Genomic DNA, 144,179 nt, shown 5'->3' with positions numbered 1-144,179 from the left:
TTTTCATTACTGCTTTAAGCATAACGCCAGCAAGTGCAGTCAACCTTGTGCGTGGCAGAAGCAGCAGGAGAGCCAATTAAAAAACTAGATACGGTACAGACAGAGGCGGATGTTTGTACCACCGTAAATAACGCCTGTGTATAAAAGACAGGAAGAGTAATATTAAGTTTTTAGTGGACACCGGCGCAATATTTTAATTTTACCAGTGTCGAAAAATAACCAATCCGCGAGTGAGTGTACTGTGTAGTGATTATAAAGTGTAGTTTAGTGTAATTAAGACATTTGGTACTAAATTAATGACTTTAGATCTTAGTTTACGGCGACCGTATAAATGGTCATTATTTTTTATCGCCGAGGTATTTCAAACTATGTTTTTGTTTATAAGGTGCAGATTTTTTTAGCACCCTAAGGCCGATGCATCGCTCGCACTTATGACGGACGCATCGGATACTCATGTAGGTTATTTTTCTAAGAATCTATCTAAGATTGAACGCTAGTATAGTACGTATGATAGGGAGTTATTAGCAATTTACTTGGCTATTCGTCATTTTCGGAATATGGTCGAAGGACGACAGTTAGCGGTGTATACGGATCACAAACCGTTAATTTATGCATTTTCTAAAGTAAATAGCGAGAAAGAGTTACCCAGACGTACACGACACTTGATATTCATTAGTGAGTTCACAACGGATTTGAGGCACGTAAGTGGGAAAGATAATGTCGTTGCGGATTCGTTATCACGAGTCGCAACAATAAGTTGTCCCACTGTAATAGATTACGCAGAACTTTCTAAAGATCAACAACAAGATTCTTATACGTTATAATTATCTAATTCGAAAGACGCTAATAATAGGTTAAAGAAAATAATGTTACTTGAAAGCGGTACATTTATTTATTGTAATTTAGATAATAATAAAATTAGACCCTACTTGACTGATAAATTTCGACGTATTGCCTTTGATAGTGTACATAATTTATGTCATCCCGGAATAAGGACTACACGCAAATTGATTCAAAATCGTTTTTATTGGCCAAATATGATTCATCACGTTGGCCAATGGGTTAAAAGTTAAAACATGCATTGAATGTCAACGATCGAAGGTTAATCGACATACAATGTCAGGTTTAGGATCGTTTCTGCAGTGCGATAGGTTTGAACATATTCATATTGATTTAATTGGACCTTTACCCACTTCACCCGAAGGTTTTAGGACGTATTGCCTAACCATAGTGATAGGGGGACGCGATGGCCAGAATGTTTTCCTACGAGAGATATAACTGCTGAAACGATTTCGCGTGTAATATATGAAGGATGGATCTCTCGTTTCGGTTGTCCGAAAAAGCTAACAAGCGATCAAGGACGCCAATTCGAAAGTCAATTATTTGCTACACTAATGAAGTTATTAGGTATTAATAAGTTGCGTACGACACCTTACCACCCACAGAGTAACGGGGCGGTAGAGCGTTGGCATAGGTCGCTTAAAGCGGCATTAACGGCTCGTTTATGCAATATATCATCATCTTGGGTTACGGAATTACCAACTGTGTTGCTAGGACTTAGAACAGCAGTAAGAAGTGATACCGGCATAAGCGCAGCAGAAATTACGTACGGAACAACTTTACGATTACCAGGTGATTATAACGATAAAAAATCGAGTTTAGAAATAGATAGCAGTCTTGAGTATGTAAGTAAATTACGAGACTCTATTAGGAAATATCAGTCAGTAGCTATTAGGCAGAATGAAAGACGGAACATATTTATACACCCCGATTTAGAAAAGTGCGATTATGTTTTTGTAAGAAACGACGCAGTTCGTAAGCCTTTACAACCAACATACGACGGTCCTTATCGTGTGTTGAGTCGAGAGGAAAAGGTATTTTACATTCAAATGACTGGCAGGAAAGTTAGAATATCTGTAGACCGTCTAAAACCTGCATATTATTTGAATGATGATAGTGATACGACATCTGGGGCAGATACTAAGGTTCCGTTACTAATTCCAAGTAGCGAATTGCCTAATACACATACCACGCGTAGTGGAAGAGCTATACGATTACCAGTACGATTTAGGTAATAGTATTGTATTTGTAATTGTTTCAACTATTTTAAATTTATTAGAATTACGATGATTATAAGTATTCATAAGACTTCATAGAAATGTATAATAAATACTTAGTAATCACTAATCAACACATCGTATTTAATAAATAATAGCACTTATGAAATTTGAAACGAGTTTTTTGTTCATTGTTTAACGTTTTAAGTAAGTATGGTATTTCAAATTTATGTTTGTGTTGAGTTTTGATTGAAATGTTTACTACTTAGAAATTTAAGTACTTTTGATTTATGGCTTTTGAGTGTATAGTAATAGCCTTTGTAATATTAAACGATACAAGTGTAAAGAACGTATTGAGATTTGAAATGTTGACGTTACTAAGTGTTAATTGACGTGTAACAATAATCGCACGCCACTTAGAAGACCCAACCGAGTTTTTGTAATAACATAAATAGTTTAACGAAATTAGGTGTTAACTGTAACCACTTGTATACGTTATGATTGATTTATATTGTGAACATTTTTTTATACTTTATATTGTAAACATTTTGTAACCTTATATAGCGACACTTTATATATACCCCTTTGTTTATTGTTTAATTTTATTGTAAGATTTTTTTACTTGTATACCTTTTTTATTTTAAGGGGGGAATGATGTAGCGACGACAAGCCAATTTACGAGTTACCGAAATATTTCAAGTGTAGTACCTAATAAGAAAGTTCACACCATAGGTTCACACGGTAACTGGTATATAAACAGTTCGTGCGCTATGCATGGACAGTTAAGGGCTTGTCGGGACGCGGGTTGGTCGCATTAGGTCGAATATTAATTACATACGAATATATATATCGCTCATTTGCGACAAGAACGTGTTAACGAGCATATGTATCGTTATGGAATAATGATACAGTAGAATCCGTCGCATCGCGCTCTACCTGCTGCTAAAACGCGATATTTCTAGCTCCAAAAATGACCGAGTTATGAGGGAAAAGGTCGGCGACTATCGGTTTAGTGAAATCTCTTTTTGCTCTTGAATTTAATGCAAGAACGGTTTAAGTCAGTTGTCGCTGCTCCCTTGAGAAGGAAACTGCTGCCCGATTGCGGTAAAAACGTAACAGCTTATTGTATCACGGTTTTGCTGAAAGGTAAGTACAGCTTTTTGTTTTTTTACTGATTTATATTTGCAGCTATAACGGGACATTTGGATGTGGGTCATTATTGTAGTAAAAATAGTATTCGCATGCTACGGTTTACATAGGATTGTCCCGTTGTTGCTGAAATAAACAATGTTTTTTGTTGGTTAATTTAAGATGTTCCGTTACAGTTGATAATAAAAGTACAAAATGTTTGGTATTTATGTTGGTTATCTCAAGTTAACACATTCTTGATAAAAAATAATACATTTTTACAACGAATACGCTACAATGTTGCATTATAAATGATAAAAATGTTGTCTGATTACTTAATTTATTTTTCAGATGGAATCACGGTCTAGGAAGCTTGTAAATCTTGTACGAGAAAATATTCATTATTTTATTTTACATTCACTTAAGTTAGAAAAACGAAAAGATCATACCGATTCTCAGTTCTTTGGCATATTATGATAATATAATATTATGATATTATTACATATGTAATTTGTAAAATTGTAAATCTGACATGATTAAAAAGAGCAACTATGGAGTTTCTTGCCGATTCTTCTCCGTAGATACTGCTTTCCGAATCGGTGGTAAATGTTAAAATATGTACTTAATGACGTTTCAAAAGTGCTTCTAGAAGAAGTCTAATTGAATAAATAAATGTTTGAGTTTGAGTTTGAGTTTGAAATACAAATGAATTAAACAATCAATTTATTTTATAGCATAAACGAGTAAAAAATACCACTGAATAAAGAAATATGAAAAAAAAAATATTACAAATCAGTTAAAAAATGCAAGACAGTCCTACGAATCGAAAGCATCACAAAAAAAACTGTGCCGCCCCGTCAACTAAAAGAGAATCCTGCAAGGAAACCTGCATTTTCAAGTGTCAATTTTTTTTTCCGAAGAACAACACCGTGAAATACTGAAAGATTACTGGAATTTAGGAGAGATCAAGAAGCTGTCTCGAGACAAGAACCTGTGATTTGTTTTGCTAATATGTTTATTTGATTTATGTATGACCGGGACCCGCAATAAAGATTAGTTTCCTAATATTACTGAGATAAGCAAAATATAAAACAAAGTCGTTTTCCCCGGCCGAATGCGTTTTGCAATTTTGATGCAGTTTTTGTTAACAGATAAAGTGATTCAAGAGGAAGGTTTATATGAATATTGTATAATAGCATCCATAAATAGGTGAATGAACTGTTATTTTTGACGTTTCTAATGTGATGTTGTAAATAATTACATTATTTTCCGCCTGCATTGCAAACGCATTCTGAACCCTACGAGATTTATCAAAATAATTTACCTACTAAGTATTTAACACATGAAAAAGTCTTCAGAAAAATCGATGGTATCAGGATTGCACCCGTGCGAATTCGGGGCGGGTCGTAATATTATAATTGCCAACGTTTGTGAGTAAAAGTAAAACAAAAAAATATTAATGTCTGGTTATAATTGTATATTTTTTTTAAATGTGTATATAACTTGTATTTCAAAGAAAGTTACACAATAATTTCGCAAAAATATCTTTCATTTTGTAAAACAAAGTACAAAAATAAAAAGATTTCTACTAGAGTAACACGTTTTAATTAAAATTTCCAATACTCCACACATCCAGATTACTGATTATCAATAAAACGTAACAATACGACATAACTTGTAAAGTTTTAGATTTTTATTCAATTTTTTTTTCAAGAAAAATGATACATATCTGTTTGTAACGCAATACTGCACACTTTTTACAAGAAAAACGCAACAAGAAGGGCCCTTTCTGAAATAAATAATCATAATAAATTTAATAACCGACTTATTGTTCTGAATACAATTTGATTCAAAAAAACGAGAACGTTTTAATATGTTGTATTGAGCTGAATAGTCTAAGCATAATAATTAAAAAGTTACAGGAATTTTAAACTTTCAAATGCGTTTTCCCAACAATTGAGATTTTGACTTTGTCACGTTATAGAAGCAAATGAGCGATATGTAGTTAACGAAATATAACCTTTGCGTAGTTATTACATCTTTTATTACACCCGCACATAACAAGCCCCTACAGATTGTATTATTACGTATATGTACAGAGATTTTTCTGTTTAATCGATGTATGTGTGCAAAAACATGCTAGTCTGCCAATTTTGTATTAGTTTGAGTTTGTAAAGACACAAATTATTTTTGTGAATGTGTGATTGTGTTTCAAAGTGTGAGTTACCCTCCCCGCACCAAAATCGGCAGAAAGTTTAGTTAGAACATTTGCCAGCGTGCTCCATCCATTACTTAATGATCTAAGAATTTAACGTATGCATTTATGGTAGATTAGGGACATCTATAATACAATTAAATAGCTAAAATTTTACAATATACTCTGTGGTCCATAGATACACTATAATTTTTACTCTGTACCCTGTGGTCTGTCAACTGTCAAGTGTCAATCTCAAAAAACGAAACCGCAAAGTGCAAACTGCAAAGTTGCAAAATGCAAACGCCAAATTCCAGACTTCGAGTCCCGAGAATTGCTGTAACAACTGAGGAATTTGATCAATAATAGTTGAATCAGGCATCGGTCCTCCCACGTATAATCGTTTCTGTTATAATTTGCCGAGTTTATATATTATTTTTATACCCAAAAGAAAACGATTATATCAGAAACGATTAGTGTGTAAGCCGTAAGGTGAAACGGCCGCAGGTTAGTTCTTTAGTTACTTTACGAATATGATTGTTGTAAAATTATTTTGCGAATATGTGTTTTTCGAAGTAGTGTGGACAGAGCAGTTTTTTTCCAGCTGTATTGTCGTGCCTGGAGGCTTTTTACGTGAGGCGAGATCGTTCTTTATGTGTACCTAGCAGTTTTACAAAAGGCTTAGCTCTGTTTTATGTTGGAGCGAGTCTCTTGCAAACCTGCAACATTCCTCGACTTATATCTGTGACCGAAAATGATGTATATATGATTCACACGCATTTACATCTAGCGATGGTAAAAATCCAATTGTGTGCTGTCAATGGATTTTTAGAATTATCGCCATGTGTAAATGCTCGCCTACTTTCTATGAATATTCTTCATAATTTTTGTTGTGATAGTACCTACCTATAACAGTTGGTTTAAGAATTTTGAAACAAATTCCTAGAATTATTGTAACTCTAAACTCACTAATAAACTTAAGTTTTGCCTGATGGGATTTTTTTTATTAACAAAATTAACTACCAATGTTTCAATATTCTTATGTCTTTATCTCTGGTGTAGTAATTCCTGAATGTTTTTTTTAATTTATAAGTAACTTTCTTTCTTAGTACTTGTGTGGCATATTAAATATATAATATTTTGTATTATTATTCACTGATCACATTCATTTACTTTCAAGACAATTTGAACAAAAACTATACCATACATTTCCATAAATTCAGCTGAAAGATTTCAGTATTATCTCATTCACTTTTATTCTTTTTTATCCTATTAAAAGATTCATGTTGGCTAAAATTGCAATAAACCTGTTAACAAATAAATGCCTTATTTTGCATAAACTGCAATTTTAATATAAGTAGTCTTCCTATATTTTAATTGTAATAAATTGATGCTGATGTGGCAAGAATTTACTGTCAAGATTTACATTGCTATAAAATTGATATTCTAATTTTTGAGAAAGATGATTAATATTTTAAAAGTTAGACATAATCCTCTCCAAAAATAAGCATAGTTTAAATATAAAATTTATGAAAAATATATAATTTTTTGTAGTTTCTACATAATTAATAAAGTATTGTAATAAATACAAAAGTTCTTAAATTATTGAACATTCACTTTGATGAAAAAAATAATCTTATTATTTATATGTAGTATATATTTGTAAAGAAACAACATTATTATATTATGTACTAATAACTTTTTTATAGATTTATAAATTGTTTTCTTGGAAATTAATAACATTACTTGTCTACAAACAATTGACTGGAAGACTCAAGGACCCTAAAATATTATAATATATTCTTCAAATAAACATTAAATACATATCAAACAAATTCTATTCGTCCTAAGATTTATTTTATCTAATATATATTATATATTATTAGCTATCATATTATATCAATATTTATACATAATAAGTATGCATGTTCTGATATGCACGGCAATTGTTTTAATATAATATGTTCAATATTATTAAATTTTGAATGTTACAAGGAAGTAGCTAAAAACCAGGTAGAGTATATTCATTATTTAAAATGGAAGCACTAAAGGGTGTTGAAACTTAGTAATTTTTTTAGGTAGAAAAAACATGAGTGAGGTAAATGAATGTCCGCCCAGTAAAAAGGCGAAAATAGAAAAATCTGTTGTAAACGATGAAAATCCAGATTTCACTGAAGATACACAGGCAGATGACGATCATTTTGTGATGGATGATAAGTACAATAACTTTGTGACGCCAGAGGAATTGCAGAAGTTAAAGGAGTTCAAAATTCTGGACGAAGTCAAGTCTGACGATGAGTCAAGTGATGGCAGCTCGGTCACGTCTGAGGGTATTGTATTGTAGCATAATATAAGAAAAGCAATAATTTATAGTTATTATTTTAAAATTGATAATGAGTGAATTAAAAAAGAAACAAAAAAGGGGGAAGTTGAGGTGCATTGATACATGGGGAACATATTATATACAGTCAATATATATTGAAAACAAAACATGTTAGGAGAGTTGTTTGTCACATAAAGAAAGGTTCATACATCCTACAGACTCACATGAAGCAACATTCAATTGTTAGTGCTTCGACATGTGTTATCTTTCTGTTGTTTCCACCAATTTATCAAAGCATTCTTTAAGATGTGATTCTTGTTATATATTTATTATTTAGTGTTAGCGGTGATATATTAAGATATTTGTAAGTACATATGTCATTAGTCATTACATTATGTAGAATTAAATTTTTTCTGTTTATAAATTGCTTAAATTTTATAAAATATTTATTTCTATTGAAGTAGACACTACCAGTGCTGTCGGGGTACATTTATATGTATCAGTATACGTTTAATGTCATAATTAGGTCTAAATATTTAGAATTGTTTCAATGTGCCCTAACTCCCTCTACAAAGTTAGAGTTATAAATGCTTGATTGGATTATTATTTGTTTTGTATTACAAAAATTATATTCTCCAGAAATACCAGAGGAAGAAATAGAGAAAATGTTAGAAGAGGATTTGCCAGAAGATTTCAAAGGAGTTCCTAAGCCAAAAGAAAAACCATATATTTTAAGGTCCAAAATCATTATGGAAGGTAAGGTTTATTATAGATATTATTGAATTTGCAACACAATTTTGAAAATATCTAAAAGTTTTAAAACATGCCATATTACGAGGTAATACATAAGTATTAAAAATAAACATTTATTTTCGATTTAAAAGATAAAGACATTCAGCCTTTCAATATATCCATACTAAATATTATAAATGCGAAAGTCACTCTGTCTGTCTGTTACTCAATCACGCCTAAACTACTGACCAATTTGCATGAAATTTGGTATGGAGATATTTTGATACCCGAGAAAGGACATAAGCTACCTTTTATTGCGAAATATGTACCACGGGCGAAGCCGGGGCGGACCACTAGTATATAATAAAGTAATTGTAAAATAAACATTGATATTATTTACAGAAAAGGGTATAAATCCCTTCGAAGTTCTACCCCTAGAGTGGATCTGTGCTCGGCATATGAGCGGCATCCCCGTTTATATGCACCGGCCGAGTCGGGTAGTCACGCTTGCTAAACCGTATTGTCTTGGGAAGAGTAATATTCAGGTAAATTAGCTACTCTAGATACTAATTTTACATATTGGTAACTATCTATACTGTTCTCTTTTCTTATTAATTATTTAATATGTACTGTATTTTGGCAATTAAGTTTATTTTTTAACTAGCTGCGCCACGCGGTTTCTCCCGCGAGGCTCCGCACCTATTGGTCTTAGCATGATGATATCAATGAATGGGCTAATTAACACAGAAATAATTTTTCAAATCGGACGAGTAATTTCTGAGATTAGTGCGTTCAAACAAACAAACTTTTCAGCTTTATAACATTAGTATAGATGTTTTTTTCTAGCAATGAGGATTATTTTTAATAATATATTCCCTAAGGATATTATGAATTTGGTTTGTATTTTTTTTGTTTACTTACTTCCCTTTTTTGGATACAATATAAAATGTAGTAATAATATGTTTCAATATTGTAGAAATGTCTCTAATATAAAACAAATTAATTTCAGCGGCACGACATTCCAATAAGCGCAATTCCTTGTCTAGCGTACAGAAGAGCTCTGGAAGAAGAAGAAAAACAGAAAGAAATAGATAGAAAAATACAAGAGCAAATCGAAATTGCTAACGCACAAGCGAAAAAAACGGAAAAGCCCAAAGGATTGAACAAGTTAAACGAAAGATTGGCCTTTAAACCCTATGACATATCAAAGAAAACTATAGATTTAGTGAAAAAAGAAAACAATACTGTATGCCCGTTTAGAAATAGTATGGAAGACATTAGTTTAGAAGAAAATATCACAGATACAGATAAAATAAATAATGATGTTAATGATATTACTGGGGAGGACATTACAGAAATAGGTTGTAAGAAAATTGATAACATTCAAATTAAAATTCAACCTATGACAGAAGACTCTAACAGTAATAATGAAGAAGCATTTCAACTGAATGAACCACAAGATATTAAATGCAATACCAATATTAATACAGAGAATAATTCAAATCAGAAAACTGGAGAAACTGAAAAAATTGATGAAAATGCGGAGGCAAATAAAATACCTTTGAATATACAGCCAGTTATTCTGCCGGGGGGAGTAGCCATGCCACCACCCAGAGTCGAAAATGTTAATACTAGTTGGAAAACTCAACATCTAACGTATGAACAAATTAACGATTATTGCAAGAAGTTGTTCCAATTTAAAACAGTAGAAGTTATGCAGTTTAAGTAAGTTGCTTTAAAATATTATAAATACGATTTTTAAATTTACATTTTTAATATTTATATTGTTAGACTATGTTTGCAAGTATTACAGACTTCCTGAGGTTATAAGGGTAAGTTCTAATTAAATAAGTTGTAAAAATAAGATGCTTATCTTCTAGTATATGAAATTCTCGTGTTGCGGTGTTTGAAGTAAAACTCCTAAACGGCTTGACCGATTATCATGATATTTTGCATGCATATTGTGTAGGTCTGAGAATTGAACAACATTTTATCTTTCACGCCCCTAAGTGATAACAGTAAAGCAGAACAATGTTTACTGTTATGGCTAGTAATTTACAAATTTAAGTTACTTTTGAAAAATTTGATGTTAGAGTGTGTTTATTGAACTAAATGAGTATTCATGTATTAAGTTTTTATATATTTACTTTGCAAGGCGTTGGGCGGACCGTCGGAAATACACAAAAGCTAGAAAGGCTTTGCAACACCCCACTTTACCAGAAGGAACAAAGCTTATTACAATACCAAATAATGGACAGGAAAATGGTAAAAATTAAATATTTTTTATGTCAAATTATCTCACAAATGTAATTATGTCACATATGCAAATACTTCATTGAAACTATTTATTGAAAGCAATGGTAGTCATTACCATTGTGACTGTAAAATACAATATTTCATTAAAGTTTGTATGTTCTTTTTCTCCCTATAATTTATTTAGATGCATAGTAGCATTTCTAAATACATTATAACATTTTTTATTCAGTAAGTAGAATATAATCTTGCCATTATTCAGTAATTTGAAATGGAGGTACTTACCTCCATTTCAAATACGCTTTAATATATTATTATTGTTAAATTTCTTCTGTACGCCTATAAAAAAAGAAATTAACTTCTTGGTTACTTACTAAAGAACAAAGAGACACAATACAATAAAAATAAAATGATAATCTTAATTTTTCAGGAGGAAAAGGCAAGAGAGACTGGGTGATGAATATGAATGGCCGGTGTTATCTATCTGTCTTCCACGAATATGTGTATCGAGCACTACATAAACAACCTGTATATGAGTTTACACAACTAGGTATGTATTATGCTTCCTCTTTTAGTTTTAAATATATTTTAAGATATATATATTTACCTACCTTGTGGTAAATGTTAAAAATATGACGATTCAAAAGTGCTTCTAGAAGAGTCTAATTGAATAAATAAATGTTTGAGTTTGTGTAAACCCAAAAAAGATTTTTCCATACAATGAAGCCAATAATCCTAGGCAAAACTCTGCGTACGCACGATACGAGCAGAGTTTTCAAATAAGCGATTAGATGGACTTTTGTAGTAGACTTGTGTTAATTTCAATGAAGGTTTTATACAACGCTTCTCGGATATTTTGACGATCTTACACGATTTAAGCTTTGATGATATTTTAGGCGTCTAGATGTTTGTAGCTCTGAAAATTGAAGACATTTTCATAGCGATTGTGTGTTTATTTTTTTATTACACGGTATATGAATGATACCTATATTTATACATACCTACCTTTGTATTTTTGACGTGACAACGTCTTATAATTCGATAGAGCTGGCTGCACGCACGAAAAAACATGACTCATGCGGCGTTACCTCGCTCTGAGGCGTTCCGTAAGGCTTGAAGTGCAAGCGAGAGCGCGGAACGAGCGACAAAGAAGCACAATCAGACGTTGTCGCGTTCAACTATCGTCAGTAAGCCGACTTTACAGACAACCAATTTTTTATTACACGGTATATGAATGATACCTATATTTATACGTAATACCTACATTTGTATTTTTTTTTTTAGAAAACGCGTCAAACCCATACCAAGCTACAGTATTCATTGGTGACATGCGCTACGGAGTGGGCTATGGGAGCAGCAAGCGGCAGGCCAAAGCGGCAGCAGCGAGGGCTTCCATACAAATACTCATACCGGAGATGAACGAAGAGATTGCCGCTCCTAATTCTAATGAACCGGACTTTTCAGTACGTAAAGTGAATCTAAATTTGCTTGTAGAAAAGAGTATTTCTATTACCTACATTATATTATATAAGCTTATAAGCTTGACCTTGGTATAGTGGTTGACGCGTGAGCGTAGCACCGAGGGGTCCTGGGTTCGATTCCCGGTGGAGACGAAGAAAAAAAAAAGTGTGTGCGTGTAACCTTTACGCGCGATTGAAGTAAAACTTCTTTGGCGTTGACGACATATATCACTGAAATGATTAAATATTAACTTAAATAAATAAATATTATATTATAATTTAATTATATTTATTATTCATGTGCTTTACAAAGATTATTTAAATGTTATATTAATATTATTCATTCGAAACAGGTAATTGAATGTCATCATAATTTCTTACGTACGAAATTATAGGTTTGTGGTAACTATAATGTGAAACATAAATTTTACTCTCTAAATTTGCTACTTTTCTTGAAAATACAGCATCTATCGTTGTACCGAAACGCGTTGTTGAATGAAGTCGAGAAGTATTCATAGATAAATCAAATTTTTCTTCTAAAAAATCAATTAACGGCTGAGATTCCTGAGAGCGAAAATTAACATTAAAATCTCCAGTTAGAATCATCGGTAATTCATGATAATTACTATTTAAAAGTCGAGAACCTTCAATTGTGAAGTGAAGTAATTGCTGATGAATAAATTTTATGATATTTGTCAGGCTAGTATTTGTAGAAATATAAATAACAACGATAATCACAGGTTGGTCATTCGTATTAACACATCGAACCAAGGCGATGTCACCAATTTGTGAAACCTCATCGGAAATTTGTGATAATATAGTTGGTGAAATATTTTGAATTGGTGTTACATTGTTCAGTGTATCTGTAGATGAATGATATACAGCTACTCCACCAGCAGTTGAGTTGGGTCGTTTGTATTGGGTAACGCAATAAAAATTTTCAATAAGAATTTGTTCGTCATTTTTCATCCAAGTTTCGGAAAATAACAGCAATGTGGACCTTTTTAATACTTTATCATTCAGATCAGAAACATGAGCACGTAAACTTTGGCAGTTGAAGGAAAATAGTGTAATGTTACTCTCATTTACAAGGTTATATAATTCTTCCTGTTGTGTTATTAGGCGAGAATTTGAAAGTCTTTCAAATTCACACTGTAAATCAACTATTCCCCCTGGACGCTTTCTTCCATGATAAAATTTGTTGTCATCGGTGTTTGAGACAATGAACAAGCCATTTATATCAGTTACTCGTGATAATGCTACATATAACAGCTGCTGACTGTGACTTTTATTGTATTCATAAACGATTTGATCAAAAGTACCACCTTGAGACTTATGTATTGTAAGCGCACAAGCAGATACTAATGGAAAGTGATTTCTATTTGCAAATATTGTCTTATTTCTATTCATTGGTACAGATGACGATCTTCGTAAAATTGGGACTGCTGTTCTACTAATGTTTAGAGTTTGAATATGATGGGCAGCTTTTTTCCTAATTTTCTCTCCTATCTTACCAGGAAACTCAAGCCATAAGCGTATGAAGTTATCACTGTCATCACGTTCAATATACACTAACTTTCCAACACAACCGTTGGCTAAGCCATCAGATACATCAATATTGGTTGTAATAATGTAAAATTTGTTAAGAACTAGGTAATATGATTTCATAAGGCGATCCTCCTGTATCAATAACTGACATTTTATGAAATTGTTGGCGTACATATGCTTCTTGTTCAACTGAATGACAACATATATACATATCTGTTGCTATGGATACTACTTTGTCTTCAGCAATATTTAAAATAGATTGATTATAATCCGCAACATGTTTATTTTGATTTTTAATTTACTTATTTTAAAAGTAATAAATAAACAAGTATATTTAGAGATTTTCAAAAAATTTTGCAATTTAAAATAATGTTTTTAAAACTGTTGAATTTTTCATTCACTTTGCTATTCACAATTGATCCGTTTGAAAATTTGAAAATAAATAATCCTAATTGATTATGATATTTGCCACTAGCTGGCGTATAAGTCAAGAAGCGTGTAGTATATGACATATACTTACAACCAATCAGAATTATTATTTTTAAATGGCGGAAACTACGCAGACTATAGTAAGCGTTACTTCCGTCAGAAAAAAAATCTGAGTTACTCCCTAGTCGCGCCTAAAGAAGTTTTACTTCAAAAAATGTCTCGGTCTAGCAGGACACAGAAGGCTGATCACCTACTTGTCCCTAAAGAAAGTCGATCAGTGAAACAGGTGTATAATGCATCTGCCCCTTACCCCACTAGGGGACATGGAACTTCACAAAAAAAAAAAACATAATATAAGCTTAACCACCACTGCCAGAAATCATCTTTGCTAGAAAGACTATAACACATTCGTACAAACTTTCGCGTTTATAATATTAGTAGGAAGGATGGTATGAGTCATAACAATGCAATGGTCGAATTTTCAGCACTAACAATAGTAGCTATAATGAAATCCTCTCATAGTTTGATATTAGAAGCAGGTTACAAATCGAGATTTCACAATATATTAAGTAGTTGCTTTTGTAAGGGTTTCTGCAAGCATAAGTAAATGGAGTTTCTTGCCGATTCTTCTCCATAGATACTGCTTTCCGAATCGGTGGTAAATGTTAAAAATACTTATGTAATGACGATTCGAAAGTGCTACTAAATAGTAGTCTAATGAATAAATGAATGTTTGAGTTTGAGTTTAAATACATAAATAAAATGTAATGAAATGAAATGTCATTTTTTCAGTTTTTAGTTCATTTTGGTAATGGTAATGAAATGTCATTACCAATACCATTTTTAATAATTTTTTTTAACCTCAATTATTGTGCTGTGTACATACAATTTGGCTGGCATTTTACCGCAACATGACGTGATTAAATTTGTGTATAATTAGTCAAAATTGTCAGCTGTGATGTGTACCTATTTAAATAAATAAATAAATAAAATAAATAAATTCCAGTTCTTCGACTACGTGGGTGTAGAGGATCCCCGTATTGCGGAGTTCTGCGCGGCCACGTGCGAACCGTCACCGCACGCTATACTGCGTACCTGCTTGTTGCGGAATTTCGGCGCTAATGATAGACATATTAATGTTAATGTGAGTATTTTGAAGTTATTTCTTACTAGAGGTCCGCCCCGGCTTCGCCCGTGGTACATATTTCGCAATAAAAGGTAGCCTATGTCCCTTCTCGGGTATCAAAATATCTCCATACCAAATTTCATGCAAATTGGTTCAATAGTTTAGGCGTGATTGAGTAACAGACAGACAGACAGAGTTACTTTCGCATTTATAATATTAGTATGGATGAGAATGTAAATTATTTCGTTTCATGTAAGTACAGTATTTATATTAACAGCACATATAATGCGCACTCACACGCACAAATGTACGCATACGAACACGTGCATCTATATATGCATCCAAGTCACGTACAAATTTGCTGTAGTAAATGCATTAAGACTGATGATTAGACTTTTTTACTTAGACATTAGACGAAATAGAATGGGTACTGTACCCCTAGTGTGAGTTTGATCGAGTACGAAACGTTACGAACGTTAAAACGTTACGTTAGTATAGGAAATCGAACAGCGCCCCTAGCGTACGTATGGGGAAGCTTTGATTCCCCATACTAATTTCGCTGTGACGCAGACGCGATAGTAAGTTTCGTACTCGATCAAACTCACACTAGCCCCTCTGATCTCAATTATTCAATTCTACATTTAATTGCATTAAAACAAAATAATACTTATTCAAACTTTTCTTTTTTTTATGTTTAAAGCTCCAAAGACAGAGCAGGCGACTCACTTAAACTATATTTATTTAGTACTATTTCTGTAGAACGTTATAATATAAGAAGTGATTTATTTTTTATATCAAATTACAGGTGAAAAAGTTAGAATTCCAGAAAATTCAACTCACCATGCAGGTTGGGAAACACAGCGCTTCCGTTATTTGTAAAAATAAGAAGGCGGCAAAACAACGGGCTTCCCAAGCTATCCTACAGGTAAAATACTTTTTACTTCCAAATTAAATAAATTAATCTTGTTTTTTGATCATATTTCTGTAAGTTCTAGATTTAGTTTTCAAGTCTTCTAATAAAATATAAAATAATAAATAAATAAATCTTTATTTGCTCAAATGTGGTTCACAAGTTATTACTTTATGGAAAGTACAGCACATTCGCCAGTTATACTGGCATGCAAACATAATTTCACAGCTCCGCATATAGATATTAGAATTTATTTAGAAGATATAAGAAGTTATTTATATGAAGAGAGTTGAATTTTAATATCTTTGTACGTATTTTATTATTCAAAAATTCATACATATGTATTCCATTAATTGTAGTACAAGTATAATCTATGTTAAAAATTAAAATATTTATAATATTCCATGCAAACCTCACTTTGTACAAGAGACTGTAATGGTCAGTAACATAAAATTTTAATACAAGAGTCCATTAGTTAACATTCAATCACTAGAAATATTTTATTTAATAGATTTCGTAAGGTTAAATACAGATTTTGTGTCAACACTGAATTTAAATGTATGATTTTAAAATTTCAGTCTCTCCACCCGCACATTCGATCATGGGGTTCCCTCCTTCGTCTTTACGGTTCCCGATCGATAAAAAGCTGCAAAGAAAAGAAATTAGAAGAACAACAAATAACATTATTACAAGATAAAGCAAGAAGGAACGAACCAAATTACGCAGTGCTCGAGAAATTGAGAAATGAAATGCTCAAATTACGAGCAAGGGACGAAGCAGTGGTTCCAATTGGAACATTAATGTTAACAGAGGATCTGCCAACACATTCAGGATCTAATTTAAATAATGTAGACTTGTAGGACACATTCAAATTATAGTTTTTGAAGTGAAAACTTCTTTAGCGGCGTTGAGTACTTTTTCTGTAATGGGTATAAAATCTTAAACTCGCGTCAGGACACGTGACCTGATCGAAAAAGTGTAAGACGGATGGATATCAAACATGCTCAACGTTAATAATCAAGTTCTGCCGGCACTCCCGGAGTGCAACCCGTCTTTTTTTATTTTTAAGTGTGAAACGTGAAAAAAGTTCGTGATAAAAATATAATTTATAAATTTTTAAAGAATAAAATCGCGCCGTGGTCTATTTTTTATATTCCTTAAAAATTTATATTTGAAAACTGAATATCAAATGTATTTCATTGTGGAAAAATGTGATTATTGTAAGAAATTTTAATTGTGAGTGAGTCTAACTGTCTATTGAATAATATTAATTGTAAGTTTTTAAATAATGTCGTGCGTACCCTATGCAATAAATTCCCACAGAATATTATTAATTATAAGCATTTTAAGAGCATAAATAGAATTAAAAACTCGATTCATGTAATGTAAACTAGTGTTCCTCTAAAATGAACCTATCATCAAATATTTGTATATTTTCTGTAAAATTAGTGTTTATTTTAGTTTAATAGCTATATGTATATAATTTTTAGTTATTAGGAAGTATATGCTGTGTTTAATTCACTGCCAATATACGTTTAACCCTTATTAAAACGCTGGGAGCTATACTTCCCACGTCTCAGATTGAAGTAAATCGTGTTTTATTTTTATATGCTTAAACCTAATGCAGTGTAATATTTATCTACGCAATCTTAACATTTTAGAGAACTTTTTTTCATGGAAACACTTTTCAGAGAATTATTACATGTCATGGTAAACACACGTCAAAGTCAGGTGACGTGATTTTGCAGCCGAAAACGACCGTTATTTTTTAGTTTTTGGTGTAGTGCTAAAAAAAAATTAGATAAGTAGATTTGAGTTGTAGCTATGTAAACTAGACTATATTACGGTTGCGTGAAACGTAAAAATATGCCCAGAATATTTCGTTTATACCTTGGTAGAGTCGATTGAAATTAAGTCTTTAAGTGGGAAGATATCATCCCAGTGTTCGTCACTGCACACGACATTCGGAAATTCTATATATAAAATCTGTGTGTCTAAAAAGTCTTTTTTAGTTGGTATAAGCAACTTATTTATTGTTATTCGTTATTTCCTGATCAGATAATTAGAAATCTTAACTCAATACATTAGTATTTACCTATTGTTTTTATTTTGTTTTAGAAAAATGCCATTTTTATGTTGAAGTCATTCATTTTTCAATTCCCGAATTCTTCCCTCAGTAAAAAAAACTTGCATTGATGAGTACTTTCACCTCCTTTATTAAAAAACTTGATCTTTATAATTTTTTACGATAACATTAAATTCACAAGTGGAGTCAGGGCAACTAACTAGTGTTTTAAAATATTGATGTCTGGAGTGGACACTGGGAGCTATAGTTCCCACCTTTCCAAACTTTTTACAAGAGAGAACAGATGACGGGATATATACTTCCCACCGAAAAAAGGGTACTTCCCCCCCACTAACCCCTTTTTTGTGTGTATTTTTGAAATCTACGACACAAAATTACCCAGGAACGTATCTTACTTTTTTGTTAGCTCCTCCACAGGCTCGCGTTTGAATAAGGGTTAATATATTAAGTTTAAGGGCCGATTTTTCAATGTTTGGATAAAACTTATTCGTTGAATAATGTATAAAACTACCATTTTAAAAACGTATTCTAATTGTCCGTATTTGACAGTTTACGTGACATTTTAATATGGTCTAAGAGCGGGGGCACACGATGCGTTGCGGCGGCGGTGCGGCGCCGGAGCGGTGTCGCTGCGTCGTCTTACATAGAAATATCTGTGGCATGTCACACGATGCGTTCCGGCGCCGCACCGGACTTGTAACCACCAAGACGAGGCGGGGAGGGGTGAATGCGGTGCGACGTCGGAGCGGCACCGCTCAGTTGTTTTGCATCACAAGGAAGGACACGCTGTGCAACGCTGCTACGACGCCGCTGCGACAGAACAACGTTACGGCGCCGCACCACTCGTGTGCCCACTGACACGGTGAAATCTTTGCGGTGCGGCGCCGCAACGCATCGTGTGCCCGCGCCCTAAGATCCGAACATAAGGCGAAATTCAACGGCGTGATAATAGAATGAGACCAATTTTATAATTAATTTAGTCTATTAAAATATGTTTTAAAAATGGGTTGACTGGGAAAATCCTGGACAGGACATTTTTAATGAATTAAAAAAAAAAACATTTTTTTAATTAATTGCAGTATCAAGATAATAAAAAAAAAATATAATAGACTTAAAGTATGAAACCTACAGAATGTGTAATAGTCGTTTTCTAATATTTACCGGAACAAACGGCTAGGTTGGCAGGTATAAGTTACTTTCACTTGATAGGATGATGAAAAAAAAAATTATGTCAGCACTGTTTTATTACAAAATTGTTTTATTATCTCGAAACTGCAATTAATAAAAAATAAAAATAAATAAAAAAAATTTAATTCATTAAAAATGTCCTGTCCAGGATTTTCCCAGTCAACCCATTTTTAATACATTTTTTAATAGACTAAATTAATTATAAAATTGGTCTCATTCTATTATCACGCCGTTGAATTTCGCCTTATGTTCGGATCTTAGACCAATATTATCGTGTAATACTTTATTGGACGGATAAGTTTTATCCAAGCATTGAAAAATCGGCCCTAAAAATATCAGTCAGGTATTCATTATTCCCGTTAAAAACAAAAACTTTATTAATAAATTGTGAAGATAGGAATATATTTCGCGCCAGAACTCAATACTAGAATGTAAAAAAGCACATACTTATATTAGCATTTATTATAATAAGTAATGAGTACATTATAATATAGTTAATATAAGCATAACAATGCAGAATATTGTGAACGAATCTGAGATATATTATGCCCAATAAATTAAGGATAGTTAACAGTAAATCTTAAGCAGACCTTCGTCTAGATATTTTGAATAAGCGGTTCCCCGTCGGTTGTATTTTATAAGATTTTCAAACTAACACAGATAAATGCGATAAACCAGGAATCTTGGGATTCCGTTTTTATGTTAAAAATTACTCCAATTGTGTTGTGAATCACTACATAGTATAAAACATTGTCGCTTTCTCTGTCCCTATGTCCCTTTGTATGCTTAAATCTTTAAAACTACGCAACGGATTTTGATGCGGTTTTTTTTTAATAGATAGAGTGATTCAAGAGGAAGGTTTTAGTATATAATTTATTAGGTTTTAGACAAAGCGGGCGAAGCGGCGGGCGGTAAGCTAGTCCCTTATAAAAAGTAATTAAATTTATAAAATACATCATTGCAGCAACCTAATTAGTTTATAGTTTATTAAGTATTGTCATACAATTGCATCAAAAGATTTTTAGTAGATAATGAATTAATGATATATCGCAGGTTATGATGATGATGTGATGTAACATCTACACTATTTTTAACGCTACTACGTATTGTGGTATTAGTGAAGAATATGCCAATTTTCCATAAACTCTTAGTAATTAACTATAACTTCGAATTAAGTGACAAGATAAATGTAGAGAAACTAAGAATTGCTCGTAAGTTATTAGCAAAATAAACTTTTTTACAAACGATTTGCCATCTTTCTGGGCTTCAATATTTCAGTATTTTTGGAGTTACAAATTTATAGTCAAAGATTTTACTTAATATAGGGTATGTTGTAGGTACTATTTCTATATGCAAAAAAATGATGAAGTAAATAGTAAATGAGTGGAATATTATCAACTGAATTAATAGACTTAAAATGTATAAAAGTTAATAAATATTTTTTTCGATTCAGACGTTTTAAAGAAACCATTTAATTAAGTTTAGTAGTTAAGTGGGCTTTTATGTAGTGTATAAACTTGAAATAAGAATAAAAAAATTGTTAACCAAAGTTGAAGTATTATTTTTTTCGTAAGACTTTGAATATTTCCTCTTTTTTTCAGAGATATGATTTTGATTATAACCACAAAACAGATATTTAAATGTATAATCGCTAAGTCGGATTTTCCCTTTGAATTTTACCTTTCTGTGCTTTCTCATGGTTCAATACTGTCTCTGTACCAAATTTCATCCAAATCGGATCAGTGGTTTAGGCGCGAAGAAGAGACATACATAGATACTTTCGCATTTTTAATATACGTAGGGATGTAGTTATCCCTCAATCTTTCTATATTATAAAAGTATTATGCTGTTTGCTAAATGTATGTAAAGTAACAATATATGTGTTAGGTTTGGTGTTAGGTCAAAAGCAATACGGTGGATAGAAGATACATCACACAGAGTGAAGATTTTAAACTTTACGCTTTAGTATTTTTATTAATAATAATAATAATAAGGGCGTAGGGATGTGACGACCCCATCGCCCACGGTTGGAATATCTATTGTTTATGTGACAATAGATATTCCACCCGTGCAATCAGTCAACCCGCAGGACACCTTGTGGCGGGGTGTCGGGGAGTAGCGACCCCGCGGGAACCGAGTGCTCCCGGGGGAGGCCCCTGTCTTCATCTCCGGCTTGCCTTCACCGGCCGGTCGGAGTGAAGCCTGATGAGGACAGGACCCCCACCTCTGGCTTGCCTTAACCGGCCGGCCAGAGTGGAGTCGCGAGAGCTTTTAGCTCGAAGGGTGGATGCGAATCGTAAGTGGCGAGTGGGCACGTGATGCTGGACCCTCAGGGAGCGCGTGATCGTAGTTTAAAGTCCAGGGACGCCTCTCCACCCTTAGCTGCTCACAATATGTTGCCCCCTTGTCGCACTTTTGCAGTGACTTATTTCGGGGGCCCATACAGTGAGAGGGCGAGTCACCACCTGCCAACATATTTTTACTTTATTTTAGTAGAAAGGCAGGTGCCATAGTTTCCAATAGTTCCCAAATACCGGCCCATTTAACATCCCACTCCATAGCCCAGTTTATTTTGTTTTCCATATCTCGAAATAGTCCTACATCGGCCGCGGACTGCCTAGGACTGTATCTCTATAGTGCAGTCATGGGCAGGCTGCGGCTGGTGTCCCACAACACAGTAAAGTTCTCTATAGGGCCTCTGCGTGTTGGATCCGTGTCCCCACGTAAGCCTTCCAAAGGACCGGGTACCTTCCTTATGATGGTACCCGAGTATTATGGATGAGATACACATAATAATAATAATAAAGCCTTTATTTCCGAAAAAGTTGACATAAATAAGTATATATAAACATAAAAATTACTTAAAACTAAAAACAAAATTTCACTATAAAATATCTCTTATTTCGGTATGCCTTACGGCAAAGGCCTCCTCCAACTCTTTCCATTGTACCCTGTCTGCTGCCACTCTTGTCCAAAAGGGCCCTGCGGTCATTTTTAATTCGTCCTCCCATCTCCTAGCTTTGCGACCCCGGCTCCTTACTCCATCTCTAGGGTACCAGACAGTGACCTGTTTGCTCCATTTTTCTTTTTTGCAGCGGAGCATATGTCCAGTCCATCTCCATTTTAGTTGGTCTATGCTTTTGAGGATGTCTGTTAATTTAGTTTTATGTCTGATGTCTGTACTCTTAACTTTGTCTTTTAGTTTCAGACCCAGCATGCTCCTTTCCATACCTCTTTGACAACTTGCTAGTTTATCCCTATGGCGTTTAGTTAGAGCCCAGGTTTCGCAGCCGTATGTTATACAGGGTAGGATGCAGGTATCAAATGTTTTCTTCTTGATCTTAATTCCCAGAGATTTGCTTTTCATGATTTCTTTCATGGCCCAGTATTTCTTCCATCCTGCTGCAATTCTTTTGTCTATTTCTTTGGACATTTGATCATAAGGTGATATAATCTGGCCGAGATACACATATTCCTCTACGTATTCAAGTTTTTGTCCATTGATGGTTATGTCTATGGGTGTTGAATTCGTCATTACTTTAGTTTTACTAGAGTTCATTTCTAGACCCACTTTCCTGCCTCTGTCTGATAAAGTTTGTATCATAGATTCCAGTAGTAGCGGGTCTTCTTCTAATAACACCAAGTCATCAGCAAATCTGAGATTATTCAGTCTTGATCCATTTATGTTTAGTCCCACATGCTCCCATTCTAGTTTCCTGAACATTTGTTCTAGCACTGCTGTAAACAGCTTTGGTGAGAGTGGATCACCCTGTCTGACACCCCTTTCAATTGGAAAAACATCTCCCATTGATTCCAGTCGGACACTAGCTTTACTTTCCTTATATATGTTTTTGATGATGTCTATGTATAAATTTGGAATTCCCTGCTCTTTTAAGCTTTGCCATACGGATTCGTGTTTGAGACTATCGAAAGCTTTAGAGTAATCTATGAATGCCATATAAATAGTTTTATTGTATTCATTGTATTTTTGAATAAGCTGTTTAATTGTATGTATTTGATCAATTGTACTGAATCCTTTTCTAAAACCAGCCTGTTCTATCGGTTGGTTTTCGTCTAGTTGGTTTGACACTCTGTCCAGGATCACTTTAGCGAAAACTTTATATACGTTCGAAATGAGAGATATTGGCCTGTAATTCCCTATATCGTCCTTTGCACCTTTCTTGTACAAAAGTATTATGTGCGATTCTGCCCAATTGCTTGGAATGCTGCTTGTATATAAAATCTCATTAAAGATCCTGGTGAGTATTGGAACTAGTTCTGTGATTGTCCCTTTCATCAGTTCATTTGTAATTTTGTCAGGACCAGGCGATTTTTCCATCTTTTGACTTTTAATAGCTTTCTCTACTTCCGATTGTAATATTTCTGGTATATCTTCATTAGCTTCTGTCGTGTATTGTTGTATTTGAACATGTCTCATTTCAGTCGTCTGTGTGTTAGCCTGATTTGAATATAATGAACGATAATAGTTTGTCGCTATACTCTTGATTTTATTACGAGATGTAACTTGCAGTTCTTTGTCTCTTAGCTTTGGTATCCATTCTTTTCCTTTTTCTCTAAGTTCTTTAAGTGCTTTTTTTGTGCCTCCCGTTTTGATAATATAATTTTCCAGGGTTTTGTGTCGTCTATTTATTCTATCTTTCCTCATATTTTCGCGGATCTGTTTGCTAAGATTGGAGATTTCTTTTTGGTTTTCTTTCTTATTAAGTATCAGTTTCTTTCTGTCTTGAATAAGTTTTAAAGTTGTTTCACTTAAATAGGGTTCTTTCTTCTTGTTTGTTATTGTACTTGCCTGTTCTTTGAGCTTGTTTTCTACTTTTTTGTATTTCTCATCTAGTGACATATTTGAGTTAACAACTTCCATTAAGTCTTCTGTAGTTTCTAATTTATCCCCCTTTTTGCACGTTAAGTAAATATTTTGAACGGCTCTTGGTCTAGGCTTCTTTAAACCACTTGCTTTGAGACAGCTACGTACCATACGGTGGTTGGTATTAAAGTTTAGGTTTTTCACTATTCCCGTATCACTAAATAACTTCGCTTTGTTGGTTATTATGTAATCAATTTCATTTCTGACCTTTCCGTCTGGAGATATCCATGTCCATTTGTTGTTGAGCCTTTTGCGAAAAATGGAATTAAGAAGTGTTAAATTTTGCTCAAGCAAGAATTCTACTAACTTTTCTCCATTTCTACTTCTTTTACCTTTCCCATATTTCCCTATTATATGTTCTTCTCCAGTTATTTGGGTACCTACTTGTGCATTGAAATCCCCCATGAGTACTAAATTGTTTTGAGAGTATTTTTCTGAAAATTCCCTTAGTTTATCATAGAATGTATCTATTTCTGCTTTTGATGCTTGCTCTGTTGGCGAGTAGACTTGAATTACTGTCCAGTTTTTCTTATGTTTGGGTAAGTTAATGTGTATTGCCGCTATTCTATCTGATATTCCTTCAAACGCGGTGATGTGGTTCTTGAGTTTTGACTTAACCAAAAAACCTACTCCTCTATGTCCAGAGACTTCGCCTTTATAGTACATAACAAGACTAGCTGGTGCGTTGTGCGCGGGCTGCAAGCAGCCCGCGAGCCCCTTTTGCCCCTGAGTTGAAGCAATAGGGCAGTCATTTGAAAAGGCATCAAAATCCCCCGTCAATTTGTTATTATTTGCCAACAGCGATTCCACAGTCAATCGGAAGTGCTTATAAATTCCCAATTCAAATATTTTCTATTTTGAAATGCTGTCGACCTTCGAGGGTGCGTGGTGCGCGGACTGCAAGCAGCCCGCGAGCCTCTTTTGCTTCTGGGTTACAGCAATAGGGCAGTCATTTGAAAATGCATTCGAATTACCTGTCCATTTGTTACATCTGCTAACAGCGATTCTACAGTCAATCGGAAATGCTTATAAATTTCCCATTCAAATATTTTCTATTCTGGGGGGCTGTCCACCTTCGAGGGTGCGTGGTGCGCGAGCTGCAAGCAGCCCGCGAAGCATCCCAGGGCAGAAATCTTCAGTCAGTTGAAAATGCATTCGAATTTCCTGTCCATTTGTTACATCTGCTAACAGCGATTCTACAGTCAGTCGGTAATGCTTATAAATTCTCCATTCAAGTATTTTCCACTTCGGGAGGCTGCCCACCTTCGAGGGTGCGTGGTGCGCGGGCTGCAAGCAGCCCGCGAAGCATCCCAGGGCAGAAATCTTCAGTCAGTTGAAAATGCATAAAAATTCCCCGTCAATTTTTTAATATCTGCTAACAGCGATTCCACAGTCAATCGGAAGTGCTTATAAATTTCCCGTTCAAGTATTTTCTATTCCGGGGGGCTGTATACCTTCGAGGGTGCGTGGTGCGCGAGCTGCAAGCAGCTCGCGGCTCATCCCAGGGCAGAAATCTTCAGTCATTTGAAAATGCATTTGAATTTCCTGTCCATTTGTTACATCTGCTAACAGCGATTCTACAGTCAGTCGAAACAGTTTATAAATTACTTATTCAAATATTGGTTAAATTCTTGAAATGTGATCCCCGAATTTCATCATTTTGAGGTGTCTAATCGATAGCGGGCAGTGACTTTTCATAATAAACTGTTAAAGAGTTTACTTAACACGCTCGTCGCTTCGCTCCTCGCTACCTATTTGAATATTTACGCCGGCCGCTGACGTGACTGGCTCGCTTCGCTCGCTTGGCTAGTGCGGTAGTTCAAAAGTTAACCTAACTCGCTCGTCGCTTCGCTCCTCGCTACTTGTTTGAATATTTACGCCGGCCGCAGACGTGACTTGCTCGCTTCGCTCGCTTGGCTAGTGCAGTAGTTTAAAAGTTAACCTAACTCGCTCGTCGCTTCGCTCCTCGCTACTTCTTTGAATATTTACGCCGGCCGCTAACGTGACTTGCTCGCTTCGCTCGCTTGGCTAGTGCGGTAGTTCAAAAGTTAATCTAACTCGCTCGTCGCTTCGCTCCTCGCTACTTCTTTGAATATTTACGCCGGCCGCTGACGTGACTTGCTCGCTTCGCTCGCTTGGCTAGTGCGGTAGTTCAAAAGTTAACCTAACTCGTTCGTCGCGTCGCTCCTCGCTACCTATTTGAATATTTAAGCCAGCCGCTGCCGTGATTCGCTCGCTTCGCTCGCTTGGCTCGTGCGGTAGTTCAAAAGTTAATAAATATTTTCTACTCCGGGAGGCTGTCGACCTTCGAGGTTGCGCGGTGCGCGGGCAGCAAGCAGCCCGCGGCGCCGTCTTTTGCCGTTGCTATTCAATCACCCTTCTTACTATGGAAATTTCCATACAAAATTTTCGAAAAAAAAAATTTCGTATTTTACCAAAAAATTTTATATGCCTGGAAGCGGACCAGGTTTTGAAGCATTTTTTGCTTCGGCGACCCCGACCTACCTGCCACCGGTTCAGAGAGCCGTTGAATTTCGTGATGTATGGAAAATGGAAACCGGGGGTCGGAGAGAAATTCTGAGTATGCAGTTTTGTAAATCTGGCCGATCAGAGCACAAAAGTCAATTTTCAGACCGATCGTAAAGTAACCGGCGCCACCATCTTGCCTCGAAAAATCGGCCATTTTTGAAAAAAAAATTACGTCCAATTTGAAATTTCTCAATTGCCCTGGTAGCACCCCATCTTCCTGATCATTTTTTAGTTCTACACCCCCCACCTATCTGGCGCCGTTTCGGAGAGCCGTCGAATTTCGCGTTGTATGAAACTCGGAAACCAGCGATGGAAACTCGATGATGAGTATGCCAACTTAATGTGCGGCTCGATTAAAGCCCCTGTGCCAAGTTTCAGCGCGATCGGACCAGCGATGGCCGTTTTAGCATTTGTATGGCGGCGGCCATTTTTTCCGCCATTTTGAATTTTTTTCACTATCTGTGGTAATTGCTCGAGGTCTACTCCAAGTTTAGTTCGAGCACCCCAGATGTAGCTGCTACCGTTTGCGCGGGCCGTTGACCGTCTCCGCGGGCTGTGAGAAAGTTCAAAATTTCGGATTTTTCTGGATATCCTGGGAGCTGGGCGAGTATGAATGCATCATTGGTGTGTTTCTCCGTTGCGCCACCTCGTCTAAATTTACGTTTTTATCTTTGCGCCAAAAATGGAAAAATTCCAAAATCGAGCGTCCCACTACGGCTCCCTGGTAGCGTCCCAGGGTGGTGATCATTTTTAGTTCCGACACCCCCCACCCAACTCGCACCGTTTCCGCGGGCCGTTGGATTTTACGTTGTATGGAAGTCGGAAACTGGGGCCCGGAGCCACTCGAACGGGGCACCGATCGATTCGCCGGCTCGCACAGAGCACGTGTGCCAAATTTGAGACGTAAGGATTCATAAACGGCGATTTTGCCAAAGTACGGCGGCCATCTTGTTTTCGCGAAAATCCCCATTTTTCCACCACCCCTGGTAATCGCCACCAGTTCTGAGCATTTTTTGTTCAGACACACCCCCTCCAAGTACCACCGTTTTTGCGCACCTCCAGGGGTCCACTCGGTTTTCGAAGGTGATCGAGATCGCTATATTTTTCCTCTGGTCACTCGGCGCACCTCTACACGATCACGTCGTTATCCCCCCCACTTTCCACGTAGTTTCCGAGAAACCCGATGTCAGTGAGTGAGTGAGTGAGTGGTAGTGTAGCTTTATATATTATAATATAATTACTTCTCTCTTCTATTCCTTCTCCTAGTCTCCGCATTTCACTTATGCCCAAGATGTCCCACTTGATGGTTTCTATAGCTAACTCTAGTTCTTTCAAACTTTCTTCTGTTCTCAAGGTTCGCGTATTAAGTGTACATATATATAAATTACTTTGTTTTTGTATATCTTTTTTTGTGTTGAATTTAGTTGGCAGATTTGTTGGAGGGTGGTGGTCGTCTTCCCCCACGGTGACCAGCCGGCTTGGGGGGTATTTTCTTGATGTTTGTCTTATATCTATATTTGTTTTATTATTTCTTTGTTTGTTCCGGTCGGAGGGGGCCTTTACTTGTTTTTTGAAATCTCTGAAACAGAGGCGGATCGTTCGCGCGATACATATGTAAGGATGCTTGGCTTGATTACTCCTCTTTGGGTCTTAGCATTTTCATCATATTTTGTGTTCAGTTTTTTCTGAGATGAATCGGTTGGAGAACCTGATTGTTCTCTTTTCCTTTTTTCACGATGGCTGTTGTTGGGTTTCTTTACAATTAGCTTATCGTATTTTATAAATGCTACATTCCCATTTTTTCTTTCTATTTCCACTTGTTGCTGTAATTTTTTACGTGTCTCTAGTACTTCTTTAGAGTAATCTTCTTTTACATATACGCCTGGAGGAAGGTTTCGCTTGTTTTTCAAAATTATATGTTTTTTCCATATGGTTGTTAGTGATATTATAACTGGACGGTTCTTATCTGATTGTTTTCCGATTCTTTTAATATTACTTATTTCTTGACTATCGAGATGTATTCCTGATTCCACAACAGTTTCTTTCACTAAATCCACTAGTTCTATTTCTGTTTTTCCCTTTTCTTCAATGCCGAAAAGAATTAAATTTTTTCCTCGTTTTTCCTTTTCTAAAGATGATATTTTCTGTTCCAAATTACTGACTTTAGTTTTAAGGTTGTTATTTTCTTCTATCAATAATTTCATCTTTTCGTCTAAGGCCTCCATTACATTTTTCGTTATTGCTGTTGTTAATGTATTTGTTTGTTCGTTAAATTTTTCGTTAATTTTTGAAAACAAAATTTCCATTTGTTTTTCCATATTATTTTTGGGTAATTCGGCTTTGAATGGTGGTAACACTATCACTACTATTTATGGTTGAAATGTCAATTTCAATGTCTGTTGTCACTTGTCACTGACAGTTTGTTTGATATTTGACAGTTATTGTTCAGTGGAATGTTTAACGTTTTTTAGGTTATACTGATCAAATAAAAACAGTGATTTGTTTTGGAAAGCACTGTATCAAACACTTTAACACTATTTTGGGATGTTTTTAAGCTCTAGGTAAGATTTAAGCCTAATATGAGTTTAAATTGTCACTTTTGCACTATTATTTAAATAATATTCACAGAGATCACTTTCGTACGTCTTTTCACTTTCGTCACCGGAACCGGAAAAAAAAAAAAAAAAAAAAAAAAAAAAAAAAATAGTAGTATTTTTATTAAGTGGTCACTAAATACCACGAAATACATTTGAATAAAATTGGGAACCCAAGAAGTGGGAACCACATGCCAACATTTTATAGGGCGCCAAAAGCGCCTCTTTTATGAGAGTTGAGACTTCTTTCGCGGCGCGCAAACTAGTGGTCTATGGTTGATTTGTAAGACGTCAGACGTGACAATTGAACAAGTCTAGGTCTAGACTGGAAAAAGTTGGGAAAAAGTCAAAATTAGATTTCACTCGACACTTGTGAACTTGTCAGTACCTGTGGTCAGTACCTACTTCACGATTAAATACAGGAGGTGTTTGTCTATACTTTCCAAATATTGTCAGTGAAAACTTTTATTTCGTAGGTACTATTGCTTACGATTACTTACTTACTAAGTTCATACAAAGTACAATTATTAATATAAATCGTAAATCTACTTAGTGGGACCGAGTACGTAGGTACCTACGTAGATTTCAATCGAGAGAATAATAATTAATTAAAATGATAATTCTATTTTTGTTTATGCAACGAGTTTCGTAGGTACCTATGTAAAGCGAACTACTAGCCGGTTGTTGGATTTGTTTTGATCAACATATTAATCCATAAGTTATCAATACATGGGTTAATCTAGTAGTTATAACAATAATAAAATTGGAATGTGTTTTTTATATTGAACGGCTGGACCGATTTTGACGGGACTCACTGACAGATAGCTGTTGTTACGAATAGTAAATTAGGCTATTTTTATACAGATATTCCCACAGGAACATTCCACGAAAACAGCTCATTCATGCACGCGGGGGAAATCGCGGGGCGCAGCTAGTGATAAATAAGATGAATACTAGGTGTAAATAAATCATAATTAACATTTTTTGACTTATATTAGTTAGTAGCTATTCACTGAAAAAAATTATTGCTATATCACATATTTGATATGAGGTAAATTTAAGTACAAAATCCTTAAATTAAAAAAAAAATTGTGAAACTACACTAGACTTTCAAAATAGGTAAGTATTTTGAATTTACTGTTGTGCAATACGTTCGTAACTATTGCACAATAGTACAATTTCATTTAAATTATGTTGATAAGATAATGATATCAATCGACAATAGTCGATAAATATCGTTCTTCTACATTAAGATCGTTAAATTATTATAATTAAATAGGTATGTATATTTATTATTTACGTAGCTATAGACTTTAAGAGAAAATGCGTTCGGTAGGTATTTTCTCCATACAAGCGCTCCCGTCTATTTTCCCCTTGATACTTTTTTATAGAAAAATAATAATCTACTTCTTCCATGTTCCTAGTTATGTTCTCTCATTTTTTAGATAATTTAGTTCGCAGTCGGGCAAAATTGGGTAAATAGAGAGTAGAAGAGCAAATAGACGAGAGCCTAATCTCAAAATCGGATAGGTAGGTATTTTCCTTTTAAGCCACAATTCTCACTTGGCTCATACAATACAAGAACAACAATCTTAGCTAACTACTCGACTAACATATATATATATATTCTGGTCTTCATAATATACAAGACACTATAATTTTTCTATTACCTAGATGCCGATTCGCTGGGGAATAGTAACTGCGGGCAAGATAGCCCATGACTTCACTAGCGCGTTTAATTCCTACCCGGGGCAAAAAGATGGCGTGATTGCAGCCGTCGCCGCACGGGACAGGCAGAAGGCAGAAGAGTTTGCGAAACTCCACAAGATTCCGAAGGTCTTCAACAGCTATGAGGATATGGCGAAGAGCGATGATATTGGTTCATATTTATATTTTTTTTTAAACAAGCATTATTTGTTGAACTCCGCAAATTTCTTTGGAACTGGTTGTTTCGATTCCATCAGTTTTTTTTACTAAGCTCGTTTATTTATTTATTTTTATTGGTTCATCGTAGGTTTAACACTATTTTGAATTCAATATTATGATATTGATAAAGCTTAAATCTTAATACGATGTTAGCGATAATAGGTACATTTTTACATTACTAAACGTTTTTCTCTTGGAAATTCCGTAGTTATTCCCTAGCTAATTAAAAGTTAAAATTAATAAAAAAATCATAGATCGAAAATATAATACACGATGTTTATTTCCAGATATCGCCTACATTGCTTCTCTAAACCCTCAGCACTATGAGCACGCAAAACTCTTTCTAATGTCTGGCAAACATGTCTTATGTGAAAAGCCCCTGTGTATGAACTTGAAGCAAGTCCGAAGTCTGATAAACATTGCTAAAGAAAATAAGCTCTTCTTAATGGAGGCTATATGGTCAAGATTCTCTGCCCCTTACCTGGCTTTGGAAAAAGAGATCAATGATGGAAAACTGGGCGACGTGCAATTCGTTGAAGTTAATTTTGGATTGCCCATCGCTGATGTAGATAGACTTAAGTATGTACTGTTTTGGATATTATTGTTAAAATATTTTATTAACCTTTCACCTGACGCAGTGATAATATGTTGTGGAAACAATTAAGTATAATATCTATAATCGTGTGTGGGATTTTTTTAAATTGATAAGGCTTGATAAAAATATCTAAAAAAACACCTTCCTAATTGACCTTCCTACCTATTATGAAGTTTCCTACTGAACACATATTATAATAATAGCAATCGGTCCAGAAACCGAGTTATATAGGTAAGTCCCTTTTTTGTGTCATCTTCCTTTTGTTGTCACAAAATTCCTCAGAAGTTTGTTTTTGAATTGTGTCTAATAAAATCCTCACAGGAAAAAGGAACTAGGCGGCAGTGCGCTTCTGGACCTCGGAATCTACAACCTACAATTCGCGCAATACATATTCAAGGACGAACCAATCCACATACATGCGTTGGGGGAACTGAACGCGCATGGAACAGATGCCGCGAGTACTGCAGTACTACAGTACCCGGGGGGGGAAAAGCGCTGTGCTTAATATTACCTCTAAACTACGCTTGTGGAATAAAGCTACTGTGTACGGGACTAAGGGCAGAATTACGGTATGTGTTGGGTAATTTTTTAATATAATTTTGTTAGTTTCTTTAAATGTACAATTAAAACAATGTATTTTGTAATATACATTGTATTGACCTGTCTCTATAGAAAATTTTGATTTTGAATACATTACTCATTGAAGCATATTAACTTTTAAAAAGAGAAATGAGCCAATGAAATCTTAATTTTTCTTAGTAGAGTCGTCAAGTGTCTTGTAACTTTGCATTCAATAGAAATTATGAGACGTACATAAAAGCCTACTACAAAAAAGCGATGAAAGAAAGAATAGTTTTAATGCAAATTATATAATTGTTTATTTTGCAGGTCCAAGATCCCTTCCATTTCCCAACTGAACTTATTCATGTGGACGGTAAAGTTGAGAAGTTCAGCTTGCATGAGTCGCCAATACCATATAACTTCGAGAACGGATCTGGCTTAGTTTTTGAAGCGCTTGAAGCGATGAGGTGTATTCAGCAAGGTTAGTTTCTCATTTATACACATTTTTTTCTACTAATTATAATAAGATGATGATTATGTGCTGTATTTTTATAAAACTTTTGTAACTTTCGTATGCCCTGGCTAGCTTCTTAATATTTTAATGAATTAAAGCGTTCCATTAAGCTATTCGTGTTACTAAAGAATGTTATTAAGGTTCAGAGAAGTATAAAATTTACAATTCTACTACTTAATTACATTCTACTAATCTAAAACTCGGTTTTGGATAAGTCTCTTTTACTTAAACGCTTATAATTCACATTCAATAAACTTTTCAGGATTGTTCGAGTCACCGCGAGTTCCACATAAGGACAGTCTCCTCTTGGCCAAACTGGAGGACACAATCCGCAAGCAATTGGGCGTGCATTTCGATGTCGATGATCAAGAATTTGATAGCTGTTTATAATAGTTGATTAATGGCGTAACTTAGAATTTATATCTATTATAAAAAGTATGCGTGAAAAATAAATTTTATTATTTATTACTCTTCGTTTTATTTCTCTCGAGTCTCGTCATTGCGCATGTTTGCGTGAATGAGCCGTTTCAAACATTTGAACTTAGTTTCCGTACTGCTCGTATTCTGTTTACTGTGACGTTGTCGTGCAACATTTTGATCGTGCTGCAAGCCGAATGTTGGCAAGTGGTTACGGCTTAAAATCATCAATTTTGTGCAATAAAAATAACTTACATCATTATTAATTATTATCACCGCAGAAATCGGTCTATTTGTGTATAGAGCTATTGCGCATTTGCTATTGGAAACGAATATTCCGATTCCTTACTAATATTATTATGCTTATGTATAATGTACCCAAAATTATAAATGCGAAGTATGTTTCTCTATATTTTATTTGCTTTTGTCACGTGTCGTAGCTGAGCGAACATTGTATGCATTTGTGTCTTGAGATAGCAGGCTAGAGAATCATTCGGATCCACCTTCATGTGTATTTGAATCAAACTGAAATTTTTCATCCCAACTTTAATGTTACCGATGTCTCTAGACTCTATTCTTACCTACTTATTTTTTGTACAAACTGTTAGAAAATCGGGAGCATGTAAAAATCAGTAAAACATCTGTAACGGTTAAGGGAATACAGGTACTTAAATAAAAGTCAGTTCTTATATATCATCATTTTATTTATATTTCGTTCTTTACAATTCTAGTACAATTGAAATATTCATTCTTAGTATAAATAGAGTTCTATCTATTCTTACAATCTAACAATGTAGGTCAAACAATGAGGTTGTTTTTTGCATTGTGCTAATAATATAATAAATCTAGAATATCTAGGATCTAAAGTACTAGAATTAAATAATTTTCTTACTATAGCCACGTTATATAAGTGGTTACTGTATTATAAATTAAAAAGATATATTACATTAGATTTTATTGGAAATTAATATCACTAATTTCATAAATATCTATTTACAATGTATTCCTAAAATGATTAACACATTCATATCTATATTTCTTCTAAAACATGTTTTACGAATTTAACTTATGTTTTATAATGATTAATTTACAATAATATTAATACTAAAATTATCTATATTTCGTACCATTTACAATAGTTTTATTCCTAATTATTGGCACAGGTTTTTGGATCATGACTACTTAAAGCAATTGTAATGTTCTCCTACCTAATTAATTTTATTTTTAATATATTTGTGTATATACTAAATATTATATATTTAAATTGTGCTTTTAGGAGATATATAGATATATATTTTTAAGTAATAATGGGATGAACTTATGAAACTATAAACATTAAATGGGATTGTTTTTTGTTTATTATGTATTTGTTTCATAGAGTTTTTGTGCTTTTATAATGCATATTATATAATAAAAAAATGTGTAATTAATATTTTCAACATTATTATGTTGAAAATAATCGCATTTCAACATTAATATGTTGAAAATAATCGCAATATTACATATTACAAATGATTAACATGATAGTTACTTAATTTCATTTTAAATGATAAAAATGATTATTTATTAATGCTATAGCGCTAACACTTTTTGAAAGATAATATTTATTAAAGAGTTAAATTTAAAGATAAACATATATATATTTTTTGGATTTTATGTAAATTAAACTACTAGTAAATTAATAATTGACCCATTGTGGTCATACATAAGATAGATTTAACACGATTCTCTCGTCCGTTACTATTAAAAATATTAATAAAAACATCATGAAGAAAACAAATTTTATTTATATCGAGCAAATATACAGTTCCAAAATAAAAACAATATGTTATAATATTATACTATTAGATATTATATTGATAGGGAGAAATTAAAATTATATTTACATTTTTCAATAATTAATGTTTATACAATGCGATTCAACTGAATAGGAAAGTCAATAAACCTTTTGATCAAATTATGAATGTAATTTGATAAATGACATTCATAATTTGATCAAAATCAATTGCGAATGTTATATTTTAAAATTAAAAAGATACCGCAGACGTTACAAAATGATCCTATTCTTTATTGAATCGCATAGTTATATAACATTAGTAACTTAATTATTGGTAGGTACTAAATAATTAGTTTATTATGTTGGCAAGAGCCTGTACGAGGGATCAGAGTCTCTTCCGCTGTGAATCTGTACTCCCACTCTTGAGGGGAAAGCGGGAGTGGGGTAACGAGTGGGATTCTGAGTGGGATAGCGAGTGGGATTCCGAGTGGGATTGTGAGTCAGATAGGGAATCTGAGTGATGGGATAATTGATGTGGATGGGATTGGTGATGGGATAGTTGGTGTGGGTGGGATTGGTTGGATAGTTGGTATGGGTGGGATTGTGAGTGAGGGTGAGATTGGTGGGATAGAGAGTCAGAGTGGTGGGATAACGCATGTGGGTGGGATAGTGAGTGGTGGGATTGGTGGGGATGCGAATGGGAGTGTGGGAGGGATCGCGAGTGGGGGGAGTCGCGGTCGAGGCTGGCGGCGCGGAGGATGATCCCGCGGGAGGGACGGAGCGAGGATTCTGAACGCGTCTGTGAATAATAAACGTTTTATTACATAAAATAATTATGTTAATAAAATAGAAGAAGTTTGCAAGTGGGCGAAAATGATCCGAAACACTGACACAAAATTTCGGGTCATTTGTAACAGGATAGCGGTTCTACAGGGGTCTTAGTACGCAATGACAAAAAGAAAAATGATGGTCAGAACGCTGATACCGGATACCTTAAGATACTGTAATATTTAATATTAGAGAATCTTAACATAATATTATAGTATCTTCACCGTGTGTGACGCGCTTAAATCGTAAATTAAAAATACTTGAAATATGATTATAGCAGTGATAGATGAAAGGCAATATTGCATTTTTTTAAATAATCAACAAGAATCGAACTTGGTTAAAAATATCCTATCTGATAATAAAAGAATTGTAACTTTGAAATAGATTAATTTTTACATTACATTCATACCTGATAATCCTGTGTAACTCGTTCGCTGAAACAAGTCTCTGTGTGTAATGCGTGGTGAGAACTAGATGCCTGTGACACTTCGTCACCGCTGTCTTCGCGTTGGGGTGTGTCTGACTCCTGTAAATAAATTAATAATTAATATATTTATTAATTTATTTACAAACTAATTATAATTTGATGAGTGAGATGCATTAACCCGGCTGTACACTAATACATACAATTTATATTATTATATAGAAAAAAAATTGGACTTTGTATGGAAATCGGTCAGCTGATTAGCGAATTTTCCTTACAAAGTCCAATTTTTTTTACGAATTCAGCAAAGTTGTATAACAAAAGTTGTTCAGTTTCATGAGTAGAAGCTCCTGTTTAAAGTCTTACCTTTCACCTGGTATTTTATCAATTCAATTATTTTTATTAAAATAAGGGCCGATTTTTCAATGCTTGGATACTTAAAACTTATCCGTCTAATAAAGTATTACACGATAATATTAAAATGTCACATAAACTGTCAAATACGGGCAATTAGAATACGTTTTTAAAATGGTAGTTTTATACATTATTCGACGAATAAGTTTTATCTAAGCATTGAAAAATCGGCCCTAACAGTAATAAAGTAAAGGTAACCTCCTCCAAGTCCCTGAGCTGATGTCTCTCGCGCCGCTCGAGCTCGTCCGCCAACATCAGCACCTCCCAGTCGCCGCCGCCGGTGAACCCTGACCACATACAGGGGATTTATTACAATCAAGAAGCTTATATCTAATACACTGGAGATTTCAGTATGAACATTAACTTGTAACAAGAAAATATGACCATGAATGACGCCTGTATGTTTTTTTACCCCTTTCACACCTAACTTGGCAAGTTGGTTTTGTTGGTTTGGATTTCTCAATATTTCTTGTCTCAGAAGAGCAGCAACGATTCACTTACTGCACTCATGTTGGCAAATGCAGAGAAAACTAATTGAATGCAAGAATCGCCTAAGAAATTTTTGTATGTGCTGTTTACACCAAGATAATTTTGGCAAACAAAACTTGCGCAAAAGATCAAAATGTCACGTACTGACTACTGTTTGTTTAGACCATGCAGGTAATTTATTGCTTCAATTTTATTGTATGCAACAGGCAAGAAACTTGCATCATGTAAAATATGGCGCTTAAATCACGCTTAACATAAAATGAGCTTTTTGCTATACTGCGCTCCGTCCCTGTCTTTAGATATTTTATTACATTCTATGTATTATAAGAATTATAAGGTTCTATGTATTATAAGTATATTATAAGGTTCTATGTATTATAAGACTTCTTATAATATTATATTGTACCTTTGGCAGTAGGAGCGATATCTCGAGAGCGGTTCGAGAGGAATTCCTCAAACACTGGCGTGTGCGGGATTGACTCCGAGTCGCTCGATGTTGATGTGCTGAAACCATTATATTAGCAATATAACTAATTCTACTATAGAAAAGGTACTTAAAAATGGCTTGCTTATAAAATATGTAAGATGCACATTAAAGTTGTGCAACTACAATTTAAATTAAAATCTAATTTTAAATTAAAATTTAAAATTAGATTTAAAAAAATATTTTGTCATTGCAATACCTTTTATTAAAGCGTTTATAATATTATTATGTTTGTGCGTGTTTTTGTGTTCTAATGCATCGCGTATAAGTGTGCTAGTATGCGCATTGTGTATATGCGTGTGTGTTATGCGTTGCATGAAAAAAAGAAAGAAGAATGAACGTCTGAGTATAAGTGTGCGTGCGTGTGTGCATTCATGTAGGTTGTATATGTGTGCACACATGTTGCATGACTGTATGTGGGTGCGTTCTAACGCATCGCATGTATGTGTGTGTGTGTGTGTGTGCACTATACCGTATGTGTGTGCGCGTGTGTGCATTCATGTAGCTTGTATGTGTATGCTCGTGTGTCATAATATGTTTGTGTGTATACTCACGTATCGCTCCAGCTACAGTCAGTATTGATATCCAGTACGACATCACTGGGCGCTCTGTGTGGAGGGTGTGTGTGTGTGTGTGGGGGCGCGGGGTGCGGCGCGCGACCGAACCAAGCGCCCAGACTGAACTTGCGAGCGCCTTCTGATACACCACACCGTGCTAAGGGGAAACTTGGTTAGTTTTTACTTTTTTATGTTATTTCTAGGCATATCTGCTAAATTTAGCTTGTAAGCAAGCATACGAATAGTATCGACGACGACTTTACAAAACGTTCGGAATATCTCACTTACACAAATATACGTATGGACGAAATTTCAAACCGAACTCCAATGCGAACACCGCTTAACTGTTCGTCTTATGTTTACCGTGCTTTTATACTAGATCCAGATTATATCTGCTAAATATGGCATTTAGGATGACGTATGCTATAATCTATTCACCACTGGATATTGGCATACAACAAACCAATACTTTTATAAAAACCCCCACTCACCCTTATCCTTCCGCCCCGTATGATGCATGCCAGTATCCACAGAGAGCGTCTTCTTGATCTTGGAGCTGGTGTCGAGATGTGAGCCGAAGAAGTGGAACGGCATCCGTCTGCAGCGGGGCTGTTCTGGGGACAGCAGGGAACGGTCCTCCGACGTGGTTTGTGGGGAGATTGATCTGTGGGGGGGTATTATAAGATGTCATGTTGGTAGAGCATTTAAATATAATCAATCAATATTTCATTGATTCCATAGAAAAAGGTTTGAAATAGAAAATACTTGAACATATATATAATACGAAAATAGCTAAAACAAGAATAGGGTTCATAAAACATTATACCGTCTTCGTGTTCAGTTCATATTATTACTAATAATAATTATTACATAATATTACTTATCTTAATTTAGTACTAAGAATTTGTACCATTTACAATGGCGGCTACAGAAGATAAAAAAGTAATTACAATATCCCTCAAATTATGAAAAATACTGTTATCAAATGACACTATTTCACGCTAAAATAAACACATTGTTAAGAAACGTACAATCATAAATAATAATAAAACAAAAAAGATACCTGGTCAGATCCTGCATTTCCAATGCGTCTTGATCACTATGTTCCTGGTCCCACGACTTCCTCTGTCTAATCTTAACGGCCCGTTTCCTCGAATACGTCCCAGCTTTTCCATCTAAATTCAAATCCAGCCTTTTAGATTTACTAACACTCCATTTCTCTTTCCCAGATGTAGTTTTATCAGATCTGGATATAGATTCTGCTAAACTCTGTAATTCTGTATAGGAAAGTTTGGAAAGTTCTATTCCGCCTGTTAGTTCTTGGAGTTTTTCTTCAGTTAGGTCGTCATTGGACACGGTTTTGCTGGAGCAAGGCTCGGTTTTGGTTTGTTTGTTTTTGTCTTCCTCGCCGGGAGAAGTGGCGAATATTGTGTCAAGGGAATCGCCTCGCTGAAATTTTAAGTTTAAGTTTTATATTATTGTTCAGATTAATTTGTTGTTTGAAATATTAACTCTAAAAAGACTCGAAAGACATTAGACTCCACCAGTTCATTGCTTTCGTTGATACCCGCTTTTTTAATTACACATCGCTTTATATTCATTTGCTCGGTACACCTGATGAAGTTTGCAATGAGTTTAGAAAAGCTGATTGCATGATTTATCTACAATTTATTGTCCATTTGCATTTCACATTAACAACATAAAATTATTTAAATCTCACCATAAAACCACCAATAATTTCCGAGCCATCGCTTGGTGATGTGTCATTATGTGTTTTAGTATCCGGGTTCGTATCCCGGAGAGGATCAGTTACTATTGGACCCGGATTTGTACAGAGACCCAATCTCTCTAACTCTTGTATCCTATTCTGAAGTTGGCTAATTATTTCATCCCGCTTTCGAACTTCGTTTTCTAAACTATTGAATCTGGAAATAATAAAAAACCTTAATAAATTATTTCTTTATTTTGCTTTTTGTTTTTATAGAATTTATTAGTATTAAATTACCTTTCCTGAAATTTTCCTTGCACTTCGTGTAAATGACCTTCTATTACTTGTTTTATACCTAATAGCACCTCCCCAAAATATTCTTGCTCTTCCAATGATGCTGAAATTTAAATTTTATATGATTAATCCATTTTCATTTCATATTTATTTCAATTTGTTTTAACTGTTTACTATAAACATTTAACATCAACAATTAGCGATTTTGATGAAGAATTTTAATTACATCAACAATTAAAAATTTTGATGAAGAATTTTAGTCAATAATGGTTCAATTTTAATATTTACCTCTAAATAATTTCCGTTGGTTAGCAACAGCAGATATTAATGTTATTTTCGGTTTCTCAGAAGGCACTTTAATTTCTTCCGGTCTCAGCGACTTGAAGTCTATATTTTGTTGCAACTCATACTCCGCCTTGATATTAAGCCCATAATCTTTATGTTCTATAGTTTCATTGGATTTGACTATTTGGTTCTGCGGACAAATTGCATCTGGAGGAATGTCTGAGGGTGGTGGAGATATTTGGGGTTCTTTTTTTGGTTCTGGTAACTCGAATACGTCATCAACTATATCTGATAAAGCACTTCCGGGTGGTGATGGTAAAGTATGACGATGGAAAGTCACACTTTTAGCAAATTTAGAATGCCTCGCTGCATATCCTTCTAAAGTGGGCGCTCGTATTAATTTCCTTAATTCACTACTTCTATGAGGACTCTCCGATGGTGTTACATCTTCAGATAATTTCTTTAATATTGACTTTAACGTTCGCCTTTCCAAAGTCTCGTTTGATTCGTGGCTTCCAATGGAATCGATGGATTTTCTTTTGAACTTTCGCTTATCCATTGTACTTCCTTCGGAATGACTTCGTGTAAGTGTATCACAAAGCAAATCTTCAGAAGAACTCGCGCAATCTAAACTAGAACTTCGTATTTTTACAACTTTTTCTAATTCAGCTAGCTTTTGCCTCTCATTTAAAATTTTTAATTTCTTCACAAAAGGCAATCCTCCATATTCTGGAGATAAATCATCTATTGACTTATATTTTTTCGCTTTAGGTAAAAGCATTGTTCCACTTGTTATTATTCTTTTAACGTCATTTGATTTTGAACCATTCTTCTTGGGAGACGAAGTTAACAAATCTATTTTCTCCTGGACGGGGTCTAAAGGGCTCGTTAAGCATATTTTTGGCTTATCGTTCTTATCACTATCAATCTCAATATTATTATTGTCTATCTTAACAAGCTCAGCCGTATTAACTACAATAGGAGCACTAATATTTACACCTATTTCTGCTTTACTCCCAGCTACATCTTTAGCATTATCACTTTCACTTTTGAGTTCTATACTACTTTTACTATAATTTTTTGGATCTCCCAATATAGATGCCTTTTTTAATTTGTTCCAAGGCTTTTTACTTTTGCTATCTTCTTGACTATCTTTTGCCTGAATTGGAATGATTTCAAGGGAAGTTTTTTCTACTGAAGATTTATTTTTATCCTGATCAGGTTCTTTTGGACTTCCATTTTGTAACATTTTTAACTTATCCCGAAAAGTTGAACCGACAACTTTAGCGGGAGATTTAATTTTACTAACAACAGAATGTGGTATTGAGATTAAATTACTTTCTGTTTTGGGTGTTGGTTCTACAACCGCAGCAGGTTTTTCACTAATATCTTTACTAAGCGGTTGACAAACTGCGGTACCATCACTTTGCACTTGTAATATTTTATCTCTAAAACTGACTTTAGGTTTGGAAGCACCGTCACTGGATCCAGATGAATTTTTCCTTGATGTTCTAGTTGTTGGACTGTGCAACTTTCCGGGTGAACTTGATTCTGAGCCTTTTTTTAGAGGACTTGAAGTTTTGATGGTGGGGCTCAAGGGGCTTTTTATGGAATTTGGGCTAATAGTTTCTGAACTAGAGGGATGGTTGCTAGCTGTGGGAGTTAATTGGTTCTTTTCTCTTTCTTCTTTTGCTTTAAGCAAAAGTAATCTTTGTATAAGCGGCAGCCCGGCTCCAACGACTTCTGGTTCTGCATCAGGAGCAGAACTAGTAGAAGGTGTAGGTTGAGGATGTTGAGTAGATATCATGGATGTTGTTAAATTCCATTGTTTTTGCACTTTTTCTTCACGATCCTGAATGAAATAATAAACATAATTTTAATAATTGTAGCACAAACTATATTTTTTTTAAATTAAATACTAAAAAGCTGAGATTAAAGCTGCTGTAATAATAACAAAAATGAAATGAGTCAGTAATATTTGAATCCTGCAGACCTGTTTTTCTTTCAGCAGTTTTAATCGTGAAAGTAAGGGAAGGCCAGCTCCAATAGGTGACACAACTTTTTCCCCATCTTTGGCAGCTGAAGCGGAATCGCCAACATTATCCTAGGACATTGATTGGATTTGAGATTTTAAGGATTGCATCAATGAATAAGAGAAAATGCGACTTAATATTTTAATGGTAACATAGTGAAATTATTTCCGAGAAAATCAAATATCGTAAATAAAACCTTCAGTTTTATCGTATATATAAACTGAACAGAGCTATTATATTTTCAAAACAAACGAAATATTGGACAGATCTTTAGAATATGGATGACGATGTGTTTTGCGACTACATTACTACTACCTACTTGTAATATTAATATCTGAATTAAAAAATTGATAGTGGAACCATTGAAGTGAGTTTTTTTTAAATCGAATAGTGAAATTAATTAGCGACAGTAAAAAGTATAACGTATTTTTATTTCATAGAAGTTCACCCGCGAGAATAGAAGAAATGCAGTTGCTATAGTCGACTAGAGTAGGAGTCTCTTCGATAATGGCTTTGCTAGATAGAATCCTGTTTGACTACGCGGTGACATACGTTTAAACAGAGCACGTGCTCTGTTTGACGGTATGTTACCGCGACACAATTTGCATCATAGCGAGGTGTCAATTTAGCGCTCTGTCGCGCGCTAATATGGCAAAGTCTTAAGGCAAAGGACGCGAGCCCGACCCCCCCGAATGAATTTTTTTTATCCTTTAAATAAAAATAAAAAAACAAAATTGGAATATTATCCGCTTGATTTATCTACAATCGGCTGCGTAACCCCTGTATCTACACTAATACTAAAATATTATAAAACTGAAGATTTTGTTTGTTTGTTTGAACGCACTAATCTCAGGAACTACTGGTCCAATTAGACAAATTCTTTCGGTGTTAGATAGCCCATTTATGTAGGAAGGTTAAAGGCTAAGACCAACAGGAGCGGAGTAATGCGGGTAAATGAGACCAACAGGAGGGGAGTAATGCGGGTATAAACCTTGGGGCACACTAGTACCTCGTGGTGCGGATGGTCGTCGCTACCAACACGCGGCATGCGGCGCAGCAGCTTGGCGTCGCGCAGCTCCAGCGCGTCGCCCGAGCGCCGCCCCGCGCGGGAGCGGCTGCGGATCGCGTTGCGGATGCCCTGAGGGACCGGCCTTCAGTTATATGCATGTGACAACCTTTAGCCTTTTTATATAGAGATATCAGTCATAGTTAGGCTACTTTTTAATTTATTCTTAACTAGCTTCGGCCCACGACTTTGTACGTGCATCCCCGTTTTTCCCCGTTCCCGCAAGAATCATCTACCTGCATGCCAAATTTTAGCCCAATACGTCCAGTGGTTTGGGCTGTGCGTTGATAGATCACTATATCAGTCACCTTTGAGTTTTATATATTATATAGATATAGATTAGTTTTGCCTAAAACGTACCTTTACATCAGTACGCAACTTGTGCACAATTCTCTTTGACGTGCTGTCGTCACCACCAGCTTTATCGGGACTGCCTTCAACTGTAATAACAAAATATACTTTGTAAAATTTAAATAGTATGTTTATTTGTTTTTGTATTTGCTACTGACTAATACTTTGACTTCTGCTACAACTTGTTCCTGACTAATTTCATTTTTCCCTATAAACTAAAACTTAGGGTTCTGCTTTTACATGTTTTTACGAATATTTCTGTTTTTAATTTTCCTGACTAATTTCTCTATCCCCATATACCAACGCATTACGATATTAACGGTTAACCGTGTCTCATGGTTCTAACTATTTTTTTCACAATAAACTAACAATAGGGAATATGCATAAAATTTGAAATGGCCTAAAATATTTTTTTCTCGAATACTTATTATCGTAATATTATAATGAAAAGGATTTTTTTTTATTTACTTATTATTTAAACCCCTAAAATAATATTAAGAAAGTGCAAAATAAGGGAGCGAAATTCAAACTTCCAAAACGCGCCACCATTGGTCGAACGAAATGTGACATCATCTGACACGACAATTCATCACTCCACAGTAAACACTAAGGTAAACACCCACTGGACGTGTCATTTGACGTCACGCAAAGCGCGCGCAAAACGGCGGCGTTTGAACTGCTTAAAATTTTTAAAAGTTTTAAATTTCATTTTTAAAAATATCTAGAGTATTTTGAAGACCATTAATACTTTTTTCTACGTTATAAAATAGTAAACTATTAATTTAAGACAAAAAAGAAAAAAAGACGGGTTGCACTCCGGGAGTGCCGGCAGAAGTGAAATCTTGATTATGAACGTTGAGCGTGTTTGATATCCATCCGTCTTAAGCTTTTTCGATCAGGTCACGTGTCCTGACGCGAGTTTAAGATTTTATACCCATTACAGAAAAAGTGCTTAACGCCGCTAAAGAAGTTTTCACTTCAAAAACATGAATATTCCCCATTTGACTTCTACCACATGTTCCGAACTAATTATTATCCCCAAATACTGACCCTTGGGCTTCTGCCGCGACATGGTCTTGGCCTCCTGCAGCCGCTTGCGGCCGAGGGTCTGCAGGATGTCCTGCGCCTCGGGGTAGTCCTTCATCGCCGCCAGCACGTCCTCGCGGGACAGAGAGAACAGCTCCGAGTAGCCCACTGAGCGGACGTCTGCTGTACGTCTGCGGACATATAGATCTTAATATTTATAAATCTCGTGTCACAATGTTTGTCCTCAATGTTTTTTTCAAACTCAAACTCAAACATTCATTCATTCAATTAGACTACTATTTAGTAGCACTTTCGAATCGTCATTACATAAGTATTTTTAACATTTACCACCGACTGACCGAATGGAATCCTAAATCACTTTACCGATTATAATAAAATTTGCACACCATGTGCAGTTCGATCCAACTTGAGAAATAGGATAGTTTAAACATGTAGGTACCACGGGCGAAGCCGGGGCGGACCGCTAGTAATTTATATTTGTGTATGGACAATGGATGTATACAATAACAACACATAAGAGAAATAATTGAAGCAAGGGAACTTATTTTATACAAAACTAGATTTCCACCCGCGGTTCTGCCCGTGTTCTCAAAGAAAAACCCGCATAGTTCCCGTTCCTGTGAGTCTTCAGCTACCTATATACCAAATTTCATTGTAATCGGTTCAGTAATTTCATGCCGCACGCTCACCGGTCACGCGCATCCCATACCAAACAGGAAGCGCGGATTTAAATATACAACCCATATGAATTAACTGTACACCTTGGAATTCAACCCCACTCTTATTCCCCGCATTGCGTTCACCTGCAGCGTTAAAACCGATAGCATTTTAACAATCTGACTAGCATTTTAATAATCTGAAGTCATCGCGCCAGGTGAACAGTCAATTTGGAAGCTGAAGAAAAATAAAACTTTGTCTAGGCAATTTAATATTTCATACAAAAACTAAATTTTCAAACACACCAATAAAATATACAATTAATATACTCTACATTGTAATGTTAAATTGTGTAGTACAATAAATGGTCAAATAAATAAATAAATAAAATCATAATTAACTAACTTGTTCAATCCATCCAGATTCAAAATGCCGATTTCTCCAAAGAAATCCCCTGCCTTCATAGTGGTGAGAACTCGGCCGGTTTCCGAAATAACTTCCAAAATGCCGTCCGCTATGATGAACATTTCTCGAGCCACTTCACCTGGAATTTAATTTATTCAATTAATATGGTTTAATTTTTGTTTTGAAGGGAAAATAGACTAAAAATACATTAAATTTGCTTAGAATAAAATTTTAATACATTCCAAAAACAGTATTCTGGTTCATTTTTGGGAGATTAAATCATCTATTTAGTAAATTTTAATAATAGATATAAAAAATAAAGATCTCTTGTACCTTTTCTACATATTGAATCTCCAGGGGTAAAAATGTATGCCTTCATTTTGAGGACAAGGTCATGAAGAAATTCTGGCTGGCATTCTTGAAATATTGTAACCTGTGAAATTATAAACATAATTTTTTTATAAACAAAGACTGTTTTGAGAAATTGCATAGGAAGTTTGATTTGATTTTTTTTAGTTTAAAAATAGTTTGATTTTTTAGTTCTTGGTTAACTAAACTTTTTTATGATTTCTTGATAGATCTGTAAGCAGAATATAGAAACAACACAGTACTAGTTAGCTATAATTGTACCTACTGGATCGAGATGATAGTAACACCAATAAACAGTCGGTTAATTGTTAGTTGTGTGTTAGTTATGAGTAGCTTAGTCAGTAGCCTGCAATATTTTTAAATCGGTCGCTGTCATTTAGTCAGTCAGTCAGTTTCCTGCCACCAGTATATAGCAATTTTGCTTTTATTTAATGTATTATTGTAATTTTTATGTTTCTTACACAATAGAGTATTAAATAAATAAGTAAATGTTTTAGTCAGTCCCCTGCCACCACCATAATATCTTAGTCAGTTCCCTGCCAACCACACATAATCATTCAGTCAGTCCCCGTCACCAATAACACAGTCATTCCCCTGTTATCCCCCGTCCCCAGCTTTTTATCAGTCCCCTGCCACCATTCCCCGTACCTTCTTAAGCACGCTCAGATTGACGTGCAGAGCCAGCTCAGTCTTCAGCTTGTCGGGCAGCAAGCCGAGCGCGGTGTTGATGTCGCCGCCGCCCTGGATGCGCCCGCGCGACCACGAGTAGTCGTACCAGCGGAGCACGCGGCGCTTCATGCCGCCTGGGACCTGTGTAATGTGTATATTTATTTAGAACTAGCGGTCCGCCCCGGCTTCGCCCGTGGTACATATTTCGCAATAAAAAGTAGCCTATGTCCTTTCTTGGGTATCAAAATATCTCCATACCAAATTTCATGCAAATTGGTTCAGTAGTTTAGGCGTGATTGAGTAACAGACAGACAGAGTTACTTTCGCATTTATAATATTATATTATAAGTATGGACTAGCTGTGCCGCGCGGTTTCACCCGCATTACTCCGCTCCTGTTGGTCGCATGATGATATATTATAGCCTATAGGTATTACTCGTGGATAATGTATCGTTCGAATGGTGAAAGAATTTTTAAAATCTGTCCAGTAGTTTATGAGCCTATTCATTACAATGAAACAAATAAAGTTTTCCTCTTTATAATATTAGTGTAGACATTACATTTTACTATCAGCTATACCTACACCAACACATAAAAGGTAAACACTTATACATATAACACTATAAAGAGTGTATCGCATCAGCTGACGTACTATGCTTAATGGAACTTATAGTGAACAAGAAATGTGTTAAACGAATTATAAACAATATTAGAGGTATTGTCAAAAGGTAGTAATTCGATTTCAATAGGAAAGGCACACAAAAAATCGAAAATGATAATTAGCCACAAACCACCGCACTATTGGCGATGGCGATAAAAACGTCATACGACTTTTGTAATTTTTCCCATGCAACTTCGTCTGCTCTCAAAAGTATTGATGTATTATGAAATATCCAACACAAACATATTTTTTCAATCTAAAGTAGTGGCTTCTGATATTTGTATAATTGCTGTAATTTTAAGATTAAGTAAGAGTGGTAAATCTTACCTTATGATGTCTCATGTAAGTCTTAGCACCATCAAGAAGGCGCTCAAACTCCAGCCTGTTGGCGTTTCTGTTGGTGATGACATTGCCAACTTGGCCCACGATGGTCGCAAATATGAACACACCGATCAAGTAGCTTACTATTGTAAATACATATCTGAAACATTAAAATGAATAATCAGCATTTTACAGTTACTCATTATTTTTTGAAGTGAAAACTTCTTTAGCGGCGTTGAGCACTTTTTCTGTAATGGGTATAAAATCTTAAACTCGCGTCAGGACACGTGACCTGATCGAAAAAGCGTAAGACGGATACCATTCCAAAATATCAAACATGCTCAACATTAATAATCAAGTTTTCACTTCTGCCAGCACTCCCGGAGTGAAACCCTTTTTTTATCTTAAAAATATGCGAAAACAAAGAGGTAGTAATACATTTATAGCTATTAAAAGAGTAACGGAGATAAAATTTGAATAATTCAGTTTCCGCATATTTCAGAAGTGGCGAAATTTAAAAGAATGTGACGACACAAAATTGCTACTGGATGGAAATTTAAACGAGAACAAAGCTTAAAATAGATTGAAAATCAGATAACATCAAAGGTTGGACCCGCTTTGTCAATGCTCAGAGAACAGAGAGCGTGTCTACACGAGCAGAATCTCCTTTCAACTAATTAACATGACTCAATTAATCACATCCGCATCTTAATTTCGTCTATCTGAGCATCAAAACGGGTGGCGTGAAAAAAATAAATGAAACATGCAACACAACAAAAAGTGGTGCAAAGTTTTCGAACAGTTACAATAAAAACCGAAAAGCAAAGGTGAATCGAAGCGACAATAGAATGGCGGTTGCGTTCAATGAAGGCTGTTCGAAAACTTTCAAAGTTCGTAGGCTATCGATGAGCAATAAAAAACAAATAAATAAAAAGAATTCGATGACGGACGAACTATTCACATTTGCCGTACCCAAAGTTTTCGCCGCGATGCGAACAGCCTCCAAATTTCTGCCGCCGCCATAAAGAGGTGCTTTACAATGGCTGTTATTTTTAATATTACGTAGTTATGTGTTAAATTAAATTAAAACTCAAAATTATTCACTTTCCTTTGCATTCAACTTTTTTACATGTAAATTTTTTATGACAATGATTAAAAGAAAAACGTGGAAATAATAAAAAGGTAAAAGATGATTATAAAAACATACCCATATTAATTGCCTGCCTGTGACCGCGCACCTTGTCATCAAAAACGCCTACCACTTGTTTACAAGCTCCGATATCATTTATCCCCAGAGTTAATTAAAATTTGACAGCTTGTCCAATTTATATTATAAATCGACTTTTTAATTAATTGACCATTCGGTATTTGAAGGACCAAACGTCAATATTGACGTCTTTTCATATTCGGGAAACGCTTAGCTAAATGATTTTATGAAGCGTGATTGAAAAATAACAGCCATCGTGTGCATAAGTTAATAATTATGTGTTATAAGTAAGTGTTGAAAATTAATTAATTAAGTTTTGGCATGCGATTGGTCAGATTATATTGGTTATTCAGAGTAATGTCAGAAGTCATTACAATATTTCTTATGTAAATAAATAGACTTAATTATGTTTATAGATAAAGTTAAATAAATCTTAAAACTATGACCACATTTAATTCTTTTCGTCCATGAAATGTAGGTACATTATTCATTAGATAAATGATTATGGTATTATAATAATTTCCATCACGTCCTCGAGCAATTCCATATTTAATCTAATCCCCATATTCATTAGAAGCTTTTACTAATTCAAATTATAAATGAGTTTAACTTTGTATCGCAGGGTAAACTTCATCAGCGTAGTAGCGGCTTAGCAATTTGCGATTTCGGTTACCTACCTCATTCATTAAACTTTATAACCATTTCAGGTTTCAATCAATTTCATTCATAACATTTAGGAGAAGATTTTATGTGATTTAAACCAATATTACTCTTTCTTTCCGATTCTACTCCGCAGAAATTGCTTTCCTAATCGGTGGTAATTGGTAAAACTTTGTTATAACAATTCAAAATAGCCCTCTAGATGAAATTGAATGAATAAACGAATGTTTGCGTTTGACTTTATGAAAATTAAAGGAAGAAAAATAAATTAAGCTTATTAGATGGTATGTAGATTTCTTAAGAGTTAAATTTTAGTAGTACAAACGTACTATCTAAATTCTGCAAATTCAACTAAATAGATAGTTCGAAGAACGATTGATATCTAGTATTGCGTGCTATAGTCATTATAGATTAGCGTCTTTGATGGATCTTATCGGCTAAACCCCCAATTCAGACAGGCCTTTGAAGCTAATGCCATTCATAAATGGGATTTTTCTTCACAATAACAGACCATTACGCTCAAAGAAGATAAATGTTGTTTTCGTTGTAGGTACCTATGAGATTTGTGCACAGAAATCGGAATTGACGTAATATGTTTTCAAATTTAAAATTAAACAACAAATATAATATAAAAATATAATATTAAAATAAAGAAATTAACTATAACAATTATTTCTTTGAACGCTCATCAAGTTATTATTTTAATTTGATTAATAGAAACATAGAGGCCTAAGTCCTCTATGTTTTCGGTACGTTCTTATTAAATACATTGTAGATCAATTAGGATATAAATGGGGTATACATAAATGTGCGTATACATGGCATGCTCTTATTTAGCCATCCTGGGGAAAGTACCTAGAGTAATAGTCCTTAAAAAGGGCTTTAACCGAATTATTCCATTAATTTTATTTCAGTACAAAACAGACTATTTGAAAGTTCTCTTTCATTTACATTTGAGAAGAGCTGCAAGTTAATTTGTCTAGATTTTCTCGGAGATACCTACCTAGTAACTCGGAATGTAACTCTTCCAATCGTTACTTATGCGAGATTTTGCAATTCAAATTTTTGAATTCAAGAAAGATGGGAACGAAAATTGAAACGGTTTTACGTTTGCAAGTTATCGTTTTTTAAATCGTTTTATTAACAACTTTATGAAAAAATGAACAAATTTTAACAACCAACGAAATATTCGAAACAAATTCGTATTTATATTGTTTCATGAAATCGCTTCGTTTATCAAATAAAATATCAATTACGTTAAGTATTGTTGGATCCGTATGATTGAATGGACGGTTTATTGAAACACTTTTGTCTATACGAATTGATTAATAAAATTTGAATGCTTCGTTTCACTCGGAGTGCTCCCGAAGGGTGAAATTGCTTAAGCTTTCCTTAAGAAAATTTGATTGTCATGAGTGCTGCTGTTTTACTGTGGATTATTTGAATAGTTACAGCTTTACATAAAATAATTATTTGCAAAAATTCTCTTATTATTTTAAAGCTTTGAAAGATCGATTTATAATATTCATAACGGTTTCTTAAAGCATTGAAGTAATTAATGATTTTACAACGCACAATATTAAATGCGTTCAAAGATTTTGAAACATATCCAGAAAACACTTGAAATAACAACTGTTTATTACCATTAGTAACCTACATCCTTGCGAGTCAACTCTATAAATAGAACGAAATTGAGAACATTCTCGAAAGCCTATCAACATGTGTACCAATTACCAACTTGAACTGACAGGCTATAAACCTAACTATTCGAAACGACAGCTGCTAATTTTACGATTCCCGATCATAACTCATAGACAATAGTCCAAACTGACCTGTACCATGTCTTAAAGCAGTATTATATCCAGTGTGGAAAAAAGACAGCGCTATATAGGTCGTCTAGCGCCATCACTTTCCCACACTGGAAATAAAACTGTTATAAGGCATGGTAATTACCATGGTTATTTATTGCCTTACCCGGCCCTAATGACCTTTAGGGCCGATTTATCTACAAAGGGCCGTTTCCGAGAGTAAGAGTTCCGTAATGGGCATACTATGATATATGTTAGAAGTCTTTCGTGTACTAAAAATGCCTATTTTTGTAATTTGTCCGAGCTTAACTTTAAATAACGCAATTAGTATATTATTTTTACCTACTCCTACATGAGTTAAGGCGCTTTTAATTGTTATAAAATCGAATTTACAATTCAGTACCTAATGTAAAATCTGTCATACAGTAATATTAAATCAGCATTTCAACATTTAAATCGAAAAAAAATCTTAATTCACAAAAGCTCAATTATATAAAAAACACTTCGTTGAAAGATAAAAAGGGTCTTTACAACATAAATCACTTTTAACTCTCCGGAAATTGTAAATGAGGTAACGTGTAGTGTATTCATCAGGCAAATTGAATTCTTCGGTAACTTGTAAAGGAAAAAATAGGAACAATTCGTTATGTCCCAATTTGCACGCAAGCTACAACTTGACGTGCGAACGAGAAAAACGTTTTTGATAATTTCACCCAATTTTCCTTATAGCGGTGAGATAATTGGAAATATGCAATTTGCTGCCCGGAATTGAATAACATCCCTGAGATCAACAGATTAATGAGTGTAATAAGGAACGTTTTTTGGTTAAGAGCTTGATTGAAATATGGTTAAGTAATAAGTTAATACCTATTTATATTTAAATTTTTATGTATCAAGTTTTTTGTACCAATACCTTCATTACTTATAAAACAAAGTGATCTGTCGGTCCGTCTGTATGTTCGCTATAAACTTGTTTGCACCGAATTTAATTCTGTTTTCGCATATGAATAGAGTTGTTCTCGATGAAAGTTTTAATATAAAATTTGTTAATTTTTAAACTACGCAGGCGAAGCTGAGGGTGAAAAGCTTGTTATTATTTAAATTATTTTAGTAACATAAAGCTAAATTAATTAACACTATTCCTCATTGCGTGAAACTGAGAGTCATCAGAATGATATATCAAATTTTACACTGAGCTCAAAAGCAAACTAAAAAGTTCACCGTTGTAAGCCAAGTGTACGATACGAACATAAATTTAATTAACGAATTGCAAAAAAATAATTAGACAGAGTAAAATTTTTATTTCAGCGAAACTTTCGAAGATTATAATATGGACAGAGATGGACTATAAGTCTCAAGTTACTAAATAACTTTTCATACAGTTGAAAATTAATTAATGATGGCTTTAGCTTCTCCAATTAAATTATCTGTATCATTTTAAACTTTTCAATAAAAATGTAGATTTCTAATAGTAAAGTCATTTTTAAAAGTAGACTACTAGTTTTATTTAGTTATATCGTAACAAACAAAAACTTCAATCTTTCTACTATAGGTTTAAAGTAACACACTTGTCTAAAACTATTTTAGTGAAACCGTATCATCTTTAACAAAGGCATGTAAATCGAAGGAACAACGTTATCTCACAACCCTCAAATTGTTTTTTCCGGCCCCATTATGGCTCTCCGGAGACGTCAATTTTTATCGCAAAAAGAAAATTCCCTTTGTGGTCTAAAAATAACATTTGTTTTACGCACGTGCTACAATAGTGATGGTTGTTGATTTTTCTGATAAAAAGCTACGTTAGAGAGCAATATTTAAGTTCCGATTTTTATTATTTGAAGTATTTTTAGTATCTTTGGTAGTAATTTACATTGAAACAACAAATTTACTTTTTGGTAGTGTTTCTTAAATACTTTTCTTTATTAATATTCCTTAATTATTATAATAATTTGCAAACCTGTATTTTTAAAGCGCGAAATTAATATTATAAGATGAAAAGAACACGTCATTTACGTGAATAAATAATTATAATAGATGTATAAAATTACAGAATTAATATTATTAAATACTAAACATAATCTGACCAATCATTAGCCGCCAACATACCCTCGGTTAGACCTGAATTGCAGAAGACGCGACTTGAGTCCGCGACGCGGCAGAAATTTGGGGCCTCCGTGCGTGCTAGTACAACAACCTTTTATATAGCCACTTATACATATATAAAAATAATTCACTTACATCAATTTAAGAGATAAGATGAATAGTTAATTTGAAACTTAATAACACTAAAAATATTTCAAGCTATTACATCTACCGAGCTGAATTTCCTATTGTTATTGCTCTATGCAACTTATTTCGGTAAATAGTAAATAGATTGATCCGAATCCTTAGCCAAACCAAATCTATTTTAAGGGATAGATGTAATAAGTAAATACAACCTTAAAAAATAATTTTATTAAGTTGTTAATGTTATCATAACAAACAAATTTATTCATTTATTATGAGAACATTACAGTGTCATGTTTCATCGATTATGAAAATGATGAAAATGTATTTTCAATTTTCAATTTCAAATATTGCGTGAAGATTTCATATAGGTACATAGTAGATAATAAGTAAATAAAATTGTTTGATGCAGAATCAATCGTAATTTACTAAAAAGCGTATTGAACAAACGCGTTTATTCTTTGTTTAATTTAAATTCTACAAATGTGTGTTATGTAACTTGATTAAATAAAAAAGAATTTTGCTAAAAATCCTCATAGAATGATTCATAAATATTCTATAGAAGCAACAAAAGCAAATAGAGGGATGCGAATTGCGAACCTCACAATTTTCTTCATGAATTACAAATATTCTTGTTTTCTGCCTACTTTTATTGCTCTATGTCACTGACCTTTCTTATGATAGCAATGACTGTCACGTAAATTCTATTCGTGTCCATAAAAATGAGTTCCTTACGGGTTCTTTGTGTAAATACATTAGTTTTGAAAAACTCTTTTTATAAACTAATCAAATTTAGAGGTTGTAGATATTACATATGACTATTATTAATGCGAGAGAGAGATTTCAAATATTTGATTAAAATTACTTTCTTTAAAATTAAATAAACGCGCACAACTTTTGTAAACTTGAAATCAATATTTAATCTAATCATTACTTTTTGGGTCAAATAATTTAAAAGTAAATTAGAACATATATTAAATTAATCAACGTCTATTACTGAAAATAGACGCTTTTCTTTATAAATAAGACTTAATATTCGTTAAGATTACTATCTGGAAATATAATGTATAAATGGCTATATTAAAACACTTAACTAAAGCAGAATTTAATTAGTGGTTAGTTGCATGTTATATTAATTTGCATAGGATAAAAGACAGAAATAAAATAATATAGTAAATGTTCTTAGTTAACGTCGTATAAGAAAATTCTGAAAATCATCTTATTTGGATTGTATATTAGTCTGGAAAAATAATGGATTTTTATCTAGATAGACTTGTAATATAATACGTGATTTAATTATGTTTGCAATCATACCTATTTCTTAGTTTTTGTTATTCATTCAGGTATAATTCAGTTCTGTACCATAATTCAATTTGGTTTTGTTCTACCTAGTACCTATTATAGGTACTAGGTACTAATTTATTTACAAAATATGTACACGTAGTCATATAATATGACTACGTGTACATATTTTGTAAATAAATTTAATTTATGAAGATTTACGCTCGTTTGGTTCATGCCACCAATATAATATTATTATGGTAATTTCGTTAATTCCATACAATATGTGGAAAAGGTTATTTAATATAATAATCGATATATGTATTATGATGTTATGATTTAATTAAACACCTATAATATTCAATAAGTCATACTTTTGTCGTATAAACTTGGTATAAATCATAAAAATGAGTTCCTTACGGGTTCTTTGTGTAAAATTTTATTACTTTTCATACCGGATATTATGATCGTAAACTAGATTTTAACTTTCCGAATTATGATTTGCTATCAAATAATTCAATCTATGTGTCTTCTTGATTAAACATTTATGATGGATTTGATGTTATTCAACTTTTAAATGTTTTGGTAACTTAAAACATTTTATTATATTGTTAAAGTTAATTTTAAAGAATAAATGTTACAAAGTACAAACCTTCAAATACATTTTTAGATAGGTTGTTAATAGAATCCGAGCTTTGCAATCCAAAATAAAATATTATTTTTAAAACTGTTAAAGTTAATTTGGAGTTACTAAACCTGACTTAGTACAAACCTGACTTAGTACAAACTCAGTAGTTAATCGATTTCAAGTGTAGAAATACCAACAAATACATTTTCTGTTATATATTCCGTGATAACACCAAAAAAAAAACACCTAAACAACTAATACTCACTCAGCATTAGTTTCCGGTGTAGGCAGATCCCCTATAGTGGTGAGTGTGAGCGTGGACCAGTAGAGTGAACCCAGGTATTTCCTGGTTAGGGTCGCGTAATCACCGGGCCGGTGGGGGTATGCCCAGTCACCCTGTGATAGAATATATAAATTGATATGTATTTTTTAAAATAAATGTTAGATGACTTATGAATACAATAATCTTATGTATTTCACAATTTTATGAAATCTAATGGAGTTTCTTAAAATTTTACTCTTCATTAAAACTAACTCTTACGTCGTCTAAGAAGTCGATCCTATCTATATTACAATTTATTTTGTATTTAAAAATTTCTGTCAGTTTTTTTTAATTAAGTACTTAGTTAGAGTTTTATACCTGAAATAAAAAAATAGTGGTACAGTAGAAATAAGTGTAAAATATATTACCTATAGCAACACCAAATAAGTTACCATCGATGTAATGCTCTATTTAGGATCCCGTGTTATATGTATAGTCTGTAGCCGGGTAATTTATCGCATGTTCCAACCAGAAAATACCTCGAAACCTTATAAAAGATATATTTCGACTAGCTTTAGCTTTCCGTAGAGGTATCAAACATCCATCCATCCAAACTTTCCCGTTTGTAATGTATATGTCTATATGTATTAAATGCTTTAAAGCTGAAGCTTGAAAGCTGAACAGATAATTTTAGGAACTATTGGTTTGAATTAAAACTGTATTTTTGTGTTGGATTGTCTAGTTATCATAGAAATATAGTATAGAACAACTATACTCTATAATATTAGGAGATAACAAATGGAAGCGGAATAACGATTGAAAATAACAAAAAAATCATAAAAAAATCTACAAAGTGGCAGTAGCAACAAACAATACGTTCCCACTGCTAGGACACGGGCATCCTATGAGGGTAACAATATAATAAGCACACTACATAAAAAGTTAATGAAAATGTGAAAACTTAAGTTTTTGTACGCATTTCTGTGATCTGAATGACGTTAAAGCTATTTTTTATTCCATCTTACGTCTGGCGAGGATATTATAAGTGTGCAAAGAGGAAATATTAAAATTGTAAAAAATTGAGCCGTGCCGCATCGTTTCTCTACATTCGTGAATGTTCTAAGTTAAGACGTTTTCTAATACGGACGTAGAACAAAGTTCTTAGCTATAATATTTTGCCAAATTAGTATTAACAGTATAATTGTTACTTTCCTGATGCGTTTATACACAGCAGGTATTTGAAAATAAATCGATATCTTTGATTTACAACTTGTCGAATTATTAAAATTATTTACCTTGTTGAAAATTTAACTCACAAAATATATCTAAATAACATATTTATTATTTGAATAAAACAAAAGAAAAATACACGAAATACGCTACATTTAACTCAAGATTTTACAAACAATACAATAAAATTTTATAATTGTCAAATATAGCGCATAAATTGTTAGCTTCAACTAAATGCATCATAAAAATGAGCACATTGCTACAGTTCTACAATAGTTATAAAGTATATGAATGCTTTACAAGTGCATTAAATTTTCAATTTAAAATACAAGCATGAAATAGTATTATTTTATACCACAATGCCAAATTGTATTTTTGATTTAGGTAAGCTTATTTTGAGTTATGTGTTAGTATAACTTTTATGTATGAACTGAACTCTCTTGTTTTATTGTAATTTATCAAAATTAGTATGGGAAATTTATAAGCGATAGATTCAGAACCCACAAAAATCACATTTTCTAAAATAAAGTGAAAAGTATCCGTTCAACCTCAAATTGAATAACGTGTACAAGAGGAATTTGGAAATAAGTCTCCTATTCAGCATTTTACCATTTTCAAATTTCAATGAGTTTAATGTACTTTATGTACCTACATAATATCTAGAATATTTAAAATTACTTAACATCACATTAGCACCTAAGTACCTAGCTACTCAGGTATTAAAGGCGACTAATTAAATTATTAATTTCAATTCAGTGTTAATTTAGATGTTTAAAAGATTAGAAAAATTATTCATTACACAGAAAGAATTAAAACAGAAAATTTATGAAATAGAAAATAAATTCAAAGCAATAAATAACACAGTGATACGAATTTGCGATGAAAATCGTAGTCGTAACCACTCAATTAGTTAAGACGACAAATTAACCAACTTCAAAGATTCTAAAGATTACAATAATTACACAAACAAATAAAATAGAAAATCCAAGTAATTTAAAGCTATTAATAAGAAGTAAATGAAGCTGGCGAGACGAGATTCAACTCTAGCTATAAAGAAACTTCTAGATTGACCGGACCCTGTTTATTAATGAAATAACTTTTTATGACACTTCTGACCGTTGTAACTTGATGCAGCAAATTGTTTGTGCACTTTTGGAAGTGTCATTAAAAAGGTTGATTTGAAGTTGGATAATTTGGGAAGACGGCGAAGGTATCTAAAAGTTTTTATACATACATATATGATCGTGATCGTTGAAGTAATATAACTTTAATGTACTTAGTTATGAAAAAATACAGCTTTCTTAATAGATAATTGAAACATTCTTGAACATTGGGTTAGTGAATTGACTAAATTGTTCTAGGTTAACATATTTTTGTGAACACAGTCCTGAAAATTTATATAAAAAAGACTGTCCCGTAAAATTTTATACAGTGTGACAATTTACTAAGAGATTATATGTTGGTACATCATTAATAATAACAAAGAAGACCCTGAAAAAATTATGAACAATATTAAGCAGAAACTAACCTGAAACCCTTCAGCCTCAGACAGCAGAAAGTAGAAGCATCCGAACCAATGGGCTAATATTAACAGAATATGTATGAGATTGATGACTCGCCAGAAATTGGGATACACTGTACGCGACTCCACTATGTAGTAGCAGTTCACTGCGCGATATACCTGGAAGATATAGCTTTTGTCTTAATCTATACTAACATTATAAAGCTGAAGAGTTTGTTTGTTTGAACACGCTAATCTCAGGAACTACTGGTCCGATTTGAAAAATTATTTCGGTGCTAGATAGCCCATTTATTGAGGAAGGCTATAAATCATCACGCTAAGATCAACAGGAACGGGGCAATGCGGGTAAAACCGTGGAGCACAGCTAGTGTTCTATATAATAAAAATGTGTTGCCAAATGTGATGCTAAGCTTTAATTCCAGAACGGCTCGACCAATTATTATTTTTTTACGTTTTTGTTGAGCAAGGAAGGTTCTTATGGAAAAAAAAATCTGCGAAGGCTGCTAGGTCTCTGTTGGAGAACAAATTCTGCTATATTAATACTCTTTCCATAATTCTCGGTTACTACCAGAAAGAGGAAATTATTCCATGAACGTGCTTCAACCTATGACTATAAGTTATTCCTTTCCATATTCTAGACCGTTTATACAGTACGATCAATAAATATCTGTAAATCTTATCTTAATCTGTTAACGCAATTAAATATTTAGGTTCTCATCTAAACCTTTTAAACATTCAAAATTTATCACAATAGTTTCACATTGTTACAAAAAAACTCAAACATTATTTCAATATGTTACAAGTGTACAGATAAAAGCCCATATTAGTGACAAAATAAGCAAGGAAATAAGGGATGAAGTGAAAACGGGAAGGGATTTCAAATAGGTTGTGTCACAAGCCTTGACAGGGTAAGTTCGTACAAAATATATAAAGAGCTTGTGAAAAATTGCGCTGATATGTTTGAGCCACTTTTGCAGATTGTAGGCGAGTACAGTTTTAGCGATTGAATGGTATGGCTTATCCTATGTATATATTATAGACTATTTGATTAAATGTTATGTTTTATCTTAGGTGATATTTCGCAGACTAGCCCTGCGACTTCGTTCGCGCCTAGATTTAAATTCGAATAAAATTTTTCAAAATAAATTTAAGTTTGTTGCTGTGGAATATTAGCTATATAAAAAAAAGTTTCATTGAAATTCGATCAGCAGTTTTGCGTAAACAGACAAACAAAATTTTAGTAACACAACTTACTTTTATTCAATATACAGAATCTTCTATAGTTTAAATACACATAGATATATGAAAATAGATTAGTAGAGTTAATTGAAAATAGTTAGAATCACAGACAAGATTGGATGTGATTTGAGAAGGGTCAAACGGTCAAACTAATGATAACAAAAAATCAAACTGATTAGCCGCTCACCCTAACTCCGCCTAGATTGATACGGGAAAAACATTGCCCTTGTAAAAGAGGCTCTATCGCTTCAGGCTTGGGACATTATTTTCAAAATTTGTTCATTAATTCTACTAAAAACATACGAACTTTTCCCGTTTCTATTGAGCATTAAATGTTATTAAGTATTCGTAATTTGAAGACTTTAATCTTATTGTAATCTAGATTCTTTTTTTTTTTGTAATTAGCAATTATTATACATCGATTTGGAACGTTATTTTGAGGTAAGTTTTTAAGGGAACTAAATTATCATTCATTATTACTGTATGTCGTTTCCCTAAATAAATAGAAAAATAATCAAAACTACAGTGGAAAGCTAATAAGACGACCAATAACGAGTTACGACTCAATATTTATAATCACAACATATATCTATGATTCATTTCAGGGGTTGTTTGTTACATTTTTACGCAGCATTTTCATTCAATAAGTTAGTGTATACTAAGCAATGGCTAGGAATAACTTTATAGTACGCATAAATCATTCATACCTATCTATTATTCATTCCCCATTGGTATATTTGTAGAATATTTACTAGAAAGGGTAGAATTGTGCAAAACACACAGCAGCGGAATATTCAGTTATTTTTCAGAAGCTTTGTTTTAAAACTAGAATTCTTTTAAACATTGTGATAGGCATTTTTCTTCAATACGCATATTAATAATATTTTATATTTTTTAAATGAAAAGTATTAAACTAAGACGATTATTTTTATTCATGTATACGAGAACTATCTGTTTGATGTTATTTTAGTAAACACATTCAAAAGATTGTAAGAATAAAATATATTCACATTTTTATTTCATTTTAAGCACAAAATGTTATAAAAACATTCACTAAAATAAATATCTCCCCCTCCCATAAAATTCCCTTTCCTTACCTTAAGAAATCTAGGGAAGCGTATAATAGGATTGGTTCCAATCTTCAATTGCAGGAGGTCCAAGGGAGTCAACGCTGCGATGTCCAAGAGAAAGGAGCGCGATCTTAGGTAATGTTTTGCTAACTTCTTTGAATCGTATACCTGTTTATGTAAAAAAAACATAATAAATAACAAATAAAAGTGTGTGCGGAGCACACGTGTGAGAAAATGAAACTTCTTTAGCAAGATCCAAAGATACCAAAATCGTCGACTTACTCTTTACTGACGTGAAGGTATTGCAATGACGCGATCTTGAAATTTTACTCTGAACGCGCCTAAAGAAGTTTCAATTCAATAAATATTTCAGGACATTTTTCGCAACGAATCACGATCTAATCCTAAATGCTAAGCTTTTCGCTTGTGTTATTTAAACTAAATGACTGTTAAATGTACATATTATAAATAATTTTAAATATTTTATACATATATAGATAATAATGCTATAAGGCAGCATGGTAACCGCCTAATATGTTGTTAGGTTCTCTGTTAATTAAAATGACAAATAATGTCTGAAAATGTTCGTCAAAAAGTATATTCAAATAGATTATCAGGGACATTAATTATAATCAGTAAGTGAATCCGACCCTTAATTTATAAGAATTTGTATTAGGATTTAAAATAATATATCTACAATATATTCACATTAGGTATAAAGGATAATAAGCTTAGAACCAAGGGATTGTCCCTTCGATCGATCATTGCTTTTAAAGAGATTAACAACAAAACATGGGATTTGAATTCGAAACTAGTTGTGCCCGCGGCTTCAATTGTGAGGAAGTCGATAAGTAGAAATTTACATGATTATAGTTTAGCTAATTCAAAATTTAGCAATGACTAATTTCCAATGAAGATCGGAGATTATTCATTCGCATAATATGATAGGTGGATTCGTAAGTAAGCAGAAGAAAAAACTTAGAAACAATTGTAATAATATTGTATTCATATGTTATCAATTCATACACTACAAAATAAACATTTTTCAATATTTTTAAACGTTATATTGCTCGTGTGAATACAAAACCAGTTCAAAATAGCACGCAAACCTAACCGAATATTTTATTCCCAGCTGCAGCGCTTTTACGATTCACACCTGATGCATTTCCTCGGTGGATGCAAGCGTTTTGTTACTAAATAAAAGTCACTGTTTTTCGGATAAAACTTTATAAAGGATTTAAAACTTAGTTTATTTTCTACTTGCAAAGAAACAAGTGGTTTTAGTAAATGTATATTGGACATACCAATCACTTCTTTACATCTTTAAAATTATGTAATAATATGCATAATGCATATTTACTATGTAAGTAATTGCTATATTTTCGAGTAGGTTTAGTTTTATTAGTAGGTATAAAATACGCTTTTTATTCAAAACTAAAGACCTATCAATTTAACATATTCCGTGTCCCATATTGATACGATCAGGTATTTTATATTCACGAATTACAGACGTTAGTTTTGTAACGTTAATCAATAAGGCATATTATAATACATAATGAATCTACAAGGTATGTTAAGTATTATAACGTACCTTGTATATTCACATAACAAAACAAGGCTAAATAAAGGGACACTGACACTATTGCGATATTACCCCGAACAGTATTACAAACTTTGGTCAGAAATCCCATCGCGATAAACAACCAATAACACACTTGCAACATTTCTGTTATCACCCAAATTCAACGCAGTTACAAACTAATTATTACATAGTCTATACATATCTCGCCACAAGAGAATTAAATATGTTAATATAATTTACAAGTTATCAGACTGTTATTCATAGCGGTCCCTCGCTTAATTAATCGTAAATTAGGTAATTTAGATCGAGACAAAATAAATGTAGAGTCTTACATTCTGATTAAATTGTAATTATCTCTAAAAGAACTGAATATAACACTAGAATTTTAACAATAATTACAAACTTACTGTATATTCTTTATTCGCCATAAACATTTTGACATCTACCAATTTCTATATTTAACTCACCATCAAACCCTGTTCTAAATAGCCAGTCCTGAGCTGCACCACAAGATCCAGCGCGAACACCAGATCACCCAGCCCGTCACACGTCACCCAGAAGTAGTGGCACATTACCTGGAATAATGCCTCGTAAACTCAAACTCAAACATTTATTTATTCAATATGGGCGCGGGCACACGATGCGTTGCGGCGCCGCACCGCAAAGATTTCACCGTGTCAGTGGGCACACGAGCGGTGCGACGCCGTAACGTTTTTATGTCGCAGCGGCGCCGTAGCAGCGTTGCACAGCGTGTCCTTCCTTGTGACGCAAAACAACTGAGCGGTGCCGCTCCGACGTCGCACCGCATTCACCCCTCCCCGCCTCGTCTCGGTGGTTACAAGTCCGGTGCGGCGCCGGAGCGCATCGTGTGACATGCCACAGATATTTCTATGTAAGACGACGCAGCGACACCGCTCCGGCGCCGCACCGCCGCCGCAACGCATCGTGTGCCCCCGCTCTTAGACTTCTTCTAGAAGCACATTTGATCATAATATAGTTTTACCATTTACCACCGATTCGGAAAGCAGTTGTTAATATAACTACATTATACAATGAAAATTTTCGATGGGCCCTAGTGAGAAAGCACGAAGGAAATACTCGAGATAGCAAATTTTGTTGAAAGAAAACATTCCTTTAGCGAAAATTTCGCAAAAATTTCTACACTGTACAATATGAAAGAGTTGTTTTGATTATTTAAATTTGTTTATTTCTAGTGCAACTGAAAAACATGCGCTTCATAAAGATCTGGCCAATTTAAAATCAATCCAATATCTACTCACACATTGAACGCAAAAACCTACTCTATCCAAGATAGAGACGCTAGAAAAATCAATAGTTCCACTTAACAAAATTACTAGCAAAAGGCAACGCTAGATTGTCTCTGGAGTACAATAATAAAGCCCTACGGGTAACCTGCGGAGTGTGCGGGAATAGATGAAGTGGTAACGAGTTAGTTTTAGATCACTTGGCAAGCGGAACGCAATGTTTATTTATTGGAAACTAGCCTTTCACGCATAGTTCCAGTTCTCGTGGGATTTCTGGGATAAATTCTATGCTATGTCCTTAGTAAGATATCAAACTATTTTTGTACCAAATTTCACGCCTAAACCACTTGGGAGTGGTTTAGGCGTGAAGAAGAGACACACAGATTTACTGTCGCACTTATGATATCAAAAGGGATTTGGTAAATTCTGTTAAATAATATTTTCTTGTTGTGTGAGTATTGTACATTTAGAATTAACGATATTTTATCAGATGTTATACGTGATTTATTGATTATTATTATTATTCATACCAACTTTTCAAACCCCGCAAAAAGTCTGTAATTTGCAATCGATGAATAAATTTTAGACTAAGCAAGTTTAATTTGCTGGCACTAAATTCTATTATAAGTTACAATGCTAATTCATCATTATGTAATTGTCAAAGTTAATCTCTCTATTGATTTAATTTACATGGCACTAATCGGTTTATAGGTTGGCGAACTGCTTACTTGCTTGCTACAAACTTGATTAATTGCCATTATAATAGAATTATAAACAAAATACATTGTTATATTTTTACTTTCCAAACATTAACATACAGAAGAAACAAACATTAAAAAATATAAAGCCCTTTAAAGCCTTCTCAAGTTCCGATATATCCTGGATATAAATGTAACATCGCAAGAATAATCCTATAAAATATGGTCGTTTTGTTAGAGACAATGATTTATTTATTGAGTTTGAGTTTATGAAAACAAAAAAGAATTCTATTTAACTTCACGAAAAGTATTACAAAGCCAAATTTGATGAAAAAATTCAAGAAGAGAAACATATCCCTTGCAGTTCTTTTCATTTTAGCCGCTGCATCTGTCCATCAAAGGAAGGAGAGCATTTTTATCCTGTCTTAGGTACTTACGAACAAAAGTATCGTTAAATACAGGCTTGTTTCCGCTTCAGTTATTTTTGTTGAAATGAAACAGGGTTTATATTTCAATGATTCTGTCTTTGAAGACATTAATTGAAAACAGGGAATAATTGGTTGAATAGAAAACACAGGTTAGGCTAAGTTTTCTTTGCAATATATCATTTGCTTTCACATCTCTTTATTTATAGTCGAATCTAAATGTTTGGTTCATTTTTCGGGATAAGGTTCTACACTCAAATTATCTGATAAATAGTCAATCCAACTATTTGATGCATATTTAATATTATAATATTGAGATTGGAAATGCGTTTCGAACAAGTGCTTTTATACGCCTCAAATACATACACTGAAATTTGTCGAAAACCAAATATAAATAGGCATTTACTAAGATTTATATAAGGCATGATTCATGAAAACCTATCATATTGCTTGAAACATATCACAGATATGCGATAAAAAATTCCCTTGTCTTCACAACAAGGACCAAAACATTAGAAATGCGCCCAGTTTTATTCCATTCTTACAATGGCTCAATAAAAAGCTTTCCCTACAAGGTCCTGGGAAAGGCCACCTGGGCCAACGCAAACAAACATTTTCTTTACCACTTAATTTAATTAAGAAAGTGTCACGTACGTATTTTTACGTCACCATCGAAGAAATTGTGGGGGCGACACAAACATGTCAGTGGGATTTGTTCTGATTAATTAATTTAGACGTTAAATATTCGGATAAGTGCGTTTTTGGTTTGGACGTATGCGTAAAATTTATGTATTTGTGTGGAACACTTGAAAAGGTAATCTATTCTTGTCATAATAATCTCAAAGGCTCCACAGAGCGAAGCAGCTCAGTATGGGCATGGCTAGGCCGACTAAAATGACAGCAACTGTTTCGCGAGGCTGCTTGCTCTGGGACCCGCCTATTTACTCAAATAAATATATTATTTCTTTTCCAATTTAATTTAATAATAGAAGTTTTATTTCCGTACAATAATATTTTTTACGATAATCTGTATGAATAGAATGATTAAAACTCAAGAAATCAAACCTATAATATTAACAATTTTATCAGTTAAAGTAGGAATTATTTTTAACAAAAACAAATTAAAATCTTACCTGTAACTCTGGAAAGCTCTGCCTCACAATAAGTGTCCACAGATTATACAACACACAGAGTGTGATCAACCAGAGCCAATAGAAGTAGAAGTTCTCATCTGGATTCACCACAGTTCTTGGAGCTCGAACTTTCCTCCGCCTCTGTCGTGTTGTTGATCTGTGCTCTCCCGTCGCTCCTTCTGAACCTGTGTCTTCTACCTAATAAAGAATTTGTACAGAAATATCAATATATTAAAAAAAAGAAGCAATCAAATAATTCTATTCGTATTTCGATATTATGTTGCGAAGATTGTATTTTTCAATATCTAGAAACTAATATGTGAAATAATAGGGTGTGACTAGACTACAGATTTCATAGAAAAACGATGCACGAAAACACGTTTCGTTTTTCCAGCATGTTTGTTTAACAAAAAACGTTTAACGTAGGTATTGATTTGGACGAAGGCGTGAGCAGCATAAGGCTTTTAGTTACCTAATTATTTACAGGTGAAATACGTAAGTCTAATGTCTATCTACCTTCAGGTTTACTTCTTTGTAAAATACTTTAATACTAACAATTGATTACTTATTCACTATTTCTTTATGTTGAGCTTTAACCTAGATAATAAATAGTTTAAAGACAAACTAATAATATCTCACTGTTTCTTGCGTTTCTGGTATCTGCCGCGTGGAAAACCTCTTCAAGAAGGAGTCCTCTCTCTTCAATGGCGGTTTCTTTTGTATGGCTGAACTCAACTGCACCGTCGTTCGCAGTTTCATCCATCTCTGATTCGACTTTGTTCTGTTGTGATACAAACATATTAGGCGTAAGAAAGCTACTTCTAAAGGAAAAACAGAGTTGGAAGGAAAATGATTTAGAAGAAATGAATTTTGTACAGATACAGGTTTAATGTGAAACCAATTTACGATCACAGTTATTGACAGAGTAGTTAAAATCGTGCACACAAATCTAATCATCATGCTGCATGGCATACAAGAGTAAAAAAAAAAAACAATTCCAATTATACAAAAATCGATTTATTATCAATACGTTTCTAAACTAAATTTCTAAATCTAAACTCAGGAATGATCTATAATAAATCTATCGTCATTCAGATGCAAACAAGAATAACAATGAAAAAGATTCGATTATCAAGATATAGAAAACCAAAGTTCACCAAGTTAAAACTAGGCACAATAATCACACGAAAACACACATAATCCATCGATAATCATTGAAGACCTAGACATAGACGAAGGATAGCATTAGTTGGAAATATACAACGACCATATAAAAAAGTTAAAGAATTGTTGCTTGTCTTCTATACAATCGAACCTCTTTATTTTCCTGAGTGCCTGGTAGTATGCCATGACAGCTTGGACGTGTCTCCATTTATGGCCCCGTTTGTCTGAATCAGACCCGGGCCTCTCGGAGTCCAGCACGGACCTCCGAGAACTTGACGAGCTCGATGCAATGATCGGTCGCCTACAAAGGGATGCTAATGTTACATGTGACAGTGTTGTGATCGAAATCCTATGAGTTTCGCCGCAACGCGCATTTACCGCTGATAAAAAATAACATGTAGGTATGAGAATAAATAAATAAATCGACTAAATAATTTTATTAAAAGGTATCGTTACCTTAAATATACCCTCAGTAGAATTTAATTAAAGATAAGAAAGAAAAAATTGCTGCCATAAAAATTGGTACAAAACACAAAACTAATATTGCACGATACATTTTTATTCGTACACCCAAACAATCGTAGAAAAATATCATCAAGTGAAGCTTTTATATAGTGGAAAGAAGTAAACAACTCGGGCCTTATCGATTCCAAACGAAATATTCCGGTACGTGACTGAAATACGTAACGAAACTCACAGCTTTCGTAAAATAAACATGCAATTGTTCTATTCAAGACCTCCTGCGTGATGTCTAGGCGTCCAGCGTTGCACATGGTGACACTAATTCGTTGTTCTGTATTGTGAGACCAGCGCGGTTTTCTATTGGTATGGAAACTGAATTAGTAATAACTACCTGCTTTTTGCTAATAAAATTGTTGTAAATGATTGATCGAGTGCTTTCCTTTCATTTATAGATTTCAGTATAAATTGATATTCTTAAATAAACTTAATTAATTAAAACATTCTCAATTAAAACATGCTTTAGAAAAAATTCTATTTGCTTCATCATCTCAAAATTCAGTGAAATCAAATTTTGTAACCTACCTACCTGTTTAAAATTATTATTGAATGAAGTCGGGTAAAAATAAGTTTTTTTTCTAATAAACTGAATTCAGTGACCATAACCAAAAGAGCCTCAGTGCGTTGCTAATTAAGCGTCGAAAGCATTTTATTTACATTTTTTTAACTTACATATCATCATTGCGCGTATTTGTTGTGAATGGCGAAAACTTTTTCACCAACCTAAAATTAATTTCTCCTTTATTCCCAATTTTATTTTATATATTAATAATTGCGTATATCTACGCGTAAAAGCAGGTACATTCGGTGAATTAAACTTATTTCTAAATAGTAAATACACTTTTATTTTCAAATCTTAATCTTTCTCAACCTATATTTTCATGTAGTTAGCAATTTATTCTTCTTCTTATTTCAAGCTATCGACTATTGAGTTGAAAATCGTATTTTGATAACATAAAACTTTTTGTGTTTGCCGAAATGAAATAAATTAAATGATAAGAAAATGCTCTAAAAACATATTGTTTGTTAACATACAATAAATTGACAATAGAATTTGATTTTAATTTCATAAAAAATAATGATGAATAAATGTGTTTCTCTATTTGTAATAAATGATAATGTTTCGAGAGATTGAGTATGAACTCATTGAGGAATATTGTGAGCCCGTAATATTTTTTATTTTATGATTTACCTAATTAAGTACCTAAACTTTATTATCATACTAACATTTTACGTACCCACCAGTTATAGCTTGAAAACACACTTGAACTTATTTAACACGTCGTAACTTACAATAATATACTGAAATGAAACCACTAACACCAAACGTAAAATTTTACAAGACATGGAAAACGCAAACTGGTTAGGCGCGCGAATTTTGAAAATGGAACGCTGCTTTGTTTTCTTTTTTTGTTCGACATGTTCGATGTTTATATTTGGCCAGTGTAAAAGGAGTATGAATTCAATGGATAATCTTATATATAAAAATGAATCGCAAAATGTGTTGGTAAGCGCATAACTCGAGAACGGCTGAACCGATTTCGATAATTCTTTTTTTATTATATTCCTTGAAGTACGAGGATGGTTTTTATGTAGAGAAAACGTAAATATGTACCACGGGCGAAGCCGGGGCGGACCGCTAGTAACTAAATAAAAATAAAAAAAATATTCAACATAATATTAATGCAGTTGTAATTGCTATAAACGTTTTCAAGTAAATTTTATAGATAATATTTAATTTAAAAAATTAAAATAATTTTAACACGACGTCGATTCCTAATTTGAATTTGATGTTCGTTCCCTGTTACTTTTTATTATTTCATTTGTGACCAATATCTTAATTATGTATGCAGTTATAGGTTTATGTTCTTCCGTTAACTAAAATAAAATTAATAACTACCTACCTTCTCGTAATTTTGTGACTTTTTGAAACCGGATGTCTGGATTTAAAACAATATTATGTTGGTGACCGGCGAATTTATTATTATTATAATATCAAGCAATTACGTAGATACTATTTTCTAAGAATATACGTACCATCAGATTCGCTAGTTTATATTGTATAGAGTGATCTCCCCGTTCAGTAAGTTTTTTGATTATTGTCATATTATGTTTGTATTTCATATTATTTGACGATGCTTTCGCTTTGGGAATAATTGAGATTTATCACTCATGTAATTGTTACTATAATAGAAAATAAATATTTTTAACTGTATTAAATATCCATAGAAAATTACAAAAGGAAAAACGTTATGAAAAGTATAGTTTTCATAGTGTGTTAGTTTTGAGTTACTTATAATACTGAAAGTTATTTTCATTGTCACGTACGAAGAGATGCCTCTAGGGGCTATTATCGAAATTGGAATAGTTTTCGGTACATATCTTGTACCTAGGTATCTATAGAATATCATTTATATTGTCTGTTAAACAATTGATAAGAATGTAAGTTTACTAAGTTCTTTAATTACATAGTAACGCCAAATTTAAAGATTGATTCACAATTATATGAGTGCAACATTTTTGTTTAACTAGATTCGCTCGCGCCTTCACCCGCGTTTTCAAAGAAAAAATAACGCATAGTTCCCGTTGCCGTGGAATAAAAAGTATTCTTATTCTGGGTCTTCAGCTATCTACATATCCCAAATTTCATTGTAATCGGTTTCAGTAGTATTTGCGTGAAAGAGTAGCAAACATCCATCCATCATCACAAACTTTCGCATTTTGAATATTAGTAGGATGGGACTTATGAAGCAAGACCAAAGAAACGTTAAATTATAAAGAAACAAAATCTCACAATAAACTAAGACAATAAACAATAAACACCAGTGCCCATACATTGGCCCATACCGTGTCAAGATCTTGGATTAGCGTCACTAAGATGGGTCACGGTTGTGCTATCGATTTTATATTATAGGCATTCAATGTCAATTGGAGAATATATAGACAAGGCTTGAAGGGAGATGCACTTGATAAAAGTGATATTGAGTCAAATGAGGTACCTACATGTTTCAAGGTGGTGGGTAATGAAACGTTTAAAAGTTGGCTGATAATATGATCATATGATTAGAATAAAACCAGCATATAAAACGTTTAAGTTGTTGTATTAGGACAGATTATTAAATTATTAACTAGTAAGGTAAAGGCAGAATCAGCATTATCAAGTTTAGAACAAGTAAAAATGTGATAATTCACATAATTTTTTTTTTGTATTTAGCTTCTGATAACGTTTAGTGATTAGTCACAAATTATAATAAGCATTTTATTTTCGTTTGTGAGTGAGCCCAAAGACGAAATAATTTTCTTTATTCGCAGTGGGGAATGTTCTTTTCTGGATAACTGATCCCATACTAAGCTTTCGCTGGTGTTATGGTAACCAGATGGCTGATAAACATACATATTATATAAGTTAAAAATTTGTAAAGAATGACGATTCGAAAGTGCTTCTAAAAGAAGTCTAATTGAATAAATAAATGTTTGAGTTTGAATTGTTATACCCGTTACCAATAATTGGCTCATGCTGTTCATTATTGTAACAATACCATGATTGGAGTAGTCAGAGTACCTATAACTTAGTTTATTAAGTAATCACTACAGCCTTGGTAATTGATACAGCAACAATACACATTATTAAAGACAATACATATGATTATAAAATACTTTATTTCAATTACAGGTACAACTGAAAATAGGTTATTAAATTGTAACGCACGAAGAAGCAGATTTCATTGTTTGTGAAGTACGCTCAAGTGATTGTGTCAACGCAATTATTACTGGATTTGATGTATCGATGAATGTGATTGGAAATAATAAGAAACCCAAATGGGCTGACTGTAATATAATGAGTGATTTTTATGTAGGTTACGAGCCCACCAACCCGCATTAGGCCAGCGTGGTGGACTTTGGCCTGGATCCACTTCATGTTTCGAAGGGAGGCTCGTGCCCCTCGTTGCTCCACCGTCTATGTCTCCACGTATTATATGGGCTAATGAAGAAGAAGCCTAATGGTAAGCGGCAAGCGGTACCAACGCCCATGAACATTTGCAGAGGAGTAGGACCACTTGCAGAAGTCTCTTTGCATATCGATTGCTGACTTTTATAGGTATGGGATAAGAAAAGTTTGACGACTGGCATAAAGGAAAGGACTGGGTAAGGAAAAAGATAAAGGATGTGAAATGGAATGTGGAAGAGATAGAAATTAAGAAACAATGTGGTATTTTATATTAAATGGTATATTGGGAATGAATTATTTAAATTGTGATTCAATGTGTAAAGTAAGGATATATAAGCCGTATTTGATGGAAATCTGTAGCTTATATAAATAAATAAAATAAATAAATCATTTATTTCACTAAAAACATTTAACAAATTAGAGCGACCCAGGCTACTAAGATAGTAAGAACTGTTTTTCAGGAGCCTGTGCATATGGTAAGTATTATAGACTTAAGCGAAGAAATATACTGTCTCCTAATTTATGAAATATTATTACATATTCTCGTACTCGGATATAGTGTGAAGTTCGAAGAAAGATTGAACTTATACTACTATGGCTTAAATTCTAACAGTAAAACTCTGATTTCCTATTTTAATCGTTACTGATATAATTTCTCTAGAAAGATCGCCAATACCTTGTTGCTACAAATAGATTTGACATTTGACATCTTTTCCAATAAAATATATCATTTCTCGACATTTTTGTCAAGTTATATCTTTACTTATCTCCACTGGAAATCAATTCTAGAACACTTCAGATCAAACACTGGAGGTCAAATAAATAAATATTCCAAGACAATTTTCACACACGGAACGATCTGATCCTTTCGCTTGTGTTATGGAAACCAGACGGCTAATAAACATACATGTATAATTTTAAATAAATACTTATATGTATAGATAATTAACACCCCGACACAAAACAAATATCATCATCACACAAATATTTGCCCTGGGTGGGAATCGAACCCACGACCTCTGGCTTGGAAGGCAGGGTCACTACCAACCAAGCCAACCGGTCACTCAAAATATTATAATTTTAAATACAACGTGTTATAAGTTTCTGAAATAATCAAAGTACTTTGAATTTTATTTTGTTTTCGTGGCCACTTTAAAGGCTTCCAATATAAGTATGTTCGGCTTTAATGAGTTCGTGTCACTGCACATTTTTCTCACGATTCGATGCTTCGATGCAGGCTAAGGTCTGGGAAGAATAGTAGAATAACTATAGTAGTACTAACTATATTAATAGAATTTAGTTTTATAAAGTTTTGAAACGTGATAAAAAAAACAATTGAACACTATTAAATAAAAAAATGTCTTTTATTGTGGCCGCGGTTCAGTAATACTTACTTTAAACTAATAAAACTAATGGATTAATTACAATTTCAAACTAAACTTTAAACAATCATACGACTCTATTTCTAATATAGTTAACTCTTATAACTTGGTACAACAGCCACTAATGTTTCTATTCAATATTAATTATTATTTTTATACATTTTAGGCCACAGTGTAGGAAACACCAGTATGACCATAAACTATATGACTCACTCGACACACATGGTGACTATTTGGAGACCATATTTGCCGTTCACCTTGGACTGGTAATCAGATCAAGCATTGCACTATGCTACGTCATAATATAACTATCGATTTATAAGCCTGTAATATGTTACAAAAATATAACATTATGTGGACTGTGAACAAATAGATTAGCAAGTGTTATGGTAAATATTTATTCCCATTCTAATAATTTTTATAGCGTAAATTTCAATGTGAATTTCTATCCACAAGGAATAGTGGTGCGATGAAATTCGATCTTTTCGTTTTGACGATCCTTGACTCTGTTCTACTATACAATATACATCGGTGTAAAAAGTACCCGAATCTCCTAACTATCTCCAGCTATAAAACAAATACATTAATGTTGGGTTGCCTGGTAGATATCGCTACCTAGCGATAAGGCCGCCCTTTGCTGTTTCTGTAGTATTGTCTTTGTTATATATGTATTGATGTATTTTCAATGCAATAAAGTATAATAAATAAATAAATTAATAATAGTAGCAAGAATTTGTCAAATGAAAATTCATTTATAGAACATTTCTCTGGCATTTTGTAAAGTCGTTATTTTTCATTATTATTAATTACCTATGATAATTGTAATGTAATTTCAAAAATGTAAGCAATAGAATTAAATGTATGAAAATGAATAATAAAAGTTCAGTTTTATTAACAAAAATTAAAATAAATGCTACTATTTTTAAAGGTTGTTGAATTACAGAGGTTAGCTGATTGCATAAGGTACATGAGAACGTACCATCTGTGTTATGACATGCTATGTTATCATGCATTTTCCCAGTCCAGAAAATGTGGTTAAAATTAGATCTATAGGTATCCATCCATATTATATATTTTAGTTTCGATATTAGAAATATGAACGTATAATTTCAATGTTGGTATGTTGCTTAGAACTTGTTACTGAATCACGAAAATAGTTAAACCAATTGGGATGATATTTTGCAGTTTAATAACTTGGATCAATATAAATAATGTTTTTTTAGTCCTGGATGAGCGTAAGAAGTTTGTCTTAATACGAGTACCATTACAAAAGTAAACTGACTGGATAATTCTAATAAAAATAACTTCCTCGTGTTCAAGCACATTAGGAATTTCGTTTATTATCTTAGGAACTTCCGCACGTAATGGGATTTATAATAAAAGAGATTTTGCTTTTACGATATCTGAGAAGATTGTTATTCTCTAATCTTTATATATTCTTGACCTAAATAAACAAAATATATATCTTATACGACTAGTGATCAAGACTAAATATATAGCAGTGAGGTATCGATTTTTAAACTAAAGATATTTATGGAATCGGTTCACATTTCGTAGAAAGGTAAATGTATTTTTACATCCTGACTATTCGGTAAATTTATACTAATATCACATGAATTATCTCTACATTCACTTATCGTTAAATAGTAATTTGTACTTTAAGTTTTTAATTATGCTAATTGTTTCATATCATTAAAATATTTTGATCTCTGCAGTTTAAGTTAAGAACACAATATTACATGCATTTAATAGCATATGGAGAAATATTATAATGGTAGTTTTCAATCCATACCTTTAAATTTTTGGTACATATGTGCTATAAGAAATCTAAGATACAAGTTGTGAAATTATGTTCTGTACAATGTTTGATTTATAATTATTATAATTATAACGTTGGTGAATTTATAATTATTGAACTCTACAAATACAAGTCTGTATTGCAAACTCATTATCATCAAATTTTGGTGTTGTTTGATTTCGACATTATACTTTTTTATTTGTACACAATACTTTAAAGGGAACCTTAAATATTGTCGCAATGCATAAAACTTGTCAAATATTTTTAATGTGGTCTTACCATTATATGAAACTTTTCCATTGACGAGCACATATTATGGTGATAGCTTAAATATTCCATGAATGATATTATCCAAATATTATGTATAATGTGTAATTGTGTTTGCACTATATACACTGTATGTAAAATATTACACATGACAAAATATAGTGAATTTTCGCAGATCCTTTCTAATGTATAACAAAATAATTTGTCATGTGTCGTTCGGGGATGTTGTAGTGCATCATAATACAATTATACAAGTGCCATATGATATTAATGTATTTTAATCGAAGAGTGAACCGGTACCTACTTGGGAAGCGCGTACCATCTTAGACCGCATCTTAGCTTTCCATCAGTGATCAGGCGAGATTGTGGTCAAGCGCTTCCCTATCTAGCACTAAAAAAAAATCGATAAATGTGGTTCATGACAGACCTAGATACATATATCTAAATATAGACCATACCATGGCTCAGGCTTTATTTTCGTGCGACAAAGTGTAGAACTAAATTATATTAGCCCAAAAATGCTTCATATTCATATATTTTATGTCATAGAGCATACACAACATAATTTAAGGAATCATGTGGCTCGAAGCCACACTGTTGAACTAAAGAATATTCGGCCCAAACTGATTTATTTCGATAGTGTACACCATTATAGACACTAGTTCTTCATGTCTTCTCTATCCACATAAATAATGTGCCTCAAGTACACCATATTACATTCTTTATTTATAGCCTTCTGCCCGCGGCTTCACCTGCTTTGGCCAAAATTTAAAAAATTATGAGAATCACACTATCTGGTAACACAGTATACAAATCGGTGCAGTAGCTTAACTTTATCACAAACAGTCAGACGCGACTTTGTTTTTTAAAATATAGTAATATGATATTTTGGTCTCACCGTTGTCCAGGGCTCTTGCTCTCATTGCTAGCGTTGTTGCTGGAGTCATCGTCCTCCTCCCTCGAGGTGGCTGTGGAGAGGGCCCGAGAGTCCGCGTTGACGTCACTCCCGTCATTGTCCTCGCCTTCTGATGTTCTACTGGTCCCTTCTTCCGCCTGGAACAAGTGGGTGCAGGCATTATATAGGGGGTTATAATATTAAAGTTATATATTGAGGAATTAAGTACGAATTCAAGTTATATAGCATTTGTTACGATATTGACAATAGGTGACCATTTTCAATTGGTTGTTGTCTTTCATTTTTCACCCAGGTTGAACATTTCGTATCAATAAAATTTTGATATGTTTTGTTTTTAATAAGATTAATTACATTAATATAATATAGGCGGTATTAAATTAATAAACTTAAGTATGTCTTGATATATTCAACATTGAAGAAATATAATTTGCTATTTTGTTGGCAAAAATTTATTAAGTAAAATTATACTTTATGTACAAATCGAACAAACAGATAAAAAATTTAACTTGACCTCAGCATTTCTATATGTAACAATATAACGAAATTGCTTGTCCAGTGTCCACCTGTTCATAATAATTATTTACTTAGGTCTCCAAAAGGGTTTAGGCCAGATATATTACGTAGACTTTTCATATGAGTCAGTTTTTATTCTGATTATTAAGATATTATAACATATTATACATTTTAGTATGTTGTTACATGTTAAAAAAAAGCATTAATAAAAAATTTAAATTAATTACCTTAGAGAATTAAACCGAGTTATTAGTAGCAGAAATTTGAATTCAAATTTAACAAGTTTAATTACACAATTAAGAATATGACAGTACGTTTGAAAATCAAGATTATATATTATTATTATTTATTTATCATAGAATATAGCAGCAGCAGTTAATCGTTCGTTCATAGCAGGCCTTATTTAGTTTTTCTAGAGCTAGACCAGAATATGATCAATTATTTAAAAAGGCCATGTTCTAGACTTTTATTATATCCGTCGATCCATATCTGGCGATATAAATTAATTAGCAATTGTGTGTATGATTTTGTAGGACATTCTTAGAAAAAAAGCTTTGTTAGCATTAGAGATTTTTTCTCATAAAAACTGTACATTGTTCGTTTACAATCAGATGAAATAAGAAGTGAAATAATAAACTGAACTCTATTAACAAGAAAAATCTTACAAATTCAAACAAAAAAATTCGTTCTTATATTATGCATGAAACGTCAATTTGGCAGACACCTTGTAAAAAGGCAATTGATACCACAAAAAAAAATTCAAAACATAGTATGAGTTCCACGTACACTATAAAAAACATTTTTTTGCACTATACAGCGATATCAACAAATTCTTAGGTTGACAGATTAAGGGAACTAGCAGAGTAATTGTATACGTGATCGGAAAACTATCAACCTATTGAGCAAGAAGGTATCATGCAATAATGTCTAAATTTGTCCAAAGGTGCCCTTAATGATATTACAAGCAGGGTAAATTTAAAGGGCTCAAGCTAATTATACATACCTTTTCGTAGCAATGAGATATATGGAAAATAATAGCGAATTAATAATGGAAAAAAACATGCTTCATAAAAATTGCATACATAGGTACTATAATCTCTCATTACTCATGCTTGAATTATAAAATAAAATTAAAGTAGTATTAATAGTATTAACGAAATTTTAGTTTGCTACTTCTGATGCACTGCATTTAGAATATTATGACGTATTTTTTGGCTAAATCAGCTTTACAAGAATCGTTCATTCGTCAAAACTACCTCATTAAAGGAATCTAACCTTCAATATACTGCATATAATAATATGTATGTAGTACAACGATTCCCTATAAAAGCAACCTACATTCTACATCACTAACAATTACACGTCTAATTAATTATTATTTAAAATCTGCCTGCTCTAATAAAACTTGTAGTTACTATATATCTATAGCTTGACTTACCTGAATTCGTATAAGCGGTATCATTTCTTCTTTAAACACATGCATGTTTTTACACATAATTTATATATTTATTATAATATTATATAAAACTTAATCCATTGTCCATGTAAGTCACAGTTTCTGTAAGGAAATGAATTTAATTGTGTAAATTAACTTGCTTGAAAATATGATGAGAATACTATTAGTACTGTAAGTTCTAAGTATTGATGTTTAATAGTGTAATAATAATATGTACATACTTGCGAATTAAATGTAGGAAGCTTGACTAGAAGATAATTTTAGTTTAGACAGGCGTTAGAACATTATATTCTTGATTGATGAATATGAATACAAATGATTTATTAATGAATGGATTGACTAATCTGTATTGATCAGTATCTAGAGTTTATAAATATTATTAAATAGACATATTATTTGGTGATTTTAATGAATTTTTGGAAATATAAAATGGATTAATTACAACGACCTGCTAGTGATATTATAAGAGAATCTCTAACATTGCACAATATAATATTTAAAGGTAATTGATATAAAGAAAAGCCTTACATATATAGCAATAGCATTAGTTCCTAGTAAAAACATATTGGTGTATTTGATAAGACTTTGAAATTTCGTTTGTTCTTTGAAATGCGATATTCGGTGTAAATAATATTGACATCTTAGATCGTCTGCTTGAAGAAGGTTCTCAACGACAGTTTGGGATTACAACGTTCTTAGAATTTAGAAGGATCAACAGAGGTTCTTCTTCTATTTAAACGAATAAAGATTTCAGTGTCAATAGACAAATAATATAGTTTAACCTTTACATACCACTACCATTAATTGTTAAACCATCTTGTGTCGCTAAAAACTACGTATGTAGGTACTAGTTTACTGAACTATTAGAAAAATAAATAATAGTTTACTAAAACCTTAGTAAAATAAATTTAGAACTGTTACAAAAATGTTTCGTATTACAAAAACTTGAAACTCTGCTTGATAGGCATGTTTGTGAAAAGTAGGTCGTGTCTTGTGTCAATAACACGGGCATAGATGGGTTCTGTGTTAAGAAAGCTTTGTATCTATGTAAGATAAGTATTGTATCTATACTAGTATTTTTTATATAATATTATAAAGTTGAAGGGTTTATTTGTTTGTTTGTTTGAACGCGCTAATCTCAGGAACTACTGGTCTGATTTGTAAATGTATTTTGGTGTTAGATAGCAGATTAATCGAGGAATTATCTGGGTTAACTGCGGGTCACAGCTAGTATCTAAAAATGTGAAGTGAAGTCCCATGTCCCCTAGTGGGGTAAGGGGCAGATGCAATCTCTCAGTATCTAAAAATACATGTATAAATACCTGTATGTACCAAAAATTACTTACAGTATAAACCCATAACTGGTTAATTATTAATTTAAATACAAAGAAAATCAACCAAATGTATTTATAGTCTTCAATTTTTATTATCGTCTCTACTCATATGAAATATTAAGTGACAATTTGTATTCAGAACTGCAACAGTTTATTTAATTTAACGAACAACAGGAAATCAGAGTCGATCTATAAGGAATGTCTAGAGGTATTTACGGGCAAATATTTGAGACAAAATAAAAACTTTCCCAAAACTGTTTTCCTCAACCTCGAGAGCTTTTGAACTTTCTTCTAGTTTTCTTATATATCCCTTTTAATAGTATTGACAGTTTCTCTAGCTTTAAATTCTAGATGAATTAAGTACTAGAAGTATCTACTCTCCAAGATTATTATGCAAAAGAATATTCTACACTTTTTATTTCATAACCTTGTAAACGCAAATTTTGATATATCGTATAGGAGCTACCGACGTTGACAAGTGAGAATTTTAGTATAGTTGGTTCTTTGATATACTGTTCCTCTTGCTATTTCGGTTAGAGTCCGGGCTGTCTGGCTGGTCGCAGTGGTTGCGTTTAGTAGTGCGCATCTTATCTGTACAGGATAATTTCCTTAATTTTAAGTCATTTTTTAACGCGTAATTTTTAATATTTTGCCTTTAGATAGATCCATCAGACATAGTTTTTTTATTGCAAGACGTTTTTTTCGTTGTTAAATAGGTGCCAGACGCAATTTTTTATTTCGTTTTTATAAAAAATTCAAATTATTTTAGAATGTCTGTCAATTTCATATTATGTTCTTCAAACATAATATAATCTAAAATTAATTAGCCAGACGCTAATTCGATTGTTAAGTATTAAATAATGTGTATAAATAAAAAAAAGTAATGAAGCATGCAGCTCATCAGCTAGTGTATTTTAATTATGCGACAGGAAATAATTGCAAGAATACAATATTATTTACACTTGTTCTTATAAATAAAAGCTAAAATGAAAAAAAAAACATAAAAGTGAAAAATAAAATATTAAAGTTACCATACATTGAAAATAGAATAAAATCTATATCAATGAAGGCTAAACAATTAGGTACATTGTTAAATTTAAAAAGCCATCTTCATAATCATCATCATCTTCCCTCACACTGTCAGAATTATTTATGTTATCGTCTAAGGAATTGTTATTGTTTTCCAATATTCCATCATCTGTAAACAACTAGAAAATTAGTTTCAATAATGATGTACACACATACACACACACAACACACACACACCACACCACACAAGACACACACACGTGAACACACACACACTCGCATGTTAAAGTTTGTATTGAATTTAACTAAAGTAGTTAGCATGAATTTATATAGCTAGTATACTAGCGGTCCGCCCCGGCTTCGCCCGTGGTACCTACATGTTTAAACTATCCTATCTCTCAAGTTGGATCGAACTGCACATGTGCAGTGTGCGAATTTTATTATAATCGGTTAAGTGGTTTAGGAGTCCATTGAGGACAAACATTATGACACGAGATTTATGTATATATATTAAGATTAATGAATTAATATTGTTATCATCATCACTACATGGTATAAAACAAAGTCGCTTTCTCTGTCCCTATGTCCCTTTAAATCTTTGAAACTACGCAACGGATTTTGATGCAGTTTTTTAATAGATAGAGTGATTCAAGAGGAAGGTTCATATGTATAATAACACCCATTAAATAGTGGAAAAGTACTGTTATTTTTGAGGTTTCTAATGTGATGTCGTAAATAATTACATTTTTCCACATACAGTGCAAACGCAGGCTGAACCCTACGAGTTTTATCAAAATAATGTACGAACTATAATAGTACACATTGAAAAGGTCTACAGAAAAGTCCGTGATGGTATATGTCTATCTCTTATGGATAACCCACAATAACTTTTTTTTGTCATTTACTTTTTACGACAAATAATAATGGCTAATTTTCGAAGCGATTTTAACCAATAGGTACAGCATTAATCCTTAACCAATTAAAGACCTTGAATACATTGTTCATTTAATATAGATCTATATGGCCCTTTACACCGTATGATTTAAGTGAATATTTTCGAAGATATTACAGATTTAAAAATTGCGGGACGTAGCGTTTGCGGCGGTACCGGCCGGCCGCCCGGCTATACATATATTTTATACCCGTGCGAAGCCGGAGCGGGCCGCTATGTTTTTATATTCAACGTTCACAGTTTTTCTGTAGTGTATTTAGTATCAGCATTGCACCCGTGCGAAGCCAGGGCCAGGCGGGTCGCTAGTTAGTTATAAAAAAAATTGTTTTGTATAGAAGATTGTTGATGTACCCTAATAGTTTATTTTTTAGCCTAAGGAATAAAATGTACCAATGGAAGGTACTTGTTCCCACAACACAGGGAATCCTAGAGTAGGAACAATTCAATTTCTATGCATCGTATATTTTCCCAAAAAAAAAGTTTTTTTTATTGTTATTTAATTTTCGCGGCCGACCCTTTCTATCTCTCTTGCACTTTAAACTATCTCTCCATATACACAATCACCAAATTGTTATACTTACCTACTTTCACTACGTTTTTATTTGTACATATTTAATACTTAACAATCGAATTAGCGTCTGGCTAATTAATTTTAGATTATATTATGTTTGAAGAACATAATATGAAATTGACAGACATTATAAAATAATTTGAATTTTTTATAAAAACGAAATAAAAAATTGCGTCTGGCACCTATTTAACAACGAAAAAAACGTCTTGCAATAAAAAAATGATGTCTGATGGATCTATCTAAAGGCAAAATATTAAAAATTACGCGTTAAAAAATGACTTAAAATTAAGGAAATTATCCTGTGCAGATAAGATGCGCACTAAAAAACGCAACCACTGCGACCAGCCAGACAGCCCGGACTCTAACCGAAATAGCAAGAGGAACAGTATATCAAAAAACCAACTATACTAAAATGACTTTTTTTTTAACGTTAATAGCTCCCGTACGTTCCGAACCATTTCCGAACTATTTTTTCCAACACTGTCATAATATCTTCAGCCTATAACCTGATATGCCATGGTCCATTACTTGATTGGCCATATCTAACGTTATACATCAACACATTCTGTCAACGTCATAACTTTTCAAGTATAAATTGGATTTGGTCTACAGTTAAGTCTCAAATCTAACAAGTGAAACGAGAGCTATATTCCGACAAGATAATTGGAGTACCCGGCTATGAATTAATTGCTATCGTCTTTCGTATCTATCGCAGATATGAAAACTGAATAAATAGAAACATGAGCGTGATTGTTACGCTTCATTATTTTAGCTACACTCAAGTCCTGTTATGTATTTAAAGTATTACACCTCCTTCAACTATCGGTGACAAGACAGTGATCAGCCTTGTGTAAGCCAGATAAATAAAATTATCCTTATATATGTTTCCACACGGTTCCAAACGCAGCAAGGAGACGATAACCGACATCATAAAGCGCCCCATTTTCCCATAAAACAGCTATTAGCTTCTGACCATATTCCCTTAATATTTAATTCAAGTCTCGAGCATCCTAGCACTCACTGTATCTAATCTTTCTCTAATCGACTGGAATGTTCTATCCAATCGATGTATGAGAGAGAAAGAACGTCTCTTATGTCATGAACTCCTGGTATTTCATTAATACATTTATTAGTACCATGGCTCCTTTGTTAAAATAAAACAAAATGAGCATTTATTTGTTTCGCATATTAATACTTTCCCACTGCAAATAAACTTTTGTAAATAATATCATAGAATTTGGAACGCAAAATAAAACTAACCCGTGGTTTAAGTAATAACTGCGAAAGTTAGACAATATCTTACACCAAACGTTTAGCGTTTATTGACCCGATGACCCTCTACAAAATACTTAATGACCGACTTTTAGGGATCAAACGTATCACATCTGCAAAAAGTATTAGAAAAGAATCGGAGTTTTTACCACGTTTTTACTTCACCAATGTAGGCTTAACGTCGCGTCACTAAAACTGTCAGGTCAATTGAGATAGACGGGATTTAAACCTATTGTTTTGATGGAATAGCTTCGAAGTCAGTATTGATTCGTATGTTTGTATGAAGATGATTCAAATGTCGATTTAGGTGAAATGAAAAATCTATTCACTTTGATGGAAACCGATAATATTATACTGACAAGTTGAAATCAATGAAGATGTAGAGCTGTTAATAATAAATTCATGTATCTTCTATATAATATTTTTATATTCGATTGATTTTATTCAACCTACTTATTTATACTATGTTGGTAAAGCTATCCTTCAACCAAAAATAATTGGATTAACTAAATGAACTGTTCTATTTGATTCAAACGATTGGTCTCTAATAATTATTAATATATTTTATGTCTCTATTATATGCATTTTCAAGTACAAGAAATCTCGATGAATTAATGTTTTAAAAGCTATTAACAACAGACATTTGTAGATAAGCACGTTCGGTCTTTATATTTGAATGTAGGCCACGCGACATTTAAATCATTCAGAGAGGTTAGTTCTTGTCTAATTAATATGGATAATTTTAACGTATACTTATTTCATTACCCATTTCCAGATACTTTCGACGTATAGTTATTGCATTACGTACATACTTTATTCGTAGAAAATTTATGAATACTAGTCGAGGAGAAATGAAATTTTATAAGTTTAACTCGTCTCGTTTTATACTTTTTATTTCATTTCCATATTATTAAACGTTAGATTAAGTAGATAAAATTACAAAACATCCACAGCATTATAATAAAAATTAAGCATAACGTAAATATACATAGATAAACAGAAAATTAGTAATAGGTATACCTACTACGAATTATTTCATACTATAATGTTTCAAAGGCTGCATTTCTATATTAGCATTTATAGGATGCGTACGAACCATCGAGTCAAGACCTGAGACACTTTAATACCTTGAAGAACTGTTTTCTTTCGAATCATTGCAAATGGAATATTTTCTGTGTATTTTAATGCCTTCTTCAATAAGGCTCTTACGATGCTCATTTTAATAAGGAGTTCTTAAGGTATTTTTCAAAGAAATACCTATTATATTTTATAGAACTTAATCACGATAGTAAATTAGTTACGTATCATGGCATCTAGAGCAGATTGCATTTAAAGGGTCCTTATAATTTGTTTTTCTTTTAATTGTATTATAGAATAAAAATATATAAGTGAAGAGATAGTTTTCTTCTTTGAAATCAACCTTGGAAAATTTGAAGAACATTTGTGATGCATATGATAGGATTTAAAAACAAAATCATAATCACAGAATAAAAAGAATATTCAAACCTTACCTTCAGGGTAAAGTTTAAAATTTTTTTTTATTCTGTAAAGTATCATTTTTGCAACGGTCTTAGGGTGCACTCACACACATCAGTCACCGTCACGGCACGTCACCGGACAGGATTAAAAAAAAATATGTATCAATAGTTCTAGTATGACTCTGTTCCCACACGACAGTCGCCGGCACGAAATCTATCAGTGACGTCACCGGTCAGGCACGTCAAATAATCTTTCCATACATGTATCATACTTTTATCCCCACTCACCCGGTGCCGTCACGTCTCAGTTCAGTCAGCGTCGTGCTACCGTCAATTGCTACATGTTCTCTAGCGTGACACACGTCTAATCACTGACTAACCTGATGTATGTGTTCAATGATTCAGTCAAACCGGCGACGTGACTGACGGACAACATGACGGTGACTGGTGTTTGTGGATACGTACACAAACCGTCACCGATCAGTCATCGGTGACTTGACGGTGACTGATGTGTGTGAGTGCACCCTTATAAAGATTTTATAATACATTTGACATCATAGCCATCATTTTGTTAAATAATTCGCATACCCTAAAATTTCGTTCAGAAAGCAATAAACTGGCCAAACCAGCACATGGGCGGATATTTGCAATGTTCAACGCAATAACAAATAATAGTTTAAGCCGGAACAACGAAAATTAACATAAATAATCTAACAGTCAAATTGCTAGCTAAATCAAAGCTGTTACATCCAACAATTTAGATCAAAACTGCATAAATATATTTCTTGTTATTTACTGGTCGAGTTTTGGAATGAACTGGGTCATGCTTGCACTGGGTCTCACCCTCTTGGATGTTTATTTAGTGCTATTCTGCTGAATTAGGGAGCTGACAGTTTATATGTACTGTCATAATAGTACCTAGATATTACAATATAACGTTTAAAGGCGATAGTTTTCCGAAGTTTTACATGGATTCATGATTTCTTGCTGTCGTTGAACCTTTTCCCGTAAACTATCTTATCGTATTAAGCCTTCCACAGGTACAAAGTAAAGATATGAAACTTTACTTAATATTATAAAGAGGACTTCCTAATCTCTAAAAATATTTTCTGGAAACATGATCCTGTAAAAGTTTGTGTTTCCACTAAGGTCAGTTTTAGAAGGTTCAATGTCATTTACAGGGATATTTTCAAGATCAGTATTTCCTTTAATAAAATATAGCCTTTAATAAAATATGATACTTATCATTAAAAGTTTCAAACTAATACTGTTGACAAGGCCTACCTCTTTTTGAGTCACGGTGGTATGTTATTTCATCAAAACTCAAGAGGGTAAATTAAACTTCATTCACACTATAAAACATCAACTAAGATAAAAAAATTACTCTACAAACTGTCCAAAGCAATGACCTTAGATTAACGATTGGTCTCCGCGCGCGCGCTACGACTAGATACCGCCGGCGTACTTGAAAAATGCGGCAACTAATAGTACGCCGAATTCGGCGTACCCGAGCCAGTCGTGTCACAGGCATTGTGTGGGGAGGGCGAACCGATAGTTTATAAAGATTTTGAACAAAATCTGAAGTATAATGCCAATTTGTGTCATTAAACTATTTAAAAATAATACAACAAAAAATAAGAAAGACACTGGGATCACGTACCATCACTAAGTATCGTATTATTCGAAATTTCTCCTTTACTTCGAAAATTTTTTCTACGAAAATACGACGCCATTCAGTGTTGCAGTACTGCTTATCCAAAAAAATACACGTGGTTGAGGAAATCTTTTAGCAATAATTTGAACTTTTTTTTTCAATACTATTACGAACACTGTATAAAAAAGTATAATAACAATAATTTATTTCTGTTTAACCATGTTTAACTGACTCATATAATGTTTTTTTTTTATTTCCGCTTTTTTACTTTTAAACAACCTTTATGACTATAGTATAGTAGCGTCGCAAGTGGATTTGAGTCGCATGTTCATGGATTCGATTCCCGGCCAGGTCAGGATGAAAAAAAATATTTTCAAACTTCTTTCCAAGATGCCAGATTTCCCATTTATCAGGTAAAATTTATGTAGCTGGCAGCCCAATTCTTCACACACACTAGCGTCTTTACAAATTGCCTAACACACACTACAGAAATGAGTTGCCGCACTCACAGAGCTATTGTTTTTAGGTGGGGCGGTATCTAGTCGTAGCGCGCGCGCGGAGACCAATTCTTAATCTAAGGCAATGACAGTGTAAATGCATCGCTGATTTTAAAATATTTATTGGCTGCTTACCAGCTAAGTAGCCTTACTCAAATTTGAAACCAACTGCATCGTAATACGACTTAAAGTTTATTACCTCGCTATTTATCGATTGACTGAAGGCATAATTTATAGATTTCTGGCTTTCATTAAGGCGTACTTGGGATTGGCACTCGTATATCTTCAAGATCGTAAAATGGAGGAAGTTAATGGCAAGCCTTGATTGGGAAATTAGCTTGTTCACAAGTTAATCTTGGTAATGAAATCCTGTAATGTGTTGGTAGAAAATAATGTGTTTTATTGTATTTTGAGCTCGGTTAAGGAATAATATAATCTGTTTCAAAATAGTTATTTCAGATTTTTTTTATGTACTTAAATTAAGATACCATTTTTCTTTCATCTTTATACCACTTACTTTTCTTCTTGTGTAAAAGTTTTCAAACTAACAGAAAAATTGAATAATTTTCTCAAAGGAGATTTTTTTATAATTTCATCGAAGGTTCTATAACAGTTTCAAAAGTGGGATGAATGTCAATGCCATTCAGCTTACACGAGGCAGATAAGACATCTCTTTTAACTTTGTCCGAATAAACGAACAGATTAATCATTTACATATTAATAGCTTAAAATACTTCGTGATTAATTCATATAATACAGATAAGAAACTTATAGAATATATTATTGTCATCAAAAGCTTGCATGCAGTAGTTTCTAGGAATAAATTTTTTTATGGATAGATCGAAGAAAAAAGTGATAAACACGTAAATAAATTTTCTTTTCATTTTAGTGTCAAAAAAGCATGCGTGCGCTTAATGCTTATTATAGTATTTGATACACAGTCAATAAATATGTTAATACAGTTAATTAGTTAATGAATAATATGCCAAATTCTTATCCTGATCTGAGATACAGGTAATTACCTAGTTCAGAAGGCAGAGCAATATTGTAATGTTATATTTGAAGTTGCTAATAAATTTTATTATATTTTATTATTATCCTTCAATTTGTCTTTTTCTAGAAGTAGGTACTTTCATGAAAATTATAAGAAACAGTATCAAAAGGTTCAAGTTGTTGAAAGCAAAAAGCTAACCTAAAAAGCAGCGTTAGTCACTTTCAGATTCTAAAGAGCATTAGCTGAGAGGCTTTTTGTCATTCCTTTTCGCATTTGTATTTCACAAATCACATCAAATTTAAGTAAAAGATTCATATACTTTACAATTTAGTAATTATATTTCTTTAGATATTAAGTAAGTGTTCAAACATTGTGTTTGTATAAAGTTATCGATACAGTGTCGTATTATTTCACAAGTAAAGTTTAATCAAAAGCTCGAAGAAATACAAGTTATTGTGTATTTAATAAAGAAAGCAGTACAATAGAAACAGTATCAAGCACCGGCATAGTGCATTTAAGTCTGTCACAGACAGACCGCTTTGTTTTCTATCTTCCTTTCTGAGATGGGATTAAAATTCGACTATTGTGGGCTGTGATCGCGAATTGTCCAATGTCCATGGTGTAATTGTGAGTAAAAGTTTTGTCAACGGCATGATGTAATTAATATTTGGGTATTGTATGCATCTGTTTTTTTCTACATGTCTCTTATATGCGTCAAATCAATTAAACATGTTTTGGTATTTATATGAAAAAGTTGGCATACTTCAATAGTTTTGTACTGTGACAAATAAATCCCATCAAAAACATCCTGTAAAAAACCCAAGTCTCGCAGCTCAGTCTTTCTACCGTCAAAAGTTGTGAGATCCATGTAATACCAAGTCGGTTAATCGTATAGGAGCTACCGACGTTGACAAGTGAGAATTTTAGTATAGTTGGTTCTTTGATATACTGTTCCTCTTGCTATTTCGGTTAGAGTCCGGGCTGTCTGGCTGGTCGCAGTGGTTGCGTTTAGTAGTGCGCATCTTATCTGTACAGGATAATTTCCTTAATTTTAAGTCATTTTTTAACGCGTAATTTTTAATATTTTGCCTTTAGATAGATCCATCAGACATAGTTTTTTTATTGCAAGACGTTTTTTTCGTTGTTAAATAGGTGCCAGACGCAATTTTTTATTTCGTTTTTATAAAAAATTCAAATTATTTTAGAATGTCTGTCAATTTCATATTATGTTCTTCAAACATAATATAATCTAAAATTAATTAGCCAGACGCTAATTCGATTGTTAAGTATTAAATAATGTGTATAAATAAAAAAAAGTAATGAAGCATGCAGCTCATCAGCTAGTGTATTTTAATTATGCGACAGGAAATAATTGCAAGAATACAATATTATTTACACTTGTTCTTATAAATAAAAGCTAAAATGAAAAAAAAAACATAAAAGTGAAAAATAAAATATTAAAGTTACCATACATTGAAAATAGAATAAAATCTATATCAATGAAGGCTAAACAATTAGGTACATTGTTAAATTTAAAAAGCCATCTTCATAATCATCATCATCTTCCCTCACACTGTCAGAATTATTTATGTTATCGTCTAAGGAATTGTTATTGTTTTCCAATATTCCATCATCTGTAAACAACTAGAAAATTAGTTTCAATAATGATGTACACACATACACACACACAACACACACACACCACACCACACAAGACACACACACGTGAACACACACACACTCGCATGTTAAAGTTTGTATTGAATTTAACTAAAGTAGTTAGCATGAATTTATATAGCTAGTATACTAGCGGTCCGCCCCGGCTTCGCCCGTGGTACCTACATGTTTAAACTATCCTATCTCTCAAGTTGGATCGAACTGCACATGTGCAGTGTGCGAATTTTATTATAATCGGTTAAGTGGTTTAGGAGTCCATTGAGGACAAACATTATGACACGAGATTTATGTATATATATTAAGATTAATGAATTAATATTGTTATCATCATCACTACATGGTATAAAACAAAGTCGCTTTCTCTGTCCCTATGTCCCTTTAAATCTTTGAAACTACGCAACGGATTTTGATGCAGTTTTTTAATAGATAGAGTGATTCAAGAGGAAGGTTCATATGTATAATAACACCCATTAAATAGTGGAAAAGTACTGTTATTTTTGAGGTTTCTAATGTGATGTCGTAAATAATTACATTTTTCCACATACAGTGCAAACGCAGGCTGAACCCTACGAGTTTTATCAAAATAATGTACGAACTATAATAGTACACATTGAAAAGGTCTACAGAAAAGTCCGTGATGGTATATGTCTATCTCTTATGGATAACCCACAATAACTTTTTTTTGTCATTTACTTTTTACGACAAATAATAATGGCTAATTTTCGAAGCGATTTTAACCAATAGGTACAGCATTAATCCTTAACCAATTAAAGACCTTGAATACATTGTTCATTTAATATAGATCTATATGGCCCTTTACACCGTATGATTTAAGTGAATATTTTCGAAGATATTACAGATTTAAAAATTGCGGGACGTAGCGTTTGCGGCGGTACCGGCCGGCCGCCCGGCTATACATATATTTTATACCCGTGCGAAGCCGGAGCGGGCCGCTATGTTTTTATATTCAACGTTCACAGTTTTTCTGTAGTGTATTTAGTATCAGCATTGCACCCGTGCGAAGCCAGGGCCAGGCGGGTCGCTAGTTAGTTATAAAAAAAATTGTTTTGTATAGAAGATTGTTGATGTACCCTAATAGTTTATTTTTTAGCCTAAGGAATAAAATGTACCAATGGAAGGTACTTGTTCCCACAACACAGGGAATCCTAGAGTAGGAACAATTCAATTTCTATGCATCGTATATTTTCCCAAAAAAAAAGTTTTTTTTATTGTTATTTAATTTTCGCGGCCGACCCTTTCTATCTCTCTTGCACTTTAAACTATCTCTCCATATACACAATCACCAAATTGTTATACTTACCTACTTTCACTACGTTTTTATTTGTACATATTTAATACTTAACAATCGAATTAGCGTCTGGCTAATTAATTTTAGATTATATTATGTTTGAAGAACATAATATGAAATTGACAGACATTATAAAATAATTTGAATTTTTTATAAAAACGAAATAAAAAATTGCGTCTGGCACCTATTTAACAACGAAAAAAACGTCTTGCAATAAAAAAATGATGTCTGATGGATCTATCTAAAGGCAAAATATTAAAAATTACGCGTTAAAAAATGACTTAAAATTAAGGAAATTATCCTGTGCAGATAAGATGCGCACTAAAAAACGCAACCACTGCGACCAGCCAGACAGCCCGGACTCTAACCGAAATAGCAAGAGGAACAGTATATCAAAAAACCAACTATACTAAAATGACTTTTTTTTTAACGTTAATAGCTCCCGTACCATAATCTATTTAGTGTCTACTTGAAGGACCTTCTGTCTTAAGTTATTACATAAGTTATTATCATGCCAATATTAAAAATATTTAACGTTTTAAACAAATAGATCGACTTGGACATCGCTTGATTTGATTATTAGTATGTATCACACTACACAGCACGACGGGCCAGCGACCAACAGGAACGAGAGTTTCAATCGCGTGAGGCGCGAGAGACTAAAGAATCTAATATAATATTGTAATATTCATTTTGTTTTCATGCGATGTCCAAGTCGATCTATTTGTTTAAAACGTTAAATATTTTTAATATTGGCATGATAATAACTTATGTAATAACTTAAGACAGAAGGTCCTTCAAGTAGACACTAAATAGATTAACCGACTTGGTATTACATGGATCTCACAACTTTTGACGGTAGAAAGACTGAGCTGCGAGACTTGGGTTTTTTACAGGATGTTTTTGATGGGATCTCACTTCTTTTTGTAGAGCCTTTCTTTTTGATACCATCTACTTCTAACAAATTTTGTTAAAGGTCTTATGATATTTTCTTATTTTTATATGTAGTCTTCCTCCGACCGACACTATTAAGTATCGGTCGGATATTTGAAGACTAAGGTATTTATGTAAGTTCCTTAAAATTAACCAAACAACATCCCAATCGTAAGCAAATAATATCAGTAAGCTAATGAGCAAGCCTTTTAGTCGTAAATGTAATTTATCAATCGAAATTATAAATGAAAATCGCAAACTTATAGTATAGTCTGTCTGTGAGAACTGAGGAGGCTAGTCGCGCCAACAATTTATATATAACAGATTTAAATTATAATATATTGTTTTATTAGATTTTCGTACTTCAAGACATGTCCAATCATGTGTTTTTCATTACGTCGACCATTTTACAAGTAATAATGTTGTTCAGTTTCATGGGCTAAACACACCCTTACCCACCCTATACCCCCTCCCTTGCCTCATATGGTAGGTACCTATCTACACCTATTAAATTTATAACCACCACCAACCACCAACTGCATAAATAACTTTGTAATCCCATATATTTATATGGGATTACAAAGTTATTGATGCAGTTGGTGTATTTGGAAAACTGGACCGAAATTACAAAATATTTAAGTTTTCCCATGATTAAGACACTAAACTCTATATGTATTCCAAATATGAAGCTTCTAAGTCTGCTAGAAGTGCCTTGGACTTTTGATGATCGGTGAGTCAGTGAGTGACAAAATTTAGAAACTTTAACAAGTTGTCATTCTTAAACTACTGGTTCAAATTGACTGAAATTTTAAATATTCCGTGTTTATACAATGCCGGATTAGTTACTGAAGATTCAGGTTTCTTGCTTTATCCACAACCGAATTATAGGGGGTCGAAAAAGGCCCGAATTGCTTCAAGAAAAGGATGGTACGGCCGTGCCGCTTTTTTTTTGCTCGACTTGGCGGGGGCACTGCCGTGCCCCCAGATAAGCTCTGTGTATGATTCATATTTGGACAAGGAATTTCTATGCTATTTTAATAATGTATGTAATATTTGATGCTCCCAGATATTCATTACATTAGTGTTAAACAGACTATTTACTAAAGCTATTGAATAATTAAGATTTATAAGACAAATTAGGCACAAATGTTCAAAATCAAGATTGTGGTAGACGCAATTTACACTGTAAGTACACAGACAAACAATGTGGTAATTTGACAATAGTTTCCAAGCTATATCCCTGGGATTATCTCGATCTAAAATACTAATTATTGCGGTACTTCGAGGCGTTGTCGCCCTCTTAATTGAATTTATATGATCTTTGAATTCTATGAATTATTTAGCAAGTTATTGTATATTTAGCAAGGAAAATAAGATTAATTATTGCCTTCGTCGGGTGGTGAAATGATCTTTTGATGAATAAAATTGATGCTGGTTTAGTACCTATATTTTCATTAAGTACCGAGTTTTTCGGATTGACTAAAACTATTTTCATTTTTGATATTTTCGGATTGTCTTAAAAGTTATCTTATCGATCAATTTTTTGTGCAAGAAATCTTAAAACAATGTTCCTGATTAATTTATTTATTTCAAAAAATTGTTTTCTAAAAAATATATTCGTCTAGAACGTTTTAATATGAAACATATGGTTGAATAAATGTATGCACCTGGCATGAGACAGTTTTTATAAAACTGTACAATTGAGAACGTTTCACAGCACGCTAGAGAATTACAAATCTCTTTTTTGTATTTCTAAATAAACATCTTTATAAATAGTATTTTCTGATGTTTGATTATCACAATATCTATTATAACATCTCAGTCTCCCCGTGACCACGCTCGCTGTAAAGTGTTCGAAACGTCGGGAAAATAATAGAATGAATAAATCGCGTTTAAAATCCGTTAAAAAGTCTTTAATTTCTATATCTTTATAAATGTTAGAACAATGGATAACATTGATATTTCAAATCTTGATTACAGTTTTGTTAAGTTCAATAATTTTCTGGAAAATACAAATTTGGAGAATGACATTGCATTTATACTATTTCAATTGTATATTGATAAAAATAAACAAAACAATAATTAAATAACTTATTTAACAAGTGATAAACGATGTATTGACGACAAAAGAAAACGTCTTCATAAGCTTTCGTGTTACTAACCTTCTTGTCTTCTTGATTTTATGTAAGTTTCTTAGAAATTTAGAAATTAAAGACGGATCTATAACGTGATTTATACGTAGGTAATCATTATCCCGACGATTCATCCATTCTACAATAAACGCATTCTACTAATATTATATTCACTTCTAATATAACTTTCAATGTTATATAAAATACTTAGATGGGTTAAAATTAAAGAAAAGATTTAACTTTTTAGTTTGTTCCGAAGTTTACACAAAACATTATTAATTCTAACATCATTCAAGTATTTTTAACAGAGCTATAAATATTCCGGTACTTTTCCTTGTCGGAATTCGTTTCCCTAAAATTCATAATTAAATTTGTCACCAAAGTTTCCCGACGTAGACCTAACTTATCTTTTATAATCTTCAAATTGCTTGCTGTTGACAGGAATGATAATAATATTATATTATAATAATGGGCAAGTCGATTACCCTCCCCTCTGAACATGATCCTAATTACCCCATTACTTTGTTTTATTTTTGCCTCTTATATTATGTACTTTTTGCGTTCTTAATTTGGTTGTACTGATATTTTTATCGCGTTTATATATTTTTTCTTTTTAGGCTATATTATCTACTATATAAAAATAAGTCGGGTTTTCCTTCCTGACGCTATAACTCCAGAACGCACGAACCGATTTCCACGGTTTTGCATTCGTTGGAAAGGTCTCGGGCTCCGTGAGGTTTATAGCAAAGAAAAGGTGTCTCTGGTGGCGAAACGGAGTTCGCCGGGTTTGCTAGTTAATTATTAAATAAGTATTTCTATAGTTGTACCATCATAATCTTATTCATCATCATCATCATCATCATCATCATCATTAACAGCCCATGTTTGTCCACTGCTGGACATAGGCCTCAGTCATGGCACGCCATTGAGCCCGGTCATTCGCTCGTTGTCGCCAGTTTTGCCCAGCAACCCCTCATCTTATTCAATATAAGTCAATTAATGTGCAAATTCCGAATTTCAAACCTGATATTTAGCAATATACCTTTATCAAGTACAATAAAACTACGAGCATCTCATTTTTAATTTCAAATACACGAAACGTTTACAAATGAAATTAAATATTGCGTGAATAATTCGAAAATTCTTATGAACCATCTTCTTATTAATCATTCGTAAACGTTTCTTGCTCAAGAAGAAAATTGTTCTAGTTCTTTCCTTTGATGATGTTATTCTAATTTAAAATGTACCTTTAGATAAGTAGGCAATTAATTTCCTGAAACTTTAATTAAAAACGATTTTTATTAGTAATGGTAAATATTTATCAAGTGGTGAAGTAATATTTTCTTCGGTGACTTATTCTGATTACCAACGTTGTCATTATTATTAAGAGCACTTTCAATTAGGTATTAGGTATCAGAGTATTTTGAAGCTATTTGTTTAATTTGTTTTCCATTCCTCAATTTTTAACGCTTTATTTATTCATTAAAATGTGAGCGAAACAATTTAACCTAGTTAACCTATACGTTCCTTTTCATATTCATATTTTTTGTGTATGTCATAATATTACGATCCCAATGGAGGTGAATTCTACTAATCCAGTAGGTAATATCGGTATACAGATCAGCATTATTATTTCATTAATTCCTTACTACTTCTTGCTTTCCTTATTTCTGACCAAAGTTTTTTATGTCTCAAGATAGTTAAGAGGCTAGACTGTGTGACACTGTGTGTGGAAATATTCCTTTAACTACGCGGGCGAAACCACTAACTAGTATCTGTGACTAGTATGTGCTAGCATGTTACTAGTTAATATACTTTTTCCCACACGTTGATCCAGAGTCAAAGGTGTCATATCTGACAGTTATTCGCGTCAACGTATTTCGGATCCGAGACTAGAAACGTCAATCATTATTTCCCCTGACAGTTTAGGATCATACCCCGCTTGATATAATCTAGTTTGCTTTAAGTGAGAGACGGACAGAATTGGAAACGTTACAAGTAACAATAGTGTATACCTAGTGAATTTATAAAACACGCGGACGAACTCGCGTACAAAATCAAGTATTTCTATAGTTAGTAAAGAAATTGGTCTAATCACTACTGGTCGATTTCTATCAGACAACTACAAAGCAAATTAAGGAAATTAACATTGCATATAGTTAGTGATAATTTTCTTTAAGACAAAACCTACCTAGAGTTCTTAAAGCTTCTTAATCACTGTGTTATTTAGTTTCAATTCTCCTGACGAAAATTGACTATTATCATAACACTGTATCAACATATTTGTCAACAAAATTATATCCACAATATAATAATTATCTTTTAGAACAAAATGTAATTATATTTATATTTTTCTTTCAGATGAGAAATAATTTTTCCACTAGAAATAATGAAGAAAATATGAACAAGAAAAAGCTCCACTGAGGTGTTATTACGCCATTAAGCCATAAGAGGTTAATTTCGTTTATATACAGGGTTGGGATTTTATATCTGCCAATTAGCAGGGTCGTATAGAAGCGTAATTGGTGTAAACTACTGCATATAAGTTGAACGAAATGACTTTTCTATGAGTATTCGTTTTGGAAAAAAATAAGAACGATGGATCAAAAAATTTGGACAAGAGTATGGCAATTTTCACTGTCTGAATTTTTCTAACCCTTAACAAAAAACGTAAAAATAAAAACGACGTGTGGCACTCGGGGACTGCCGCGGTAAAGCTATTGCATAGCATGCCTTCAAGCCACACCTCCGTGTCCGTCGGAGTGGGGAGCGTGAGGTTTTTTCGTTACAGAATTTCTCGATTCGGTCCCCGCGCTCAAGGCCCGCGATAGAAGCTATGCAATAGCTTAAAAATAAAGTACAAATAGATGGACTAGGTAATTTCGAAAATTAAATATCGGTCTAAGACCACTTCTTGAATTGTTAAATTCGCTCTAAGTAGGTTGTAATCTAAATAGGTTGTAATCTAAAAAAATTAGGTTGTAATAAAAATCTAAATAACAATGTGTCTTGTTATTTAGATTTCTATGGTCGTAATCATTACGGGTATATAGAAAAGTGACACAATAGACTGAAATCAATTATCTCATACTCATAAAAATGTTTTGAATTGAGCATATTCTGAAATGTAATTATATTCCTTTTATGGACTTCTGTGATGATAATTTAGTTGTATGTATTTTTCCTGGATATTAACAGCAATACGATAGAGCAATAAAGGTTCGTATCAAGTAAATAATTCATTTCGTTTCGCTAAATTACCGTACCTTTATGGTCCGAACTTCATTTTCCCTGAATTGTCATATACTTTTACCTAGTGAATATCTCGCTTCAATTATCGTTATAAATATGGAAGGAAATAAAGATATTTGTACAATGGTTTAACTAAGTAATTAAATGACTATATTTAATATTATTGGTGGAAACTGGGCATGAAATGTTTCGTATTAAAGAATGGAACTCATATTATAGAATATATAATCGATAGCTATTATAATAATGTATTTAATATTCTGGTTAAATTCAAAGAACGATATAATATGGTTAATGTCTACTTATTTCATTAAACATCAACACGAGAGAATATATTTCTAACTTCACTCAGAAGGGTTCATGAATTTCTCAAAAAACTCATTTGAGATCCCTGTATAATGTTAATTAGTTTACAAATTGAGGGATTGAGTATCCATAATTAATGTTTCATAAAGTTAAAGCAGCTGGAAATAATATTCTGGGACACTTCAATAAAATAACGAGTTCAATGATCACAAAGGTACGCGTACGGACTTACGGTTGAATGTCAAATGTATTTTGAATTTAAATTTGAAATTAGCATCATCTTTCAGAATTAAAGCATTTGTTTTGATAGTTTATGTTTTGTTTGCTTTGATAGGTTGAATGGAAAAAGATTCCTAATTATTATTTAATTTTTGTTGTTAATTTGAAATGTTAAAGTTTAAAACACTCAGCAAAAATTAAAATCCTTCAAAGGCTACGCACTCAGGTCCGACCAACAGTCTCAAAATCAAAATTTATTCATGAACACACGATAAAAGTATAAAACAAATACCTATACCACATATAATACACAATATAATATGTAATACCATACTAGCACCCTTACTCAATGTAAATAAATGACGATTTCTTCATTAACGTTACAACAATAATAATTGAAGAAACTAGTTCTAATAAGGCAAATTAAAGATGCTTCGACAGGAATGAGGTCACAATCACGTAGGACTGGAATATACGTAGCTATGAAGGTAGCCTAACCAATCATACATTGCACAGCCGAGACACAGAATATATTGGTTGAGGTTAGGACATTTCACTATACCTATATACATATATTAAGCAAAGTCCCTCCACTCCCTACTGGTCTAAGTCGGAAATACCACTTAGTTTGTAGGTGTAGTTACTTTACCACACATACATATAACATAAATAAATAAGCTTGTTTGTTTAGAATTATAAACATGTTAATCTCATCACCATCCATATCTTCTAAACCTTCATAAAAATAAAATGAGCACAGAAGGGACTGCCGCTTTTATCACAGGTAGGTGGGTTACCTAGCACGAGGGTCAGAGGCTCATATTAAAATCGTATATACGAAAAAATAAGGTAAAAATAAAATTGATTATATCTTTGTTAATATTTTATGTGCGATTTTAGATCATAATCCAACAGGCAGGTACCCGCAGAGCGAGCGAAGCGAGCGAAGCAGCTCGCTCCGTAGAGACACGTATATCCTATTGGCAAGAAATACTTCGAAGCCGTATGTCAACAAGTAGAATTTCATTTAGATAAACATATTATATAGCACTCCATATTATAGGTATAGTCAATAAAAGAAAAACGAAATTGAAAACTCATTGAAACGGCACTTGAAAAAGCTACTTTCAAGAATTCAAAAGATTAGGATTCTTTTATTCCTTAATAGCAATGATCCAATTGCCATCTTTTATTGCCTCAAATATATTATATAACACATTTTAGGGAGCATTCGATGAAATTTCGTTATAGCGTATGGTCGCTTCATTATTCAGAGCAGCTCATGTTAATTTAGCGAAATTGCATCTTTAGCACCTGAATTTAGTGTCTATATTCGCGTACAGGCTCCTAAAACGTTATTATCTAAATGTCACCGCCTATTTACTCCCGAAGGCATGTTATTATGTCGATATTGAAAATAATCGTTATTAGATATGAGCTGAGACCGGTGTGGTCTCCAAAGGAAAAGGTTTATGAATAGGCCTGTCTATCCAAACTAAAATTATTTCGGGAACCATTACTTTTCCGAATGACAAATTATTTTAACCCTCGTGGAAGTACTGTATTGATATTGCAGTCCTGGAGAAATATAGGAGTTAAAAATTTTAGACCACTCTCAAAATTATTAAAACAAATTAAAACTGGTATTGGCTTTATGGAGAAAATAAACATTTTATTATTCTCATTGTCGTTCACGTATGATCATTATTTGTTCAATTATTGCGTCCATTTCATAAGTCCAATATCGTTAGCCGTCAGTTTCTTTTGTTTTGAGTGACGTGACACGGCGGTATTAGACCTCGTTATTTATTGATTGTAAATTGTACCTTATAGGTCCTACCTTATAGGTCGAAAAATATTATATCATATTCTACAAAATATATTGCGAACTTTATTTATTTTGGTTTAACTGACCAAACAAGAACCACAAACATAGGAAAATTGTTCGGTGTTAAAATAAAAAACGTTGAATATTTCAAGGTTTTTATCCTCAACACTTCACACGACACTCCACAAATGATGGATGATGAAATGTGACGTGTGTTTGATTTATTATACCAGCCATCAATAAATCTCAAATAGATTTAAGATTTGAAAGCTTTTGAAAATAGAATGTTTTTGCTAGATATCACCAAATGCAAAGATGAAATGGGCCAAGGTTTATACTAGATCTTCTTGTAATCACACATATAACTATAAGACTTTAGGCCAGCATTGAGATCGTTTTGCTAAGGAATGCCTGATTATAGGATCTTTCTGTACAAGCCCTGAATTCAGAATTGTCCCTGAGTTACGACAATTGGCTCGTATATTACACGGTACTTAAGTGGCGAAATGTGAGGAGGTTTCCAAGCACCTGTCTCTGAATACATGTAATATTTTTGTTATGACTGGACGACGAGGTACAAGATAGTAAGGAATTATGTAAGTATTTTCATTCACATTACTGGAATTTTTATAGTCATGAAATATCTGTTGAATTGTTGTACAATTTGATATGTATATAGATTTTATTCTAAAATAATAAAGTTTAGGTATGTTACATATCCAGGAATCATGTGAACCAACGTGCTGAAGGTAGTATATTGAAAGAATGTCAAAATTTTCCAGTTTCTAAAGTCTTGCACTTTTGTTTGAACTACATGGCGAAACATCTGGAAATATTTCCAGTATTATTATTACACCCTGAAACTGCATCTGCTATATTGGAAGACTTAACTTTAATCAATTTTGGATAAGCGCTCGAAAACTAATAGGATATAATCCGCATATGGGATAAACTTTATTTGATTGGAGAAAAGGATTGAGCCATTTAGAGTATCTAGACTGCTTCATTATAGATTTAAGCCAGACTCGAAAGTGCAATAAGTACATTTATATAAGTTCTCATTAAAACGGGATGTTTTGATAACTTCATACTACTGCAGACTGCAGACTATCTTTACTAAAATATAATAGAGTTAAATAAATAATATAGAGTTTGTTTTATTTTCTTGAACGCGATATTCTCGGGAACTATTAGATCCCAGTCCCCTTTATTTATATTCGCTTACTTCTGCAAAACAGCGACATTAATCATAAATTATTCAAGATTTTGCCAATAGGATTTGCAACTTCAAAAAATATAGGAGTCATAAGTCTAGTAGATACGGCCGTCAATAAACAGAGTGTATCTGCTGTTTATACCGCGTTACATCAATATGCCTCAATCTTTTGGTAGTTGAAATTCGATGTTTCTCATTCTAACGAGTCTCCCCTCTGTTCCACTTCACGATAATAATATGAAATTTTCATTAGATATCTATGTACTTAATATTATAAAGCTGAAGAATTTGTTTGTTTGAACGCGCTAATCGCAGGTATTACTACTGATCTAATTTGAAAGATTCTTTCGGTGTTAGATAGCCCATTTATCGAGGAAGGCTTTAGGCTATATAGAACAAAAACGAAACGAATAGCTAGTCACAATATATAATTGCAATTCGGTGATATACGTGGACGAAACAATTCATATGTGTGAAGAGGAATATTTTGATAAAGGCTAGTAAAGGTTAAGTCGGAAGTATGCCGTATGGTGTGATAAGCTTATTTTCAATGGCTACTAAGAAGGCTTATCCTCATCGGCTTAGAAAACCATCCGGATAATACGGATGTGTAAGATTAAGAAGAAATAATTCGAGATTGATTTCTAATAATAAATTTTGATTTAGGATATCAAAATTATTATTAGGATTTTTTTATTTATTTCTTTATTAAAACGTGTTTAATTATTATTATAATTATATATTTAACCCGTTGTTTTCGAATGCAATTGAGTGTTGTGTCCTAACTGATCGTGACTACGTGAAACCTACTTGTATTATATTATTATGTTTAAAATACATATTAGGAGGCTCGAAACCATAAACTGGCCTTCGCAAGGAAATTGGATTTAGTTTACGATTTTCTATCAGACACCTATAAACTCTAATTGCTAATAAAATAGTCTCAGAGCAACAATAGTCTGTAAATGTGCAACACTTACATATTTTATTAAAGTTTTTGAAAATAACAGCTATCATTGATGTGTTTTTTATGAAATTCTAGGTACGATATTGCTGGATTATGCTATGCGTGTTCTACCTGTTTAGAGATATTGTTCTTCAACTATATAAAAGTGTTTAAAAAATTTGACAACACATTCGTAATGAATATTTTTGAATTGACTTAAATGTTGAAAAGATTTTGGATAAATTCCAAACATCCAAATATTTGCCCTAAAAATAGATTTTTTAATAATATCATTTTTAGAGAAGCTAAATAAACGCTTGGTTATCTCAAAGAAGCAGCTTCAATTTTATAATTACCTAAAACACAAGTTAACACTGGGTACTTAATCATTCCCAGCAACATTGTGAGAGACGATAAGGCGAGCCGGGTTAAATACATAATCAAAAATAGTTTTGGAATAGGTACACTAGCAAAGTATGTAAAGATTTGAATGTTCTGAAATATTTGATTAGTGTAGAGAAATGCGATACGAAGTATATTTTTAAGTAATTAAACAGCAGTAGTAATAATTATAAATTATTAGAACCATTCTTTGGCATAATATAGAGCTGAAAATTTTGTTTGCTAATCTTAGGAACTGCAAGTCCAATTTATAACAGATAATAATAATAACAGTGCTTTTATAGGCTATGTAGTAAAACATAAACTATATAATATATAATAAAAAATTAAACAACAGGACATTAATTGCGCAGTCACTGTAAATTATATAAAACCTGAATAGTAGTGTAAATATAAAATTACCAAAATGAAGTGAACCTCTCAATAGAAGTAATCAATTAGTAAATGGTGAAATATTCATAATTAATCAAAATGACATTCGCAAAGAGCTCATTGGCGATGACGTAATTTGCACCTGGACATTCACATGAGAATGGAGTCGCCAGGGACATTGTAGAAACTTCTAGAACTTATAAAACGTAACTTCTTCTCATTGTAAATATATTTGAAAACGATACGTAAATGTATAATTTGATGTTTCTAAAATATTGTGCAATTAATATTTGGATATAGTAATTTAACATACCTACCATAATTAATTTACATAAAAAATCGTTCCGCGCTCTCGCTTGCACTTCAAGCCTTACGGAACGCCTCAGATCGAGGTAACGCCACATGAGTCATGTTTTTTCGTGCGTGCAGCTGGCTCTATCGAATTATAAGACGTTCTCACGTCAAAAATACAAATAAAATGACCACACTCAAATCATTTAGTATACGAGAGAAAATTCAAAGTATTTTACTTATAGTTAAATTAATAAAAAATATGTTAATAATTAGCCTATGCTGTTTTATTTATATCTTCATACCAAGTACCGTTGTCATTGATGGTCAAATAATATACCATCTGGTAACTATGAACCTCCATATAAAAGAACAAATAGAATCTTAAAATTGGCCACAAAAGACAACGGGAAGCCAATTCTCTGTCGTTCACACCACGGGGTGTCGATTAGTACCAACTTAACATAACCATTTGGATACATTCTCGATCAGATTGGAAAATTACCGGTTCGATGGAGAAACTCACAAGCTCGAAATTCTTTTTCATTTGAACATGTATGTCGATAAATCTATTAGTCAATGAGGTTGATTTTACATATTAGTTACTGTTACTTTTTTTAAAACACAGTATTTAAAGATATTGCTTTACATTAAGTATTGCTACGTTTATATACTTTAGGATTTTACACGGATTTGGAAACGTATACGATGTTATTCTTTGATCGATGCGAAAAATATCACAATCTTTAAATATTCCATACTAAAATATATATTATATAAAACGCTTTGTGATATACCACACCAATTTACACATTATAAACCAATAATTTACAAATAAAATTTGCAAATTTCGTAATTTCAATTTGATACGCTTTATGGCCTAATCCTTTAGAATGTAAGTAAAAGAGAAATGTAAAATGCCCGTATCTGTAGGAATCAGTAATTTAATTATTTAATCAACTTCTAATTCAAAGGTTAAATGAGTTGAAAAGCTGAAGGGTTTGACCCTTATTTGACTAGGATCTGTTAGACCTAGAAGATAACTTTTCTTTATTTGTCGCAGTGAATGGAAAAGTTTTAGATGAATATCATTTTATTTACGCGACAACTTTGTAGTAGTTTCTTTTGTTGATAGAAATAATTAACCTTAAGGGCTACTTTTTTTAATAACAATACCTTTTAAATATTTTACTTTAATCTATAATATAAATCTATCTTCTTTCTTATATATAAAAATGAATCGCAAAATGTGTTGGTAAGCGCATAACTCGAGAACGGCTGAACCGATTTCGATAATTCTTTTTTTTATTATATTCCTTGAAGTACGAGGATGGTTTTTATGTAGAGAAAACGTAAATATGTACCACGGGCGAAGCCGGGGCGGACCGCTAGTCTTCTATAATATAAAAATGAATCCTAAAATGTGTTGGTAAGCGCATAACTTGAGAACGGCTGAACCGATTTCGATAATTCTTTTTTTATTATATTCCTTGAAGTACGAGGATGGTTCTTATGTAGAGAAAACGTAAATATGTACCACGGGCGAAGCCGGGGCGGACCGCTAGTCTTATATCTAAAAATGAATCGCAAAATGTGTTGGTAAGCGCATAACTCGAGAACGGCTGAACCGATTTCGATAATTCTTTTTTTATTATATTCCTTGAAGTACGAGGATGGTTTTTATGTAGAGAAAACGTAAATATGTACCACGGGCGAAGCCGGGGCGGACCGCTAGTTATTAATAAAATTAGGACTTAATGTCACGTACGTAATTATTTTTTGTAGAAGAAAATGCATTCCCTGTTAGATTTATAATTATATGGCTTCATCAGAGACATACTTTTAGTGATATCATTTACACGCTAACCAACTGGAACACTTACATATTTGAAAACCAATATAAAAGTAGAAACACACTCAACAGATCAGTAAAAATAAGAATTAAAAATGTCATAAATAATGCAAAATTGGTGTATAATAAACACATTTGTGACAAACGTAATGTTTATTTATACAATTAAAAGTTAGTCTTTGGTCTTAATTAATAGTATTTTTCGTAAAACTAGTTTTATTTTAGCTTGGAATGTTATCGGTGATAATTACTTCACCTAGTTTAAGACCGCAATTCTCGTATATACAGAAACAATGTTAGAACTATTTTTAACGCTATATTTGTTTTTTTTTTAGTTAAGCTTTAGTAGTGCAATATGATAAAATAACCTAAAAAAGTACGTAGTTAAGTCGTGAAATAAAATTACATGTTTATGACCCACTTGGCTATGATGTGATATGGCTGTTACAAGAAAATTAATAGATGAAAATATTAAGTGTAGAGAACTGCCGCGTGTTTCAATTACTTATAATATTACTTGAATACAACTAGAAAATGTGTAAAAATATGCAGGTCAGTAAAGTTATATTTTTATGTATAGGTAGGTAAACGAAAATCACCTGGTGGAATTAGACTTCCCAGTCTAAAGACTCTCGTCTGCCTTTTAGTAAAGATATAGGTATCGATGAAAATACATTAGTTAAATCTGAAACAGATCTGCCCCCCCAGTCAAGTGGCTTTCTGTTAGCGTAGCGTTCAATAGAATAGACTACGAATGTATGAGATTGACGTAGGCTGTAGATAAACGTATCTCATCTAGTTGGTGATATATAAATATTTCACCTGGATACGTGGAGGTTATACCTAAATACGAACGAAATGACGGCCAATTAAATGTATATATCATTTATAATATATCGAGTCTTTATATATGTATACATACATAGTTAAATTATAGACTATCTTTCCTAGAGAATCTCTATCATTGCATTTCTTCAAACAATCATATAATATCTAAGTATCACCTGACACGTACAATAAGTTACACACACGAACACTTAAGTACAAAGTATGTCGGCATGACACTTCCAAGCAATGTAATTGCACAAGTAATTATGAGAGAGAGACTCGGTGCTATTTGATCTAGTCTTATAAGGGATAAATGCATTGGTATTTATAGTAATTTAACAAATAATCGATGCTATAAAATTGTCTAACAGCCACAGATGGTTAGCGGCCGCGTCGTAGGGAGTTTCTGTATCTGCACTGAGAACAAATAATACGTGCAAATAATCTTTATTTATAAGCAAAATGAAATACACTGTAAATGATAGAAATGCATGTTTTAACCTCTAATTATGCAACAATAAACGTAGCCATTTTAAGTCAGAATAATTATTTTCTATGGAGAATAATTCAACAATGTAACGTTGAGATGGAAACCTTATTATTGGAAAACAAAGTTTGGTGCAGAAATTAAACTCATGAATAAACCATTTCCTATCTTCCGTTTAGTTTTATCATAATAATAATAACTAGATAAGTTTAAGTCTTTCCTAGAAACAAAATAAATAAAAATAATAGTTTAAAAAAACTAAAAAACACGCTTTTTATAGAAAACCGAACTAAAAAATAGAAAATTTTATCAAATTAGTGTATTGTCATCGGTCCTCAATAAATCTACAAAGTTTGAACGAAATCTGGCCGTTTAAAGTGGGTCAAAATCGCGCCCAAAGAAGTCGGTTACAAACAAACATACAGGTGAAGCTAATATAAAGCGTGTAAAAATTCGAAACTGGTATGTTAAACTCTATATTTTTATTATTAGAATTAAAGCATGGCTACAGATTATGGTTTGCACTTATTTGTCAATATAACAAATTGGTATAGAAGTTATTTCTGAATAGAAAATTATAAATGGAGTATAGCTAAACTTCTAAATGAAATAGTAAATTAGTGAATTAAAATTATCGGCTATGTGAACATACTTGAGCGACGACCTCATTCACACAGAATTACGTGTAACAAGATATTTTTATTTTATAAACATTCGAGTACCTACTACCTATACTATTAAAGTGTTCGTTTTAATCTTAAAATAATATATTATAATTCGTAATTACGTCATGGAGTAAGGCGATTACGATTTTGTAATATTGCCAAAGAAGAATCACTTCTGACACGTGTGCTCGGCACACACGCTCTTTTTTCTGATAGTTGAAACTTATCTGACACTGCAACTATTCCTATGAAATCTCCCACAAAAGAACCTGAAAGCCATTAAATTTCAGTACAATTTAACACACAAACATAAATATAAAACTTAAGTTTCCGGGAACATTATATTTGGGTAAGTATTTCGCATTAAAAACGCCATACAAGTCGCTGAGCTAGCTTTGTGCATAAGCGGTAGCGATAAAATAACTATTTTTTATTTATATCGACGCTCTAAGTGATAAACGATTAGCGGTGCTTAATAAAATACTGAGTATATATGGTATATTTTTATCACTTATCCTAACTTATATAACATAACTATATCCTACTTCTATATGCTTTAAGTTACTACAAGAATAAATTAAGCTGGCTCTATGTTTGACAATTTGACAGTCGGTCAAAATCCATACTACTTAATATTATAAATGCGAAAGTAACTCTGTCTGTCTGTCTGTTACTCAATCACGCCTAAACTACTGAACCAATTTGCATGAAATTTGGTATGGAGATATTTTGATACCCGAGAAAGGACATAGGCTACCTTTTATTGCGAAATATGTACCACGGGCGAAGCCAGGGCGGACCTCTAGTTTATAATAATTTTAAAAATAATATGTCTTTTTATCTGCGTGACAATGAAATGTTTTAAAATATTTTTACGACTTAAAAGCATTTACTTTGATTGTTTAAGCGTAAGGTCAGTTTATTTCCGCTCTTATCTATTCCGCTACCTCTTATGTTGCGTACCTTTAACTTTACGCACGACATTTTTATTTTATGATATACTGAAGAAAATTGATATTTTTTAGATCTGCTCGTAAACTCGCGCGTTTCTACATACTCAAAGAACGGTGGTTAAGTTAAGTCATAAAATAAACAGTTTCAAGATAATATAGGATACGTATCTTTAAATGCGATATTCGACGTTATAGAATATAGATACTGGACCTACTTATTTAATATACTGTATAATGTACGAAAGTACTAACTTACAATTGGAGAAACGAATTGTCTCCTATGCATTAATATAAAACAGAAATCATAATAATATACTGGTTTTTTATACTATTTTCTACTTTAAAACAAAATCGTTCGATTGAAATTCTATACCTACTAGTGCTTACGTACAATTTATGTTCAGATAAGAAATAAATCCCTTGGAAATTGATGGATAATCTAAACGTCTTTTCGTATCTATTCCTAGACCATTGACCTTCGAACAACAGTTTATTTATGTGCCCTTCAGACCTCCAGAATGTTTTATTATTCAAATGAACAGAAACCAGTAATAAAATCTTTGGTAATGCCAATGTCGAACCTTAATTGAATCGGTGTTGTTTAAGAAACGTTTCAATTGAATTGAATTGTAAAAGGAGAATTCACAAATACAATTATTTATGTGTCCCTTCGAAAAACACTTGAAGTAAACATTTTGTTTAGTTTTTAGAAGACAGATGATTTCGAGTGACTTGATTGAATGAAATTTATTCTTCGAATGAAATAAAATCAAGAGGTTACTTTAGATTGGCTATAAGTATGAAGGTTACACTATGGATAGAATTATATTATCTGTGCTATATACATTAAAGACCTAAAATAAGTTTGAATACGACATTACATTTAAGGCTGAATGATTTCTATACTTTACCACAACTGTTTTTATAGTGGTAAGAAATATTTAGAGTTACAATTCGGTCTGTTCTTCGGTGTAATATAAAATAATTTAAATAAATAAGTTAAATTAAACCAATGTTGATGCACTTAATATCCCCAGGGAGCACCAATTAAAGGTAACAAATTATGTAAACTTTGTAATTACACGGGACAAAATTAATGGAGTACGAGTTTTAACGGTAGGTACTTGAGTTCTGAGAATAATATGGAATCTTTATCAGATTCAGGGAAATCGAAATTCCCGTAATATAAGTATTAAAGACTAGCTTCCGCCCACGACTTTGTACGTGCATCCCCGTTTTTCCCGGTTCCCGCAAGAATTTCGGGAAATCCTTTCTTAGCGGATGCCTACGTCCTAACATCTACCTGCATGCCAAATTTCAGCCCGATACGTCCAGTGGTTTGGGCTGTGCGTTGATAGATCACTATAATATCAGTCACCTTTGAGTTTTATATATATTGATTCTGCTTGTATGAATAAGATATTATAACGACATAAATATTATATGAATATTCTGAACTGAATTCTACTAACAAAATGAAAATAACTTATTATTTTAAAACAACTTAATACAATTTTAAACATGATTATTATTATCTATGTGCATTAGTTAAAAAAGTTAAGAGTTAAACTTTTGTAAAGCACGTTCGAAAAACAAACAAAGTACCGTAATATAGATAATTGTTTTTAGGAAATAATAATCTCTTTATTATTTTGCTCATTTCTTTCGTCATAAAACTGTGTTTTATTTTTCAAAAGACACATTTAAGATTAAGGAAATCCTAATAGGTACCTATTTATTTAGATACAAAATATACCACAGAAAATGAGATTCTAACATTAGTTTCATGTACCGTTTCTAATGTACCTGAGCATAATTATTTTGTTTGTTAAATAGCCTATTCTCTATAGCAATGTAAAAAGGCTTTGTTTTTCTTACGGGTCATTGCATTTTCGTTTCTCGATAATTTTTTTGAAAAGGGATTTTAAACCACTTGAAGTTGTCACTACACACAACAATAGGTATTCCAAAAAGCTTATCATAATATAATATGGTGTTACAATTCATAAGTAAATATTATTTTAAAAGGATTACTATTTAAGGAGGATATAAGCCGACGAATTGTAGAGGTAAGTCAATTATAGTAAGGTTTCTATGACGATATTCACTGAGACTACTGGGTTATTTCTTACTAGCATTCCGCCTGCGGCTTCGCCCGCGTTTTCAAAAAAAAACCCGCATAGTTCCCGTTCCCGTGGGATTTCCGGGATAAAACCTAGCCTATGTCACTCAGAAATGATGTAGCTTTCCAACAGTGAAAGAATTTTTCAAATCTGCCAAGTAGTTTCGGAGCCTATTCAATTCATACAAACAAACAAACAAAAAATCAAACCTTTCCTCTTTATAATATTTGTATAGACGAAAGATATCTATAGAAAGAAAACAATTTCTATCAAGCAGAACATCGTTGATATAACGTACATGTAACATGTTACATAATGTTTCGATAATCATATTATGTACCTACAGAGTTTCTTGTCTACTGTTGAAACAGTTTTCCGAAATGATAATACCCATGTCCCATCTATACTAATATTATAAAGCTGAAGAGTTTGTTTGTTTGTTTGAACGCGCTAATCTCGGGAACTACTGTTCTGATTTGAAAAATTATTTCGGTGTTAGATAGCCCATTTATCGAAGAAGGCTATATAGACTATAATATATCATTACGATAAGATTAACAGAAGCGGAGCCGCGCGGGTGAAACCGCGAAGCGCAGCTAGCACCTAATAATAATATTATGATGATTCAAATGTCGTTCTTCCTGCAAGACGTCCTTAATAAGAATGATCGAAATTTAAAGATTGAGTAATATACTTAAAACTTTTAAGTAACTTAAATTTGAATAGGTAAGTACGTTTGTTTGCGCACTTTTACAGATTTATTTTAAAGATTATTTTAATATTTGTATTTATGTATCTATTTACTACTTTTATTTGCACCTTTTATTATGTTTCGCTATGCTCCTTCTACTTTCCAATTGTTTATTTTTATTCAAACTTTTCCTATATCCTAAGGTTGCCTGGAAGACATCGCTTCTTAGCGATAAGGCCGCCTATTTTGTACCGCTCTATATTACTTTGTTTGTATTTTTTGTTTGATTTTGTTTTGTTTGTGTGTGCAATAAAGTGTTTATTATTATTCCGATTCAAAATCTAATGGACCCATTTATAAAAAATGCCATTGGAAAACAACACCTTCTCCAAGTTTCTTTATTATAGTACTAAGTACCCACATTCAGTCATTCTTCCAGACATAAGCTTATGTATCACTACTGATATGAGTCACTACTTGGATTGTCACATATTTATGATCTTCGCTTTTCCCGTATATTACAGAACATTACCCACAGCTGTCGCGAAGCCTACAGTCGGCCATTTTGTCATCAACGATCCCTGTTCGGGTTCCGTATGTAAATGTGGATTATAAGCAATTATTTACAATAAACTTCTGTGTACAATATTTATTTATTAATTTAAATTATTGTATTGGACCAACATCAAAATAGAAATTCAAGACACATATTTAAAAAGACGCAAATAGTACAAAAGGTGGTCTTTGCACAGGATAAGAAGTAAAAAAGACGATATTAGCGCCAAAATATTTGACTAAACACTAATTAAACCCTAACTAACTTAATACCTTAACACTTAGTAGAGTAGCACTTATTAGTCTACTTTTAATCCTTTTCACAAATTTATTACTTATGTTAACGGTTAAGCACTACTGACTAAAATATAATATATTATAAAGTAAAAAGCGTCGGGGAAACAATGTGGACACATACATATACAAAAAGCTTTGATCAGCATATTGAATATGTGTGTCCATACACTTTATAAACAATATTATGTGTAGGTATTACAATATATCAAGATTTTGAGAATATTACATTACACCATTAACACCCATGAAGTCGTTTGTATTCAGTCTGAATTGTAAAAGTAGAGACCAATTTTACTGAGAGTATAGAAAAATAAAAACTTTCATCAAAAGAAACTGTAAAAGCATCTTTTGCATTCTATGAAGTTCACACTATAAGACGTTGAGATAAAAATCTAATAAATTGTATTTAAAATATTTGTATTTTTAAAACAGTTGTTTTAAAATCTTGCCCAAATAAAACAATACAAGTAAGATAAAATAATTATTAATAATATTGTTCTAAAAATGAATAACAATAATTTCTCACACAAGCCAATAAAGCTTTGAGATGAGAGCTAATTTAGTGTTCAATCAATGCCCTTATTCCTAGAATAGACAGAGTAGGTAAGTGTTTTGATTCGAAGCTAGCTTTACATTATGTCCATAAGCAATAGGCAATTAGGTGTCTAGGAGATGGACTTGCACTTTACTTTGAAGATAATAACTTGAATCAAACACTGCCGTTATATTTGTACATAGTTATGTATGTTGTTGTTTTATCTATACGGCTGGACAGACTATGATTGTTGTAAAATATAATAGAGTGAATGTATGCAAAAATATTATGTAAGACGCAATGGATTCAACGTTCTTTAGTGATCTTTACTAATACTTTATTGTGAAAATGTGTTTATTTTTTGTACATAGATACTATAATAGGGCCGGACAACAGCATAGAGAGCGGTGGGCGAAAGCTTAGTAATTTTAAATTATATCTCATTTGAAAATATCCGTATTGTTTAATATAATTAACTTATATACCTAGAGAATTTATCGCATACATTATTCTAATATGAATATGCCTGTAATCAGTTTTTCGTTTTAACTAAAATAAATAATATAATACTTACTGAAAATGAAAACCTTTATCAAGGCATATAAAACATCGTTGTTTTTGCTAGTTAGGACAACAAAGTTGGGTTACAAAAACATGCGAATAATTCGTGTCACCCTTCTGAAAATCGCTGTTATTTGTTTTTATAGACTCAACTTTGAAATCTACATACATAATTTAAATTTGTTTACATTATCTCCAACAAAATGAGGGCTTAAACTAGGTCTGCTTCTCTTTGATGTAGTGACTGGATTTTCCATAAAATTTTAATGCAAGTATTTAAACAAGAAAGCTGTCTATCTCTTTCTTCAGTTCAAAAATATGAAATCAAAGTATGTATTTTATAATTGAATAATGTTTACATGAATGTAAAAGCCAACTCGTTAAAAATAAATGACTATAACAGCATATTAATCATAATATATACTATAGAAGCATGTTAACATTTCAGTACGTAATACAAATCCCAGAAAATTACTAATATTTATCTTTTATTACAACAGACATATAATTTTGCCTAAATAAACACAATGATAATTATATCATTTTAAAATATACAAAATCCTTGCTTTCTGGACTGGTGGTTACAACTGAGCTTTGGTATAATAGTGGTTTATATATTCTTTGTAGTTTTTCTTATTTCTAGTGTTTTCTTTTCTCTCAACAAGTATAAATAAAATGTGATCCAACGAAGTGAGGAGTGGGGGCCTGGTGACCTAAAATACAGGTAATTTTTATTACCTAGTTTAGGCACCAGTCTCACACTTATTTATATGTAATGGAAATGTGTACTTATTTAATGTAACCAATGTGAGAAAATAAACTCTTTTTTTATTTTTATTTTATTTTATTTTACATAAATTTCGTTTGAGAACCAATTTCGCGTTCTATTCAGGTAATAAACATAATACAATTTCAGACAATTTTATATCTATACTAATACTAATAATATTATAAAGAGGAAAGGTTTGTAATTATGTATGTATGTATGTATGGTTTTCACGCATAAACTACTGGACCGATTTCAAAAATTCTTTCACCATAAGAAAGCTGCATCTTCACTGAGCAATATAGGCTATATTGCATTTTCAAAAAAATTAGAGATCCTTACCAAAAATGCAATAATATAACCCAAGGTGTAAAAAATTCCTTAATAGAAATTCTGTCATCGCGCGCGCTGCGGAATCTATTCCTTGAAGTACGAGGATGGTTCTTATGAAAAAAAACGTAAACATGTAGGTACCACGGGCGAAGCCGAGGCGGACCGCTAGTGTATTGTAAATTTATTTAGATTTAAAATGAAAGGGAATACATACATATTCAACTAAAACCTTACTAAAACAACAATAAGCGCTTAGATTAACTAAAACTTTCCCATAAAGATATAACCGAAACTTTGAATGCTAGTAACCATGACAACCGCAAAATTACTACTCGTGTTTCAGGAGTCACAGCTGTCCTATCTTCTTCATTATAATAGCTTGAAATTGTTAGACAGTGATGGGATTTAGCCTTAATTTAGTAACAGTAATATTATTCAACCTATCCTACTACTATTATAAAGGCGAAAGTTTGTAAGTATGGATGTATGGATGTTTGTTACTCTTTCACGCAAATACTACTGAACCGATTGCAATGAAATTTAGCACACATATAGAAAGTAACTTAGATTAACACATAGGATAGGTTTTATCCCGGAAATCCCACGGGAACGGGAACTACGCGGGTTTTTCTTTGAAAACGCGGGCGAAGCCGCGGGCGAAAAGCTAGTTTCATACATAATATACTAGCTGTGCCTCGCCGTTTTATCTACATTGCTCCACTCATATTGGTCATAGCGTGATGATAATATATAGCCTTTAACCTTCTTCAATAAATGAGCTATCTAACACTGCAAGACATTTTCAAATTGGACCAGTAGTTTCTGAGATTAGCGTATTCAATCAAACTAACTATTCAGTACTGTGATATCAGTATAGACAATAAATAAGATTATAGACAATAAATAAGTTAATTAAAAATATTGTATACATACTAGGTTTCCGCCCCCGGCTTCGCCCGCGCAGTCAAAGAAAAACCCGCATAGTTCCCGTTGCCGTGGGATTTCCAGGATTGCGTCATTTTCCCGAGATAAAAGGTAGCCTATGTCCTTTCTCGGGTACCAAATATCTCCATACCAAATTTCATGAAAATTATTTCAGTAGTTTAGGCGTGATTGAGTAACAGACAGACAGAGTTACTTTCGCATTTATAATATTAGTATGGATTTAATTTTCAGTAATTAATTTGCTTGTTAGGTTTTCAAGTGAAGAAGCTTCAACAACAGATCATAATCACTAAACTGACTGACCGGTTGGCTTGGTTGGTCGTGGCCCTGCCTTCCAAGGTAGAGGTCGTGGGTTCGATTCCTACCCGGGGCAAATATTTGTGTGATGAACATAGATGTTTGCTCTGTGTCTGGGAGTTAATTATCTATATACCTAATTATTTATTTAAAATTATATATGCATGTTTATCAGCAATCTGTTTTCCATAAAAAAAAACTTTTTACTAACCAAGTCAAAAAAACGTAATTACAATCCAAACTAAACATGCTGATATCCATACTAATAATTTCAATTTCTATTTCAGCTACATAATAATATTAATATACAAATTGAGACGTGTCTTCTCAGCTGTCACGTGTTCTTGTTTATATCAAATCTTGTTATTTTATGAACATTTTGTATTTGTCAGATAAATAAGTAAGACATGCCTATCCGAAATAATTTAGTATGTTTTTATACATTAAATTAAGATGAAGTAGCTTGTGGTTGTGACATATTTTTTATTAGTTCCTGGTTCCTGAGTTGGGGATATTACAAAAAAAATGTTATGATAGTAAAAAACCTATTCAAAAGATAAAAAGACATTATTTATAATAAGATTATTCGCTGTATTCTTTAGGCATGTGACTGACACTGTACTTTTCGAAGCTTGACTTGATTCAATATTCATATTGAATTATAATATTATAAATAAATTAAAATCTTAAATGTTTTAAAGTGTTTAATTTTTGAATTAGTTTATCTTTTCATTAAATGATATAACAAGAATTATAGAATTCTACTTTTATTTTAGAAAAGCACAGAGGTTCTTAATAAATGTTTTAAACCACGAAACTTACTGCAAATGAGTTACTTAAAGTACATTTTGTATGAGGATATCGTAACTTCCTTTTCCGAGTGCGGCCGTAAAAGTTCATTTCACTAATCAGTTTTAGCGTAAGTACCTACTATATTATTTAAGAAATCTAAATTACAACCTTGTAAGATGACCAAAAACGAAATAGTTACAAATTACTTACAGCATTTAGTGTGGTATATTAGAAATATATTTTCATTGAATTTTTTGAAGTATTTAAGTGGTTTATAAGAAAAAAATGCCGGCCGAATTGATAATCTCCTCCTTTTTTTGAAGTCGGTTAAAAAACTGAAGCTTAAGAGACAAAATTGCTCGGAGCTTGTGGCATTAGAAGCAAAGCCTTGCTAGTTGCTAGATCCTTGATAAAAATTCTTAGGCGGGGTCTTTTTATTTACGCTTTTATGTAAAAAATAAAACTTGTTGGTGAACTTTCTTTAAATATATGTATTATACAAGTAATTTTATCAAATGACTGAATTTTTTTAAGAGATTTTTAAATCTATACTAATAAAGCTGAAGAGTTTGTTTGTTTGTTAGAACGCGCTAATCTCAAGAATTTTTCAAATCGGACCAGTAGGGTCCGATTTGAAAAATTCTTTCGGTGTTGGATAGCCCATTTATCGAGGAAGGCTATAGACTACCTATATATCATCACGCTAAGACCAACAAAAGCGGAGCCACGCGGGTGAAACCGCGGAGCGCAGCTAGTTGTTAAATAAAGTACTAAAACTACAATTTATTATTTGTTTCGATTATGATGGATTAATAATTAATTTATCAACAGAAATATTATCTCATTTATATTGTTCGTAACAAGTTGTTTATATTACCTATATATGTTCATTAATCAAAACTTTATCATGACCCAATTATTGTTGTTTTTGGTGAAATGAAATAGTTTACGACAAAATATTATTAGAATAAAGACTCATCCCAATCTATTTTTGATTAAAAAAGTTTTCTTGAAGACATATTTTATAGCTACTTATTTTTTGGGAGAAAAATTGTCGTACATTTATTCCAAAATACACAAGAAGTGTCCTTAGCCCTGTGTAAACTGTCTGATTAATGGATTTCAGCTAAAGCTGTACAGACAAACTGTTTTTAGGTGAAAAATACAATATCCAAGGATAAATGTTTATACTTCATCTAATTCAATGAGAGCTTAAGATCTCTGAAGCTGGAAGACATTTTCTGAAGCTCTATGTTGTACGGGCATTTAAAGAAATAATCGTCATCAAATCAATGAGAAATACAAAATTTTGTAATCTACATAGCCATTAAATCTCTTAAGCTCTATCTTATAGAATATAGTGTGTTAAGTTAGTTTCCTCTAAATATAAACAAAGTTAAGTTATGAAAACTTGTAACACAAACTAGAAATTTTCATAGCTTTACCTTAAATAATAATTCGTCCTGTCTTCATACAATATTTTTATTCACATTAAAAAAATACTTACAACCATATTTCATGCTCATTTCTACAAATGCATACATGTTTTATGAAAATAAGTGCTTCGTAACCTTAACACAGTACATATTTCATAAACCCGCAAATACCCATTTTTATCTTTTACAAACACTAAAGACGTTAGACGCCGCGGCCGGTGTGTTTTCGTACCAGCCATTCAACCCTTCTATTTGTACAATTTGACAAAAGTACGATTCATGATGACCAGTTAGAGCTGTCTAATAAAGACAGCAATAACTAAAATTTTCTACGTTCTGCAGTTTCCATTAGTAGTCTCAGCTTTATAAAAAAATAATTATTATTTATTTCATACGTAGACAACATAATTTATCTATGAAAAGTGTAGATTCCCGTGTCTCCTTGTGGGTTATAGGGCAGATGCGTATATCTGTTTCACTGATCGATTTTCTGTACGTACAAGTAAGTAATCATTGTTGTATATCCTACAAGATCGAGACATTTTTTTTCATGTACCGGGAATCGAACCCAGGATCACCTCGGCTCACTCTCAAACGTTAACCACTGTATCAAGGAGGCTTTGGCTTCATCTGCAATGTCTTATAACAGTCTGGGTCTCATATTTAATTGGAATTGCAAGTGGTATTACTTCCTGGTACAAGAGATTACGTTTGTGGAAAGATCTCTTTAAACTCTGGCTTTAAGGTTTATGAATTTATTGGCTTTGCTTGTTTTTAATTAAACTTGATCTGTTTTATGTAGCTTTAGCGGTTTATATTATCATAGCACTGACTTACAGCTCGTTTGCGTTTATTCTAATAAATAAAAATCTTTTAACATTTTTGAAATTAGCCTACTGAGCTTCGCTTAAATTAACTATTATTAATTATTTTTAAGTAAAAATTTCTTATTGTTAAGAAAAAGGTTAAAGGTAAGATCAGGAAACATGAAAAATACTTACAGATCCTTCAACATTTCACTTGGAAAAGGTTTTCCTGGCTACGTCATTCAAGCACCATTTGTTTGTTAATTTATCTTTTAAAAGCGTGGAAAAGAATTAAAAAGTGAATTTCCGTGCAAATTAGTAACGAAAGGATGTTAATTTTTAAACTCTTAATGAAGATGGTTGAAAAATAATTTAATTAAATATTACGCCCGGAGAGATTTCCTAATTATGTTCGCTACAATTAATTCTATTTTCATCCTATTATTACCTGATATTCCTAAACTCGTAGATTAATTACATTTTTCATTCTTGTAATTTAAAATACGAAGTATATTGTGGCAGTTAGAAAAAGGAGGTTTTATGTAAGTAGGAACGGTATAATGATTTCGTATGCATTGCTGGGTTTCAGTAGCAATGGAACACTGGGGCTCTCATTTTATAAAATGAAACGATAACAAATTGAAATACTCATATATAAAAAAGTATAATTATTATCTACTAGCTTTCCGCCCGCGGCTTCGCCCGCGTTTTCAAAGAAAAACCCGTTCCCGTAGGATTTCCGGGATAAAACCTATCCTATGTCCTTTCTCGGGTATCAAAATATCTCTATACCAAATTTCATGCCAATTGATTCTGTAGTTAAGGCGTGATTGAGTAACAGACAGACAGACAGAGTTACTTTCGCATTTATAATATTAGTATGGATGTATGTAGAAATTTCTTGATTCTGTTAGCATTACATTCAAACTTGTTATGTACTTAGATACGTTATTAACTACGTAAAATCTATAAATTTATCTATGAGCGATTATATTAATTGCTTTAAAGTTTTTCTAGTTTTGCCACGTAGATATAATATTTACTTATCAAGTGTACAAGTAAATTACTTTCTTTAGAGCCAATTGAAATGGATTTGTGTTTCACCATTGGTTGGTAAGTGCAACCGGAATATAAAGCTAGTATTTGAAAACTGAGAAGATATAATTATATTTTTGGAGAAGGTCACTTTACTTTGTGCATTGAATATTTTCATAAAGATGTCAAGAGTGTCTCACGGAAGCAAAATTTATTTAAATTATGTTAATGAGATTTTTTCACACTTAGGTACTGTTTTTTATAACTTTACTAGCGGTCCGCCCCGGCTTCGCCCGTGGTACATATGAAAAATAGATGTTGGCCGATTCTCAGACTTACCCGATATGCACAGAAAATTTCATGAGAATCGGTCCACCCGTTTCGGAGGAGTATGCAGACTAACATTGTGACACGAGAATTTTATATATAAGAGATTAAGACCCTTCGTTATGTCCTTAATTCGAAAAGTATCATCTCGAAATTACATGAAAGTGTTATTATTTTGATTCCGGGTTAATATGTAAATGAATACAAATAGTTATTTTATGCTAATTCCATACGATTTCAATACAGTGTTTATTTTCCTATTAATATTCAGTATGAAATGTAAACAAATGTTACAAAGCTATGAGCGGATATATAAACAAAATATATTTACAAATTATTATTAATTCATCAAAAAGGTTTTGTAAACTGCGCCCCATCATCGAATATACATTATAAATATTATGCGAATATCTAATTTCGTTGCATTAATAATATAATGTTCATAATTTTAATAAATCTAGATCCCATTGAAGATATTAAAAATAAATTTTGTTATTTGAAGTCCAGTATTATACGCTTTAGCCTTTATTTAAGAAATTGAATATTTTGTTCAAATTTTTCAACTGGATGACTCTATAATCAATTTACGAAGGCTTTTACTACTATGCTGTAATTATTATCCACAAAATTAAAAACAAGACAGTCACTTCATGGTCTACATGCATAATATTATAATATACCGCGTGGCACAGATAGTTTAATTTAAATTTCAAATTATAAAAAATTCAATGTTATAGTTAGCTCTCTAGTGTTTTACGTTGTATGTTTTATGTATATATAATATGAATAAATGCTATCTATATGTATGCCTCCTAGATTTAGAATCTATTAGATAAATATTTAATATACCTATGTATATTACCCCGGTCGAAATCTCTACCTTCATAGAACTCAAAGAAAATAAAATGCAGATAGAAAAATGAACTGTTTATCTAAAATTGTACATAACATACTCGCAAGTAACTGTAATATTATATTTAATTCGAGAATAAACCCCAAAGCAAAACGAACCTTATATGTGACTACAATAATAGATAACATATACGCAAGGAACCGTGGCAGTATTATATTTCTCACACTTCAAACAATTTTTGTTAATTACCTTTCAAGATATTGAAACCAAACCCCAAGATTAACAACACAGAAAATCGCGAACACAAACTCGAGGTCACAAAGTTTTGATTAATTCATGTAAGAATCAGAGGGAACTCAGAGTCAATATAATTTAAGTAATAGAGCATTTGTCTCACAGCTCTTTGGCTTTATAAATTCTTGGATTTGTTGTTTAAAATTGGATAGACTTGATTTGATTGCTACGTTTGATTTCTTCCGAGACATTATTTGGATTAGAATTGGACTCTTAAAACTTTTTTGCATCATTACATATTATTATAGATTACATCAACAAAACAAAACGGTCAATTATTCAAAATTAAGTACTTATTTAAAATGTATAGAGAAAGAGCTAGATATAAAAGATATATATCTCTATAGCTATTGAAGTAGAGCTCTTTATTTATAAAAACATAGCATACTATGTACACAGCTTAGCCAGTGCATTGACTTCAGGTATTTTTTTTACTGAGGCTATTTTATTTTATTATTACATATGTACATATTTTTAAAGACATTCTTGATTTAATCTCCTAATAAGTTTCCTAGTAACCTACCAAACAAACTGAAACTGCCTCTATAGGCCTCTATATTCAGCGTCAACTTCATAGTATAATATAAAATCAATATAAGGAGAAACAAAAATATATTATACTTATTATAATTTGATTGTCAAATATTATATTTAGTAAGCCAAAAATCTGTATTCCTGTAGTTTATTAATACGAGACGAAAAAGAGAAAGAAATAAGATTAAACGTAGTGCTGATCTACAAGAATTTGACATAAAACTATATTCATGTTGACTCGACGCAAATGTATGTTTTTCACTTCAATAAATGTGAGAACAAGGGCGGGATAAGCCCCAACAATACCGTAAAAATAACGTGCAAAAATCGAAGGTCACATCTTGACCAGAGGGAAAGGTTTCTGAACGAAGTTTCTATATTTGTGCTACATCTACATGCAATATTAATAGGGTGATAATGTTAATGTTTTATATACATACATAATAAAATACGTGAGCATGAAAATATATAAAAAAATTAAACAAGCAGTGACCGTTGTAAAAAAATATAACATTGACACATGCCACTATATTAATTTAATTTGCGAACACTTATTCGATTCGAAATCCTTACCACAGACGGCAAGCGAATTACTTTTTTTTTGGTTGCCATCGACAACACTGGCAACTAATGGGTGTCAAAATCACATTCTAATTTTGAAAAACGCGCGCGTTTTGTTTTTTTCTTTTTCTACGCAACGAATCCGTAGTAAGTGCGGCCGGCGCGCTCGCGAGAGGCACTGCTCCTTATCGCAGCTTTCCTACTACTGAACGTGAATGCTGAAATAAAGCGATATAGCGCTGTCGCAAACTTGGAGTTGTTTTTAATTGTCAAAAGGCTTGATTTATGCCGCTATTAAAGTTGTTTCGGAAGGATTAGACGTGTTGGCAGTTAGACGTTTTGACACCTATGTAACCATGCCGCTGAATAAGTTATGAGATGGTTATAGGCTGGTAAGTGACGTTATAAAGTTTATATAAAGCCGTTTAAACACGTGTAGAATTAAAATAAATACCTTTTTTTAAGATTCTATACCTATTCCAATTTTAAGTGGCGTTATAAAACTATTTATATTTGCATAATATTATGCTTGTAGAGATGATAATTACTTGATAGTGTATGAGATTCTTATGCAGCTGGTAGAGATGCCGAAATTACATTATAGATTTATAAAATAAAGTATTCAACGAATTTATTTCCCCCTTTCACTCAAAAGAATCTTATGTTTTAAAGATTCGCTCATCGGAACCAAAAGTATCGAGTTCAAACGCAATTTAACTTTGAGATTAGATAGAGTTTTGCCGAAAAAGATATTTTGTGTTATTGTGCCCTCTTATTGTCTTGATAGGGATTGATTTATATTCAACTTTTGTTTTTCTGGAATAATAAATTAAATGATGATGAATATTGAAAAAAATCTTATTATTTTTTTGACGAAATGAAATGACTCTACATGACAATTTCCTATTGCCACATATTACCTATAGCTTTATTGAATACTAGCGGTCCGCCCCGGCTTCGCCCGTGGTACCTACATGTTTACGTTTTTTTTAAAGTGAAACTTTTATTACATCGTCTCAAACTTTTTGGTCTGTGTAGCGCATGTCACGTGACGGTCGAACCGTACGATAATTATCGTACAAATACGATAATTTTGTGCCTAAGTTTCACTTTTACCGTGGTTTCATAAAACCACACAACATTTTTCATAAGAACCATCCTCGTACTTCAAGGAATAGATTCCGCAGCGCACGCGATGACAGAATTTTTATTAAGGAATTTTTTACACCTTGGGTTACATTATTGCATTTTTGGTAAGGATCTCTAATTTTTTTGAAAATGCAATATAGCCTATGTTGCTCAGTGAAGATGCAGCTTTCTAATGGTGAAAGAATTTTTGAAATCGGTCTAGTAATCTATGCGTGAAAACCATACATACATACATACATAATTACAAACCTTTCCTCTTTATAATATTAGTATAGATGATATGATTTTTTTATATATGGCGATAGTAATATATGGCGCAATAATGTATACAGCAATTAAATTTGTCTCCTAAAGTCAAGTCAACTTTATGTTTGCAATTAGTACCTAATTTACAAAACAACCTACGACTAAAAAGCACAAACCAACTTAATTCTATTAAATTCAACCAAAAAATGCACCCATACAAGAAACAAACCTTTTACGTCTAGTGACCACTATTCAATTCTGTTACATAAAAATATAAAACTGTATTTGCCCGCAAGAGCTGGTAATTAAATCACACACAATTTGTCCAAATGAAGCCTTACTAATATGCTTTCAAAGCATAGTACACGTTCTATCGACAATTCAATGTAGGGTTGCCAATCCACTAGTTAGTTTTTATTTTTTATTTTATACTAGCCCACCCTTCTTCACTCTATTAAAAAAAACAGCTCAATATCCGTTGCATAGGTTAAAGATCTAAGCATACAGATACAGACGCACGGCGGAAAGCGACTTTATTTTATACTATGTAATTGTGATTATTAGGCTAGGATGTTAATTTTATGTAGGCTAATCTATATCAATATTTACAAAGGAAAAATAAATTTAAAAAATAAGTGTTTGACTTTTTTTTTTGTTTGCATTGGATAAACTCAAAAACTGATTTAACCTAATATTTTAGTTGAAAGTGTGAAAGATTTTTGTATGATTGTTTATGGATTAAATCGGACTCAATTTAGAAAATTTTCTTTTCATCTTAAAGTTATTTTTTCTTTTGTTTTTATCTCGGGCAGCAGGAACGACAAGGATACTATGGGTATACTGTAGGTAAATTATTAAAAAAGTTTTTCAAAGCTATAACATCATTCAACATTATTTATATCAATTGACCGTATCCTAAGGTGAAAGGCTGTGGTGAAAGGTCTCCCATTTGATAAGCGTATTTGATACCGCCGACGGGCTATGTATGTATGACGGGTAATGAAATTTCTCGTCACGAATATGGGACGAATATGGGACTTGATCCCTATTATTCTAGAAAAGTATTAGGAAATCCTTTATCACGATCCTACCTCACTTTATCTGATCATTCGCATAGTTTTAAAGTTATTTTGTATTATTGGTTTAAGTATAAACACATTCATAATTATTTAAAAAAAATTGGTTGTCTGTAAAGTCGGTTTACTGACGATTGTTTAACGTGACAACGTCCGATTGTGCTTCTTTGTCGTTCGTTCCGCACTCTCGCTTGCACTTCAAGCCTTACATGGAACGCCTCAGAGCGAGGTAACGCCGCATGAGTCATGTTTTTTCGTACGTGCAGCCGGCTCTATCGAATTATGAGACGTTGTCACGTCAAAAACATTTGTTAATAAGGAAAAGTTATTTGATGAATTAAAAAAGAGCATGTGTGCCGAGCATACGTGTCGGAAGTGAAACTTCTTTGGCAATATTCAAAGATACCAAAATCTTCGCCTTACTCTATGACATGTCGGTATTGCCATGACGCGACCTTTAAATTTTACTCTCAACGCACCTACAGAAGTTTCACTTAAAAAAAACCATTTGATTAATAATGAAACAAGGAAATAACATTTTATTCAATGCACATTAATATTAGTTTTCCTACTCACTTTCATAAATAATACTGACTGCATATTTTATAGGAAATAAAAATTGACAGCCCTATTCTGACCCCACACACGTGCTGCGTTCGTCTCAAATATAACACTGTTAAAAGATGAGGAAAATACTGTTATTTTAATATAATATAATAGTTTATGTAGACCTAGCGCAGCAAATTAGACAGAGGATTAGTGGAAGAAATAAGGTATAAGATACATCCTTTATTTTATTATATTATAAAATAATAAACGCGAATGTAATGTCTGTCTATCTGTACGTTACTATTTCATGATCGAGTTCAATTCATTCAAAATGCATGGATTTGAATAAAAATAGGAATATTCCAAATCTATGCTTTTTGTATTCCAAGTATTTACTTGAAAAAGAAAAGGTTTCTTTTTCCTAAAATTCACACACTGTTTAAAGTAAAAAAATAAGATACAATTTAATACCTACAGCCTAAACCCACTTTTGATTTTTTTTGGTCATATTCAGTCTCTTTTTGAAATAATTTATCCTTAATCTGGTCATTGACCCAAAAGTTCCAACAAAATATCTACTACCTAGTTCAACAAAGAAGTAACTAAAAATAAAATTAAATACTTTTTCTCTTGCTAGTTAATCAAATCAGCCCTACACAACCAACATCTTGTGAAAACAAGCTAGTGCCACTAAGTAGGTAATTAGATCAATTGATTCGTACGAACAGATGAGTCCTAATTCCTAATAACCTATTTATTTACTCTACGGTACATTTTGCCTTTCCAAAATTCTCTGGAAAAGCTAGGATTATTATCTATGTTCTCAAATTTATCTATGTGTGCATGTAAATGAAATATTTGTAATCCATACTAATCTAATATAAATCACGCCTAAACTACTGAACCAATTTGCATGAAATTTGGTATGGAGATATTTTGATACCCGAGAAAGGACATAGGCTACCTTTTATTGCGAAATATGTACCACGGGCGAAGCCGGGGCGGACCTCTAGTGTTCTATAAAGTAAATTGCATCGATTGACTTTTAATAATAATAATTGCTCTTCATAACATGTATAACAATGTCATAAGTTTATAGTAAAGTACTAGGGGTACGTGGTACCCCCCAACGGTCCAGGCCTTGTCGCGGCGGAGGGGCTCAGTAGCTCAGAGTTATGGCCCTCTGAGTGAAGCGAAATTGGACCAGCGAGGGGCTGAACGGCTGGTTTAGAGTCGGGGAGATTCGACCGGCCCGACGGCCAGGGCTAGGTGTGGCCCAGCGGCCGCTGTGTGCGGCGTGGGATGGCGGCCAGAGGTCGTGGCTTGGCGGACCCCGTGTCCACTAGGCAAAGGTGGCGCTGAACGGCAGTTGGGGTTGGAAAGCCTCGACTGACCCGACGGCAGAGGTCCTGTTTGTGGGCCAGAGAGGAGCCGGCTTTAATGCGGCGGTGGATGGCGGCCAGAGGTCGCGGCGCGGCGGGCTCGCTGGTTCAGCAAGCTACGCCGTGCAGCGGAGGGCGGGATCCCGACGCGTCATTGTGATGACGCGCGGAGACTCTTGCAGAGAGGTGTGGAGCGGCGGCCGCTGTAAAACGGCCGTCTGCCAACTCGTAATCCGGTCCGTGGGACCGGACCGAGGGCCGCCACCTCTGTTGAGGTGGGGGCTGCGAGGTAATCTCTATAAAAGTGCGCCGGAGGGTCCCCCGACGTGTATTTCACACATCGGAGGACCTTCCGGCGTGCCCCCTCCGGCCGGACGGTGATGGGGTCGGGGGTTCGGGGGAACGCGGATGATGGAGCGGGGAAAAATCCATTGTCTGCGCGTTGGTGGCGTAAGCCTTCGTTCCAGCAGCCACCAGCGAGGGGGGTTCTAGTGGTGGGCCTGGAAACGGGCATCTGCTGGGCGGGACACGCGGTAGAGTCGTAACCGTTCCCGCAGTTCCGTCCAAAGCAGCGCGATGGAACAGAGTGGGGTTTTAGTCGGTAGGAATCCGACATAACCACGGCTCCATCCCCGGGAGCCGGGGGTATCTAAGAAGATTTCCCCACTATAAAAAAAAAAAAAAAAAAAAAAGGGGTACGTGGTACCTACATGTTTAAACTATCCTATCTCTCAAGTTGGATCGAACTACACATGGTGTGCGAATTTTATTATAATCGGTTAAGTGGTTTAGGAGTCCATTGAGGACAAACATTGTGACACGAGATTTATATATATTAAGATTAAATATTAAAGTATTTAAATAAGCTTTATTAAATGTAATCTGTTTATCTTCTGTATCCTTCGTTGGAAATTCTCAAATAAATAATTTTTGTAATAAGTACTTACGCAGTTTTATTTTTTACATCCTTTAATATTTCAAAATATTTACACAAGAAAACCTTATCATTTTCCCCAATGCTTCTAGGCTATTCAACCCTGCGAATAAAAATTGATGTTTCATAAAACCGCGCAGTTTCCATGCTGCCAAATATATTGACCAAGTGTGAACAACAAGGGCACGCCAAATCAAACACGAGGTTCACAAGAGAGCCGTCATGCTCTAATTAATCGATATTTAATAGCTGGGTCCACACAGAGCAAGTAGCCTCGCGAAGCAATTGCTGCGCGAAGCAGCTCGGTCAAGTTAGAGTCCGAGGTGTGTGTACCGCCATTTACTCGATCGAGGCTGATCGCTTTTTCGACCCAATAAACTTGCTGAGCTCTATGGTTTTTGTTTGTGAAAGGAATTTCGATATTTTAATGACTAATTCAAAGAGGCTTCTATAAAATACTGATTTAGTTACGAGCAATTAATAATGTACGTAGGACGCGTGAAGCTTTAATGGCGCCGTTTCATTAGTCGTTAACTCGTTCGGTATACAGCATACGGGGAGTCCCCGCAGGCGAGATAACAACCAATGAAAACAAGTTCCCCGCATGCTTAATACCGACCGTGATATCGACCAATGAAATTCATCGGTCAAGGTCGGTACAGCTTGCGGGTCTTAAGTCAAATACTTTTAACTTTTTCATTATTCAATTTCATTCGTGAGTGCTTGTTGGATTATAAAGACGCTGCACAAAATGGCTGATCGCTTTACGGATTCGCAAATGTTGAATCTCGTGGAAATCTATCGAGATTATGATTGTTTTACGTAAAATGGAGGTTCTCCCTACACCCCGCATGCGGGCCCTATCGACTAATGAAAACGGTTCCCCGAATGCTGGCCCTGTGGCACGCGTTCCAGAAATCTCTCGCACCCCGCATGCGGGCCCTATCGACTAATGAAACTGCGCCATAAGTCTTTTTGACCTATAATGTTCACCATAAACGAGTTTACCTTCAACATCATTTTTTAGATTCTCCAAATAAAAATTATTACCTTATGTTTCATTAAATTTATCTACTGATCTCTTCGAAAATATTGATTGCTGTATGGTGAATTATAATAAATTTATAGCTAGATTCAAAGTCGTTACTCTGTCTGTATAACAGCATGGAAACAAATTTTCCTCGAGAAGCACGTGCCAACCAAGTCCTTAGGGATAATTATGATCAATGTATTTACCTATCTTTTTTCTTCAGTCTCTATTTATTCATGTGATTATGAAAGCAATATGTCCTTAATGTTAAGAATAAGACGTATTCCACGAATCATGCTTATTAACTCTGCCTTTATTATGTTAGAATTAGTTTCTAGTATTCTGTTAAACATTATTATCAAATACTTTAAAGTCAAATAAACTTGAAAATAACACCAAAACACATTTTGAATTATAAAGCAGGCCACTTTTCAAGTTTTAATAGAAAGGAGGAACGAGGACGGAATAAGTAATTACAACAACAAATAAATCTTGGTTTATATTACACAATACCTCATTACGATACATATAATATTATATATTACCTATATTATAAATAATAATATTATATTATATATTACAGTTAAATACCGCTTTTCGTTACAACGAGTTTTCCCTAGTTAGAACTAGTTCTAAATAAATTCCTTTGTTACTGTTACTAACTTCTGTGTTACTAACTTTATAACCAATATGGACCAGAATAAAACCCTTGTTAGTTAATTTTGTGACATTGAAACGTTAACGGGAGTATACATATATAATACAAAAATTCTCCATTCTGCTTACTATTCATAATATTTTAGCCTTAGTATATCTAATTACTATAACTATTATTACAATCTTACAAATATCATAATGTGAGAGTCGATCATACTTTGGCAACTTTGATCACCTCGCACCAAAAAGGAGCAGACAAGTGACAACCACAGATGATCGACGGCATTCGTAAGACGAGTGTTGTTGGCAGAGGCTCCTATCCTTTCTTCGACCTTCTCAGTCCTTTTCTTTTTTACCTCTGTCCATTAGGATAAAGCAGTAAATTTGATGCAGCTTATTAAGCTGGCATGAAATTCGTTGAGACGTTTTCACCACTAATGTTATTGGTGGTGGATGCTTACCATCACTTACCATCAACCTAGCTTCGACAGGGCGTATCTCTAATCATTCAAAAGACTGTTGAATATATGTCAAGATATGTCAAAGTACCTATGCAATCATTTCTGCTCCCAATGCTTATGTGTCGTATACTACTATATACAGACAATAAAAAGATTATCGATCTGTTCGTCGAATAAGTGCACTTGACACACTTGTTGTCAAAGTGTCAACCCTGAGTGGGAACTCTTATGTATTGATTTATACCTCATACTAGAATTTTCCATGCGCATATTTTTACAGAACGAGTGTGTAAACAAATATAACTATAGATGCATGGAATACGCATATTAGGTATTTCTGTCGATTTTCTTTGAGGAAAAAAAGAAACTATTAGCATTAAAAAATGTTGTGTGGTTTTATGAAACCACGGTAAAAGTGAAACTGTTCGAACGGTTCCGAACACTGCTTTGTGTAGCGCATGTCGCGTGACGGTCGGCTGCCGAGTAGGTATACCTACTCGGCAGTCGCGATACACGCGACATGCGCTACACAGACCAAAAAGTTTGAGACGATGTAATAAAAGTTTCACTTTAAAAATTGTGGTTTAAGAACAGAAATATATTAGTTTACCCTACAGGAACTTATGAGGTAGCACAAACTAAGAAAATAATACCTTATAATGGAATAGAAACATTTTCCTCCGTTGAATTAAAAAGCTTATAGCTACAAATAAATAAACTTAATAAAAAAAACGCAAATCTTGTAAGCTTAAGGATTTATTTTTAATTTTGTTGAGTAAATCTTTACACACAATATAAATTACAAGAGACTTGAGAAGAATCAGACTGGATAATTGTATTTTACTTTTTGATTACTAAATTTACATAAAAAAGATCACTTACATTCATATAAATGGGAACCCTATTACTTACTACATAATAATATTACACATAATACGTGGTAACGTATTTTACAACCGTAGTTAATTCAAGCTTACGACATAATATTATCTGTCAAAACTTAGAAAAGAACCCTTCACGTCAAGCGAATCCACGTTACATCTATTACATAGAACCTACATTCTCAACGTCCAAGTAGTTCATGCGCCCTCCGCTAGATGGCGTTGTAATAAATTATGCTTTAATAGGTGCGGCTTAAATAACGATTACGGCTTTTATGAGACTAATTAAATAGATTTTTCCAATTACGTACGTGTAATTACTCGTAAAAAAATATCGCACGAGGCAACTGGCAAGTCGGGAGTCGAGAATTAATGGTACACACTACACATTACTCGGTAATTAAGTAATTACTTGGGTACATTTTATTTAGCGTTTGACATCATTAGGGCGCGTTCCCACCGTGTCGTGACGACAGATAATCGTGTAGTTTTAAGTGTCGTGGCTTATATGTTTAAATGGAGGTGTTCACATTTAGAACGACACGATTTACTGTCGTCTACGACAGTTTTTGCAGTGACGACACTTTGTCGTGACAGTGGGAACGGCAAGCACGACAGTCGTAAAACGATAAAAAATCGTGGACGGCAACTCTGTAGACCACGTGTTTTCCCTTCCCTCCGCAGTCTCGCACCCGCGTGCCCCTCGCGTCTGTACTTGGTTTACTTTGTGCGTGTTAGAACTTGTCAGACTCCTGCGCATGGTGGACGTATAACAATGGCTAATAATATAACACCGGAAGTTTTAATTCCACTTGTGGAACAAAGGGCTGTCCTTTGGGACAAAACTTTAGACATTTATAAAGACAAAGGTTTGAAATTAGCCGCGTGGAGAGAAATTTGTTGCGTTTTTGAACCTAATTTTGACAAGTTGGAGGAAAAGGAAAGAAAAGATTTCGGTAAGTTTCTGAAACTTTTTATTTATTATGATACGTGTGCTGTAATGTTTTGCCAAGGTACGGAGCCTATTTCAGATACAAAATAGTTGGAAAATTGTAAGCGCACTGCGTTTCCACCACCTTCGTTTGGACGCAGCTGTGTTTCAGGCATGTTTACCAGGGGCATAACGGTTGGGGTATTCTCCAAGTATATAGCGTCTTTTTTTATTAAAAAATTATGTAATACCGTACAAGCCTTTACAACTTCAATAGCTGTTTCTGCACATACATCCAATGGTCTATGCAAGATCCTCCATTTATTGGATAAGATACCAAAAGTGCATTCAACATATCTTCTCGCGCGGCTTAGACGGTAATTAAATATCTTTTTCTTATTGTCTAAATGAGTACCGCCATAAGGTCGCAATAAATTTTGTGACAATGTAAAGGCTTCGTCTCCAACAAATACATATGGTATTTCTTCTTGCATATTTTCGTGTAATGGCGTGGGTCTTGGTATATTTAAAGTACCATCATTTAGTTTCTTCCAAAAATTGGATTGTTTTAGGATAGATGAATCACACTCTTTTCCGTATGAACCAATACTAACGTAAATGAAACGGTATTCTGAATCAACAATTGCAAATAAAATAAAAGAAAAATAATCCTTATAGTTAAAAAACATAGAACCACTATTTATTGGCTTTGTAATCCTTATGTGCTTGCCGTCCAGCGCACCGAGGCAATGAGGAAAATTTGCTTTCGTTTTAAAAGCTTCAGCGATCGCTTTCCATTCTTCTTCGGTATTGGGCAACTTTAAATATTCTGCACTTAATACGCTCCAAATAACAGAACACGTTTCTTTGATTATTTTGCTGATGGTTGACATTCCCACTCTAAAATTATAATGCAGTTGTTTAAACGAACATCCCGACGCCAAATATCTGTAAATAAATACAACAGCTATTATAATACGCTTATATTCGAGGACCAATGCCCTAACATTATAATTGAGTATTTGAATAAAAAAAAATTGTTGATTTTTTTTATGTATTTTGAAACTTTATTATTAATAATATTGATATTTAATGCAAATAACTTCAAAAAAATTTTTTTCCGTTAATTATAAGCAATTAAAAATTGATGAAATTTAAGTTAGAATCACGTGACTAAAAACGCGCCATGACTGGTCACCACAGTTGTGACGTCATAATGTTATAGCTATTATTAACTGCAGTACATAGCGTTTACATACGATTTATTAGTTGGTTCCGAATTAGTTAGTTAGTTACGAATAATATTCTTGATGTTGATATATTTATGATCACCGATTTTTGTCAGGAGTTGCCTTTGTAGTATTCGTACATAATGATACAAAACGATAACTTTTGAGGTTCGCCATTTTTAATATAAATTTAAATAATATAATTAACAATTAATATAATTAATATGTAATTTAATAATGACAACAAAATTAAATAGATCAAAACACTGTATTTATTTATTATTAACACGCTTTTATTAGCTTCACCTGTATGTTTGTATGTAACCGACTCCTTTCGAAGTTTCGACTCGATTTTGACCCACTTAAAACCGACGGATTTTGTTCAAATTTTGAACACTTATCAAGATCCGATGACAATACAATAATATCATAAATTTATCCTGATAGGGATCGCCACGATCAGCTTAAAACATATGTTTGTATGTAACCAATTCTCCTTTCGATTCGATTTAGACCCACTATAAACCGACGGATTTAATTTAAATTTTGTATACTTATAAAAACCCGGTAACAATACAATAATTTCATGAATTTATCTTTTTATCCTGTTTAGTTTTTCAAACTATATTTAATTTTCTATCAACTGCAATGAGTGAAAACTAACATTGTGACGTCACACGCGATCGGGTGACGCTTCGGGAGTTGTCGGCGTGTCTTCGGTACTGGATTCAAAGACTAATTTTTATTTTGAAATAACTTTTGAATTATTGCAAAAAAAATAAAAATAAAAACAGTTCGTTATAAAACTAATATATAATCTTTCCATTTATCACAAAAAAAAATTTAATTCAAATACTCAATTATGTATAAACATATAATCAGTCTAATACGTAGTCCCTTGTTCACGGAAACATCCGGGGATACTAGTGGAAAAACTCGATCTTAGTATAGTTTTTTAAACTCTGAAAAACGTGCAGATGTTTGCATGAACAATAATTTGACTACGTATTAGACTGATTATATGTTAATACATATAATGTTAAATCTATACACAAACAAATTTTAATTTTAAGTCTATTTTACTTTTACAGCTACACAGATATCTACAAAGTGGACACATATTCGAGATGCATTTATGAGATCCCTGAAAAATGAAAAAGAAAAAAAGCGATCTGGTGCAGGCGCAAAAACTACTAGGCCGTATGTTTATAAGAATCAGCTGTCTTTTTTATTAAAAGTTACTGAGCCCCGTATGACCTCTGATTCATCTAATGAGCCTAATAATTCTATATCTGATACATTAAGTGATGCAGCACCTTCTACTCAAAAGAAAACTAAGACTGACACATTAGATGATAAAATGTCACAATTTCTAGATTATAAATTAAATAATCAAGAACACCCACATGTGTCCTTTATTAAAGGAATTTTACCATCTTTGGCATCATTCGATAATGATGAAAATTTTGAATTCCAAACGGGTATTATGCAACTGATTGAAAAAATTAAAAAGAAACGCCTTCGTAATAATTTATATCATACTTATGCAAACTATGGTGACTATCAAAACCATTTATCACAACCGACAGGATATTTTACACAAGATTCAGGTGCATCAACTTCGACTAGCAATCAAGTTATGGAACCGGCTTCACCACCAAATTCAGTCTATACTAATTTGTCTGATAGCACACAAGATTCTTTTAATTTTGACAATATATAATTTAAAGATGTCTTTACTTATAAAACGTGTAACTCTAAAATAAATCTCTTAATAAATAAATGTATAAATTAATAAAGAATTTTCATTTTATTTACTTAGATACCTTAAAGTTATCACTAGTCTTTCTTCGGCACTTATACAATTTCTGAAATGTGTGTTTTCTCTTCTAAGATTGTCTGCAAGTCGTACCAGTAGGCTATCAAAGGTGGTGACAGTCATTCTTAAATACTCATAAAACTTTCCATCATCACTTTTTAATTCTTCTATATAACTCTGACATAATCCTAATGGAATTCTTTTCATTAACATTGGATGTACCCAGTACTTTCTTTTCATTGCTTGCTTCATTTTCCTTCTTTTCAAAAAGTAATACATTATTAAAATTTCATCTTCGTCCATTGAACTCAGGAGAGTAAACACACTAGTAATCACCAAGGCAACTAGATTTGTAGCTTGCTGATGATGCGAGCGATCTGCGATCCAATGGGAACAGCTAGATACGACAGTCGTTAAACGATAAAAAACGTTGACGACAAACAATCGTTATAATGGGAACAGGTAGAGACGACAGTCGTCGAACGATAAATTAGTCGTCACGACACGGTGGGAACGCGCCCTTACTTTATCGCAAGCTTCTGGAAGTTTCCGTTGACATTTATCGAACATTATTGTGATTCTATACTTATCATTAAAAGTTGTTACAAAGTTTAGTAACAGCTTAAATCTTTTATTGAGAAGACAGTTAAATTATAATTATAATACTAATTAGTAAAATAATTACCACAAATAGTGTTTTCTTATGAAACACACATATTAATTAAATAGTAGAGTCATATTATTTATTAATTATTAGTGAACAGTTTTTTAACTAACTACCACGGTCTAATCATTATAATCAAAGAAAAATATTATGATACTACATTTCTTCTACATTTCTTTATAAGATCTGCCAATGAAATCTAATAAAAAAACAAAATATCAACACTTATACACTAAAAATATTAATTGTGTGTACTATTATGACATGTTATTTCTATGTAATTCCAAGATATTAAATTACATTAACTACACTATAATATTTTAATCATTTATAAGCTCGAAATTGTCGGTCTAATCCCGTCTTAACTTTGACGACATACTTGAGGAACTAAAGTAATTACTTAGTATGGGAAACAGTAATTTATTAGTCCACGTCATTCGTGGGCTGTTAATTACAAAAATGACATAAAGTATGATGCTTGATCTTTGCTTAAATATTATAGTAATTGAAATTATTGCGTGAAGAAAGATCGACTTTGAATAGTTATTTTACGATTTAACAAACGAAAAGTGCAATATAAATATAGTAGCTTTTTGTACGCGGCTTTGCATAAAACCTTCCTCTAGAATAATTATTCTATCTATGAAAAAAACGCATCAAACTCTATTGCGCACTTTTAAAGATTTAAGCATATATAGGAACGAACAGACAGCGACAATTACTTTATATTATATTATATAGTGAATTCTATTTAGTTGGCCTATTAATTGCCCATGAGGCCAAATCGCCTTGCTCTAGGTTTGCATTTTTGGCTCAGTGATTGGCTGCTGCTAACGGGGTCGCGGACAAACTCATATATACAGCTTCTACACAACACCCGTGGACCCGTCATTGAAGCGACTGTATAGAACATGGTAGGGTTTAAATCGGTAGGCATGCGTCATTCACTTCGACCATCACTGTCTATGAATATTTTCAGATGTAGGACCTATGCGAATGCGCTGCCCTTTACCGAATGGATAAGGAAAGGATTGACGACGGGAATAAAGAAATTGATTAGAAAAGGTAAGAAGAAGGACGTACGGGTCTCTTGTTATTGATATAATAACGTTGTTTACCATTTTAAACACTTAAGCTTTTATTTATAGCATAGGTATAGCCTAATTTATCATAACAGATAATGTATAGAAGAAAAAGAAGAAGAAGAAATGTTTTAATACTTTTAGGTACCAAATGAATCAAAATGAATTATGAAAACATAGGTAAAACATATCAGCCAATTAAAAAAACATAACAAATACACCAAACCAAGTTAAAATGTTTGTACGTACAGGGAAAATTTAAAAGTTCCCTTCATTAGACGGAGATAAGCAATCTGCGAGATCGTCTTAACTTAAATATACTTACTGCGAAGTTCAGTTACCTTGTAAAGAAGTTGGTATTTCTTTTTTTGTGGATATTTTGAATAATCTCTTTTATCTCCAATTTATTAGTTAGTTTAGTTACGGCAAAATTTACCATGTCATGTCAGTCTAAATATTTTATTAGCTTTTAAACTTCATTTAGTTTTTAACCGACTTCAAAAAAAAGGAGGAGGTTATCAATTCGGCCGGTATATATATTTTTTTTTAATTAAAGAATACAATTAATTCAATTACAATGCACAATAATTATCATTATTGTCTGTAGGTATATACTGTTATAAATCTAAAAGTAACTACCTACACTTAAACTCTATTTTCCTAGAAATATAAATCATGAAGATAGGTTTAATTATAATACTTAGAATAAAATATCTACTTTGTAACAAATTGAAACAAAAACAATGAAGCAATTTAAGTCACCGGAATAAATAAGGAAAGTTACATACGTATAAGTATGTGAGTGCGCCACCCCAAAACGGCTTAAAGGATTTGAATAACAAATTATACGGAGGTTGATGAAGGTTCTACACAAAGGAAGGGACAAGGCATGTGACCGTAATTGCAACCCGTTTATAGAAAAAGCGATGCATTTTAAAATGATCCAATTTTGGAAATAGTTGTAGGAAAGACCTTACTAATATTATAAATTCGAAAATAACTCTGTCTGGCTGCCTGTTTATTCTTAACTGAATCGACTTTGATGAAATTTGCTACAAAGATAGTATGAACCTGAAAAAATCTTGGGATAGTTTCTATCCCCGAAATGACAAGGAAAAGGGAACTAACTATGCGGGTTTTCCTGCAGTGACTACACTTGCGAAACTGCAGGCAGAAAGCTAGTTAAATTTTAATATTAGTGTTATGATTAGTTAAAATTTTAGTGTTAGTTAGTTTTAATTAGTGTTATGTTATGATGATACTATAGTTATTTATTGTATGTGGTTTGCAGTTGGCTAGTCTCCAAGAATATTAGTTGCCAGTTGCCATAATGACAAGATCGTTGTTATCATGACTTATTTATCCTTTATTAAATTAAGGGCAATATGACAGGATAATAATCGTCACACTGCAAATAAGGATAGAAATATAATATGAGAAATTTTTTGTATATTCGCATGATAAGCTTTAGTAATATAAGCAGTATAAGAGACCAGTGGGAATAAATATGATGATGATGAAGCTCTTGCAAAAATAAACCACACTTAATATCTAGAATTGTATTTCTCCTTATACATAATAATCCTATAATTACTGTTGCTCTACTAGTCAGTACATCAGAAAATGTATATCGATAGGTATTTTTTTTATTGAAAAAATAAAAATTTGAACAAAATTTTTAACAGAAATTAAATTTTTAGTGAAATAAAGACAACAATTTTATCTAAACTTTCTCTAAACACACATAATTATACAATTTGTGTATAACATCAATACATCGTACAATATACATAGCCTTATAACAGTATAAAAGATACAAATTAAAACGATTTTAGTATACAATAACCAACTTAATTTATTAGTAAGTATACAAAATTGCAATATTAGCAGCTATTTGTTAGATAGCAATTAAGATAACATAAATTAGTTTAACGACTGCCATCGCGTAAATATTATAAGCCACATTATTTGAAAAGACCAACTTAGTTTATTTTATACTAGAGGTCCGCCCCGGCTTCGCCCGTGGTACATATTATTTCGCAATAAAAGGTAGCCTATGTCCTTTCTCGGGTATCAAAATATCTCCATACCAAATTTCTTGCAAATTGGTTCAGTAGTTTAGGCGTGATTGAGTAACAGACAGACAGACAGAGTTACTTTCGCATTTATAATATTAGTATGGATTGCTGGAATGAAGTTATAAAATGCCATAGTATGCTGCATTAACTTCTTGTGTTTAACGCTTTTAAACTCAAACTATTGCTCTTTACATGTATGTGGAATTCATTTGGAATATGGGTTAAATTATGAAATAAAAAAAACTTGGTAAAACAGTGTATTATAAATATTTTTATAAAATTGTAATTGGCATAAATTACTGCTACGTATATTAGGTAACAATTTAGCTTAGCTATTATTATTTTTTATGAAATACTAACTATGCTCCGCGGCATTACTCTGCTCCTATTGGTCTAAGCGTGATGACTATAGCCTATATCCATTCTCAATAAATGGGCTATTTACGACTGAAAGAATTTTTCAAAACGTACTAGTTTTTGAGATTAGCGCGTACAAGCAAACAAACTCTTCAGCTTTATAATATTAGTATAGTAGATTCTATTTTTTACTGTTGTTGTGTTACTGTTTCTTTTGGTAGATTTTCAAATTGTTAATGAAAAAAGTCTTGTCTAGTGATATTATCGTGGAAATATTGTGCATATGTCTAATCCCGAAACACAGTATCTTCGCGGAAAGACTGGTTTATCTTAGGTTCAACAAAAACTGTCGGGCAATCCTCGAATTACATTTGAATTTCACCCTTTGACTAAAGTCAGCAGCAGTTTCGGGCGTAGGCAGATGCAGCATAGGCATCGCACGCGCATAATACGCCTCAGCTAGACAACGACTGACGAAAATTGTTTAGTAAAAGGCCGAAATATTACATTTATTTGGGCTTTGACAAAGTCATTATGCCAGACCTGAGGTTTGACCAGTCCAACCTAGGAGTGCCCGAGCTTCGGGGTTTGACTATAACACATATATAACTAAATCAATTTTATGTTTCACAAAAAAATAAACCGAAATATTTCAAATGATTGTGAATGTGTTATCTATTTCTCTCTTCAAATATTAGCTTTGTGAATTTATATTCTAATTTACTTGTACAAATTTATAATTCCCCAGAGCATACAGTGTTCACAGTATGTTGAACATTGAAGTGATACGTTTAGATATATTTGTAGTAATTGTATAATTTAATGCATGATAATAATACATATAATGTTAAGTAAACGAATAACTAAATAAATAAGCAAAAAGACTTAAAGGTACCTAGACAGCGAATTAAAAATTGTCGGTCTAATGGGACACAAAAAGCAGATCACCGTACCCTTCTAGTAAAACAGATTAGTTTGAAGACCCCTATATTTCACTAAGGGAAGGTTAGGTCCCGTCGCATTATAAATTACCAGATACCTGCAAACTTTTCGATCTCAAAGTCTTTTATTCGAATAAAAACCTCTAGGCTTAAGACAGGGCATAAAACAGACCAAGTCATTGTAACTAAATCCATTCGAACGCTTTTGCCAGGATTTATTAACAAACATATATTTTTATTTTATGTTATATTGTAACCACTTCATATATCAATTGATCGAGTAGATGTTAAGGTTCTATAATTAAGGGGTAAAAATAAAACGAGCGACTGGAAAAACTTAGATACTGTTTTAATAACTTGAGCGGTATGAATTTGAGTAAGCAAAAAATTAACTAAACTAACGTCTGAACTACATATTGAGCGTTAATCTACATTTTTTTTTTCTAATATTTCAGTATCACATACACAAATGTTATTTTATAATAAATAGACACCAATAAAAAGCAATTGCTTCTCACAATAAACTGTAAATAAATATAGTCTCAATGTATTAAAGTTCGCCACTCGGTGTCACCACAAAACCAATTACAAACTTTATTCGTCCACAAGTTTTCCTTAAGAGCGCACTCAACTGTAGTACTCTTTGATAGAAATATTTTTAATTTTGTTGCATTATTTTTGTACAAAGGATACAGAGTGGAATTATAGCGAATTAAAATTAAAACCCACTTGGTTTTACTTTATCATCTTTTAAATTTGAAATTGTGAACTGATAATATTATAATATAATATAAGGAATTACAGCAAATATTATTAGTATTCAATATTTAATTTTTCGTATTATAAAATATAATTGAAATCATATTTTACACGTTCTTATTGAAAAATTATGGTAGGTATGCACTTTATTCAATATTAAAAATTAGAACTATTTGTTTCCTAAAAGCCATTTGTAACTTCTGCCTATTTTAAATTCACACAAAATACTTCAAAATCAAAAATTTTTGAACGGTTGTTAAAACTCGAATAGATTTAGTCCTTAATTTATTTATATACAGAACCCTTCAAAGCACTTCTGCCTAACAGCACACTAACAGGCTGCTTCAATAAAGTGTTTGAAAAGTTTGATAAAAAATAACCAAATGAGTTATTAAAGTGAAACTTTTATTACATCGTCTCAAACTTTTTGGTCTGTGTAGCGCATGTCGCGTGTATCGCGGCTGCCGAGTAGGTATACCTACTCGGCAGCCGACCGTCACGCGACATGCGCTACACAAAGCAGTGTTCGGAACCGTTCGAACAGTTTCACTTTTACCGTGGTTTCATAAACCACACAATATTTTTTAATTCAAGTTTTCGTTAAATATTAATTAATAATTTGTCGAAATTAATGTCCAACAATCGCTTAAAATGTAAGTTAGTTTTAATTACAGTAATTGCTACCAATAAATGACAATTCACAGCTAAAACCAGTAATTGAATTAAATCCGTAAATTTGGCCAATTTGGCAACAATCCATTGAAAGTTCAGATTTAGATTACAGTACTTGAGGTTTGAATATTCAAGTAGTTGAAACCAATTCTTATTCTATAGACGATGGTTTTTCTGACTTTAATGAATTTATAATCGACTAGAAGCCTCTTTTATAAGATACCTACGTATTATCCTGCAAATTGTTATCACAATTCGATCTTTTACTTATTTTTGTAAAAGTTTAGTAAATCCCAGTGTCTCCTTGTGAGGTTTAGGGCAGAATCATTATGAATCTGTTTCACTGATCGATTTTGCTTTACAGATAAATAGATGATCAGCCTTCCGTGCCCCGCCTAACCGATACATTTTTTTATTAGTCTTCACCAGGAATTGTACCAATGACTTGTTTCTACGCTTGTACGATAACCACTGTACCAAAGAGGCCATGAATTTGTAATAAGTAAAAAAGTATTTATGGTCTTGTAAGATATTATGATAAAAGTGCTATACAAGATAACAAATTGTCTCATTAATGAGGCACTAACCAGAGGTTTTATGTAATCAGGAGCTTATCGTTATACTCTAACGGCCGCTTTCACAGCTTCCCGATAAATGTTCTGCTTATCTGTCAGTTAAAATGAAAAATAATGTAGTAAAATCAAAAATATTCGAGAAAAACTGTCAAATAGACTAACAGAAAGCTGTGTAACTAACATTTAGAGTTGTTCTTAACAAACACTAATGAATAAAGAGAAAAAAAAATCCAAGATATTCGTCTAGCAATATAAAGTCACGCTTAAATTCGTAAAACAAATGTTTTGCGACAAACACCGAGGAGCAATGTGCAAACCTAGGCAATCCCACTTCGAATTGTCATTACTAGCGTGTATACACGACTGTTTATTCTGTATCATTCCGCCGCGATTATAAGACGTGCAATAGTTTTATACTTTATAGTAATTTTGCATATGAAAGCGATATTATTTTACTAAAATTATTTCATAGGATTTCATAGGATTATTTGATATACTAAAAGTCTGAGCGAGCGCCGTCTGTTGAACATTGTTGAAAATAGCAGATACAATAGTGCCGTTTTCATAATATCATTTAAATTTTAATAAGGGAGGAAAAGAATATCACCAATAACACACATGTTTTTATTCAATTCGTGTATATAACTATCATCGCTTCTATATTCTTATCATTTTTAAGACTAAATAACAATCGTATTCAATATCATATACCAAATTACATTATCACTACGTTGCAGGAACAACCGCTACAAAGCATAAACTCTACACGCTACGAGCTACGCCGTAGCGAACCGCTACGCGTTGGAACACAGTTCCATTCCTGTATTGTCACCGTGTTCCAGAGTGCTACGCCCGAGGGATTAATACAACAACCTCACGACCTCTAATCACCCACGCTGTTTTTGATTCGGAGTTTAATAGAAAATTTTGTACTGGATATAGATAATGCTTCCAGTTTTATAAATATTCATAAGGATAGTACTGGTATTAAACCGATTAAATGCATTAAAGTTATATAATTTTGTTATAGTTATAAGCTGTATTTATTTAATGTACGCGATTTAGCTTCGACTTTGTTATACTAGATAACATAAAAAAGAGCGTGTGTGCCGAGCACACGTGTCAGAAGTGAAACTTCTTTGGCAAGATTCAAAGATATCAAATTTATGTGACGGTCTTGCCATGACGTGTCCTTGAAATTTTACTCTCACCAAAAGAATTTTCACTTCAAAAACATAACCTATTTAATTTAATAGTGGTTTTGAACTTTTCATTATCATTCTATTATCATAATGACATACATAGATATAAGATTTGTTTGTCTTATAATCGTACTCAATTTTACGAGTGTTTTATAAATTTTACAATAATATACACTAACTGACAAAGTTAACAAAATAATTTCAAAAATAAACACTTAAATAAACCCAAGACCACGATTATTAATTTAACAAAAGGTGACTATAATATAACTGAATATAGTTGAACAGGTCGTGTCGTAAAATGTGAACGGACGATATCTATAAAACTGAACTTTATTGTGGTGTCTGTGTCAAGAAAGTTAGCGAGGTTTATTTTAGCGAGTATTAACAGTTTACGTAAGAATATATTTAGAACAGAATGTCCTAGATTCTATTCCCGGAAGAAATTTAAAATAATTCTCTTTCTAGAAGAAAACATTAATGCAGCTTTTAAGAGACAGTTGAAAACAAGTTTAAATAATAAGATCTGCTTATTATCACAATTGTTTCGATTTATTTTGTGTTCAATAAATATATTAATAGTCAGTTAAAATGTAATATTTACAAACAAAAAAATGTTAATTAGTAGTTGACAGTAAAACTATCCATACTAATATTATTATAAATGCGAAAGTAACTCTGTCTGTCTGTTACTCAATCACGCCTAAACTACTGAACCAATTTGCATGAAATTTGGAATGGAGATATTTTGATACCCAAGAAAGGACATAGGCTACCTTTTATTGCGAAATATGTACCACGGGCGAAGCCGGTGCGGACCTCTAGTAAGACATAAATTAAATATCATCAACTCGACAGGTTTATTAAAAACACATTAACGTACAGAAAATTTCTAAAATATTTGTATTCTTATAACTTAGACCAAAGGTAATAAGAGCAATATATTGTGGGTACTTTAAACGTAATTGCATTGTTTTACGACATTCAAGTATACTTCCTTGAAAATTAACTTCTCTAATCGATAAAGAGACTCACTTCTCAATAATTTATTGTTATCATTTTTTATCGGAAACGCTTTTCTGATAAAATGTTTGCACTTATTTTTTATTAGTGTTTGTAGGAATTTCTTAAATCTATCGCAGTAAAATTTAATTTAGGTACTTAATAAATATGAAATATTGAAGCGTATTTATTAATTATATAATCTTACACGAAGTTACAAGTTCATAAGATAAGTTATTGTAAGAGCAAAACTATATATATATATATATATATATATATATATATATATATATTATTTTTAATATAAAAGGAACGCCAGTTTAATATTTTTTATTTTTTCATGTACCTACCTGCTTCATACGACATTTATACAAAAATTATATAAAAACTATTTATAATTTAAAAATTGTTCAATGTAGTTAGACAAATACATGAGGGCTATCACTAGAAGCGTCGCATATTTTTCTAAAAAGTCGTGTACACTCTTTTGACGGGTTGACAAAAACAAAAACACAGAACAACAAAACCTATAGTGTATCTACACTTTTTGAGCTTCTCTCTCTTTTATATGGATATTTTATATGAAACCGACGTTCTTTGAACAGCCTAAATTGATTTCTACGGAACTTGATTAAATCGCAAGGGAATAGAACTTTCTAGGTCTTTACTTAGGCACGAATTTGAAGTATAGATTTATATGATAGATGCAATCCGTTTCGATGCATTGTTTGATTATTATATTACTCGTAGGCTTTTCTTTAAATATTGGCATGTATGGAAAAAAGAACTAAGTTTTCATACAAATACGTAACATAATAT

The 144,179-nt window shown here is 32.9% G+C and overlaps 2 protein-coding genes and 1 pseudogene across 7 annotated transcripts; 2 read left to right on the top strand and 1 right to left on the bottom strand.

Annotated features, from left to right (window-relative positions):
- The first annotated feature begins 5,717 nt into the window (after positions 1 to 5,717).
- pasha (microprocessor complex subunit partner of drosha) lies at positions 5,718 to 18,812 on the top strand. Of its 2 annotated transcripts, none has more exons than XM_089708831.1 (12): positions 5,718 to 5,886; positions 7,462 to 7,709; positions 8,342 to 8,458; positions 8,837 to 8,979; positions 9,444 to 10,159; positions 10,590 to 10,699; positions 11,118 to 11,237; positions 11,972 to 12,150; positions 15,131 to 15,268; positions 16,056 to 16,175; positions 16,739 to 17,693; positions 18,681 to 18,812. In XM_089708831.1, the coding sequence occupies exons 2-11, from the start codon at positions 7,469 to 7,471 to the stop codon at positions 17,018 to 17,020; spliced, it is 2,166 nt and encodes a 721-aa protein (XP_089564957.1). In that variant the 5' UTR covers positions 5,718 to 5,886; positions 7,462 to 7,468; the 3' UTR covers positions 17,021 to 17,693; positions 18,681 to 18,812. The 2 variants fall into 2 exon arrangements, with proteins under 2 accessions (XP_089564957.1, XP_089564956.1); XM_089708830.1 differs by having other exon boundaries at positions 7,458 to 7,709.
- An 11,178-nt stretch (positions 18,813 to 29,990) lies between these two features.
- LOC149479071 (trans-1,2-dihydrobenzene-1,2-diol dehydrogenase-like) lies at positions 29,991 to 33,506 on the top strand (annotated as a pseudogene). Its single transcript, XR_016317341.1, has 6 exons — positions 29,991 to 30,008; positions 31,117 to 31,321; positions 31,656 to 31,947; positions 32,285 to 32,532; positions 32,852 to 33,005; positions 33,301 to 33,506. The product of XR_016317341.1 is annotated as a trans-1,2-dihydrobenzene-1,2-diol dehydrogenase-like (transcript).
- A 1,981-nt stretch (positions 33,507 to 35,487) lies between these two features.
- On the bottom strand, positions 35,488 to 121,896 carry LOC149479070 (uncharacterized). 4 transcript variants are annotated; one of them, XM_089708812.1, is made up of 28 exons: positions 121,697 to 121,888; positions 78,477 to 78,596; positions 76,508 to 76,662; positions 67,170 to 67,311; positions 66,531 to 66,728; positions 63,477 to 63,584; positions 61,455 to 61,595; positions 59,125 to 59,277; positions 56,370 to 56,500; positions 54,076 to 54,150; positions 48,301 to 48,454; positions 47,292 to 47,453; positions 46,608 to 46,707; positions 46,275 to 46,413; positions 45,216 to 45,382; positions 44,175 to 44,254; positions 43,758 to 43,886; positions 42,709 to 42,819; positions 40,719 to 42,567; positions 40,434 to 40,533; positions 40,149 to 40,353; positions 39,492 to 39,877; positions 38,920 to 39,092; positions 38,426 to 38,585; positions 37,794 to 37,891; positions 37,097 to 37,185; positions 36,470 to 36,586; positions 35,488 to 36,031 (listed from the first exon to the last, which is right to left on the bottom strand). In XM_089708812.1, the coding sequence occupies exons 2-28, from the start codon at positions 78,531 to 78,533 to the stop codon at positions 35,618 to 35,620; spliced, it is 5,793 nt and encodes a 1,930-aa protein (XP_089564938.1). In that variant the 5' UTR covers positions 78,534 to 78,596; positions 121,697 to 121,888; the 3' UTR covers positions 35,488 to 35,617. The 4 variants fall into 4 exon arrangements, with proteins under 4 accessions (XP_089564938.1, XP_089564934.1, XP_089564935.1 ...); XM_089708808.1 differs by lacking the exon at positions 54,076 to 54,150; XM_089708809.1 differs by lacking the exons at positions 54,076 to 54,150; positions 78,477 to 78,596 and having other exon boundaries at positions 121,697 to 121,896.
- Between the last annotated feature and the right edge of the window lie 22,283 nt (positions 121,897 to 144,179).

The sequence above is a fragment of the Colias philodice genome, chromosome 21, assembly GCF_061535455.1.
Source record: "Colias philodice isolate Cphi_HAF_F1 chromosome 21, ilColPhil1 Martin Lab GWU primary, whole genome shotgun sequence".
NCBI classification, from domain to species: domain Eukaryota; kingdom Metazoa; phylum Arthropoda; class Insecta; order Lepidoptera; family Pieridae; genus Colias; species Colias philodice.
Note: the sequence above shows the minus strand (reverse complement) of the source record. Positions and strands in the feature narration are given on the sequence as shown.

Coding starts and splice junctions, on each gene's coding strand:
- pasha (XM_089708831.1), top strand. CDS start 7,469: ATGAGTGAGGTAAATGAATGTCCGCCCAGTAAAAAGGCGAAAATAGAA. Junction 10,700..11,117: donor AAATAATGGACAGGAAAATG/GTAAAAATTAAA, acceptor TTAATTTTTCAG/GAGGAAAAGGCAAGAGAGAC. Junction 12,151..15,130: donor CTAATGAACCGGACTTTTCA/GTACGTAAAGTG, acceptor AATAAATTCCAG/TTCTTCGACTACGTGGGTGT.
- LOC149479070 (XM_089708812.1), bottom strand. CDS start 78,533: ATGTGTAAAAACATGCATGTGTTTAAAGAAGAAATGATACCGCTTATA. Junction 56,501..59,124: donor CTGAGGCTGAAGGGTTTCAG/GTTAGTTTCTGC, acceptor ATTCTATCACAG/GGTGACTGGGCATACCCCCA. Junction 39,093..39,491: donor GAAATGCAGGATCTGACCAG/GTATCTTTTTTG, acceptor ACCCCCCCACAG/ATCAATCTCCCCACAAACCA.